Consider the following 144,179-nt stretch of genomic DNA (forward strand, 5'->3'; position numbering starts at 1 on the left):
GATTTCAAACAACAACAGAAGAAACATGGGGTGTAAGAAAGACAGTGGATTGATTCTACATGTAAGAATGCAGATAAAGGTGTTTCTTATTCAAAGTCAGGCTGATGAGGAAAAACATGGAGAGAAAAGTGGGTGAGGATGATGAAGATAAACAAAGGAAGGCTAAATTCACTGCAACTATGAGTGAGTACAGAAAAAACAAAAAGACACAAGGCCTGGATTTAAGAGTGGCATTGAAGACAAAAGTCAGGCCTCTAACTTGTCAATAGACAGGGGAATGTCTGTACTGACCTACTGCTTCATAGTAAACAGATTTCTACAGTAAGTAAATGTGTTCTTCAATTACCTGTGTAAGCTGGTCTCTCGTGCATTTAATTGTACTGTGTCTAAAACAAGCAACATATTGTTTCCAAATAGTGTACACCATGCGGAAAAATCTTTAAATACTACACAAACTCACAATCATACTAAAACGGTCTGTACATCAGCTCCATCCCTCTGTCTTCCCGAAGATGCACGGCTCCTCCGGTATACTGTAATCTTCACTCTGATCTGGTAGGACACAGCCAGAGGTAGCTTGTGATCTTGCCCCAGTATGTGATCCCAGACCACAGAATGCAATGCTGCTACCTGACTGTCTGTGTCCCTGCTCTGTTTGTGTGTTTACTAATAAATCATCCCATTACACATCATAAGTAGGCCATCATAATTAATTGGCCAGTCGAGAGAAGCTCTGACAACAAGCCCCCAGCGGTGAGCTCGCATGCACAGACACACACATACTGTATGCAGAAGCTCTTACACAAGCAGCAATCACTTGTATTATGCAAAAGCATGCACTCATAACTGCAATAAACTGCACATACTTATGCACTGAACTGAGCGTTCAATCATGAATGTGCATGCACAAATCAATGCATGTACAAAGTTATTGCTGTGCAGGAGAAAACTTCACTGTTTGCAGGTTTACTTCAAAGTAAGTACCTTTATTCTGTTCTCCATTTTATTAAGATGATACATGCTTTATATAGGCATAGAGCACTAACATGCATCACATCATTACATGCTAGTGTGAAATACACATCATAAAGTTATAGACTTTGACATACTTTATTCATCCACAAGGGAAATTACATAACATTACGTTATGGTGCATATTTCACTTTGTTAAATAAAGGTAGAAAGATGCAAAGTCAAAAGACCAAGCAAAATCTTAACAGTATTCTTACCTCCTCCCTGTCTCCCTTCTGCCTCTCCACACTCTGCAAACCACCTTTGTAACCTATTGTTGTTGCCACACCAAAGCAAGTTGCATGAAGAGCAATAATGCTTCACATCCTTGCAGTCTATGAGAAGGTCAGGAGGTATTCAGATACATGGAAACACAGAAGGAGAATGAACAATGTCCTGACACACACAATAGAGCCCACTGCAGGGGAGAAAGGATGGCCTAGTCAATCTTATGTGTGTGTATGTAGGTATGTGATGGTGTGTGTGCATCACGAGGTGAGATGTGCGCGCATATATGCACACAGCTGCTTTGTTTCCTATATCCGCGTGCATGAACATATGTAGCAGCATGTGACCATGCCAATGACCTATATAACATTAGTGAAAGAGATAGGGAGCGAAAGTTTGTGAGCGCGTCAGTGCTAAAAGGAAAAGAGGGAAAGGTGACCCTGGAAGGAAGAATGGATGACCTCTGATACCCATCTTTAGATCAGAGGAGAAAAAGACACCTGATTGGGCTTTGAATAATTTAAAGGGACATTCCACACAGGCTTGTAACCCCACCTTCTAACAGCGGGCTAAAATAAACAATTGTTACTCTTGACTTCAGGTGAATGGCTGATTCAAACCATTTGTTGCTTGCATATTTTTCAACTTATATTATTTTTTAAGTTATTTATTATTTCAATTGGTTTTTCATACATGAAGGATTTTTTTCTTTATCGGAATCTATAACATATTCAACAGGGTAATCTGTTTTTCTAATCACAGTCTTATGGCCACGCTGAAGGTCACAGGCAGAGAGATGTGTATCTTAGTGGGATCTGATGAAGACAAAAAAGTAAAGTCTAATTAAATTCAAATGTAACACCAAAAAACAAAAATAAGAACCACCTTTGAGCATTGTAGGTAAATGACTCTGAGATGAGTTGTGAGTATTAAAATACATCATATGTTGCAAATGTGTAAAACTTCTAGCCTTGTTGAACGTGCAGTAAAGCTCATGAACACACCTTAAGTCGAATGCCAAACTGAGTTCGGTTTTTTGTGAGTTACCACAAGCAATTGGTGCACATATAGCTACCGTCAGTGCTGATGACTAAATGGGAGCGCACTGACATGCTTCATTTAACATGTCAGCCAACGGAGGAGCTGACGACTTTCAAAACAAAATGCCGAGTCAACAAAATCAGTCGACCATTCATTAAACTAAACATACTTAATGTATGTGAAAAATGCTGTTTACCTGAGCAGTAGTGCTTCAGAAGGAAATTAACAGCTTAAGACTACTTTCAAATTAACCAAAAATGCATAATCCAGATAGCAGCAGAATAAAAAAAAAGAACTATATACTACAATACTAAACGATGAACACATCAAAATTACACTTAGCATTACATAATCCTTATAGTATATCTGAATGTTTCTGTAAGTGTGGAAGCTGTAAAGCGGATCATATTTTATTCCATTAAAACCAAACACTGGGAAACTGACAACGTTACCCCAGATGCACTGAGCACACAAAACAGATTTATTGGCTTAATTTGCTGACCTCTGCACCCACATATGTGAGCGAGAGGAGGGGGAAAAAGAGGGAGGCCAAGGTCAGGTTTAACAGGGTCAAGTTCAGTCCATCTCCCTGCTGCATTGCATTATGCAGTCAACTGACTGAATTAGCATGACAACCCGATTTAGCCAACCTCTTTCCCCCAATTCATCACTACAACACATGCACACACACACAAGCACACACAGACTACTAGACTCCACAAATGTAGTATTTGTGTATATAAATGGATAGATAGACAGACAGACAGCTGTTGATGTTCATAGTAGACAGAAACAAGAAATAGCATAAGAAATAGAAGATGAATGATATGTTCTCGTCACTGATCAGAAATTCAATTGAAAGTCTGTACATAGATAGAAATGAGCAGCTGCCAGAAGTGTGTGTGGCTTGATGTATTCACACTTGCACACATGCATGTACCCATAAACACAGAGAAGCCCATACATGCCTACAAAGATAGTCCTCTATATGTGTGAAGAAAGAGTTCAGCAGGGTGTGACTCAGTACACACAACAAAACATCAAATAAAAAGCATCAGTCACAGCTGAAAGACCAAACACACACTATCTATACAACACATTCAACTCTGGTTAAGGCTGAGATAGGAATATCTCCAGGATTTTACATGTAGTATACTTTTGTATGACTTTTAACTTTTCCAAAATTGCAATGTGCATCAAGGAAAAATCCAACAAACACTACTGTCAGTGTAGGTTCCTCTATTTGGGTCCATTTTCTTGTTTTGTTGTGTTATATCTGGAATACAGAAAAGTGTGACACAAGTACAATATTTGTTGAGCTTTTTACATTCAGCCTTGTTTGTGCTTTTATTTAGAAAAATCATTGCTGTCAGTTTCTGACTTGCACTGCAATGTTAACATGTAAGTATTGCATTATGAAAAGCTGAAGGCTTTACGTGTTCTACGTTTAGTCTCAGGGAACATCTCATTTTGAGCTAACTTTTCAATCGAAAATATAAGTTAACGTTTTTTTTTTTTTAAATCTTTAATGATGTTTACCTCTACCATATGCCATCCTTCAGGATGTGTTTATGAATTCAGCTAATTGTGCTACCTTTTCCACAGAGAAGGACTTCATTATGCACTTTAAATGACTGAAATCAAAGCATCTCAGTTCAGAACACGAATAAAGAAGTGGGGCCATCAATTTGCAGATCACACAGAAGTGTCAAGAAAACTTCTGGAAAACTTTTCAAATGTATAAAATTGAAAAAAACTGAATAATAAAAATGTCCAAAGATGAAAACTACTTACAGATAAATAGACAAAAAGATAAACAAAGGACATAACAGAGATGCATAGCAGGAAAGAATTACAGAAACAGAGACACAGCAATATACACTGATCATCCAGCAAGGCAGAGAGAGAGAGAGAAAAAAACTAAGTCTAAATTAAGATGTTGGATGCCGGCTTTCCAATAGGACCTTGACACAGCGGTTGACCTACTCATGACAGGATCCCAGTGCCGCGGATTTGGAATTCTATTAGTATTACCAGCTGTAGGGGAGGGGGAAAAATGTCATGCAGTCATCAGGAAGAGGCCAATCCATAGCTTCTATCCATCAGCCAATTACTGGTGCTAAAGTGGAATTAGATAGGTATTGACAATGAGAAGAGGTGGAGGGAGATTAGTGAGAGAGATGGAAAGAGTAGAGGAAGGAGGAGGCAGGAGAAGGGAAGGGATGAGAGACGGCGGCGCAAAGAGATGAGAGTAGGGGAGAAGAAGAATGAGAAAAGGAGAGAAATGGGGGGGAAAATGCACGAGAAGAGGCAACGACTGAAGCAAAAGAAAGAGTGAGATGAGAGGAAATCTAATCACAGGCTGAAGTAGGGTGGCCAGAGGATAAAAGAGCAAGTATAAAGTTAGATGAGTAAAATCTGATCCAAATTGTCTTTTTTATGTTTCTACAGGGAAAGATATTGAGATAAATTCTTTCTAATGTTTTTTTTTTTGATGAAATCGTTTAATACATGACAAATACCACATGAAATGACAAAAACTCTTGGGTAGTTTCACCTTTAGTACAAATAAATCAAAAATCTCTCCTCACTTTAAAATGTTTTTTACATGTTGCAAAAAAAATATTACAACAAAAATGTAAAAATGAACATAATCTGAGAAAAGTTACCTATCACTAAAACAAAGTATAAATATAAAGCAGTAAATCAGGGTGATACTGGCATATTAAAGAATAATTTCATTCCTATTGTCCTAAATTTAACTTAAACAGCACCTTGGGGTCCACTTAGTGTTGGTGATAGAGTCCTATTGGACTGGCTGTTTTCAGTAACATATGGTAATCCCAGCAGGCAGCACTGGTAGCACATAACCATTACATCTGAAACCACTGCAAAAACAGCCTCCTGAGTTAACCTTTGAACAGAGGAGTAAGGGCTGTGATGGCAAGAAAAAGAAAAAAATGTAAAAAGAGAAAGAAAGATGATGAAAAGAGAGGCAGCAAAGAGTATGGGAGGGAAAAAAGATGGGGAGAAAGAGAGAAAAAAGAGAGAGAATATAAACTCAGAGCTATGTAATGAATTTATGCCTGGCTGGCAGATCTTTATAAGTTATTGGAAAAATAGCCGGGGCGGCGTATTGACACAGCTGGGTCTGAGATCAATACATTGAGAATGGGCAATACATTTTAATTTAAAACTGTTCAAACTTTAGCAGCAAATCCATGCGGCTCAGCGCAGCCTCCTGCCCCATCCCAACACACAGACTCACACACACGTGTGCATGCACACACATACACACAAAGACTGGTGTAGAAAGATAGCAACTTGAGTCTGCTTGATCACAGCACAAACACACACGCACACACACACCCACCCACACACACACACACACACACACACACACAGACATATATATTTGTGTTTCCATCAATCCAGAGGCAGCCCTGTCAAAATTACATTCCTGTACAACCAAACTGCAATCTGAAGTCTGTTTTAAGGTTTGAGTTTGTGATGCAACCTAAATACATTTCAAATCAACTTATCATTGTCATTTATTTTATTGCTTTACTGTTACTCCATTTCAGCCAACCAATCATATACTAGATGGGGCGGGACCCATGACCCTGATAACCTAAAAAATGGAGGAGAAGCTTTAAACATGTTGAGAAAGGGTTTTATTTTGACCCAAGAAAGGCTATTTTCCTAATCCTAACTATAACCAAGCTCCTAGCATGTAGTTATGGTTATTACCTGAAGTCTCAGATCAGTGGTTGAGCACCACGAAAGCTCTGCTACTTGACTTATGCCTCCACGCTTCTCATGTACCGCCCTCTTAACATCACACCAACAAACACAAACCTATCCAATAACATGATAATTTCTTCAACTTCTTGTTGTATTTTAACTCAAACTAAAAGGTCACAGAAGCATATCTAGATTTCAGCATAATTTTATCCATGTCAAACCTTCTAAATGCTTTTCAAAAGCAACATTCTTCATGTGCTCACAACTCAAGCGCTAATGTGTATATGTCAATCCATGATCCCTATCACCAATAGTTTTAGGATTAATGCTTAAAGATGTTACAAAATAAAGAAGCTTAAAATATTTTTGAAAGGGTTACTTTGCACAGAAAATGAAAACATGTTGAAATAGCTAATTATGAAACCTTCCACATTTTTAAGACATAGGGTGTTTTAGAAAAATGAGATATTCCAGTTAAAACTGGTACAGTCTACATGCTGTTTTCAGCCCACTGACTCAGTAATCACACACATCTGAATTACTTCAATGTTCAATTTTCTACATAAAATAGACAATAATATTTTCAACAAAGCTAAACTAGGTGATATTAGAAAGTGGTTGAAAGTGTTTGGTTAAAAAGTTTGGTATAAGTATTCAGCAAGAGTAAGAAGGTGTAGATTATCCAATCAGGTCTAAACTTGCCATGCGTTCTGTGTCTCTGTGTCAATCTGAACATGTAAGCATGCCTACTGGTGGGTCTACATGTGTCTCGGGCTGTCTTTGTCCATCTGTGTCGTGCAAACATTTGCATTTCTTATGAGATATTTTTAGATAAACCAATAGCATCTGTAATTAAAGGGCCAGGTTTACCAAGGGATGAGTAGGAGGGCACTTTCGACATCTGTTTTCATCCTGCTCAATTAGCATAATTAATTAACGTTAATCAATCCAAACAAATTATTTTTTAACACCGAGAATAAATCACGCCACATCTCTCCGGTCCTCAGCACTGACTGATCCAGCACTCTGCAAAGCATTCATTGATCACCCAACAAATGAGACAATGCTGGGCGATGAGGCTTATTGTATTGTATTCCTATTGTATTCGACTGTCTGAAATCTTACATCGTCCATCATTGCCTCACCCAAAAAAAAAGAGAGGCTGTGGTTAGAACTTGGTAAAATGAACAAAGACAAAATGCATACATTTTTAGACAGTCAGCAAGAAGCCAAAACTTTAGTACTTATAGCCTTTTTTCATTCATTTCATATGGTTAATTAGAAACCACCTTGCAACTGGATCACAACAGCCACGATATCACTGAGTTTTCGTACTTCGAATTTGGCATCCATTTTGTTGTCAACGACACTGATGTAAAGTTTTGTGATTGCACCTGTGATAGCATTGTCTTTGCAAAATTTGTCCACAAACAGATATCAAGAGCAGACAGATGTACAAACACCTCAGATGCCTCAAAACCAGCTTCTGCTAGTTCCTGCTGCACTAGGTTGAACTGTGGTCAAGGCTCAGTCATGATGATAATTAAAATCAAGTCAACTGTCACTTTCTGCTGCTCTATTAGGGAATTAATAGATCTTGATAATAGATCATTGAGATTAGACAACTATTGCTTTGCCCTGTCACACTGCACTAAGACTGGCCAAAGCAGCGCTCAAAAACAATCCCTTTTGCCACCTTCGAGCATGTATCCTAAACCAAACAGTAAATTACTACCTGCTTTATGACTTTAGGACTTACTTTATTGTTCCAGCTGCTACTGCTCTCATGAATGTAAAACAAAGCAGTGTCAATTCAAGCAAGTGTTCCTTTTAATAAGTAACGATGTTGTCATCTTTTAGCGCCAACTTTATCTCTCCACTTCTTTTTCTTTAGCAAGTCCTCCAGGCTGAATAACCATATCAACCCTATCTCCCCAAAATTATGTTCCAGTATAACTAAACTGCAGTCTCAGTTAGAAAAGCATGTTTTGCTGAAAGGTAAGGTGGAGTAGAAAACCAACTTCACAGCATGCCATGGTAACGACACTAAAGTCTAAGTTATGCTTTCCTTGCCCGTGTGTACAGACTGATGCAGACTTTTAAAGCAAAAAGCAGAAACATACCAAGCTCTATTTATGCTATAATAGGTCTATGTCAGTCTCAAAGACTGAAAAACACACAGGGCTTTTAATGTGATTATTACTGAGGTGTGCTGAGCACAGAGCACAGCGGACACAGCAGAGGATTTCTAAAAAAAATGGCGGTCGTCTTCCTGTGTTTGGGCCCTGTTAAAGGAAAGCACGTACAAATCAAAGCTCCGCCAAAGTCCTGCAGCCAATTACAGCTATTTTAACAATGAATTATAAAGGTGTGGCGTATGGAGGATCTCCACATACAGTCATACCTTAAAACAACTTTGTTTTAAGCACCATGTGTGTTCTTGGCACATGTGCAGTCAGTATGTTTACAGTGTTACAGTGTGGACAGTCCACACAGTCACAAACTTTGGGTTGCCTACTGATGTTCAGATTTGGGTGGCCAGATTTGGATGGATTACAAAATTTACTTCACATTTCCGTTTACATCTAACAGGACAGTTCTACCGAAACATCCTGCATGGTCAGAGGTTAAACATCGTTGTTTCCCCAAACATCCTCAACTGTGGTATGATGACATGCAGGTTCTCCAACAGCACTATGCGCCTGGTCACAGAGCAGTGATTCCACATGGGTTTTTCACCCACAACAGCACCACCCTTGTTTCCCACCTGCCCTGCTCACTCGACTTGGCTCCCTGTGACTTCTTATTCTTCTCCCCCCAAAAATTCAAGCTTAAGGGCCACTGTTTTGACACAGTTTAAGACATTCACTGCAGATGATGCATGGCATCTTTCCATAAAGGGGACTTCCAGGAAGCACTACAACCTCGCAGGAGTACTAGGAACAGTGTGTTGCTGCACAAGGAGACTACTTTGACGGAGATGATGACCAAATTTAAATCAAGTCTTGTAACTCTTTGATCAACCTGTGAAGTTGAAGCAAAATTTAATATATATAATGTGATCAAATGAATACCATGCAAGCCCATAATCACAGCGAGAAAGATTCTCAGACCATGTCGGAGCACAAAGGAACAGAAAACACAGACCTGTGGTAGTTAAACCAGCTTCTTGCTCAACATTTGCCCTTAAAACAGGAAACAGAAGCATGGTCGCCACCTTCTGTAAAATATCTCTGACTTCACCCTTCTGGAAAATATTTCTGGTCTGAACCACCTAGTTTGTTTCCTATTTACAGAGCCACGGCTGTAAGGCTGCCTTTGTGGAGATACTTGTGGAGTTTGACAAAAGGTGTCTTGAATTAGAATGGCTTACTCTTCCTTCAACTGCCCTGGAGTGCACAGATAGAACTACTATACTGCTAGTGTAGTAGTAGGGTGCACAAGAGGGCAACTGGTGGACAGACTAACTCATCAGACAACAATACTTTCTTTTGTAACACTTGAAAGCATACTAAAGTTTGGGGATATATTGCTACAGAAAGTACTTTTTACTTGTTAGGTCAAATAACACAGAGTCAGCTTTTGATTAATGGAAACTAGGGAAAACAATGACATTAGCAAGAAATCCAATCAATATGACAAGCCCTAATATATGTGAAAAGCATATTTTACAGTTTATGGACAGATCGTAATTATTGTAACTCAAATTTATTGCCACTGTATTTATAAGAATGTTAGAAAAACAAAGTTGTTCAAGGTGTAACTTAAAATAAATGTAAGCATTTTGAGGGAATGACAGGTTGCATATAAAGCTGAATAAGTTAATTTAAAGGATTTGCTCTTGGAGATTGTCTTTGGTCTTTTGTTTTGCACAGCAGCAATGTAGTTCCCTTGTTTTCAGCCATTACTTGACAGAAAAGGAACTTGTAATTTCTCCTGTTCTTTATGTCATCACAGCCTATTATTGAGGTGAAGTGCACTGCAAAAAAAATATTTTGGAGTGTGGAAAATACAACCCATCAAAATCATTGAAATTTCACTCAAGTATATTAAGCAGCAAGTGAAATATATAATAATGGATACATTTTACCATCACTACCTAATTCTTAACAGTAACAACTGCAACCTCCCAAAAATCATAAACTAAAGCTCAAGATATTGATCTGTTCAGTATCTTTTGTGTCTGACAATGTTTTAAGCAAAGATAACCTTTACTAAGTAATGTTCAATTGGTCATATTGATTAGTAATTAACAACAATTAGGTAGATGAACAGTCATTTACTCACAATGAAACAACAGTGGTTTGTTGCACACATTGTTAGGAAGGCAACCTCCATACTGCAGTGTCCTGAGCTGGCTGGCATGTCAGGAAAGTTCTGAATTTGTAGCGGCAAAAATGTGGATGTAAGCTAAGATGTTACACATGTTCTGTAAGATGAGGCTGTTCCGTGTTGTTCAATTATGCTTGCAGCTCGGTTGTTCCTGTAGTGTTTTATTCACTGTCATGTTAGATTAGTGAAGCTGCGACACCCTGAGTGCAGTGGGTTACTGGGTTGATGACAATAGAAAGGATGTTCAGTGTGATACTCTGCACACTGTCAAAAAAAAGATACAACAGCAGTAGTTGGATATTGGTGGGGACATGTCCCTGCTATATTCTACGCCCTTGCAGTTAAGTGTTCATGCTACTCACATTTTATTAAATTAGTTGCATAATGTATTGAGAAGAGTTGAGTCGACTTCACCTAGGGGGTCATAGCTGTTAAAATTAGGTGGTCTTTACTCAAAACGTGGGTTGAACTCTGATAATAAAAAAAAAGGAAAAAATAGATGCTAATTTTTTCCTCATGTGTCTTGAGTAGATTCTATAGGTGTGTTTTTAAAGTGTGACAGTAAATACCACAAAAACAAAAAAGGAAAAAGATGGATGTGCCTACTTGAAACCTTAAGCAGACAACTAGCACACACAGAAACACATAAAGTCAACACTCCACTCACACAAACACAAACCACACTCACACATGTAAACACAGTTGTGTATGTATCCTGCAGGCTTTATGAAAAGACAAAGGCAGTTTCAAATGGATTTGGGACACACGCACGCACATACCTACAGACACTTTCACATATACACACCTCTAATATTGTTATATCGCTCTCAGGTTTTCAGTGGCTCAGGTTAATCAGAAAAGCAAGGGGAAGGGTGCTATCTACTCACCACACTGCCACATTTATCGATTCCATTTACACACACACGCACACACACACAAACTGACACCCATTTTCACCAGAAGAACAGGCGCCCATAACACCCCTTTAACTATTCTATTGGCCCCAAATAGATTTTCCCATTTTACGCTGTAGAAGCAGGGGAAACACTGGAGCAGAACTGAAAGTGATATAAATGTATCAAAAAACAGATGAACAAACATTGTGGGAAGATTTATTACTGGAGATTTTAATAAAAATTGGAGGCGGATGAATTGATTTTGGTTTAAGGGAGGGTGTTATAAGGAACAATTTATCGGGATGGCCCAGGTAAGATGCATTATTTTCCGATTGTTATCCGGCTTCACTGTTTAAAGGGCTGATTTGTGTTGTGTATTGCATTTTATGGGGAAGAAGGAAAGGGGAACTTTCAATGATTTAGGTGGGATGTATTAATCAAAGGCAGCCGGTGTGAACCATAGATCGCCAAGCAAAAGAGGTACAGGTGACAGCTCATTCGGCTAAAGAATGTTTTGGAGCTGCACATCACCGCTTCTCAATTCCCCGTTCTTCTTCACACTCTTCCCCACCTCCCTCTTTCTTTCTCTCTCCACTCCACTATCTTTCTCGCCTCATCATCTAACCCTTTTTCTTTTCCCTTCCTTTCTTGCTGTCTTCCTATATCCATGCCTCTTCTCCACAGTTCGGTGCACACTTGGTTTTAATTTTATGAGGCTGAGAGTAGCTTTTAACCATCCATGCGGCAAATAAACTGGGGATTAGGAGTATTTAGTGTTTTCCTCCTTCCTAAAAGCTTTATACTTCCTCAGTGCTCAGTGACCTTTGCTGCTGCCTCTGACATGTGAAGAGACAAGCCCATCATCATCAGGTTTACGTATTCACTTCACTATCAGCCAGTAAATGATGTACTGTTTGCCTTTGTGCCAGCTGCTTGGTTTCTGCTCTATCTAGCTCATGGTTTAGCTTTCTTTGTCTCTTGAGGTGTTTCAGTTCTTGCTGTTTTTAATATCTGTTACTGTCAATAAAGTTGTACCATCATATATCTCTGTGTCTGCATATTGCCGCTGGTTGTTTCCACCTAGTTTTTCATTTAGTTTATACATCTGTCAGACTGGTTTGAATTGTGCATTGCCACTTTTGTCACCAGGGTGATCCATCAAGACATATAAAAATAAATAAAAATAGCATACTGTAAACCCAAACTAGAATTACTTCTTTGCAGTTTTATGCCTTCATCAACCAGTCAAGTTGCAAGTTACATCCAGGTCAGTTTAGGCTCAATATATGTAGTAAAAACATCCAAGTGTGTAAGTTCATTTGAAAGCAAATAAAACATTATTATTCTATGTATGTGTTCACTTAGATTCTGACACAACACAAAGTTGTACCCAAAAAAGCAGACAATGCTGGCAAAAATGGACTTTGCCGCAGAGAAGCTTCACACATATTTTAAACCTAGTGGCACAGATGATCTATGCAATCACCATTGTTTCTAGGTGTGCAGCCAAAATTAGTGTCATCAGTTCAGCATTTGACCAAATGTGAAAGATGATCACAATCTCCTCTTCTGTTCCTGAGTTATGCTGTTGAATCAGGGTCAGAAAAGTTTTCTCAGAACATTTTGATGTGACAGTAAAGTTTGTGCCTTGGACCTTTTAGATATAATATGTTATGACTTTATCATTTAGATGTTTGTGTGAATTTTTGTCATAGTTATGGTCTAAAAAGTGTTTTGTGAGGTCACAGTGACCTTGACATTTGACCTTACACTACCAAATTCTATTCAGTTCATCTTCGAGTTCAAGTGAACGTTTGTGCTTTTGAGAAAAACTCCGTTGAGACCGTTACTGAGATATTACATTCACTACAACGGGACGGATGAAGGGACAGACCAACCGAGAGCATAATGCCTCAGGATAGAACTGCTGCTGGTCTGGGAGCAAAACAATAAGTCTGAATATCTGAAATTATAATTGTTAATATTAGGAAAAAATATTTATATGTAATTAATTGGAAAAATAATGGGAACAACATTAAGAAACATGGGCTACTTTGCAAGGTATGGATGTTTAGTATTAGGCACCCCTGAACTCTTTCTAAATTTTCTCACACAGGAAAAAAACACACACAAAAATACAAACAGACACACACACACACACACACACACACACACATAAAAAGGCTATTTGGCCAGGCCAGTCACCTGTGGTCAGGCCTGATTTCTGTTGATCTGAAAGTTAGATTGGTAAAGTTAGATTGGTTCTGTGATGAATGAGGCTTTTGTATGTGAGTGGGCAGGGTAAGAGTGTAATAGTCTATATAACTCTGTAACACGTAGAATGTTTATCATTAGAATGTTGGCTGATAAAAATACTGAATGCCACATGAAAATTTAAGTATTTGCAAAATCAACTGAAACAGGCACAACAGGGAATGACAAACTTATTTAATGCAAAAATCTGATTGACTTCTTTTGCACTTACACAATAATCTTTGTAAATACATTTAAAGTACTACTGTAGTCTAACAACGGTAATGAGTTAGCAGTGAATAGCAGAGCGAAAACAAATCTATCAGTGGGTATAATGGCCAAAAGGCCAAACCCAGTCAAAGTTCCTTGGACACACTCAATAAACTACAAATGCAAGTGTGTTGATGCATGTTATAGAGTGGTCATTGCCAACCGTCAAAGGCTTTACATTCAAAAGTCTAGACTGTATGAGAGCAAGCATCATGTGACCACCAGAGTTCACCATACACTGTCTCATATAACAAACACACTGAAAGACTGATTGACTTTTAAAGCACTTACAAGGCACACTTACATTGCATCACTCATATGACACATCTCAGTTGGGAACTGCAACCTTATTCATTTGCTCCTTAACTGAAATTGATTCAAAATCATCCAGTGTTTTTGATGTATATATATATAACACAAAAATTAGCAACTGAAAGCTTTGTGTGCAAGACAGTAAATGAGGTTTTATTTTGCCAAGTGATGCACTACAACAACAATTTGTGCAACTGAATTTGCTGCAGCTGAGCTCGCACACATATAAATATACAAATATTAAATGCACATTTAAGAACAAACATATAAAGCACATTGCCACATTTGCACACAACACAACAACGTATATCACAAACAGACGAATGCGATCAGAAGCCCCAGTACCCTATGAATCATGCACAGTGGCCCCTAATGGCCAGAGGTCAAGGTCATCATGAGAAACTGAAAACCCAGGGCTCCAGAACAAAGGTATGTTAAGTATTTTGAACCCTGCATTGTTTATTTCCTTCTTTCTGGTCAAATAACAGCCAAGCAATTTAATAAATAATTTAGAAGGAAAGAAGCTCTCTCCATCCATAGTGATGGTAGTTTGGTGTAATTTTGCTGTTATCTGGAGGAGAAAGTTAGCTGGCATTACACTACATTCACAGCAGCTGTCAGTCGATCATTAATGCTCATGTCTATTTCTCTGCCTTGTACCGTCATTGAAACTCTGATCATACATGCTGTCAGTGTACACTTCCAGGAATCAGAAGTGAGTTTTAAAAACCAGTTACAGTAGTAGCTGTGCCATATTCTGGCATCCATGGGACCAGATGACACCATGGCAAGCTCAGCGTCTCACGCTGCAGGATGCAAATGTCTGGGTGGCAAATAGACAAAGTTCCAGGGAGACAAATGTACTAAAAAGGGTTTTCTTCAGGCTACACAAATTACGTCATCATTGCAGATGACAACTGAGAGCAAGATCTGCAGATGGTGGTTGTGGTCCTGGAGTCCCCAAGGCAGGACTCATGGCCAACCCCTAAAAAGTGTGTAATTGGGCGGGGGGAGATGCAGTGTCTGGGGAATCTCCTGGCCCAAAGGCAGGTGCGCCCCTGGCCAGTCCATTGCCATTACCGCCTGCCTGAGGCCCAGACTTAAAAATGATGTGGAGTGGTACACGTTGCTGGCTGGCAGGCTGAATGACTGGATGTTGGAGCTACATTCTCAACCTTTTTTGTGTTTACCAGTTTCCTGACTGATCTCTTTTGGAAGGGAGCTCCAGCCCAGTAGAGAGAGCATCACCGGTCGGTGCTTAAGAAGGTTAAAGTGTCCCATCGGTGAAGCAATGCCAAGTTTTTTTCTTCCTGTTTTAATCTGTGGACATGTAACAGACACAGGTATGGCAGCCTTTTTCTCCCAGAGATGGAGGTGGTAGTCCATGCAGGGTGTGGTGTACAAGACACAAGTTACAGATGCAATAAATAGAAACTCATTTCTGCACTGAGGCTGTAGCTCTCCTTTACCTCTCCAATGTTGCTGCTTTTTACCTCATTATTAATGCCACACATTATTGGTAAGTCCACCAATCATTTTCTTGTCCAAGCCAACCTCAAATAGAATGGTACTCATCAACACTTAAAAAGAAAAAAAAGATATCACACCCATTCTTAGTTACATATCAGTGTCCCATTCTACGTCTGTGCATCCAAGGCATCAGATATATTACATTAAATGTTTAATTATAGAAAAAAATGAAAGTCCATCTGTTGCCATGAATTCCCTAACCCTGCATCTGTCCAGTAGTTCACTGCATACTGTAGACACAGTCATCTGCATCTCTCTATGTGATACAATGCATTTAAAAAAAACTTCTCCAGAGGGGCGAAGCACAAGTTAAGCAAGCATGCAAAAAGGAACTTTGATAATAGCAACATATGTAGGTACAGATGTTCACACAAGAAGAGATTCAATTAATCATTAAGTCACTCCACATGTCACTGCCTCAATTAAACAAGGTCCAACGTATCTGAGCCAGAACCACTATATGTGGCTGTGCGTGTGCATATACGTGAGCGTGTGTGCACGTGTGTGTCCGTGTTTGTGTGTCAGGGCTGATTGCTCTTGACTTCATTAATCTCTGCAGTGTGGTTATGATTAGCTCTCTGAGGCATGCCAGAGGACATCTGACACACACACTCACACACTCACTGTCAGGTCTGGCCACCTCTCCAGCCTGTCTCTCTCACGGTCCAACCAATTAGCTGGAAGCAAAGAGAAATAGACTAGCTCCTGTGGTGACAGGACACACACACACACACACACACACACACACACACACACACACACACACACACACACACACACACACACACACACAGGCATGCAAAAGGTTTGTTATATTTCTCACTGTGTGTCTGTGCGCTCAGAATGGCATAATTGCAGGAAAAAGCAGCTGGGTTCTTTAGAAATGTGTGAAAAAATGTTTTGGAAGCAAAACAAGAAAATGGGTGATTACCATGACTTGAAAAATTAACAGATAAGGTATGTGGAGAGTTGAATGATATATTTCTATATTGGAATGTCTAAGGTCTGCAGAGATCACATGATTGTAAAAAGAAAATATTATCTTAAGGTCCATACTTGAGGCTCTTGAGCGTGTAGTTACAGTGGTGTGCATTCACTGTCAATCTGACATATGTGTCCTTTGTAAGTTAACTGGTGGATATGTGACGCAAGTCTGATTTGAAAAAAAGATTAATAATTTGCTGCAAAAAGGGGAGAGAAACAGAGAAAATCAAAGGAATAGAGCATGAAGTTAAACTCAAAGAAAAAGACATTAGCAGTGAGACAGAGCAAGACTGTCATGTACAACAAATGAAAAAGCCCAGGCAGACTAAGACAACGCTTGTATGCAATGGCAATCAGACAGAGGAACCAAAAGACAGACATAAACCAGAACTAGAGATGATCGCAACAGCGGATGGGTAGGGGCAGATGAAAAGAACAAGTGAAGTGTAAGTGGTGAAGTGCTACAGAGAGGGAGAATTCTGAGATGCAAGACTACGCCCTGCCATGATCAGAGTCTGGACTGGATGATTTATTTTCCCTCTCCAATATTGAGCCTCTGAAAAAAAAAATCTACATTCCATTAAACTACTGAGGGTTTTATTTTGAAAGGAGAATGTGATCGTGGCCATGAATGTGTGGGAGTAAAGGGATGGTCATCAGATGAGGCAATCACGCAACAAAAAATGTCTTGCTTTGTGTTTTTCTATTCTTCCCCTCTTTGATTTCCATTGTTTTTTATTCTCCTCCATGTAGGGGAAATAAAAAAAGCTTCCAAAGTGCTTCCAAATTATACTTCACTAATATCTTTCCTTTGTTTCTGATGCATATGGAACCTGGAGTTGTGCATGTTGTGCACAAACTTGCAGGGTAGAAGTGGACTTCTCTGATTTTACATGAACATTTGAGAGTAGACTGCTCAAAAAAGAGACAAGCTGTACTTGAATTCAAATTTTCTAAATCTGTGCAAATATTTTCAATTTCCTTAAACATTTATTTAATAAGACATCTTAGACATGGTTTAGTTGAACCCAAGTGCAGTAAAAATTTTTTGGAATGCTCTGACTTCATTAAATAATTAAATTTTGGCTTCACTACATTTAGATTTAGTTTTTTTGAATCCAGTTTAATGATAATAATTCTGGCCTTGAATGTCTACACAGAAAACCCGCTTGCCAGATGAATCTCTGCGTGTGTGTCAACACAGACAGCAAAATGACAAATTGTTGAAAAGAAGACTGAGAGGAGTAATGATGGAACAATAATGCCACGTGTACTGTAGCCTGCGTGTGCCTGCGTGTGCCTGCGTGTGCCTGTGTGTGCCTGTGTGTGTGTGTGTGTGTGTGTGTGTGTGTGTGTGTGTGTGTGTGTGTGTGTGTGTGTGTGGTGATGAATCTCTCATTGTGACAGTGGGGCCGGCAGCAGCGAATGTCCTTCTGGGTGGGACAAACACGCACACACACACACACACACACACCTACACACACATACACACACACACGCATACACACACACGCACTGAGACACGCATACACAGATGGAAACGACCACACTAATGGATCACCCCTGTCTGCACGCAATCCGCCACAAATAATGATGAACCACCCCTGCATTAAACTATTTTACACAATGCTCAATTCATTACTTCTCTCTCTCTCTCTCCTCTCTCTCACTCTCTCTCTGGGTATAGGTGAGCTAATAAAGGTATGATATTTCTCCTTTACCAGCAGAATTGTAGTTTTTATCCATTAGTAGGATATTAGGAATGAGGAGGGATGGAAGGGAGGGGATGGGATGCAGAGGGAAAAATAGATGGCTTTAGATTGGTCTAAAAGCATTGCCACTGTAAAAAGTAACATCAGCTCCAGGTAGAAATGATAAAGAAACAATTTGCATAGTTCAGTTGAGACTGGAAGGCCAGGGCCAACTGTTCAAACTGGAAATGCTTTTTTGAAGGTGTGATGGGAAATTCCAGTCTCCTGACACAAAAAAAAGGAAAATAAGGCCTAGGTTCAAAAAAAATACCCCAAATAATCCTATATAACATCCAATAAAACTGGATGGTAAAAATGGAATTTTTCATTAGCAAAAAGAAATGTGCCATGCTCCATGTCTACATGAGCATTTAGGTTAAGTCAGAAAAATATTTATTGTATTAAACAGCACTGTAACGGAGGCCTTCACAAGAAACACATTTTGAGTATCTTTTTGTTTTGCCTTTTTGTATTTTGTTTTAATTTTAAATTCTAATTACATCCTCAATATGTTCCATGCAAGTCTACACTTTGCTATTGGCATAGAAATTTGAATTGCTATAGGACTGTATATTGTAAACTTGAAATGAAAATCACAGATAAAAGTCAGCGAATGGAAATATGAAAGAATATATATATAGCTCTCATGCTGATCGAACATCATTTGATTTGAGAACCAATTCCTTGTGAACATGAGGAGTTTGATTCAGAAAATCAAGATTTGTATGAATGAAACAGCAGTGATGTTGTTTTCTACTTTGCCGATGTACTGAGCTGACCTCATCCAAAATAACGTTTTTTTTTAATAATCCATTATGCATTTGAGCTGAACGTTTTTTTTTTCTCAGCTTCAATCTTATTTGTTCTCATCTTTTGTCTGTTATATTTTTAATGTTTATCTTTTTTGTGTGTGCTCTGTTTATGCTACTTATTTTCTGTATGTTACTTAAAACTGTTTAGGCCCAACAAGACACAAATAAACACATTACCTTGGTTCATGCAGTCATCATGATTTCTTTAGTTTTTTCATGAAATCCAAATATCATTTGCTGCTTGTAAATTGTATCAGTCTGTTCAAAAAAGCCCCAATGATTAGATAATAGCTGATACAAATATCTTTTTCATCGGAATTACATTTCCCTGCCTCACTTTGCTCAGTGTGGGAGAGAAGAGAAGAAAGAGTCATTATGGATTTCAATTAAGTGATCCCTGGGCAGAGAGGGATGCGTCAGAGTGGGGGAATTAATGTGCTGCGGGCAGATGTTTAATAATAATGGCCGAACTGGCCCTGCCGAGAAACACACATTCCACCCGCCGCACCCTACTGAGGCTGCAGGAACACCCATCCGTCGACAGACACACTGACAAACACACCGACAGGCCCACATACACAGACACTTGAATAATCACTCATACACTGACACATACAATAATGATTCATACACACGCACTGTGCAGAGCAATGTGTGACAGTCTCACACACACACATTCAGCCATAGACACTGGGAACTTCACTGGTAACTGTGTGTGTGTGTGTGTGTGTGTGTGTGTGTGTGTGTGTGTGTGTGTGTGTGTGTGTGTGTGTGTGTGTGTGTGTGTGTGTGTCTCTTTATGACCAGTGCTGGCCACAGCGCATATGGCCCTCATTTAGGAACAATGGGCATGGAGAATGACTGGCTGGATGAGCTTCCTGACTGTGAGAGGTGACTGGAGGCATGTTAAATGACATGCCCCGTATGGAGAGATGGAGCGAGAGACAGAGGGCGAGGGGGAGAGAGAGTGAGGATATACACGGGTAATCGTGGATAAGGACTTATTGCCTCACTGAGCAAGGAAAATGTTTTGACTGAGAGCTGACAGAGGATGAGGAAAGAAAAAGGAAAACAGAAACGTGGAGGTAGCAGGTAGAAGCGCAGAGAAACGGGGACTTGACAGAGGAGTGTGTTGCACATGTAGAAGGATGCGGTGAGGATGTGAGTCGAGCTGGGGCTCGAAGTGGGTCATTAGACAGAATGTAAACAGCATGTCTTTTTATGAAGTGCTCTCGCTCTCCTTTTTGTGCCGGTCTCTCACAGATACGCACTTGGTGACACCTAATCAGTGCTGTGGCAGGACGAATAGCTTCCAGCCGTCCTTACAGTCTTGTCAAAAACAACACTTCCCCAAAAATCTCTCTCTTGTTCTCTCTCTCTCACAGACGCTGTTCATACCCTCTTGTCACAACAACATTTCTCCAGTAATTACCAGGGTGGCCGCCCTCCTACCGCCCTTCGATGGATGAGCTGAGCAACCATGGGTTCGACCCTCCAGCCATAACTCTACCTAGGATGTCTGCCTACTGCTCTTCACCACTGTGGTGGCCCTCAGACAGCAAATTGGCCTTGGAGAAAGACAGAGAGACTCAAACAAGTCTCTCAAACAAGCACACCGCCTAGCTCACAGTAGAAAGCAGGCAAGCCAGTACACAGACATGAAAGAGCATGGAGACAGACACATACTCATTCACTTTCACTATTTGTCGTTTCCTGTCTCTAAGGAGTAATCTATAATACAGACAACATTTTCCTCTGACCATTGGCCAGACAGATGTCTTCCCTTGCGCAGATACAAAAATTGCACACAAAACACACACACATACACCCTGCTGAGGTGATCATTTTGACAGAAGAATATGACTGAAGAGTGGAGTGAAGATGAGGGGAAATGGGAAAGGAAGAGCTGAGAGAAATAAACTGATAACTGTATGATGAAGGGTGATAACGTCAGGGAAGGAGGAAAATAGATGAAGGGATTGATGGAAGAAGTGAGGCAGCTGGCAGATCAATACACAGATCCACAATCTGCATCCACAGAGCAGCATTTTAAAATGTCTTTTAAGGGATTGTTTTTTTTTTTAATGGTATTTTGCTTCAGTATAGTAGATAGGTGGCGGTCGTGGGTTGGAAACTGGGAACACTAAATAAACAAAATGACATTGTTGCATTTCATTACAGTCCAAATGCCAATGAGCCTTTTTTTTATAAGGACACTTCAAAAATGTTTTGTTTCTGGTATGTGTTAGCTTCAGTATTTATGTTTTAGACTGAAAAATTAAGCATTTTCCACAATTATTTTCAGTCCATTAAATACATTATGATAGTTGTGGACCCAGTAATTTTGCATATTAAAACTTTGAAGAGGATTAAAAATAATTTGAAAATATGGTTTGAACCAAAACTCTTTATTTTACAAGCTCTCTATAAACAAATGTTAACAGAGTGATAACAACGTGATGTATCTTTTATTTATATCACTATCCTCATTTGGATTTATTCATTTGTGACTGATTTTATTTTGTACATTTTTTTTAAAGTAGGGTTTCTTGTTATTCTTTTTCTAGTACAAGTCCCACAAGAAATAAAGTGACATCTGAAGGGCTGTTTTTAAGAGTCAGGGACAAAATATTCAGACCCTGTCAGAAGAATTTAAATAAAATGCATGTCCATGTTTTATTTATTCATTTAAAATAACATAAAACTTGCAAACAAATGGGCCGATTTTGCAAGTTAGGTCTCAATCCAGACTGGCTACACAGTTATGAGCAGGTACCGTTAACCTGCCAGATAATGTCAACAAACTTTTTAAAACGTACTGTAAATATACTGACTGTACAAAGTGCACATGGTATTGTCCTGAACGCATCTCCGGCAGCGTGACCGAAGATACGGCTGTGTTGCCAAGGCAACGTGTAAACTCCGTTTTGAGCCGACATGGCGGAGCTGCTAAAAATTGAAAGTGAAATTACAGCGTTTCCAAAGGAGCTATTCTACAGAAACAGGTGTGTTCCATAGGCTGCTGTAAAATATATACGAATACGTTTTTATTCACGTACGCATGGCCGTCGGTTTGGCAGTCACAAGTTAGCTACCGTTAGCCGAAATGTCAGCTATCATGTCGGGTCTGTAGTACGTTGTTTGTAAGTGGTTTGACTTTGTGGAGGGCCGGAAGACAAAACCATGCTGTCAAACTGTCCTTTGTCAACTCGTCAAACTGCAACTGTATTTAAATGAAACAATATTTTAAGACAATTCTAATTATCATTTGACAAGTCCAGAAACTGGCTAAAATGTGACGTGCGAGGCCTATAGCAAACATGACACAAAACACCTGCGTGTATTATGCTAAAATGTGGTACAATAACTGGTAACTGCGGTCATATTAAATCATCAAATGCAAATGTATAGGTAAGTAAAATTACGTTATGTCTAAGGACTAACTGTGAGGCTTTATTGAAGGCAGCACCATACCTGTCACAAAATGAAGCTAGGCTTTCCTCCAGGCTCCACTGGCTGCCATCCATGTTCTGCTTGTTGAGAGTACTCAGCCAGAGACGCCTTCGTTCTGGAGATATTTTGCGTGATGAGAACTTGAAAAGAAATCCTCCTGGATATTGTGAGACGTGTAACAAACCGTTGTACGATTTTATAGGCACGATAATGAGAAGCTTAAGAATACGACGTGACATTTCCAGCATTGTTGACCAACTTCTGGTTTGTTTTCACCGCGGTGAGGAACTGAGTAACCCGAATGTACCGAAATACCAGGATGACCGCGGTCTTCAATTCTCTGTTTGCAGCAAACGATTGTGCTTGATTTTTTTTTTGTCGTGTGTCAGCCAAGACGTTTCTTTGGTCTTCAGTCTTTTCTGTAAGTTTTGTGCATGCAGTGATAAAATAACAGTGGCAGTAAACGTCTGCAGCACTCTCACAACAAGCAGCACATGGCAACACGTGTGGCATATTCATGAATACACTGCAATATCTCAGTCTAATCTAGTTGTGGAACACTGTGGTGTTTTTATGTGTACTTCAGCCAAGTTGAGGACACCAGACAGAGGGAGAACCAGGTCGCCACCCGGATCCAGAGCTGGTTCAGAGCCTGCAAGGTGCGGGCTTACCTCAGGTACAGTGTATACAGTGTGTGTGTTGATCTAATCTGAATCTGTAAATCATAAAAATAAACTTTTGGTGATCCTTCATATGCCACAGAAACAAATAAAAAAAAACCCATACAAACTTAATATTTTATATACCAATTTGGGGTCTGGTTTTCCTTTGGGGGTTGTAAAACATTTAGACAGGGCTCTAAGAGTTAATTTCAAGGGAAACCCTGATATTAGCTCACTCCCATAATTATCCCACTTCTAGAGCTTTGCAAATGGCCCCAAGGAATAAATGTCGCTTGCACTCTGTGCTCCTTTCACACACAGAGAAATGAATGTCTCTATCCGTGTGCTTGTTCCTATACTGTGACCCCAGCACCATTCTGCAGGGTCAGCAGACAAACTTCCAGACAGTAGGTTAATTCAGATTACTTTAGTTAATTGATCAATGCGTTAAGTGGATAATTAGCAACAATTTTAGCTGCCTAAGTGCAACTCCAGGGTTGTGCTATCCCCACTATAAGCATTGATTTTCTGGGCATATAAATGGCCTTTTGGAAATTGATGGCCTCATTGGAGGCAGAGAATCGCAGTGGACTTGCATTTAGAGTATGTTTGAAGATGAATACAAATGTGTGTCGCTGACTAAAGGGGGTGAAAGGCTCATCGGACATGATCGAAAAGCTTGGAAGAGCAGGAATGTTCTGTGTGTGTGTGTGTGTGTCTTTGTGAGAGCTTGTATTTGTAAGTGTAATGTTTCTTGACCTTTTAATTTAAGTACTTTTACAGCGTAAGATTTGTATGCAGAAATTGTTTCTTTTCTTGTTTCCGCCCTCAAAAAAAGAGATCACCACTTATTTCAACTGAAGTGATTTTAGAAAATATTGTAATTTAATGAATTACACTACATTACATACAGAAATGCAACTTTAGATTTATTTTTTTGTACTGAGCATAAACAGCTCAGCTAATGATCAAACGAAGAAATCCACCATTACTTTTCAGTCTATGTGTACATGAATAACTTTTTTTCAGGATTTCCCATATTTCAACTACTACAAAATAACCATCCAATCCTCTCCCCAATATGGTTTTATTGCAGCCATCTGCACAAGAAGGCAATCATTATACAGAAGACATGGCGGGGCTTCACAGCAAGGGCACGTGTCAGACAAATGGTGAAGGTAAGCCAATGCCTGGAACAGCTATAGATATATTGATTATGCTATGATAGTATGCATTAGAATTCAATTGCTATATTCCTAAGTCCCTGCGTCTGACCTTAAGAAATATAATTCACTCATTACACATTGGGAAATTAGCACTTAGGAAAAATGATGCAATATGATAAGGAATTCCATCTATATCGCAATTCCTGGGATGCATATAGAAAGAGTATGGTGAAAAATGAAAAGAAGGAAAGAGTTGTGTGTATAATGTGTGTGTGTGTGTGTGTGTGTGTGTGTGTGTGTGTGTGTGTGTGTGTGTGTGTGTGTGTGTGTGTGCGCGCGCGCTTTAGTAAAACAAGGCCCCATTTTCGGCATATTGCCTCCAACTGCTTCTTAATTGAACAGATTGTTGATACCGGATCCAATACCCAGCGCTCTCACGTATAATTTTCCCCTGGATTGAGTTTTGTAAACGTATCACAACAAGCTATTTATCATGCCTGTAAATTGACTGTTTGCTAAAGCATAACTGCCAGCCGCCGTTTGGGAGGCATTCAAGAAATGGGAAGGGGTGAGGGCTTGGGGGGGAGGGATTGTGTTGAAATAAACAATGAAGGATGTGTCACAACACACATATGGGCAAAAAAGAGTCTGTTTGGTCTCATTTGGAAACAGACGAGCACTAATTTGAATCACTCAAAATTGCCACAGTGCAGTATTTTGGATAATTAGCCCTGAGAGATTCTTTTCTTCACCTTCTATATCTCTCCATGTCTGTCTTTTTCTGTCTTGCAGACCTTATCATGTGTAATGTGATGTGCACAAAGCCTCTTCTCAAAACATCAAGCTGAATTTACAACCTCCTTTCAAGTCTTTGTCTTCCTTCCCCTTTCCTCTCTTCCCTGTCGTTATTAAAAAAGACGTGTCGAGATATGAATCCCTTTTATGGCCGACACTCCAGTTTGCTCCTGAAATGTGCCCCCAGTGGTCGGCTGGCACGTTTGGTGTGCAGCGGCTCGTTGAATGTGTTGCTGAATATTCTCTGGCCTTTTGTTAGTCTCTTCTGTGGCAGTGCTGTCATTGATTATGAAATCCAGAGGAGAGCGTTTGGCCGTCATACATCTCCATTAGCGCGCTGCTTGACTACCATGGATTTTCTTGGCCCTTGTCTGCGTTGGTGTATTAAGAGAGTACCGTCCTCCCCTTGATACAAAGTCCCACTAACCACTCTGTCTCTCCCCTCTCTCCTCCCCCGTCTCTCCCTCTTTCTCTCTCCCTCTCCTCCTCTCTCTCTCCATCCCCCTGACTTTTTCTCATTCCTCTTGTCTCTCTTGCTTTCCCTCTCTTCTTTTCAGCCCCCTTCCCTCCTCCCTCCCTTCTACAGTGGCCCTATCTGTGCTGCCTCTGTGCAATGTATTATGTATAAAGAGCTCTTTATCTTTGACGCCTGCTGTGGACAGATCAGAGGGCCGGGAGACAAGATGTAACGCCATCTTTTCCTTTGTGTTCACAGGCGGCATATTTTATCATGAAGATGAATTTCTACGAGGAGATGGCGGTCAGGGTAAATATCACCACAGTGTCTTGTTTTAGCAAATGGAGTGTCGTGGTGGGGGGACACTCTGTTGCTCTGCGTGTACTGTGAATGGGAGGCCCCATGAATAGCAGCCCGTAAGCACTTCATCATACCACTTCATTGTGAAATTGTCCGTAGTAGGAATTTTTTTCATCATGCAGTTTTTTTTATTACTTAGCATATGGTACTATATTGACATTCCTGTACACTTCATTTTTTTACATCATATATTATTAGAATAAGATTTTTAAAAAGTAAGATTTTGCTAGTTTGCTATTTCAAACAACCATTTTAATAATGGTCTTGCACATGTCAGTGCACATGACAGCATGGGCCACTTTTAATGTATAACATTAGACCTGTCCTTCTTAATGCTATATTTTATATTCATACCTGGCTTTTATATCAGTTTTAGCAGTATTTATCCTTTATTATTCCTCAGTGCTCATGCCCATCAAATGTTTTCTTTATCCTCTGAGCAGCTACTGCTGTTCCACCCATAAATCATAGCACCGTGGCTGTGACTGATACTTTGGCACTTTTACACAAGGATATTGCACAGAAACCTTATATTTTTACAATTCCATATAGCGTATAGCCTAGTGTTTTGGCTAACAATTTCACTCTGGCTAAAGCATTAAAGGGTTTTATAGACCAACAAAAGAAATTCACCACTGTTTATTGAGGGTGTGTCGCTGTCCAGCTGGACGTGGATGGTTACGATATTTTCATATTGCTGAAAAAGCCTAGAAATTGTGGGCTTCAAGTTTTACACTTAATAGAAACCCAAACAAATAAAGCTGACCACCCTGCTGTTTCAATAAATGTCACATTATAGGAGAGACATAGATGCAGAAGCAGTGTGTAACCCAGCTGTTTAGGTCACAGGGTGAAAGGTTAGAGGTGATGTCACCATGTAAAGCAAAGCAGAAGCTTCTGAAGTTAGAGAGGAGAGGCTTTTATTACCCTTTTAAAATAACCAGCGTTTCCTTTAGGAAACAATAGGAATTTTAATGGAAAATTGTATGAAAAGGACTGGTGGCTCAGAGGTCAACTTTGCAAGAAAGTACCGGGTTTAAACCCCACAAGGGCCAAATGAGGCTTTTCTGTGCAGAGTGAATTCTTGTGTTTGTCTGGGATTTTTTCAGGTGCTCTAATTTTCTCCCACTACCCTTGACCCAGGCTTTGGCCTCAGAAGTAGAGTTGGTCCCTGGGCGCTGCACTGTGCACTGCCCACAGAGAGAATCCTAAAGAGATATCATGGGGCAAATGTGGAGACAAAATTCTCCAGACAGATCGATTAAATCTAACTGAAAACTTCAAAAAGTTTGAAATTCTTATAAATATTAAAAGGGAATTAAGGAAAACACATCTAGTTCCTGGACCTGTCCTTTTTATGATGCCACCTGTTGAAAATTTTTACTTTGTATGTCAGAGTTACACATACAGTATGTCAGGATTGCAGTCTCAGTCTTAATCTCATGTCTTTTGACACATGCTCTTTCTGCACTAGTTCAGCAATAAAGTTTGTTCATGAGTGTGAAACTGAAGAGAGAGACACTGCAAAAATTAATGAGTGAAGGACATCTACATTGCATTGCCAAAGAAGTATTCATTGTGTAAATAGAGAAAAAGAGAGACACGAAGGGAGAAGCAATCATCTCAGAATCCCCTTGTGACATTTCCTTTGAATCAATTTTGACTCTATTCTTTTTTCTCTTCCCTCCTGTTGTCTTCATCACAGTGTGGTAGCTAACAGAGGATAATGTATTAAGGCCGTAATAGAAACCAGTGTTTACATGCCGCACCTCGGATTTGTATTAGATTCAACAGCATCGATTTCACTAGTCAACAAAGGTCAGCAAGAACTCGGGAGGCGGCAATTACTTTATTTAAAATTATCTATTGACTGGCAGATCAATGCTAATTCTCATTTTGCTCTTTGTTGTTTTTTCCCCATCCTCCACTCCTCTTCTTCTCTCCACTTCTTCTCATAGTGTGATTATTCTTTTACCTGCCATTGTTTTAATCTCCTAATTAGTCTGAAGGACATCTGCCCCCTTGCTTTAAAATGGTCCACTGGTGTGTGTGGGTGTGTGTGGTAGCTAATCTGCAGCCTCCTCAATCAGTGTGGACTGATACAGTTAAATATATGGAGCCCACCTTGAATTGTCCGTCTTTCACCATAGGCTAAAAAATGCATGCATGGCTATGCATGGTTTAACAGTGTATTGCTGTTTACGTTAATACCATCACATGTATTGTTTTTATTCTTTATAATTTCCCTGTGAAGTTGGAACAACAAAGCTAAACAAAACAAAGACTGTATTAATGCCAAGACCGATTCAGTTACTGCTTTACCGGGAGACACTTTACAGTCTTTGTAGAGGACAGATTAACTGGCATTAAAACAACTGACTGAAGAAAATTGTTTCTTTCATTTTCTTCAAGTTTTCAAGACTTAAGCACAGAGTTGCTATACTGCCACATCTGAGGAAAACCTCTGTCTTCACAGATCCAGCGGAGATGGAGAGGATTCTTTCAGAGGAAGTATATCCATAACTTCTATGCACGCAAAAGTTATTTGCAAGGCGTTGCGGCAAAAAATGATTTGCTCAGGTAAGAAAAAAAATGTTGCTACATGTGAGACTTAAGAGAAAGGACAGTTTGATCTTGCTGCCTTTTGTCTTTGAATGGCCAGTTAATTTTATACTTCCCCATGTAATTCACTTCCAGTTATCTATTTTATCATTATTACAGTACAGACTTTCACGTGTCTTAAAGAGATATTACAACAATTCAAAAAGCGCAAGATGACAGTTTCCTCAGTATCAAGAAGTAAGCAAAGTGTATCTTTTTGTAAATGTCGTATAAATATGAAAGGGCACAGAATTGTTATATACTCTATTCACCTTTTATATGTTGTGAATATTTTTTTTTTGTCAAGGAACTACTTAAGGGCCAGAAATGGAGTCAGCATGTACTTGTCAATCAAGATACATTTATTTGATTAGTGTAAAAGCAGTTGGTTTAGAGGTGTACTTGTGTGGCCATAACCTTAAAATATGGTATACTGGGGTAGGAGCAAAGAAGAAGTGAGGGAACGAAAAGACTGAGAGACAAAGAGATAGAGGGGAACGAAGAGGGAGAGAGAGAAGTCCTCTAAAGCGCTCGAGGCTAAGAGAGAGAGAGAGAAGTGAACGATGTGAAGAAATTAAAAATTAGCCTCTGATTTGAACCGCAGCTCGTGCATTAATAAAACATCCTGTGCTCCAGGGCTTACTGCTAGAGATACGCCATCTTTTATTTTTGACAAAAAAAAAAAAACCATCACGTTTAGCTAATAGTCACATTTTTAATGTTGCTAATATATTTTACCGGAAAATATCTTTAGGCTTCTGCTAAAATTAAATGTAAATTTGTTAAAGTGCTCCTTGGATCACTGACTTCCCCCCTCTCTTCCCCACCAGCGTTCCACCTTCCTCCACGCTCCTTGCCCCTTTTAGATGTAGGAGGGACTAGGCTGTTAAGTCCATCAAGGAAGTGTTGCCACCATAGTATTATAACACACAAAGACTGACACACACAAACGCACATAAATGTGTCAAAAATTCTGACACTTCTGATCAGTTAAAGGCATAAAAGTGGTTATAATCGCTTAAACAAATTTGACTACAAAATATGTGAAAATTTACAGAAATCATTGTAACAATGTTAGTAAAGTAATGTAGTATAGTATGTATAATTCGGCCAGAGTTTACACATCAGAAAACTAATATTCATACTGGACATTATTCCAGAATTCTCAGGTCAGTTTGAATACTAAAATATTTTGCAAATTTTTGGACTATGCCTATCTCTTTTCACTTTATCAAGTGGCATATTTTGAAAACAGTTAAATGTAAAGTTTAGAACTTTAAATGATCACAGGATTGCACAAGTAAAGAATTGTAAAAATCACCTAAAAGACCTATGTGATGTTCATTTCACAGGTTTAATCTCACTGTTTTGTTATCAACACTGTGACATCCTCTCTCTCTTTATACATACGCAGTTCATTCACACACACACACACACACACACACACACACACACACACACACACACACACACACACACACACACACACACACACACACAGCCCCTCCTCCACAGTGGTTTGGGGTGTTGAGGTCACTTTCGCTCCAGTTAATCACATGTTTATTTAGTGCTGCTGGGGTCACGATCAATTAACGCCATGCCGGCATTTATTTAAAATATCCTTTTCGTGTTAGCTGCTGAGCCCTCGGATCGCATACCGCTTGATCACCTCGCAAAGGTCTGCTTTTTAATCCACCAGCCTGCTCCCTCCTTCTGTAAGTCTGTGTGTCTGTCCAAACCGCTGCATAAATTATTCAAAGTTGGACTAATGGTCCCCATTTAGTGAAGGCTGATCAGCTGTGCATGGTAATGATATAGGAGTAATACATACACTGCCAAATCTCTCTGTCCTTTCTTACTCGGAGTCTCTGTTTCAGTCTCTTTTTCTCATGACAGATCTCCCAGCACAAAACCATCTGTGTCATTTCATTAGGTACAGCATCCAACTAATCCATGCCACTTACACCATCCTCTTCTATCCACTGCCCTCTCTCTGCCTCCCTCCCTTAATCTCTACCTCTTGTGTCTCTCTTTCTCCTTCTCTTTCTCAATCTGTTCTCCTCTATGTCTTTCACTTCCTCCCTCTCTGCCATAGGTTCACTGTGCTTCCATGTCCATCCTCATTCATCCTTTCTCTCCTTCTGCATAGCCTAATGAAGTCAGGACCCCAGCACAGTCCCCACTCTGCCACAGTTTTCCTTGATACCCCAACAATTTATCACTTTGTCAGGGAGACACTTAAAGTTCCTGGGCTTTAATAAGGGCATGCAGTGGGACGATGGGGGCAATTAGGAAAGCGGAGCAAGCCCGCTTTGCATATTTACTAAATGTGCTGGTGTCATCGCTGCCGCCACCACCATGGCCTGTTGACTGCATGAATTATTCCTCTATCTGCAATAAACAGCTGGGTAATTATTACTGCCATAATCAGGTAAATAATTCTCCCTGTGATGTTGCAACAACATGGCAAAGTATTTCAACTCATTCTAAAGAATACAAAAATAGGGAGGCTCAGAAAGAATTGATGGACTGTCACTAGACTGAGCAGCACTAGCGTTTTTTCTTCTTCTTTTCTTTGGGTGCTATTCCATCTCTCTTTCTCTCTCTGCTTTTTTCCTGTCTCTCTTTTCTCCAGCCTTCCTCATTCCTCCCTCTCTTGTGTCCCTCTCAAGGACATTCATGAAAGGAGAGCTGCTATGGTGGAGAGAGTGCGGGCCTGCCCTGCGATCACTCTCTGCTTCTATGCCTCGTTCTTTCTTTTTGCTGCTCTTTCCTTCTGATCCAGTTTGGGTGCAGACAAGTTCACTCCTTCAGTCTGATTGGATTTGTATGTTCAGTGTGGTGTGTGTGTGTGTCTGTTGAAGTATAATTTGGGTGCACTGCTCTCCCTGTCTCTTTAGAAAATTACTTTTGAGAGTGAAACAATGGCGAAAAGTGTGTAAGATGTAAGAAATTGTAAATGTTTTTGTGTTTTGAAATCATTGGTTGCTTGCACACCTTTTCGTGACATGAGTTTTACTGCTTTAGTGAATTAGTTAATCAGTTAGTCACTTAAATGGAAAGGTTGTTGAAGGTTCGATACATTGAGCCAGTCACTGATTGGATGACCATTCCCTGCTTGCCATCTATTGAATCATTCAATTGGAGCAATTAAAACAGCCAATCAGGTCAAGCCTCCATTAAATATTTAGAATCTGGCCAATTAGGTGCTCTGGTGCTGGCCTGGACGACCGCAGGTGTGGCCTGCTGTCCCACAATGCCTCACTCTCTGATATCCCATCAGTCTTTGATGCCCTGTTGTGAACCAGGGAGTAAATTATTGAGGAAGAAGTGAGAAATATAGCTGTACTATATTAGCCATTTAAATAAGTTAAAATTCCAAGGTGAAAATGTCAGTAAGGGTTTCAGTTATTTGAAAGTAGTTCAAATAGGCTTGATTAGCTTGTCCAACAGTTCAGCAGCCATCAAAAGTAATCTGTAGTCAGAATGCTTGCACCTGATTATAAGACATGCTAAGCACATTGCAAGTGCCCTAACATTTTAATTTGTATGCAGTGATAAAATAATTCTTTAATATGCAAAAGTAACCCAACTATAATGTACATATCAGTCATCAATTTTATCACACATTGAATCTCTGTAGGTAGCCAATGAACAACAGCACGATGTAATATACTGACCTGCTATCTGGGGGTTGAACAGTGTGTTTTTTCAGAGCCGATACCGATGCTGGCAAATAACTGATGTTTGGAATCAGTGTACGCTTACAGTAAAAATTTTAATCCTAGTGTTAAAATTCAGATTAACATCAACTCCAGCACATAACTTTGTTGAAATACCTTTGTCTATTTATATTTTATATATGTTTAAATAAAAGCAAACTTAAGCTTTAACCATTATCTAGTACTGTGGGTGGGGTATAATGCGAGGACACATAATGTTGACCACAGATGGAGAGAGGCAACTGCATCAGAGCCAAAGAAAATTAATTATTTTGTCAAGAATCAGTTTTTTTTTTTTAATTATACAGTTATTTAGAAAATGCTGAATCTGGATCTGATATTTCAGCCGGCCAGATGATCTAATGCAATCACTTGTAGTTTAATATTCCTACATTACAAAAGGATTCCATCAAATTAAAAAGATGTACTGAACTACAACAATCATTATTTGATATTAATTAAATGAAAAACTTAGGTATAGGTTTTTTTTTCTATATTGTGTATATATAAAAAATATGTTAACAAAAAGAATGCACAATGAGTCTGTTGTTACTGACTACGAACGCCAGCAACAAAATACAACCGTTAAGACGTCAGGATCTTCCTAACTATAATATCGCTTCTAAAATAACAAACATTAAATTTGGACCACTGTTTTAGGTGTCATGCTTGCCGTTAGTATTCTCAGGAACTTACCTTTTGAGCACAACCAAGCTATGTTAGGAGTTTAGACCACAATGAAAAACGTCCAAATAGAGAAAAGTGTGTTGTTTCAAGTTTGAAAGTTAGTGTTTCAAAAGCTGTGAAAAAGAAAAATAGCTCTGATTGTTGTTGAGACCTCAGTAATGAGCCAAAACAGCAGTTATGGCTTAATGAGTGGTAGCAAATATATGTGTTTTTTGATTTTTCCAACGATTATCATCATACATTCTCATTTACATTTTGCTTCTTAACCTTCTCACACACGAAAGATATGAAGATTTAACCCAGTGTAGTCAATCAATGAGATGTCTGTAATCTGAGTATTTCATTGCTGGTATGTATAATCATGATTGAAAAAGTTATTTCCTTAAATGTGGGTCACTTTATGTACTCTAACCAGATGATCTATATTTGTGTGCCATCACAATACACAAATTTAGTTTTTTTTGTTATGTTATATCAACATAAGTGAGTCCCTCTCAGCTTATGTTAATAAAGCAGAAATAACCAAGAGAAGGTACAACCTAAAATTAAAGCTAGTGTTTCTTGCTTTCTTTTTCTTCACAGACAAACACGCACACACACACACACACACACACACACACACACACACACACACACACACACACACACACACACACACACACACACACACACACACACAGAGGGCATGTGCCGCTTGCCGAACAGGGCTAATGAGGGTTGTATGTTGTGGCGGCTGGTTGGGTCGACACAGATCGAGGTGCCTTCAGCCGTTACAAATCTGTTTGGCTTTTGTCCACTACACAGCAATTAATAACACTGGGGCTGGGGGCAGGGATGCAAAGGTCACCCATTCAGTCTGACCTACACGCACAGAGACACACACACGCACGCACACACACACTCACCCACAGAAATGGACACACATACAGTCAAAGTGTATGAACATGTCCAACAACAGTAATAGACGTATACATATTTCTGACACACACACACACACTCACAGTGATACAGTCTCACTTACACTCTCTCAGCTCAGATGCATACAGACAGAGGTCCTGACCCCCCAAAACATTGCCTGTCAGTTTTTAGGGCGCTATTAATGCGTGAGCAAACAGAAATACACACAGAGATATATACACATCTACCAATTGGATTGTGAACCAGACTTGCCAACAATGAAGCAAAACTTTATATTTTACATTAATAAGTAATGTCCCTGTTGGGCAGGTGGATAAATAGAGGCCAGGCAACCTCAATATTTTCACACTCACACACCCCTACACACTGTATTAAATTACTGTGCTTAATGTGACATAAACACACATTTCGACTTTCTCTTTTTCTTACCACACACACGCATGCATGTTGCTCTGCATATTTCATTTATTTTGTAATTTAATCTGGTGCTGAGGAAGGAATGAGAATGCAAAGGCAATGGGAATGTGTTGTGATTTCTTTTTAAATGTCAGCTGCGGCAGAATGTGTTAACCTCACATTACAGACACATTTTGAATATCCTGATTTCTCTGTGGAGGCTTGTAATTGAAAACAGAAGTTGGGTAGTTAAAGAAAGAGTAAAGAATTATTAGAGGAAAAAGCAGGGGGGAAAAGGGGGAAAAAAGACGCAGGATTGTTGATGAGCTGTGTCTAAACTCTTATTGGTACTGCGGTTGTGGCATTAGATTGGTTTTACTCTTAGCTATGTGTGTGTGTTTTCACATTATCATGGCATGTGTGTTGTAGTAATTGTTTCCAATTCCCCTTTTAAGTTATTACCCCCCTTGTAACAATAAGGCTGTGTGATTGTGGAATGAAATTGCTGTGTATGGGGTTTTAATGCATCCCATTTAGCCAGCTTCGCTTAACAGATGTCACAGACAGACCTGTCCTGGCTGCGGTGATGAAATATATCCATCATCCTCCCACTTACAGCCTCTCACACTCTCCCTTTGCTTTTTTCCCTCCATGCAGTCTCATTCTCTTGTTTTTCTCCCACAACTCCTCCGTCTTTCCGTATCTGTCCCAGTGTGATTAGGCAGTTTTTAATGCATCTGAAGGACACTTCAGGGAATTGTCAGCTTTACAACAGGCGACTGTGTTCCCAGTACACACTAACACATGCACAGATGTACTTGAGGCATGAGGTTTACATTTTGAATAAGTCTTTCATTTATAGAGTGTAAAGCTATAAGGTCAGCTGAATCTCCAGATAAGGTGTAACATAGCATGTTAATTTGCTCTGATAAAAGTATTATCAAAACATTATTCCCACTGTTAATAGATTAGAATGCATCATTTAGGAGTAGTATCCAGTCAGTCATTGTCATTCAGTAGACCGACTGTGCAAGAGTGTATGAGTATGCCTATCCCTCCAACAAGATTTAGACTGGTTACTTACGCCGCAGTGAAATTATTTCTTAGGTATGTTAAATCATGAAAAAACAAATTTAAATTAAATATGCTGTCTTTGATACACCCGAATTCAGATTTGACTGATCCCTGTTCAAAATTCAAATTAATTAAATGGAAATGTAGAATACAAATTGACAAAATATGTGTAAACGGTCTGTGTGACCCGTAGGAGGGAGCTGGACGAGCTCAAGAAACTCCAGAGGAGAGAGAGAGACTGTCTAGCAATGGTGAAAGAGCAAGAAGCCAAAGTCTACCAAGCTCAGCGGTTACACCACCTAATCAGCACAAAACAGGTTGGTCTACAGAAACACAAATGCATTCGTAATCGCTCACGTTTGACACAGAAATGACTATGATTAGAGCAGAATTTGACCAGAAGGCAATATTAAACTCTTATTCCTTGTTACCTAGACCTACAAGAAAATGGTTTAGGCAGTTAGACTGTGGTCGTTTTAAGAGACTGCCGTCAAAATCCTGTGTTCACTTGATAATTCCAAAATGCAATATTCACTTTAATGAATGTTACAAGCATGGATGAGAAGGCATGTTAGATAATACACTGTTAACATTTGCACTGACTGCAAAATTATGGTTATGAGGTGACACTGTTTTCTCACGTGCATGTTTTAAAGACAATACACACAAGTACACGTAACCTCATGCACAGCTAAATGTGCAGGGACTCTCATGGTCAGTCAGATAAACATTACAGACTGGGAGTTCCTCCAGAAACTGGCTAGAGAGAAAAAAAAGTCCTTTCCTTTTGTCAACACAAGTGGGCTGTGTGGAATTTTGTTGTGTGTGTGTGTGTGTGTGTGTGTGTGTGTGTGTGTGTGTGTGTGTGTGTGTGTGTGTGTGTGTGTGTGTGTGTGTGTGTGTGTGTGTGTGTGTGTGTGTGTGTGTGTGTGTGTGTGTGTGTGTGTGAGAGCGCGCATGAGTAAGTATGCGTCCTCATGGCTCTTCTGATGTGCTGAGTGGAGTATTTTAGTGCTTCCCCTGGCACAGGTGTGTGTACGTGTAGTATAAGCGTGTGTGTCTGCGTGTGTGTGTGCGTGTGTGTGTGTGGCATCTACGCATCTCTGTGACTCCCCACTGGGATCATAATGAAGACAAAGCACACTGGTCACTGTTGATTCAGCACCACCACTCCTCTCGCTCTCTCTATCCCTCTCTTTCTGTCTCTTTCTTTCTCGCTCTCTCTCTCTCCTTCATGCCTGTGTGACAAGCATCGTCATCATCTGGCTTACTAGCTACATCCTGCAGTAATCCCATGTTCATCCCAGACACATATTCACATACATATAACTTAAAAACATTTTCTTATGGTGGTGGTGTAAGCTTCAGTCCTGTACAGATTGCATTGCCATTTGCTTCACTCTCCAAATGCTTTGACTTGGCTTTACCCACATATGTGCAGTGTTTTTGTTACCTTTCTCTAATTAAATAAAATGGATGCTTTATGAATATGCAAGAAGGAAAGAAAGCAAGAAGGAAAGTTTATGTGCTCTTCTCGTCCTCTGTCCATCTCTTTCTCCCTCACTTTCTCTATACCTCTCTCTCTCTCTTCCTCTGCATATGGCAGGGGACTCTTTCCCTCCGTAGCTCTGACCTTGTCAGCAGTGAATAGATGGCTCTCCCACACAGTTCATCCTTCCTCACTTCTCGGACCCCAGCCCACACACACAAACACACAGACACATACGCATACTCACACACAGCTTACCTAAAGGCCCCAAGTCCCTCTGACAGAGACAGAGATTCTGTGTTCCTGGGGTCAACATCATTGCTCTTCCCGTAGCTAGGTTGGTACTTTTGGGCATGTGTGTGGTGTGTAGGTGTGTATGTGTGTGTCTTTAGGAGTTGTGAGATTTACGTCAGCCTTCTGTCTCTTCCTGTTTCAGTTACCTGTGTACACGCATTCCTAATGCGGAGGGTTTCTCATAATTAGAGTGTTAGGCAGGTCTTAACATATTGCTCGCTCAATAGTTTGTCGTATACCATTTTGGCAATTCTGACAGGTTTTCTTTGTCGTGTTGGTATAACTTAACTGAAAATCCTTTATTTATCTCTGAAAAGTTAACAAGAGTCATGATAATTACAAGTTATTGTGCCATCGTGTTTAATCAGGGTAGTCGTAATGCTACTTTCTGATGTAAACTATCGCTACAGTTTCAATAACAATGAATAAAAATGCACAAGGCTGTTTTTTGCTATGTGTCAGTTTCAGCAGTTGAAAGTCCTACATTACTGTATGTGAGAGAATGAAAGCAAGAGATTGAACAGGATTTACATTTATGATTTGACTATTTGTAGGCTACTGTAATTTGTTAATAGTGTAATGGCTGTGATACAGATGAAGAAAAAAGAAGGTCAAGGGTAAAAATATAAAATTAGAAATGTCAACATAGTAAAAAAAAATCTTTTTGCAGAACAGTGCATCTAGTGCTGTATGGTGAATTATAGTGGAGTCTTTCCACACATCCTGACATTCCTCTTTGTCAGGCCACAAGTCTCATCCACATCACAACGGATATCTTCCCTTGCAGTGCGGTACAAAAAGGTATCTTTTGTAATGTCTTATCCAGCCTTTGCAGGTGTTTGTTGTGATGTCCTCACATGCTGCATCCATGGCAGCCTGCAGGGTCATTTAAGTATGTGACTGGCGATCATAAATCTTCCATCTTCATGCTGAGCAGGAATGGGAAGTAGGGCGGAAGGAATTTCAACAGCGTCTTGTAGTGGGTCGATGTTGTTTGAGTGATTGAAACTCATATTGTCCCAACTTAACATATTTCAAGAAATTCCGCTCATCATCAGGAATGAGATCCCAATTACAGTCATGTATGCTCAAGTATACAAATGTCTGACAGTTTGCCTTTTTGTTGTTGTAAAGTGCCAGGATTATGGAAAACATATAATATTGCACTGCAGTCATCACATTTGGATGTACACTACCAGTCAAAAGTTTGGACACACCTTCTCATTTAATGTTTTTCTTTATTTTAATGATTATTTACATTGTAGATTCTCACTGAAGGCATCAAAACTATGAATGAACACATATGGAATTATGTAGTAAACAAAAAAAGTGAAATAAGTTAAAACATATTTTATATTTTAGATTCAAGATGACGGTCTTCCGTTCCTCATGTGAGCCAGTTTAGTTGTAGCGCTTGATGGTTTTTGCAACTGCACTTGGGGATACATTCAAAGTTTTTTCAATTTTTAGAACTGACTGTCCTTCAGTTCTTAAAGTAAAGATGGACTGTCGTTTCTCTTTAATTAGCTGATTGGTTCTTCCCATAATATGGGTTCTAACAGTTGTCAAATAGGGCCGTCAACTGTGTACCAACCTGACTTCTGCACAACACAACTGATGGTCCCAACCCCATTTAGATGGCAAGAAATTCCACAAATTAAGCTTGACAAGGCACACTGTGAAGTGCAAACCATTTCAGTTGACTGCTCATCGAGCTCATCCAGATAATGCCAAGTGTGTGCAAAGCAGTAATCAAAGCAAATGGTGGTTATTTTGAAGAATCTAAAATATAAAACATGTTTTGACTTATTTCACCTTTTTTGTTTACTACATAATCCATATGTGTTCATTCATAGTTTTGATGCCTTCAGTGAGAATCTACAATGTAAATAGCCATGAAAATAAAGAAAAAACATTAAATGAGGAGGTGTGTCCAAACTTTTGACTGTTAGTTTAAATTCACACAATAATGCAGCTACTGCAAGTTTTGTAAGAATAACATAGTCTGGGCATTTATGTGAGTCAAATATTTTAAATATTTTAAATATCTAAATATTTTAGCTCTTGCTAGTGTATGATGGTCAAGGTCCATCTTTTTTATAACCACAAAGTAATGACTTATACATTCTACGAACAGTTGTGGAAGGCATTATTGAAAAGACACACCCATTAATAAACCTCTTGTGCCTTAATTACATTAAAACAGTATTTCAATGTGTATCAAACATAAAAAAGGTCAAACCCAACAGACAGTGTAGTTTTGAGAGGTTTCCCACTTGTAGTTCTGAAAACTCATTCAAACCAACAAAAATGGTGTGACAGCTTTGCAGTTTACTTTTTAAGAGAGGGACATAGAAGAACCTTTCTGTTATCCAGATATGGCTACAACCCATGATTCAAGAAATTAGGATCTTGGCGCTGTGCTAATTTCTATAGTCTCATTCTGCAACACTTGACGTTAAGATCAAAAGTACTCATGGTCTAATAATGAAACATTACCTAATTAACTAGTTTGTTAATATTTTAAAAGGAGTGAAGTTTGGGTTGATATAGTTGGAACAATTTCCCACTTATGCCCTTTCTCTCTCCTTTCTCTGTTGTTCCAGTCTTTTAGAGTGGCCTAAATAGCAAGAAGTGTTATTAGCATATAGAGTAGATACAGAGTCCTCCAACTCAAAGCTTTGGTCTGGTAATTAACACACAGGCAAAAGGATCACTGTGATTTGAATAATTATTACTGAAGCAAATCTCTAACCCACTTTAGAACCAGGGAGGCATTTTTTTTTTTAATGTTTATACATGTGTGTACATCTGTGCTTTTGAACAACAAAATTCTAGACAAGTCTCATATAATGCCACATTTTTGGTCTGTCTGCCTATATCTGTCTGTCTGTCTGTCTGTGTGTCTGAAAAAGTTAACAGAAGTGATGCTTTAGATTACCTCAGAATAGTACCTGATATACTTTAAATAGCTAATGATTGTTTGTTTCATCTGTCCCACAGGATGGTCGGTTTACAATTTAAAATCCCCATGAAAATATATATTTTTTTGTTTCACCAAACTCAAAATAGATTTGAATATAGATACATAATGTTTTTGGACAAAAATGGCCAGGAGGACAGCCTGACATATCAGAACTCATATCATGTAGCTGCAATGCCCAAGGTTTGAATATGATTGTTGACCTCTACATGTCGTCCTCTCACTAACACTAAGTTTTCACTGATATTTTCAGTTATACTACAGTTACTTAAATAAATGCAGAAGCACTGACTAACAATATTACTCTCCTAGGCAGTAAAAAATACACTTATTCATCAAATTATTGCCCATTGTTTGCAATAATAGACTTTCAATCTCACTTTCTCTGTGTCTGTGATAAAAGGCTAACCTCTCTCTCTGTCTCTTGCTTTTTTTAAATCTTGCTTTCTTCAGTGCCCAGGGGTCTTCAATTCTCCATTCAGGCAAGCCCCTCATGAGATGGAACTGCTGCTGAGGCAGGTCAAGTACCAGGTTCCCACCAGGCTGGCCCCCAGGGGCAGGGCTCGTCCTCAGGGTATTCCTAGCCCAACAGCCCTGAGTTTCCCTGGGAATCTTGGATCTCCATGGACCAAAACCAGTAGAACCTGCTGCTCCAGGCCTGTGTTGTCTCCTATTACCACCAAGAAACAGCAGGTGATGACGGTAAAAGTTTGGACCATGACAGACAGATGGAGTGTTAATGTGTTAATCAGATTCTTTTAGTGCTATGACCTCTTACCTTCTCGTAAATGATTAGAATTGACTACAGCTGCTGACTTCTCTCAGCCAATTTAAATAGGGCCTGTTTGAAACACTCACTGGAACCAGCAACAAACACTACATTGGGAACATCTGAGGAGCTTAGTGCAGATCTGGCAAAGAGATCGCAAAAATAACTGCAAACAATTGCTTGTAAGTATGAAGCGCACGGTTCAATTGTGCCACTGCCACAATCAGGAAGAAAATGCAAGTTGTCACCTGCTGCTGAGAAACAGTTGGCCGGGATGATCAAGAGTCAGCTGAGAATTACCAAAAAGCACATCTGCAGTGAATTAGAAACTGCTGCAACACAGGTGTCAGTCAAGTGTGTTTGACATCACCATGGGCTGTGAGGCTGCCATGCAAGAAGGAAGCCATTCCTTTAGAAGTGGCATCATAAGGCCTTTTTCATTATTCAAAGTAAACTGAATAATGAAAAAGGAAGACTGTTTCTACGCTTTTCGGGAAAGCGTAAAATCATCCGCCAAATGCAGTTGGGTGTTTCAATAAGACAATGACCCGGGCGCCCGTATAGCTCAACGCGTTGAGCAGGCGACCCATGTACAGGGGCTGGTCCCCGACGCAGCTGGCCCGGGTTCGATTCCCGCTCACGGCCCTTTGCTGCATGTCTTCCCCGACTCTTCTCCCATTTCCTGTCTCTCTCTCTCACTGCACCTATCCAATAAAGCTGATAAAAGGCCAAAAAAATAACTTAAAATAAATAAATAAATAAATAAGACAATGACCCCAAACACACATGAAAAGTGGTAAAGAAATGGCTAAATCAGAGAAGAATTAAGATTTAAGACAGGCCTTTCCAAAATCCTGCCCCATTGAATATCTGTGGACTGTGCTGACAAAACAAGTCTGTCAGAAAGCAACAAATTTAGTTGAACTGCACCAATTCTGTCAAGAGGAGTGGCCAAAAATAGAACCAGAAGCTTTTTAGAAGCTTACAGATGGCTACCATAAGCACCTAACTGAAGTGAAAATGGCCAAAGGACATTTAGCTAAATGTTAAAATTGCTGTATGTGTATTTTTGACCCAGCAGATCGTATCATATTTCCAGAAGACTTATAATAAATCTACAAAGGGGGAAATGGAAGAAAGAGGAAAAAACAAGAGATTCGAGCATGCGCAAGAGGGGAAATGGAGTATTAGTTTAAAAAGGTGTCACACTAATTATTAGAGACCATTCTAGTCCCATGAGAGATGGTTCTTGATGAAAGCAGAGATCCTTTAAAACTCTTTTTAAAGAAGAATGGCATCATTAAAGCATGGCAGACAGCTCTCTTGGGGGCTACTGCACAGAGTCATTTAGTGCCTGGATTTAAGTGAATACTATATGTGACTGTGTGTCTGTGTGTTATTATCAAATGTTTGTGCAACTCAGTGTGTGTATATCAAGTGTGTGTCCCATGCACAGCTCCTATTAATGTTCCACACTAGCATGATACCCTAATACTGATTATTAGTCCTTTTGTCACCTTTTTTGCTTGTTAAAACAGAGGGGTGTTCGAAACAAAAAAACAGACTGTATAGAAAAAATTAGCCTCCAGGTCTGAAAAGTGCAGCTATGGCAGAAATGCCTTAAACCTAAATTCCTTCTAAGAGCCAGCAAGTGGTGTCTCCTCTGGTTGCAAAAAGTCTGACTGTATGGAAGTCTGTAAGAAAATTAGCCCAGCCGTGTCTAGCATTCTCAAGTTCTTAGTCGTATCTACTGCTCGCTCTATACATCTGGTTTCAAAAAGGCAAGATATCAGTGACCAAATGCCAAACTATAGGCTTCACAACGGTTGTTCACTTACAAATGAGTGACATCACGGTCACTATGTCCATGTTTTACATCCTCTGTATTGTTGGAAAGCCCTGTTGAGGATTAATCCAAATGATAAAACCAAAGCAGTGATCTGATTGCACCACCTGCAAGGAACGAAAAGCTCAAGAGTAAATAATTTTTCATGAAACATTTCAACGTCAAAAAAGCACAGATAGAAATAATGTAATCAATGATGGCTCAATTTCCATCTGGTAGCTTTAGTTTCAACAGAACAGTGTCACTGTTTCATTGTTTTACATTTAATCATGAGCCATTTGTTCATTATGTGTAACAGCTGTGGCTCTGACCAGTCAAGACGCCTGCTATATTAATACATTGGTAATACTGAAACTATTAATGAATGGTGCTTTAAAGCAGTCCAACAGCTGAACTATAGCTAATTGAACATTTCCTTTAGACTTTATCTAATGCAGTGAATAATCCAGCCGTGAGTTTCTGACTATATGTTTTGCATGCTTCTATGTTCTTATGAGTGCATGTGTGTGTGTTGTTCATTTGATGAGGAGACATTTCACCATTTGTGTTATTTACGCTCTGTAGCTCTTTATGGCAAAGTGCTTTCTCTATTATTAGTTTCTAGTAATGTAAAACGTAAGTGAGCAGAAATGAGCCGTGGATTTGTTTCATTTTATTAGCCACTTGACACACATACATACACACACAGACATGTCTCCAGCTGGCTGCAGTGCAGTTGAGTTCATTAATGGTGTCAGGAAAGTCTGTAGTACTAATATGAAGAAGAATACCATATTTATCTATACTTAAATGTGTGTGCCTCTCTGTGTCTCTGCCTGCCTGTGTTTCTCTTCTTTATGTGAGTTTTGGTGTGTCATTAGTGCAGGAAGTCCCCCTTCCTTTCTTTCACACTCACCGCAACACCCCACACCCCTCCATCCCTGGTGTGATAACTATCTAGTGGTGATGGATAAGGTTGAGGTGCTGGCTGTGGAAGTGGTCAGGCCAGGCCACTGATCCCATGGTGATAGGAGCAAGGACAGGGTCCCTGTCCCTCCCTCTATCGCTCCCCCTCATGCTCCCTCCTTTTTTAACAGCAAACAACAACTGAAGGTCACCTTAAACAAAGCAACAACATTTAAGTTAATCTGCAGAGCCCAAAGTTTATACATCACTTTTGGAGAACAGCATATTTACTTGCACATGTAACACAGTAATGTATTTTTAGAAGATCCACCTTAAGATTTTTCTTTACTTGATAAAAATGTTTAAATATTTGTTCAGTATTTCTAACTGAAAAAAATCTTTGCATGTAGGAGTCTTAGAATTTCATGATGTGGCTACTAATGATTAGTGAAAATAACATTCCTGCTATTTGTTCATAATGACCAGGAGTGATGAGCTGTACAACTGTATTTTTGTTATACTTCCAAATCTAATGTCTTCGGGTTTTCCTTGACTTGTTAAAAAAATAGCATTTTCAGAAATGATAGAAGTTTACTTCTAAATTATATTCTGACAATTTTGATTGGAGTTTTTCAGTGAGATCACTTTTGTATTTGCTTGTCAAGACAGTAACTGTTGTGTTGAATATGTTTCACGTGTATTCCATGTCCTCAGTAGTAAATAGCAATAGTGTGACAAGCATGACGGAGTCTCAAGGGAATGTAAAGTGGCATGTGAGGTCAGGCGGTGAGAGGCACAAAAACTTGTTGCTAAAAGCAACTTTTCTTTGCCTTTGCAAATTTGATATATCGGTTGACATGAGAAGCCCATCACTCCAGGGTTTAGCTGACTTGTTCAAGAGATTCAGTCCCAAACATCTGTGTGAAGTTGTGCACATTTGGATTCATGAAGTCAAAGTAGAAGAAATCTGCATATTTTAGACATCTACATTTGAAGAGCTACACGGTAAACTTAATGATGGTGGTCCTTTATGTTTGTATATTTTTCATAGACAAATCACCAAAAAAGACTAAGACCAGCATTGAATTTAACCAACTACAGGCACTATCTCTCTAACCATAGATATAATTTGTTTTTCTTTGTTGTTGCAATGTGTTGTCTTGAAAATTATTCTTAAATCATTCTGTATTTTACTTAATCTTTCAAAAATAATTTTCCATTTAATAACCTTATTGAATGTTTTGCTCACTCTTCATGGTCCCTCTCCCATCTGTATCTCCCTCGGGTGATTCTTGTTTTTACTTTTTTCTCTTTATTCTGTCTCTCTTGCTGCATCTGTTTTGGTATTTTTGACCATCGGAGTAGTGATGAAGAGCAGTGGTCTCTGGTTTTAGGTGATGGAGAACTGTAGCTAAAAGTACAGTGATCATCTTCTGTCCTTCTCTGTCTCTCCTTATGCTGGTGGCAATTCCAGGGTCTGTACAGAGAGCCAGGAGAAGTGTGGGAGCAGCAGGTGCAATGTCCTGAGCTGATGTGGGGTCTGGAGACCTCTTACACATACCTGGAGGAGGCCCAGAATCAGTTACAGCAACAAGAGACTGTAAGAGTCCCCACAGAAACACATACTGTATACACGCACAACGACACACCCACACATAAAATCATGCTACAAAAGTCTTATCATACACACTGACCAGCCAAAATATTAAAACCATCCGTCTAATATTGTGTAATTTCTCCTTGGGCGACTGTGGCTCATGTGGTAGAGCTGGTTGTCCACTAATCGCAAGGTTGGTGGTACGAACCTTGCTCCCTCCGCACGCCGAGGTGTCCTTGGGCAAGACAGTGAATCCAAAGTTGCTCTCAATGGCAGATGAGCACCTTGCATGTTAGTTCTGCCCCATTGCTGTGTGAGTGTGTGTGTGTAAATGAGAAACATTTTACTGTGCTTTGAGTACCAGCAAAGAAGAAACCACACCATTTACCATCTACCTTTAGCCACAAAACAGCTTTGACAAAGACATCAGACATCTTGGTGTCTCCTGTGATATCTGTCTCTAGGATGTTTGCAGCACATACTTTGGGTTGAGTGATGGGGCATCTGTGGATCCACACCTTGGGCTCTTTGTCATATTCCTTGAGACATTTGTGAGTAGTCTATATGGTGTGGCAGGGCGCACTGTCCTGCTGGGGGAGGCCGCTGCCATCAGGGAGTGATTGCCTGGGAGGGGCAGCCTTGATCTGTGACCATGTCCAGGTGGTTGGTATGTGTCAAAGTGACATCCACATGAATACCAGGAACCAAGTGTTTCACAGCAGAACACTGCATTGTAACACAGAGATTAATGTTTTTCACTTCACCTATCGGTGGTTTTAATGTTGTGGCTCATTAATATACAGTCAAACACAAACATAAATCCAAAGTGTTTCAAAAAATGTTTTCCTTGATTATGGGAATTTTTTTTGCTTTCATGTGCACCATAGTATCTGTCCATACAACAAGACATGCAGGAAAAGAGACATTTAATGTATATTATTTGCAAGCAACACAGTCACAAATAAGGTCTTGCAAAATGACAGAGCAAATGTACATACATTTATTATGACTTCTTCATACTCATAGATGTCTGCCAGACGATTACATTAAGAACACTTCAAACTGGATTTATTTTAAACAGTATTGCAGTCACTTCCTACTTTAGTTCAAAGCTTGTTTAAGTTTTAATTAGGAATCATGTGTGTGTGTGTGTGTGTGTGTGTGCGCGCGTACGTGTGTGCGTACGTGTGTGTGTGTGTGTGTGTGTGTGTGTGTGTGTGTGTGTGTGTGTGTGTCTGTGTGTCTGTGTGTCTGTGTGTCTGTGTGTCTGTGTGTCTGTGTGTACGTACTTGTGTGTCTTTGCTAAAACACTTGACTATAAACTCATTACCACTCACAGGCTAATCTACTCAGCTGTATGTGTGTGAGTGTGAAGTACTGCTATTAACCCTGTGTTTGATCTGTCTAACACAATAATTTCCCTGACTACAGTATTAAAGACCACCCATTTTTTTGCCACACCAGTGTTCTTCAGTCTTTTGTTCCCATGCAAATGACTGAGCAGACTATTGTCTATTGCCAGGGATCTGTTTTCTTTTTTTTCCCCTGGTTTTTGTCCCTACCAGTGTATTTGCTTTTTTGATTGTTACGTTTTCTTTCCTATGGATTGATGCCCAATTAATTACTGTTTGAAATTTACTGAAAAACTACTATGCTAATACGCAACCTGTGTAACATTTAACTCTTTGTTGTTTCTTTCTGTTTGACAACCAGCGGAACAGAAAGTACGCTTCACCATGGGAGCCACAGCAGCAGTTCTTTTGCTCAGCCAGCCTACATCAGCAAGAGCTTCAGAAGAAAGAACTAATAAAAGAATAAATGCCAGCTTGAAATATGGCATAAACTTGCAGGTAAGAAAATATTCAAGAACTTTACTGGCATTCACAGTTATATTACCTTGTGTAATGATTCTAAGTCAGGACATCAGGATAGACCTTAAACTACTGTGCAGAGGTGCAGAGCTGATGAATGTCACATGTTCAAATACAGTTAAAAAGAGCAAAATCTTTGGTTTAAAGGGATAGAACTTGCCTTAAGTATGTGCTATAGGTTTAAAGTAATCCTACAATTCTGTAAGGATAACTGTTTTTAACAGTTTAAGTCAAAGTCAATCAATGTCAGGTGTTAAACCCAGGTCTGGAGCTTGGCCTTGAAGCCACCCCAGACACCTTCCAGCTTCCAGCTTGTGCAAAGAGATGGGGTTTAGTGCTTGCCTGGGTTCGATCTGAAAGGTATAATTCACCCCTCAAAGAAAAGATGAAAAACAGAGAAGCAGCGCAGCCTAAACCTTTCAACTTGCGTTGCACAAATTTGTCAAAAGTGACAGCAATTTAATAAATCGGCGCTCCCCATCACACGCATATGTACACCCACCCACACGCATGCACACAATTCCCAGCTATGCCCTCCATTGCCCCCTTTCCACGTATACGTAAATGAGGTGTATGCATGGGTGTGTGTGTGTGTGTGCGTATGAGTATGTTAGTGAGAGAATGTGTGTGCATGGGCCCTGCGGTCTGGTCCAGGCATTAGGTAATTGACTGTGTCTTTGCTCAAGGCCTTTCATGGATCACCGTCCTTTATTAGCTCACTTCCCAGCACACACACTCACATGCGCGCCCACACACACACACAAAGTTCCCAGCAGCTCCACCCCAACCCCTTACTCCCCACCACCAGCACCCAGACCCAATTGCCCGGAAACGAGGAGTGAAACAAGAGAGAGAGAGAGGAGCAAGGGAAGAAGGAGAGAGCAGCGACAGGGGAATGAACTAACACGGCCCCAGGAAGGGGAGATAAATAAGTATGGGGAGTGAGTGGGCGGGTGTATGGGGTCTCCTCCAGCTGACAACAGAGACTGGGGGAACAAAATCAGTGTGCTTGGAACATTTTACAAAAATTGCATCATTCGCTGTTTGTAAATTCCATATTGGTGGCATGGTTGGAAAGATGTGCGTGTGCTGTTAAGATCTTCAGTGGCACCACCAAAATTAATGCAGTGAGGGATAATGTAGTTTACGATTCAAATTAGACATCACTTTGCAGTCCCACTCTACATACAGACACTTGCATGGCATTGGAAGTCCACAGAGCCTTTGAAGGGACACATTGGGAATGTTTTTATGAACTACTTTTGAGTTTCCTCAGAACAAATTTTGAGTTCACTCACATCAAGTTTTGTGTTCCCTTGCAATTTTTTACATTTTCTCAGATCAACACAGGGATGTTGAGCTTCATGATAGTATTATTGATTATGTCATTATGTGCATTATGTAGCTGACTACCAGTTGTAACCACAGCCTGAGTGCACCCTCAGCTGTGGCTACTCAGCAGCAAATCTTTATTATTGTAGCTACTTAGCTCTTGCTAGTTAACAGCAGAGCTCTCTACACTGGATTGACATAATTGTGCTTCATGTATTGAAACTACTGTATTTCTGAAATCTTTTAGTGTATTGGTAGAACATCTGATGCACTGCTGATGCCTCATGTCTGATTCATTCATGGCTAACGTGTCAGAATTTCAACATAAAATGCAGCTCAAGTCCACACAGTAACTATATCCACAGCCACAGCTTCAAGAAATATGGTCCAGCAGAGCAGCTCTATACTGTCACAGTTTGGCCTTTGGAAAGGAACCATAATCAATAAATGCACCATTTAAATTGTCACATCATTTTTTCTTTTCATACCATGTTAACAACATTTCCTCCCCAAATGATCTTGTATTAAACCTAGAATGGACCAATAAGGTAATGATTCCTACTGATCAGGGAGAAAGCAAAAAATACACAGGGGAATGTAAAACTCAGTGTAAGGTAATGCAAAAGTATTGCAAGAGAACAGATAAGAATTTCAGAAATAAAAAAATCCATGACCTTTTTGTTGCCCTCATGCAATTGAGAGCATGATTTGCCTGCAAGCTCTATTTGCGACAAAACAAATGGTATGTAATCATTTGATAGTATGATGGCGTTATTCATACTGTAGGATGATTACATTTTTGTTTACCAATTTTGATACACAGATTTATGTCATAACATCCTACCCCCCATGCTTGTGTCGGGCAGATGCTTGTTGGTGGTGCACGAAACAGAAAAACAATATTTAAGACTGTTTATGAAAACTTTCCTCTACATCACTGCTTGCGGTCAAAAAGTGCAACACAATGCTAGGTAAGTTAGTAAGTACATAAATGTGAATGTGTGTCTGTCTGTGCGTCTTTCACCTTTCTTGACATTCAACCTACTTCACACTTGGCAAGTGTACTGTTGGACACCCAAAAAAGTGCAGTACCCAGTTTGAAATCATTTGGATAATCAGTCCTCATATTTCGGCTATAAGTTGTTTTCTGTTACGTCTTCACAACATTATCCTCAGCGGGCCTTTGGCTGACTGTGGCCAGAGCCAAGTTGTCCCTGTTGTAAGGCAATGTCATCAAAGTCAAGATTTTAGATTGTAGTCATAGATTGAAGACACCAGAGTTAAACCACTGACATTGGGTAATGAAGAAGAACCTAAATACAAACCGTTAGACCCACCTTCCTACTTCCCTCCCTTTAATATGTGGACACACATATTACTATTTCCTATCATCTATTGTCTTCCTAATGGAACACTTGCTAAACTTCTCCTCCCTTTAATATGACACTGCTGTGTAGGATGTTGAAGAAGGCTATTAAGACAGAGGTCCCTGTCCTCAGCCCAGTCCTGTCATACTGCTGTCACTCACGGCTCATCAGACCTTTGATTTTCCCCTTTTCGTCTCTCTGTGTCTCTCTACCTCTGTTTACTCTCTCTCTCCTCTCACTCTGTGGTAATTAGTGCATTAGTCCTATCATTGGCATCACCCCCAGCTACAGTAGCAGCCAGCAGAGCTTCTTGTCACAGCTCACAGTGCCAGTGGAGTGGACAGCTCAACCCTGGTACTCATCATCTTCATACTGTGCTTAGCGAGCCTCCCCCCAGCCACATTATCTAGCTATGTTATCCAGCCATGTTCCTAATTATTTTCAAACCCTAGCCATAGCCCTCTCACCCAGTCTCTGCCACATTACCTAGCCCTGCTTGTAATCATCATACTAAGCCTTGCTTCAGCTTCTCTACACAGCCTGAAGCCTTATCATTAACATAGCCCAGTTTTTTTCCTATTTCCAGACCACAGCTCTTTGGCTTGGCGATCACAGCTCTTGGCAGAATGTACACATCATCCCCAGTCCAAACCAAGCCCTAGAAATAGCCCATGACTCCTGGACCCTTATTTACCTTAGCCATCTGGGTCACAGTAAGAAAGTCTGTCAGTGTGAATGTGGCCAAGCCTATCAGGACACACATGCATTCACACATAATTACATAGATGCCAGTCCCCACCTCTCCGGGAATCCAGTGCCCTGTTTCAGGCCAAGGGTTGCTGTGTACAGGCTGACCCTTTTCTGACCTATATGTGCCTTTACCCTCATTGCACAGTTTCATATGCCCAATATCCTCCTCTGCACTTTAGTAAGTTATTTATTTTTCTTCAGTGTTTCATCTAAATCTCTTGAAGCTCCACTTCAGTACCAGTCAGAATATCAGAGCTATTTCTGATACCTGTAGAACAGATCTTACACAGTGTTGCTCCAGACCAGGATCGTTTCCATCTGTATTTGTTTAGTATTATTCACTTTTATTTATTGGCATTCAGACGACTAGGCAAAAACATAAAATTTATGTATGGAGACCAACTGAGTGTATAAGTCAAAGCAAGCATGCGAAAGACAAACATGTCCTCATTTGATATTGTTATAATGTAATTGGTTGTAAGTCTGTGTAATTCTATAACTCAATAGTAAGGTGTGTGAAAATTCCATTGCAGGAGGGACAACACTCACATTTAAAAATTAAACCAGTAATTTTTAAGACATACTGAAGGATGTTGAGCACATGTTGAGAAGAGACCATCAAATAAAGCTTTATGTGTGAAAACAAAGGAAAACTTTGTACAAAGCATTGACACTGGCACTATGAGCACTCCTGGGCTCTATCTTATTGTTTGCACTTGCTGTCATTTTCTCTAGTATTATTTTCTTGTAAATCACATCAATCGGCTGAAAGGATGGTCCAAAAAGTGACATTTTTGTGAGTGTCTTGGAAAGTTTAAAACTGCTAATACTGTAATGTTAGTTTTAAGATAAAATGCTCTAAAGGATTTTAAAATTTTGCACCAGCTAAATTCACCAGCAATGACTAATTTCAAATGCAGATATGGTAAAATCCTCCCTGTTTATGCTAATTTTGTGGTTGTGTTATTAGCCATGTCACCAGCGGTTCTGCCTGTAACCATAGAGGACTGCTAATTAGGAGGCTACGTGCTAATCAAGTTCACTACAGTGAGTGGTCACGTCTGTGTCTTTCTATGCTCCAAGCCCTTCCTTCCCTTTGCATTAGACTGACATCTGTCACAACTTTCCAAAGCTAGCATCTGATCAGAACCAACACACACTGATACACACTAGAATACACATTTGCAAAAACATCCCTTCTCTCCTGAACACATACATAGACATATACAATCACATGCATACACATAAATACATGCATACAAACCGATAACTGCCGACAGCCTTCCCATATATACACTTTAATATTGCCCCACTATTGTCCTTGGTACTTCCTCTTGCCATGGTGCACATTCAGACACATACACGCCCCTTCTTACCCACACAGACACTACACCATTGCCTCTTTCCAGCTGCACTGGTTTTCTTTATTATTGTATTGTGGTTGCAAAGCTGCAGGCAACATGGAAAGGTGTGTCTGCATACATACATACACAGAGTACCCACTCCTAGTAACCTCAGCGGTAATGTATCACGATGACGCATACAACTGATGTATAAAGGATCTATTTATTGAGAACAATATTCATTAGCAATTATTACCTAAACTGAAAGAGGTCACAAGTAGAGACAATGGAATGAGGGGTCAGAGGCAGCAAACTCGTGTCCACCTTTTATGTCTGTATGCATATGTATTCCCTATGTATCGTGTCAGCTCATCTATCCAGCTGTATTGCATTAGTGTCCATGTTCCTTTGGTGAGAAATAAGAAACGCTAATTCTCCATATCCATTTTACAGCGTGTGTAAAACTCTGCAGCCCCTTCATTTGCACAGTCGTAAAACATTCCCCTTGCCACACTCCTTCCTACTCAGGACCTCAGATTTATCAATTAACCCAACACTTCACTTCCATTATGGTGGCATTTTGCACTGTGAAGCCTGCATTCAGGGTAACAATGAGGGCCAAGTGCGTGCAGCAGGGTATTAAATGGACAGCCTCAATTAAATAATTAGTAGTCATACTTTGGTGTGACTTAAGAGAGTGAGTGACATTAGACTTTTATTTATGTTCAGAGCTGTTTAACCTGACTTGACCAGGTTAACTCAGGTCAAGTAAGGCCATTTTTTAAACATAACTGTATGAATTTGCGTCAAGCCCCTTTTTAAACTAATAAATAAAAATGGTTAGCAATTTATCACTGAATGTATTCATAACTTACCTAGACTTGTAGTTGTAGTAGCAGACTTAGATTTTCTTCTTTAGTTCTGAATGCAGTATTTAGGCCTTTAGATCAAGGCCTCTTCACACCAAGTCTGAAACATTCTATAAATTAGTGCAGGAAAAAAGCTGTATTACTTAAACCTGTCAAAAGGCTATTTTTAAGTAATGGTCATGTAATTTAGTGTTTACGCTAATTGGCATTAATTGGCATTAATTAACAGAATGCAGCTAAGTGGCACTGACAAGTAAAATCTCTCACCCTGAGAAATTTTACAATCCTTTAAATTATAGCATGAGGTCAGTTAGACAAGAGGCTTACTATTCATTAGGTAATTAGCTAATTTAAATGTACTATATACACTACAATTAGCTGGATTAAATGTACTACATACACTACAATTATTGCGATATCTATCTCTACAAAAAGTTGTTTTTGTTTATCTTCGGATGCCTTAATGCACCCAACAAGACAGCACACACGAGTAGAATGCAGTGGCAGTATTAGCATGAAAATGAAAGATACCTACGGTATAAATTGCTATGTCATCATAGTTATTCTGAGGTGAAATCAAGATGGGAGACTGTTTTCAGTTCTATGTAGATGGTCTCCTCTCCATGTGTACATGGATGTAAGAGAAAGCAGGCAGACAAGCTGGATTGGGATGTCTGTTCTTTAATGGACTGCCTGTCCCTGTGCGGATATGCTCCACTGAACCATACTGTATGTAGTGTGGTATAATCACTGTCTATCTCTTTCTCCTGCCATCACTCCTTCTTTGCCTCACTGTATTGTTTATTTGCACACTTGTTCTCTTTTTCTCAGTCTTCTTCATGTGCAGTACCTACCAGCAACTTTTTTTCCCTACACCCCCCCCCTGCTTTCTTGCAAAATATGCGTGTGCTCTATCAAATACTGCACTATAGCACTGTACACATGCACAAACATGCACACAAGCACATGACATGAACATGACAGCCCTCCCATACAGCAGTGTGTTGGTGATAGAAGTCAACCCTGGCTATGAAATGCAAATTCATTGTGATGAAGCTAGAGTGTAGATGGACACAGAAGCTACAGCAGATGGCATACATTTTGTAGACTTAAATGAGTGTTTTACAGTTTTAAAAAAAGTCAAACAATACATTTTGTCATTGCAAGATGCATTTTCTATCTATCTATCTATCTATCTATCTATCTATCTATCTATCTATCTATCTATCATGTGTCTCTGTGTGTCAGGGCCTTGTTTTTCCACTTTGTGTTTTGTATATTTAGTATTGTACTTGGTAAGCAGCTTGCTGTGTATGTGAAAGCCACACCTTTTTCTATGCTATTATGTGTGTCTTATTACAGGCCTATATGTTCACTAGCCAGCGTTGGAGTCTGTGTCAGGGGGCTGGGGTGGTGGTGGGACCAGGAAAGGGAAGCAATCACAAACACTTAAACCTGCAAATGGCCTTGATGTCCTGTGCAAAGCAGCCTGTGTTGACTGATGAGCCTGTTAACCCTGGCTGAAACAACTCCAGCACAGGGGATTAGACAGCAATGCTGGTCCCGGCTGTTCGTGGCCCATTTTGCATGGGAATTGTGCATATTTAATCTAAGGTGGGCCGAGGTGCAAAGACAAGCCTCCCTCTTCTCCGTTTCTCATTATAGATGTGTAATAGCACCCCGAGGCTGGGGGCCTTAATTCACCAGCCCCAGCCCCAGTCTTAATCTTACCTTCAGTCTCAGCCCCCACCTTCCCCCAGCGCCCACTCTCAACCCAAATCAAAGTCCTAGTTGTAGCCTTCTTCCCAGGCTTTGTCTCTCTTAGTCCTTCCCTATTGTATGCCTTGGGGCACCAGTATACTTGTTGGATGGTCACAGCATCTGTAGCCTCCTTCTGACGGTGCAATTGACAGTTGAAAATGGACCCGAGTTTGTTACCTTTAATGTGTACCAACTTGTGCATGTGAATTTCCTTTGGGAAATGACAAAAATACAGCTCCTTGTGCCACAGTGTGTGGCCATTTAAAACACCCAACAACAAATAACGTTGTTTCAAAAATACCCCAATCTTTAGCTTAAGCTCTGATTTCTCCCAAGTCCTTGGCCTTTTTACCCCCCTAAATCACAACCTGGGGAATCTCTGCTTCATCTTGCTCCCCTAAGTGTTCTCTTCAAGTGACTTCAAAATGAAAACAACCCTGTGTTAACACATCACAAAGAGCCGTGTTTGTCATGTGGGGACAGTGAAATATGACACAAGAAGTTCAGTTTGACTAATAGATCAGTGAGCTTGAAGGTGTGTCTGATACCAAATAACTACACCTAGTTTTTTTTTTAATGCTTGCACAGGATTTACAACTCTGGAAAGTTGTCATGGCAGCCGATATGTTGTGCTTCATTGTGAGGATTGTGAAGTAAACATCAGAAATATGGCATTGAAGGATAATGGCACGAATGCATAGAGACAGCTGTGCTTTTGACTTGTGTTTGAACCATAGTTCACTGGAAAGGTAACATCAATAAAGATGTCAAGTTATTTTCACAGTTATATTTATATGGTTAAATATTCCTGCATGAGACATTTTTTTGGATCACATAACTTTTGTGAAATCATATTGTTTTGGTAGCTGCGTTTTTGTATGGAATTGATTCTTTTTGTTTAAATGCTTTCTGCCTTTGCTTCTTCATGTTGCAGTAGTTGTGAATTCTGCATTTGTTCCCTGATTAATGCGATTGAGTGTCAATGACAGGAGCTTTCTGCAGGATCTATCTATCTAATTCCGTCTATCACTTCATCTCTCTCTCTTCTCGCCCTCTTCTAATCCAGCCGACACTTCTCTCTACAGGACAGAACAATTAATGCATTTTCTCATTTAGTCACTGTCTCTTACCCATTTCTTTTTTTTCTCTCCTTTTCTTCGTAATCCTCTTGAGATGATACTGCTTTTCTTATGCATCTCCAATGCATCCTGATAGTACCTTAGGGGAAAAAATATGTGTAGAGTGAGTGTGTGGGTGTGTGTGTGTGTATGTCAGACAGACCGCATGCTGTGTGTGTAATTTCTTGTTTGTACATGGTTCCAAACATCTTAGGCCACTGCGGAGCAGGGGAGAGATATAGAGAGGGACAGAGAGGTTGAATAAGACAAAAAAAAAGATTGAGAGAAAAGGAAAGAGAGATGGGAGAATGGAAAAACAGGATGATAACAAAAGCGGCTCAGATTTCACAGACGCATATTTCATCAATCATGTGAATAAGTCGTGGTGATTATGCATGGCGGTGGCAGGCCGAGGGGGGGCTGATTACCATACACCATAAAGGCGGCTTTCTTATCTCACACACACTGATTAGTTTCTGTCTCCAGATAGCCTCTCACTCTTCACTCTTTCTTACACACACAGACACTGTGGCATACACATATACTGTACACATGCACATCCAAACACAAGCTTACACACACGCACACACACACACACACACACACACACACACACACACACACACACACACACACATATATATATATATATATATATATATATATATATATATATATATATATATATATATATATATATATATATATATATACTTAATGCTCCTAGAATCCCATATAAATGGCATTTACCTGGTGGCATTAGGCTAACACCAAGAGCCAGATGAGAAAAGTTCATAGACCCTGTCTTTGCTAACTGTTCTTTCATAATCAGGAGCTACAATCATCTTCCAGAGAACTGTGATAAAGCTATAGGAAATGCAATGAACATCTCCCCCAAAATATTGTATTTTACAGGTAGACTGGGGTTATGTTTTATGTTTATGTGGTACTATACGGCCGTGAAATAAGTTTTAAAGTGGTCACTCTTTTTTTTTAATTTTCGCAGGCATTTATGTAAAAATAATCTAAAGGCATTCTATCTTTTTTACTCCTTTTATTGTGTTGTTTTTGTGTGACTCCCAGGGTGCAGGAAATGTGCTATATCAAGTATTAAACCTACGCTAGGAAAACGTGATTTTTTTTATTTGAGGCTGTTTCTAAAAAAGAAAATCATTCTCACCTTTGTTTCCCACCTTTGTGAAACAGCATCCTGTTGTCTGCCTTTGCTTTACTTTCCTTTTTTGGTGGACTGACTTGTCACAAGGAAATTAGCTCAGAAGTGTCTTGTTGCTTTGTTGTGTTCCTGTTTGGATACTGTAGGTCAGTTTTCAGAGACCTTTATATCATGCAGAACAAATGAGAGAAGCTCAGACAGGCAGAGGATGAGGAGGTGAGACTGGAGCAAAATTAGCTACGTATGGAAGGTCTCGCTTTGTGTCTCAACTAGAGAATTAGAAATGACTCTTTTCTCTTGCGCTCTTCTCTCTCCCCCTCACTCTGATATATAATGTAAACTCATTTGGTAACCAGGCTGGAGCTGTGTTGCGCTGTCTGAGTGCCTGCATGTGAGAAGTGCGCCTGGGACGCATTAGGGCCTCCTGACAGGGGCCTGGGTGAAATAAGTGAAATTAATGGAGCTCCTTTCATGTCGGACAAGGCCGCGGCACCCCTTTCACGCCGCATACAGTCACAGAAAAGTCAATACTTTTTTATTACTCCTCGCTTGCCCTACATTCCCCGCTACAAGTGCTCTGCCCGCTAATTGGTTTCAGTTTGCAGAGAAAGAGAGAGAGAAGCGGGAGAGAAAGAGTGGGAGAGGACTCCATCCCAAAGAACACTGAAGCAAATAAATCAATCTCATATTTTTCTCCCTGCTGTCTTTTTTCATGGAGTAACATCATGGCAGAGAGAGGGAGGCATGAGCGAGAGAAATAGAGGAGAGGGAGAGGGTAAATGGTTGGTTAGAGCACGCCTGGTCCCCAGGGAGCATAATGATATCTGGGAGCCTGTTAATGGAGACGAGTGGTTAAAGTGGTCTGGGGCCCTGGCCAGGTCACCCCTGGGGGTTTCTAACCAGCAACTCCACCTCAGCTGACTGCTTTCGCTCTGGGCTCAGAGGTACAATGGAGCATCCCACCAAAATACAATTTCAGGCAAATGCTTTGATAGATTTGCAGGAAATTGTATTCAACTAGATATGTGTGTGTGTGTGTGTGTGTGTGTGTGTGTGTGTGTGTGTGTGTGTGTGTGTGTGTGTGTGTGTGGCCTCTGTAGTGATTATTCACATGGTGTGTTTCTTAAGCCTTACAGCACTGTCATCCTGTATGTAAAGTGACCACAAATGTGCCACTGTGTGTTTTCTTGGATTCTGGCATGTGGAGCTGAATAATCAACACATTTTTAAAGAAAATGTTGTATAGCCGAAATTTAAAATGAAAAGAATTTAGAATTTTAGTCTATAAGAACTGTCATATCAAGTCAGTTTTTATTTATATAGTTCTAAATCACAAATCACAAATTTTCATTAACAGACTTTACAATCTGTGCAGCTTACAGCACGCTTTTCTTTTGTCTAACCTTTTACTCAGATAAGAACAAGTCCCCCCCAAAAAACCTAACCTAAATGGTCTAAAATGCATGCTTGCAGTAATTGTGTAGGCATGCATGTGTGCGTACCGACATATCTATGCATCCTGCCTGCCAGTATACTGTTCACTGTTGTGCTAAGCCTAAGTGGCAGTGGGGTTAGCCTCTTTCAGAAACAGCACAGCCACAAATTGATGTGACACTTTGAACCTTACCCCACCACAAATACACACACACACACACACACACACACAGACACTAATCAGCCTCCAGTTAAAGGGAGGTTCCACCAGTCTCGTTTTCTTTCTGCGCCCCAGCTTTTACAGCTCCAGAGTGTGGGACTGGGGTAGGTTTGGGGGGTTGCATGTGCGTATGTGTGTGAGTGCGTATGTATATGAAGGAACTGTCACACAAGGCTGGCATCACCATCCAGTTTGCCATCTATTCCTCAGTTTGACAAGTCCCTGTTCCCTGCCCTGTGGCCAACACACATACACATGCACACGCTGTCTCTGTCTCACTTGTCTGTCACACACGCATGTGTTCACACCAATCACAAACTCTCATGTGTTGTTTCAATGCATAGATTCAGTAAATCTATAAGCACGTACACACTTACACACCTGTCCAGATGCACAGACAGCCACATGCTTCATATCATACAGTGAATGTGTTTGACAAAACAGGCATCGCGCTCTGAAAAGGGTGACAGTAACACATCACATCACATTACATCACATTACATCACTGTTACTGAAAAATAGAGCTTTCATTTTAAATTTAAACTGGAACTTGCTTCATTTTTTTGTGTGCCAGGGCTTCTATTTGTGTGGCATCGCTGCGGTGATGGCCGTCATGTTTATGCGTGTGTGCGTGAGATCTTCTCGGCAGTTGTTGGCGTCAGATCGCGGAGGGGTTCTGTTTGTTACAAGGACAGGCTTGTCCCCGCCTCCAGGCGTCGGCATTATGATGATTGTCATAGCGATGGAGTGTGAGTGACAGGCGGGATCACATGTGGTAGCCGGGGAGCAGGAAGCCCGAACCGCCCCAGTCCCTGACATTAGTTTGTCCTTCATCAAAACTTTACACTCGTTTGTAACTACTCCCTCCCTTGGTTGCAAAATCTTTCTTGTTTACGTCTTTTTTAACCATCTGTCTCTCTCATGTTCGGGTCTCTTTTCCTCTCTTTTATTTCTATTTCTCCAGCTCTTTCTCTCTTATTTGCATTTCATGTAACACTGTTATCACAACTATCTTTCTCTCATCCTCTTCTTTATCTCTCACATTTACCTCTCAGTCATTCTGTTGCTGTCTTCTTCTGATGCCAAATTTGAGAGAAAAATTTATTTGGAGGGTGCTAAGGTAATAAGTAGTAATATTCAGGAGGAGTTAAGAGGTCAAATTGAACAGGTTGCATGATTTCATTCCTATACGCACACAAACACATGCATTCCCTGAGCAACTAGGCCGGCCTGAAAGGCGTGTGTGTGTGTGTGTGTGTGTGTGTGTGTGTGTGTGACAGAGTTTTTAAAAGATGTGTGCATACGTGCCAGCTAGTACCTTTGTGTGCGTGCGTTTCGGTGAGAGAACTAGAGCTTTTTGTGCATCGCAGCAGAAAAGGAGGTCAGGGTTTGCACGGAGACTCGGGCATTCATCATTAGCCTGCTGCCGCTGCTGGTAATGTTGCCCGTTACAGCCGTGATTAAAAGCCCCGCTTAGTTCCAGCAGCCGGTGCAGACGCACAAACACACATACGCACATGTGTGGTACCAGCTACTGCTCCGGTAAGCTGTAGTTTTACAGAAAACTCTCTTTTATACTGTCACCCAGTTCAGCATGCCTTCATGTGAGTGTGTGTGTTTATTGTTTGGAGACCGTGCTGAACGTGGTCTCTAACTGCGAGGAGGCTTCAGGGCCTGATGAGAAACCTGTCACAGTCACTCATGAAAAGAGCAATTCACCGCTCTACACTCACTCTCTCTCCTCCTCACACACACACACACACACACACACACACACACAGACGCACACAGCAGTTGCTCACGATCTTGATGAGTGTAGGATATTTGTGAATCATAATGCATGGATGTACACCTTCACCCTCATTTATTTAAGCCAGGAAACGGTCATGGCAGCTTTATTCTCTAAATCCTCGGCACTGTTTGTAGGATGTTATTTTTAATTTTATTTTGTTCAAAGATATTTGAAGAAAGTTATGTCCAGTAGCAATTAATTTGATTTTGAACACAGATATTTTAACTTATCAGTGATGAAAAAACCACTTACTACCCCCTTTTCTCTGTTTTTCTTTTTTCCCACTTTCTCTCTATTCCCCCTCCCCTTGTTCTCTCTGCTTTGCCTCCCCTACAGCCGTTCAAGACGGTGTTTGCCACCTTCAACATCTTTGATACGTTTGCTTGTCTGTACTCCAAGGCAGGTATCACTGTGTGACACACCTCCTCCGTCCCTGAGATGATTACGAGAAGTACAAATAAAGACACATTGTTCATTGCATTTGCCTAATATGTTTATGTGCACTTCACTCTTCCGGAGATTTCTTCCTGTCAGTCTTTTAATAACGGCTCGCCTCATGTAACCTTTACTCTTTTTTTCTTTAAAGAAAACACACTCCTACCGATTCTGTTTTTGTGCCAAATATTTCGCTCGCATTGTCCTGAATGTGCATGAACTCGAGTCACTTAGTGGGAATGTGTGACAGAAGAAGGTCTAATCTAGTGACCCATTCTAAGAGACAGCATGTGCACCTGCAGGCAGCTATAGTGCCGGCAGTGAAAAACTTCTCTTGTGCTGATCAACAAGAACTCTGCACCTATGACAGTGCTTCACAAAGCATGGAATAGAATCAGATTGAATTCCAGACTGTTTGTTGTGTCCTATTTGTGTTATGATATTTGGTTTGTAATCCAGTCTTATATGAGGAAGTTTAGAATATTTATGATATTATACAAAAAGACAGATTTTGCGTGGTATGTATTTAGGTACTAATAGCATATGACGGGACACTGCCACAGACTCACAAGGTGTAAGTAATACCAACTTCACGGCTGGTAAATGTGCTTCAGTACATACGTTTAGATTAATTGTTGGTGCTTATAGCAGATACTTTATTCAGAGTAGTAAAATGAATTAAACACCCACAGTGACAACTTCAAATTTCTAGTTTTATGTGGTAGTCAAAGTCCCAGTGTATTCTGTTTAGTATCACAGGCGAGTAAGAAAACCATAAAATATTCACATCTCATTATGAGGTATCTGAATTTTAGCAGTTTTTGGTTTAAAACTATTTTGTGATGATCAAAATTTCTGCTGATTAATTCTCTATCACCTAATTGTTTCAGCTCTAAATTACATCTTGAAGAAATCTTTCAAAAATGTACGTCATCTTTCCTTAGTATTTTTCAAAGACTTTTGTAGCTCATTTAAAATTAGGATTTGAATTATTTAGACTAGCACTGAACTTTTTGTGGCAGTGAAGACTTCATGACACTCCATCCTATGCCCTGAGGCACAACTTCCTTACCTGGTTTTCTGTTTTGATGGTGATATATAAAGCGAGTTCAGAGCCTTCACTTTCTGGCTTTGGCACAGACATGACACAAAAGTTTCATCATGAAATCCAGGTGTTAAATCTCTAACACAAGCTTCGCGTTGTTCCCTATTGCTCCGTCTCCACTGGTCCTCCCACCTGTTTTTCCTTTCTTTCCTTTCCGTCTCTCTCCTCCTTCATGTTGCTGGCATTCCCCCGGGCCTGTGCTATAAGGCGTGGAAGAGGAGCAGAGACAGAGCATTTAGTAATGGCTTCTTAATGGGCTTGTCGACAGCCACATTAGAGCGCACAGGCAGTGGGTGAGGCCGGGCAACGATATGCCAAGCCAGATGCCATGCCAGCTGTGGCACTCCGCTCTCTCACTCACACTCTCATTTGTAATCACATTTCTCATACGGATGGACACCATTTGCGTAAAAGAGGGGAACGCAGACAGGCACGTGTCCTACCAGTTCCAGTCATCATATTCTTGTCATCTGCTCTGGTTGTGCGTGATATATCACAACTCTGTAATAACTTGTAGACAGGATTTTATTTTTTGAGATCTGAAAGAGTATGTGGTGGCAAGAAACCCTGGAAATCTGAGGATCATGTTATTTTTATGTTGTTGTTTGTTTTGTTTTAGAAGACAAAATGAAATTGTTTATTTAACGACATCCATCACTGCTTAGGGGTCAACATTGTGTGCTCATTTTGGTTTCACTTTCCATCTGTAATGATCTTCCAAGGGTTGATTCTCACATTTAATATATTGAATCAGTGTCTTATGTCCAAAGAGGAAGTGTATGAACCACGTTTTCAGGCTTAACACCTAAACTAGAACCAGAGTGAGAAAGGAGGAACTGTGGAAGGCTGCAAGGGTAGAAGTTTAGCAACTGCATGAAAAAGAGAAGACTGCATGAAGAAAGAAGGAAGAAGTGATGGGAAAGGGATGGCAGAGAGAGGGAGGAGTGATTAAATGAATAGATGGATGATTGACTCAATTAATGAATGTTAATGTGCTACAGTGTAACCAGGGACTGGAATGTCATTGCCAAAGGTCTTATAGGTCTCCAGTAGGGGGAGCCATGTGTCAGTGACTCCAGTCTGTGTCAAAGACCTTTATCAGTGCAATAGTGTGTGAACGTGTGTGTGTGTGTGTGTGTGTGTGTGTGTGTGTGTGTGTGTGTGTGTGTGTGTGTGTGTGTGTGTGTGTGTGTGTGCAAGCTGCTAAAGATTGAATAGTCAGAAGGTGGTTCTTTGTTTCCTCATCTGATCTGATCTCGTTGCTACCAAACCAAATTTTCCTATGTCAGCGATGATGAAGTGTGATGAGGATGCAAAGAGAGAGAAAGGTTTGTGTGTATGTGTGTGTCTTTGTGCCTCTGTGCATGTGTGTGTGTGTTTATGTATTGGCAGCTGATAGTATTTTAGGAGCTGAAGCCTATATAGACCAGCGACCCTCTACACTCTATCGACAGCTGCCAATTGTCACTCCAGTGACTGACAGTTCTGTATTGATGGATGCGATTTGCTGACAGAGAGATGGAGGACAAAACAAAAGAAAGCAAAGCACCATCGGTAGAGAGGGGCAGAGGAGACAGTTAAAAGAAGGTGAGAAAAAAGGCTGGTTGGGTATGCTGGGAATGGGACTCATGAAACTTTCCCAAGGTCATGGCAAGGCGTAGAAAGAAAGTTTCCAACCTTGGACTGGATTAGTTCACCTTTAGCTCTATCACAAGAAAACATTTCCTTTAGTGGTCCAACAGTGAAACGGTGAATTCTCATGTGGCTTAACATGTCTTTTTTTTTTGCTTACAAGAAGACAGTTTACTCAAAACAACCATCACACATGACCACACAAATTTAAACATTCATAGACTGTATTGGAAATATATGAGTAATCTTTAGCATCTTACCGAAGAACAGTTGTGTCTAACTCCAAGCTGGCTTGCAATTTGTTGCTTTATTAAGGTCCATAATACAGAGCACTGGTAACAGCATTAGAAACCACCACCAGCCTGCTATAGAAGGAGGGAGGTTGCCAATTCAGTGGGGATTTTGTACCACCATAACAGGGCCCAGACACAGTTCGAAACTAAATTGAGCATCAACTGAAGATAGTAAGGAGGGTTACATTAACCGTCTGAACCTTGAACAGTTTCTAGACATTGTATTTACTCCTGTCACATGTGCACTTACTTAACATCCTTGACTACAAGACATGACTACAAGCAGAGAGAATTCAAACATGTCTTCTGTTGTACTACACAAAGAGAAAATGAAAACTGAATTAGATCGATTGCTTATTCTAGAAAAATAAAATGAAATTGGCATGTGCAGCACTTTCCAAGTGGCTGCATGTGTTAACAGTACTCAACATACTAGATATTTTGCTTCTTATATTTTTGATTAGTTTCCGTACTCATTTCCTTACCTGCTCTTTGTGAGCACAGCCTGCAGTTCATCCTAATTCAGCATCCCTCAATTTGTGTCATGACTGTTGGTTGCAGCTAAATCACTAATAGCTTCTCGGTTGCACTAAGGAGCTTTTTGTTTGTTTGTTTTCGTTTTTGTCTGGAGCCAATGGTTTTTTTAAATCAAATTTTAAAATGAAGCATATAGAATAAGATTTTTTTAAATGAAATATTATGATTTTGAGCTTATTTTCGGTTACATTTTCTGGCAGAGCAACACATCAAAGGAAAATAGTTCAGAAAATTGAAAAACTGACGATTCTTTCTGTTTTTACTGATAAATGGTGTGACAAAAGTGATTTTTTAAAATAACATGCAAGGTGGGCTTTGGTTTCAGAGAGTGAACTGTCCTGTACGCAGCACTGCAGCCTTGAACTGCAACTGAGGGCAAATGTAATGTAAGTAAAGTTTGTGTGTAAAAAGAAGATTGTGTTGCAGGTACATATAATTTTTGTGAGCCACAAAACCAGATGTGGGGCACGCAACAGGTGTGTTTGCTTATCAAACAGTCCTATTTAATGTCAGACTGGCTGACTGACTGTCTCTTTACTGGCTGGCTTCTGGATGAGGAGGAAAACCCTGATAATGTCTTTTTGTATTTCTCATTGTTTTAGTAGTTTTGGATTAAGCTGCAATCTTTGTGTCTTCTGATTGACCTTCGCAGCCCATCTCCAGCCCATACACACACGAATAACACACCACAACCAAAATAGCTTGTACATGCACACATACAGTGCACACTCTTGTGTCTATAGGTCTGTGTGTCTGTGTGTGTTGACTCACCTCAGGAAACTTGTGGCTAATTCCATTAGTGGGAGGAGAGAGTATGTAAATGAGGGGAGACAGCTGGTGGTGAAGGGAGGTTGATGGAGTGAGCCTGGGGGGGGCACAGACACACACACCACACACAAACTCACACACACACAAACACACTACTACTGTTCTCACACATGTGCAGACGATTTTTTCATAACATTGTGAGAACTTATTTTAAATGTATGCATTCAACCAGATTGTAAGTTTTCAAGGCCACACAGTCTCAGTTAGGGAGTCATCATGTTCGACTTTTCACCTTCATCCAAAATACTTGAGCAGATTTTTTTCATAGAGTATTGTGTGTAAGGTTTAATAGGCAGCACTGAGGAAATGGAAGCAGCAGGAGGAATGATTTCTATATGCTGCATTTTGTCCAACTTTTTATGTGCACTCCTGCTTTATACCTCCACCCACGCAGTCTGTCAGTGTACTGACTCTTTCTGATAGACAACAAGTCAAAAGCAAACTGATTTTGCAGGAAACACGTGGTCGCCTAAAATAAATTTTTCATCAACATAAGAAGGAAAAGTTTTTAATGAATGCTTCAAATGTTCAGTATCGATTCACAACTCCTAAAAAATGTAGAACATATCTATGTTTAGGCATTGATATTATGAGTTACTGTTTGGGACAGATTGTGGTCTTGGTTAAATATGAAAAATTGAAAAAATGACGTGAAACGACATAAAGTAATATGAACAACTGTGAAACTGGAGACACATTTGTTTAAAGAACCTCCACCAGAATGAACAATAAAAGATCATGCTTTCGTCATCTGGAGAAAACACTGAACATATTTTAAAATATACCTTGCAAAATACAATCTAGGCTTCAGGGTTGCAATATATGTCATGATCATACCACACACAAATAAAAACAGTGTGTATCATGTACATTTACCTATAAAGCATGTGCATATATGTTGAGAATTCACCATAAGTGCTCAACATGTGTATATATACGTGTCTATGTGTTGGGGTTGGCAGCCAATGGGAGGGGTGCTTTAGAAAGAGGGTCCAGATGGTTCGAGAGATAGATGGAGAGATAGATAAAGACAAAGAACGAGGGAACAAAGGCAGACATAGTCACTGTTTATCATTCAGGAGCCTCTCTCGATGGTCACTGCTCTGCTAACGCACACACACACACACAGACACACACAGGTAGGTGTTGGTCATAATCCTATTGTGTAGCAGTGACCACACAGCAGGACTCTCATCACGTCAACTCATGCTCTCACACACACTCTCACATACACATAAACAACATAATCCTGTCAGTAACTGTGATGGAATTTTAGAGGGGATTTAATTCTTTATAATTCTAACAGCACGCTGGGAATCATGGGAGCAAAAAGTAAGTTCCTGTATATGTGTGTATGAATACACACTCTTCTTCTTCTTCAATCTTTTTTTTCATTTCGCTTGATCCTCTTTTCCTTGTTTTTTCTGCTTTTGCAGCATATATGTTTGGAGTCTCCACAAAAGCCTCAATAACAGGTGACAACCTATATATTCACTGTGTTTGAGAGTTTCTTCCTTGTGGCCATTTTGTGTAATATTATAACCAAATTACAGTCAAATCTGCCTTTGTATGGCTGAAATTGTCTGCAGATGGGAGACATGAGGTTAAAAGGCTACCAAATGGTGCTGAATGTTCATAGATACATACATTAAACTGTCCTAGAGCACAAGAGCAACATGTTAAAACTGTAATTGGGTGGTTTTGCTCTATAAAGTGAGGTGTTGTTGGCTGAATGTGTTTGATTGACGGGAAATGAGAGAGGAGGCCGGGCAGTCTGTCATATTGCTAATGTGATAGGTAATGCCCAGAGGACACACACACACACACACACACACACACACACACACACACACACACACAAAACGGAGTGACTCCTTTCTATCTTTACCTCTATACACTCCTACACACACCTCTCCATCTATTCCATCTCTCTCCGTCTTCATCTCCTTCCCACGCACACATGAACAGTTTGTCAGCTATTCTTTTTACACACACACACTCCACTCTGACTTAATCACTCACACACACCTATAGACACACACACTCCGAGTGTTTGGCTGCGTGGCGTTTTTACTGCAGGTTAATAATGAGAGGAGAGGTGTGTGACCCTGTCAGAAGTGTGAGAAACTGACCCAAAGAAATCAGACAGGGGCCGAGACCCCCCAACCCTGAGGGCATTAGAGAGTGTGTGTGTAATAGAGCGGGGTTGGGGGGAAGTGTGTGTGTCCATCTCCGTCTTCTCATGGACGGCATATGTGGGGTCATTTACATACTATTACCTTTCTACCGGATGTGAGGCATCACACACACATATATGGAGCGGTGGATTGGCCTGGTGTGATGTCCCTGTCAGATGTCAGGATGCAGATGGGATGGGATGGAGGAGGGTAGGTCACGTCTGTTTCCCTGTCTCACACACACACACACACACACACACACACACACACACACACACACACACCTGTCTTGCCCCCCTAAGGTGCCCAGTTACTAAGAGAGTTGTCAGCACGTCTGTGGGAAGCCTCAACTGTTTGACATCTGCCAGCAACCCCCCAAAACATGCACACACATGCATATATCCCCCCCACCACCACCTCATCCCAGAACAACAGAGCATCTCCCAGTGATCAACATTTAGACATAGTCATCACTTACTGCTCCCAGCTGCCAACACACACACAAACGCTCATCAGAGGAATGAGTGTGACAGAGATGGGTGATTGGAAATGCTGAACCTGAGACAAGTTCGAAAAGGTGGAAAAAAGGGCAGTATAGCTGTGTGTCCCTGTATGTGTGTGTGTGTGTGTGTGTTAAAAGGTTTTTGTTTTCTCAGCTCTCCATACTTACACACAGAATGATAGAGAGACAAGCCTCCATTTGTCCCACTTTCATATGAGATAATGAAGCTGTCATTCCCAGACAACTTCATTGGATTGGTACAGGAGCACAGACTGCTGCTCAGGGACACACACACATCTACCTAAGTGCACAACGCTGCAAGCGATCCCCCCGGCCCCCGTTAAGCATATGTCTAATATAACCATGTATAGAAAGTGAGATTGTGTGACATATGTACAGCTGGTTGAATGGCAGACACAAAGCATAGAGCAACACACACTCACACACGTTTGTGCACTCAGCTCATATCTTTAACATGCAAACAGACAGACAGCCCTGATAGCAAATAAAATGAAATCAACCTTGAATAGCAAAATCCTCTGTGAATACTTGTCTCCTCTTTACAAGTCAATTTCATATCCTGTAGCTCAAGACAAACCTAAAGAGATTTGGGAGCGATGGAGACGGAAGCCAAAGAGGAATAATGGGAGAACAGAGAGAAAGTGAAGAAACTGAGAGAGTGTGATAGACAAAGAGGGAGAGGAGACCTTAGTGAGAGTTGGATCATTTGTTAAATGAGAGTTATAAAACCATAGCAATGTCTCTGTACAACTAGCATGACTCACAGAGCAGATTTGACAGAAGTGTTATTCTTGCAGATAGCTCAGTGGGTTTAGACACAGGGCATTACTTAATGATGTTGTGGGTTTGAGGTCTATGCATTTTTGTTAGGCTGTCAAACTGAATAGCACTTTGTTTTAAAATGGCCTGTACCAAGTCTTAATATTGTTGTAACAGTGAACCACTGTTTTTTTTTTGTTTTTGTTTTTTTTTTATGATGAGGGGCCTCAATATAAGATTATTTGATTTTTTTTTTATGTGTATTAGCTATGCCAGGTACAGATATAATAAAATGCATTCTTGTTATGCCCAGACAACTTGCTTATTTGCTTTTTCATCATGAGTTAAATGAGCAGATCTTAACAACTGGCATGTCTCTATTTGAAATATTAATCTGCAGTCAGTAGCTGCATAGTTTACTATGAAGACAGACTGAAAATGACTCTTAGTACTGTGCATTATGTCTCAACTGTTTGATCTGTATTAAGTGGTGTGCTTTAAAGGTGCTGGTAGTTAGAATATGCTGCCTTTGGACAGAGCCAGACTATAAGTTTCCCCGTTTCCAGCCTTTGTTCTAGGCGAGCTAGCTTGCTGTTGGCACCAGTTACATCGTTACCATGCAGACACATGCATTTATTTTTTTGTGTGACTCTACTAAAGCAAATCATGATATTTGGAAATATTGTATCAAGTTTTCAGCAAATAAGTACTGCACATCCAATTTGCTAACATTTTTAATTTGTATGGTTTGTATTGTAATTTGTATTTTGTTTGTCGTTTTTTTTTTCTCAGGCTTTCAGTGGTGAAAATCAAGTTTTTCTTTTTTACTCTTAACATTTCCATATGGTGGTTTTTAACTGCTAAAAGACTTGTCATGAGTGAAATAAGCTTTCAACACCATGGCTGAGCATTTCCACTTTGGACTGCAGTGCACCGATGACAGTCTCAGAAACGCACACTCAGGCTTTTGGGAGCTTCATACTTAGCAAATCTGAAGAACCAATCCTTACTTGCAGGGTGGGCCTTTCCATGTCATTCTTTAGAACAGTGTTTTTGTTCAAACGTGGCTGAATTACTTCAGTATTTCAACTTGACATTGTGCAAGTGCAGAGTACCCTGACAGCGTTTAAGAAGGTGAGCTGGTGTGCTCAAACTGCAGTGAGCTGGAAGGGGTTAGTGAAGAAAGAGGCAAGGACTTCATAGATCTGCACATACTAGAGGAAGCAACACTGGTACATCTAAACTATTTTAAAGTAGAAAGGAAATATTTTTATGGAATAAACTTCTAAATACATAACTCTCATACACAGAGATGAGTTTTTAGGCTTTTTTTCGGAACTTTAAAGCTCCTCCAGAACCAGAAGACATTACGCAACTTTTTTCATACCTTCAGCATTTTCATCTTGATGATTGTATGCGTAAAAACCATTACAGGGGACTTGAAATGGCTTTAAATAAACAAGGACAATCTTCTATATTCTTCATCAGACCAAGACAGAAACAGTAAGAGGCAGAACAAAGATGCAGAATGAGTGTCTGTGTTGTGTATGAATGTCAGTAAATGAGGGAAGAAGAAGGGAAAAATCACGAAGGCATTTAACTTTTCTCTATCCGATCATCCTCACACCCACTCATCTCTGTCTATTCAAAGAACGACATAATTACAGCTTTGAGTATTTAGCCTCATAAATTGCTCGTTCTGTCACATTATTTACAACGCTCTCTCTCTCACTCTCTCCCTCTCTCTCGGCAGGGGTTCACCCCTATAATCTAGTCTGTTAGGTCCAATCCATATTCCAAGTTATTATCACTCTCATTTGCTTATTAAGTGCTCCCTTGTTTTCTTCAAATAAAGTTATAATTACAGATTTGGTGTCGGCAGCTTGAAATACTATCTCCTCTTTATGGAATCTTGGGTGGGATGAGAGAGAATCGTGTTTTATCATACTCATGGAGTTAATGAGGATGTGCACAGCTTGATATTGTGTTTGTATGTGTGTGTGAGGGTGTGTGCGTGTTTTCTAATTACGTCTCTGTGACAGCTTTCTGGCCTCCAAAGTACCCATACACTGTAGATCCTCTGCTGTTTTGTTTTCCCACTGATTCATGTTAATGAAGTCAATCACAGTGGAGGAAATATACTCCTAAAGCCTTTGCTTCGTATATTGCTTGAGATTAACACATTGCTGTACTCTTCCATATAGTTTGGAGTGTTTAGTTTTATTTGATAAGAAGGCCGATACGGTATGTTGCACCCCATCATGTCCTCTGTAGTAGCTTATTTAGCTGAAATTACATTCATAATAACTACAGTAATAATAATAACTGAGAAGACTTTGGCTTCATGATTTGCCGTTTGCAGCTTTGAATGCTAATCACCAGTGTTTCCTGAGGATGATCCACTGATCCATTCTTACCTTCTCGTGACCCACCCCGTGGGCCCAACCCTGTCTTTGAGAAACAGCAGAGTAGAGTACATTAAGACACGCCCCAGCAACACACTGATTACATATGCTAGCTATGGTAATGAGCTGAGCTGGACAGTGGAAGACTGCCGCTGTTTATGGCAACTCATTATCTGGCCCATTGACCAGAACTGTTCTACACATCATAGAGCCCCGTGTCCTCTACATCTACTCGACCATCACTCTCTCTGCTTGTCTGGGTGAGGGGTGTATTGTGTGTGCACGTGTGAGTTGGTGGTTGGTCGAATGTGCAGGTTTGTATGCATGTGAGAGGTAGGATGTGATTGTTGGATGGATGATTATATGAAGGGATGAGTTGATGGATAGAAGAGGAAATTCGTGCATGTGTGAGTGTGTGCACATATTTGCTTACATCCATGTTTACCTAATGAAAAGTTAGATGATTCCTAAGCTAATGATCTCACTCACACGTGCAGCATTACACATCCATTCGAATAATACTCTGTGCGGGCAGTTTCATTTAAGTGTGTGTTTGTGCATGTGTGCATTCGATTGTACGCCCAAGTCCCTTTCTCAAGAGTGTGCGACTGTGTGCGTCTGCGTGTGCATGTTACTATGATCGCCTGCCAAAGTAAAGTGTTTGCAGCCGAGAGAGACAGGGGCGCTAAGCTCAAGGGCACATTTGTTTCAAGCTAATGATAGAATGTAAATGGAGCAAATTTCCTCTGCAAGAACAGAAGCTCCCTCGCTCAAGCGCACACACACGCACACTTTCATACTTTCGCACACACACGCACACCTAAAGACACACACTTTTTAACATGCACACACACATAGCGGCATCGTGTTGATGGAGTGCAGAATCTCATTACACATCTAATAGAATAAGTGTAGTGTGCGTATGGGGAGAGGAGAGGAGCAGCCAACCTGATTAGCCTTATCACTTTATTATGCCGCTCTGCACGCAGCACACAGGACAATTGCATTAGAGAGGAGCAGATGAGCTGAAGGCAAGGAGAACTCTGCAAACACAGCCTTAATTGATTCCTCACCAAATTAGCAGGGACAGGTGGGGGGGCGCACTGGCTGGGTGGCTGCTTGACTGACTGGATGCTTGGTCGGCTGCTTCACTGAGTGGCTGACTTGTTGACTTGTTCGGCGGTCGGTTGACTGAGTTACGGTGAGATAAGTTGACTGACTGATTGGTTTACTGGCGGCATTAGAGGCCTTTAGTGGAGCTGAAGGTGAGGGGAACTCAACAAACTCTTTAATGCTTTAATTGATTCCTCACTAGATTAACAGGGGCAGGTGAAGGGACAACCTGAATGACCTGCTGACTGACTGACTGACTGGTGGATGGCTGACTGAAATGCTCGTTATTAAGTGTTTAGTAGCAAGTTTAGTTTAGTAACAACATTCTGGCTTAAATTGATATTTTAGGAGGGGAAGCCAGGCATTGTGGCCCACCTCATTTTTTGTGATCATTATTATCCCAAATTTTAATTTTTAAAAATGTAATAGTTAATAAATGCAACTTTAAGCTAACCTGCAAAAACAAAACATATTGCCTTTATTTAGTCAAATTTTCTTTTATCAGATAGAATGAAAAACAAACCTGCATATCGACTGAACAAATGCATACAACAAACCTGATAATCACAAGTTTGTATACATACATAGAACATAGCCATACATCAACAAAAGTACATACAGCATCACAATCAGCAATCTCACTAATTAGATTCAGGCAAGTTTAAAATCATTTCCTCAAGTTTTATAATGTATTGATTCCATAAAAGTTCAATGTTTATCACTGTAGCAATGTAAATTACAAAGAAAGCAGAAAAAACAGTGAAACTCAAATGCCTTGGTATCAAATTAATCTTTTTACTATCACCTTCTCAAAACAGCTGAACCCCCCCCAATCCACACAAAGAAAGGATTCATTTAACAATAATAATAGTAACAAAATATTGAAAATATTTGTGTGTTTAAAATATTGCACCCAGTAATATGTGTGAAGTATGATACTTCTTCTATATGTCCGCTCTTCAAGTTCAGTTCTGTAGCGATGGAGAAATCGCCCAGGGTGCTCGAGCGTTTTATTAGTAGGAAACTCCTCCGAAAGTGGCCCAAAAAGTCTTTTATATTTTGCGGCAAGAAGTCAGAGCACTTTGTTAATGATGCTCCTGTTAGTTGTGCCTGTGTTGAAACCTGGTTGCTGGGTGGCATGTGAGGGAGGGTGGGAGGACTGGATCGGCGTAATGGGCTGTGGGGAGGAGGAAAGAAGGGAGAGAAAAAGGGAAGAGTCGCAGGACACAAGGGGGAGAGAGTTTGTCTTTGTCTCTGTTGGTCCCCCCCGGGGGATTGTGGGATAGTGGAGGTTAATGAATCTGATTGGCTGGTGGGAGTTTTTCTGCTGGTGCTGCGGTTTGCACACTCGCAGAGCTTCACTTTTTTATTTCGCCAAGTTTGGCTTTGACACAGCGCAGCATGAAGGACGGCGTGGCAAACAAAAAGTGTGTTCAATTTTACTGAATCAGTGGGATCTCTGAATTAAAGTGGAAGCTTTACCCCCACATGGACACTATGGAATGCAAAATTCGGACACCTTCTCTGATACAAGGCAAAGACCGAAATGCGGAGGACATTACAATATTTTTACCAATAAAATATACACACCACAATGTTTGACCTGACATGATTATGGCATTTTTTCATCATGATTTTATGTTTCTCTTTATTCTCTCTTGTGTTTTCCTTGATCTGACTGTGGTCTGGTGTTGACTGGAATTTGCATATGTGTCTATCTTTAAAGTGGATTAATAGAACAATTAAAGACAAATGTGCCAATTATCAATGTGTGGTTGCAAATAATCATAGTGTGTGTTTCCTGCAATCTGGCTACAACTCTCTCTCTCACACACACACACATTGACACACAATACTGCCAGGACAGAAACATGAAATGATAATTCTGATTGCAAAAATAATTTGATAAACCTTTTGTGTTCTGAACTATTTTTGTTGTTGTCAGAATTCAGTTTATTTGCAGTTTTATTACATATTTAGAAACAACAAGGGGTGAAAAAATCACGAAGGTTCTTGAATCTAGCATCACACATCTGCCCCCTTCATTTGGATTTTGCACCATCTTTAAAAGTTGGCTGCTATTCAACTAATTCCACGATTTCAATTTAGAATACCAATATTGTATTTTGATTTGGTGAAGTCCAAACTTTATTTTTCTGTAAGAAAAAGTTAATTCTTCATATTTTCTGTTTAGCAGCATTGTGCTTTTTACATATAGTCAGATTAAAAAAAAAAGCATTTCTGAAAATCAAACTTGTTGAACTGAGTTATAAAGCTTCTACCCAGTAGGCTACCTTTAATTATGTATGGAGTCATTTAAACTTAATTCATTATCAGATAAAGTATTTCAGGATTTCAGTATAAATGAGTTTCAGCAGTGATATTGTGAAAAGCTGCAGCAAATCAGTGCCCACTCATACACGTATAACTGGCATCTGTTTAGAAATGTTCGAACATGTAATATCTTGCAGAGAACAACAGAGACAGGCCCTGAACTGAACACAGATCAAAGTTTGGGTTTCTTCAACATACATCTAGTTACATCTTGATATGTGAAGCTATGTGTGTCTGTACACACAAGTGCATACATTTATCCATGTCTATGTGCATGTGTGTGTGTGTCCCTCTTTGTGTATGACTGTATGTGTGTGTGCTAATGAGAGTGGGGGGGGAGCGGGCTGTCGCAGCAGTGCGTCCTCTGCTCTCCCGGCAGGTCACTAGCGACAGATGTTCTCAGCATATGTGGCGAATTAATTAGCCGCTAGTAAACAGAGGGGGCTGCCGCCATGAGCTGCTGGTCTGTGCCGACGCTAAGCCGCAACGGGCCGCCTTTTGTCCAAATTCCTCTTTTCCCTCCATCCTCCTCTGGTAGATAGTTACAGGGAGCATCATTCTTTTTGATCAGTGGACCCATAATGAGTAGGGGGCCACATGCGTGTTTGAGTTGCTTGTGTATGTGTGTGCACTTGTGTTTCCACGGGGGCAGTGTGTGTAGCTATGCAACCGTGTGTGTACATGTATGTGCATGCAGCTTATGAGAGTCTCTTGAGTTTGGAGGCGGTTGAGGATGGTGGTTGTGTTTGTGTGTGTTTGCACGTCAGCACCCCATCATTTGGACGTGGCAGTGAGCCTGTTTTTGTGATGAGAGATCCCCTTGATGACCTAATTGGTTGATTGAGGTGCATCTCTGCGTGTGAGTGTGGATGTGCGCGTTTGTGTATGTGTGTGTGCGTGTGTGTCTGTGTGTGTGTGCCAGGGCCTCAGCATTCCCAGAGCTGGGAATGTTTTCACAGCCACAGAACAACTTGGCAGAGACTGGAAACACTTTTGAGAGCTGCTTGGATAAACACACAAAAGGACGCCATGCTGATACTCTTGGACTCAGTTTGTAAATTGTTTTACAGTAATTTCCTTATCGCCAAAGCGTCTGAGTAGTTTCACATCACACTATAGGATCTATTGGATATCAAGCAGTGCTGCGTGACTGTGTTTGGGCTCTAAATAAAGAGTCCCAAATCTAATATTTAAATGTAAAATGCTTGTGAGGCCTACAGAACTCAGATAAGTCACATTCGGAAACTTTCTGACTGAGTGATATTTGTAAAAAGTCAAAAGTGTACAGTCTATGATCAACAGTGTTTGTGTTTGGGCATGCTTTGCGTGTGTGTGTTGGAGCTTGTGTGTGTGTGTGTGTGGCTGCAGTAATGAAGTTGTTAGTTAAAGTGGCCCCCACCCCATGGGACTGGCTTAAGCTGTGTGTGATTGCTTAGGGATCGGGCAGATACACACACACTTATCATTATCCACACATACACATACACTCAGAGTCATTACTCCATTACGCACATGGACTATTGATTTTCTGCCATCTTTCCATCAGGTGAGAGCTTGCCAGGGAATATGGGAATGAACGCCTGGCTAGGAAAATCAAACTGTCACTCCTCCTTTCCTCTCTTCCTCCCTTCTCTCCTTCATTACAGATAGATGACAGGTCAAAGCTGCTCCCATTCACTCCGTTGTTTTTCCTCCACCTGTCATCGCTCAATCACACTTTGCTTTCCAACATGTTCGTCCGATAAATCTCTGTTGATGTTTTTTCTTCTCGTCTACTTCTCTGCTATTTCACTCTTTCTTATGTATTTCGAGTTTATTTCGTTGCCGCTCTTTCTGATCCTCTCCACTTCTGTCTTCTCTTTACATGCCAGTGCCTTCCTCTCTCTTCCTCTCTAGAAGTGATGGATTCAGCCCTCTGTTTTCTTTTCCCTTTCCACCTCTCGTCATCCCCCTTTCCTCAAGTCTCCAACACTCTGCACAATCAATCAGCTGGCCCCTCCTCCCTCCATCTATCCATCCCTAAACCCCTTAGTCCCCTCTGTAGTCCCTCTTTCCACAGATTTCCTCCACCTTCCTCCCTCCCCATCATTCCCTTCCTTCCCATCTTTTCCCTCCTCTTCTAATTTGATATGTTCACTATATCACTGATAAATCTCAACTATCTCAGCACTTCTTTTTCTCCTCTTCTTTTCTCCTCATTCCTGCCCTTTCTTGATCTTCTCTCCATTTTGACCGTCAACTTAAACATTTATGAACCAGCATTAACAAGAAGTCAGTTTCCTTCTCCTTGTCCTGTCTAGCTGTTTCCTTTCCTTTCCTTTCCTTTCCTTTCATTATATCCTCTCCTCTCCTTGTCTTCCCACTCCTCTCCCCTCATTTAAACTCCTCATTTTCTCGCCATGCCCTTTCCTGCTTCTCCTCTAACTTCTACTTCCTCACCCTCCGTCCCATCAGTCCTCACTCCTTTCCCACCTTTCCATGCTCTCACCCCGTTTCAACGCATGCACTCCTCCTCTCTTCTCCTCACTTTATCTCTCCCTTCCTTCACCTCCCATGTCTCCTCCCTTCTCACCTCTCCTCCCTGAGAGGAGGATACAGGATCAGAGGATGTAATTCACTGACAAGGGTATCTATATTTAATATTAATGGGCGCACAGGACCCTTCACTCTCACACTCACACACACATATGGACACACATGCTCAGTGCCAAATAAAGAGTGATCAGAGGCTGTGTAAGGTGCTGCGTTGTAGCCCCCAGGATAGACGCCTTGTGGACACACACACACAATACACACCTACACGAATCGCACTTGGCGCTCCAGGATGGATGTGGCATCATTAGGCAGGGGAGTGTGGCCGTTCTCAGCAGAAACGGCCACGCCGGCGGTACACATCAATCTAGCACCGCACGCTCCCTCAGATACTGTCTCTTTCTCTCACACACACACACACACACACACACACACACACACAAACAGACAGAGGGGAAGGAACAGCGCAGAGCAGTGAGGGTTTTTGTACAAGTACAAACATATACCCACATACACAATGGGCCCTGTAATGTATCTGCCGCTATCTCCCTCACTGTGCTTCCCACAAACACACACACACGCACGCACATTCGTACGCACACACACTTACTTTGTCTAATTTATTTACTCTTGGAAAGTGCCGCCAAGGAGAAAGGGACAGAGAAGGAGAAAAATAATGTTCATCCTCTTCATCCTCACTACTCTTGTCAATTCTTTCACTCTTCTCTTCTCTTCTCTTCTCTTCTCTTCTCTTCTCTTCTCTTCTCTTCTCTTCATGCTACTTCACTTCATTTAAATCGATCTTCTCTCACTAAATGCAGACACTGTGTACATGCTTATGTACATACCACACACTGTACCAAAAAAACAAAAGAAACCCCAGGTAAGCAGCGACTAGAAAAGTTTCACAGTCTCTGTACATTGCGTATTTCTTAATTTCCATTCAGATCTTTATTATTCAGTTCATTCATTCATTTCTGGCACTTTGGGTTTCATGTACACTACTCTGACTTAGATAAAACACGTATTTATTACACATCTTTGCACGTCTAAAAATCAAGCAGATTATTGGTTGTTAAAACCCTTACCATTAACATTAATGTTAAAATGCTAAACACAGAATACTTGTCTTCAGTTTATTCTTAATGCTGCATTTAAAGTTTTTTTCATCTCTGTTTTTAACTCACATATTCAGGGGACATCCTGACATATTTTATCAATTTGAAGGTATTTTGTTTACATTAAACCTTCCTTTTCAACAAATTTGTGAGAAGTTTGTAATTTATTTATTTATTTATTTATTTTAACTTCAGTCAGACGTGTCTCAAGGGTAAAATTAACTGCGGATATTCGATCTCTGCGATGTTGTCTTTCTATTTTAGAAATATATATTTTGAACAACATTTTACTGGTACGTCTGTATTTCCATCTATTCTAAAACATTCCTTATGTTCTAAAGATCTCCATGTCTGTTGTTTTTAGCTGTGCCGTAGGTATTCAATCATTTAACAGCAATGTATTAAAGAGAAAAATCCCACACATGGCTGCTATAATATGGTGATCTCTAAAGTAAAAAGTTTTATCTTGTGTATTTGCTTCAGGTGTTTCAACGTATTTTAGTGTTTTCCTTGTGCTAATGATCTCCATATCAGAGTTGTTGAGAATAACAAGCGTCTACTGCAGATACCATCTGCCTGCAGGCTACACACAGCCTGGTGTGTGTATGTGTGTGTGTCTGTGTGTGTGTGTGGTGTCTCCTTGACTTCCATTGATCTGTGGGTATCATACTGTATCAAGTAACAGAATGCACTGGGACAGGGGCAATATTTAAATGAAAGTGGATGTGTGTGCACATGCATAGACGTAAACATCCACCTGTGTTTCTCTGTGTGTGTGTGTGTGTGTGTGTGTGTGCACATCTGTGTATGTGTGTGTGTGCTGAAATAAAACGAGAACGGTCGTGGGATGAGTGCAGAGCAGAGTTTCTCTCCCTTCCTGCAGCCGACAGATGAATAGACGGCCCTATTGGGAATCAATGGTAAAACTCGAGCCATTGAACAACTGTCCGCCTTTTCAATTGTGTCCCGTTTGAGAAACAATTTGACAATAACGTCAGCTTGAGAAAAAAGACACACAGTCAATATACAGGGAGAGCTGTGTGAAGGACAATTTAGAGAGCGTCATCATCTATACGTGAGTGTGTGTGCTCTTTGTCCTAGTGTGTTTTTTGGACAGTACTGACAACAGAGCATTGTGTACCCTTCACTGATAAACAGCTTCCAGAGTCATTAAAACAGATTTAGTGTGTGCACACACAGGCCTGCATGCACACACAAGCTGACCGGCTGAAGCACAGAGAGGTGAAACTGCATGAGAACAAAGACAAATGTTTCAAATACAAAATTAATCACAGCTTAATGTAGCTGAAATTCAATTTTCTATATCAAGTTCAAATGAGGGATGGATTTATTCAGATTGCAAAATGATGGAAGTATTAAATGCATATTATTGAATGCTTTAGGTTTGTGGATGAGCATGAAAGGCATTGCACACTTTTAGATCTTTAGAGTCTTTATCTGCAAATATGCTCATGGGAAGTTGATTTATTAATAAATTACAATTACAGTTGCTGAACGCAACTAATTCCTTAAATCTTAAATTGTCAGTATTTTAATGCAAAGTATTTGAAATGACATTGTTGATATGAAGGTTAAAAAAACAATTGAAATTACTGCCTGATGCAGAATAATGAACATGTAATTTAAAGTAATTTCTGACTGATTTCAGGTCTCTTTTTGTGTCAGTGCCAGTTCATACAACAGAATTGTGCATCATAAGTGTTCCTGTTTATCTCCTGTAGGTCTGCAGGGTTTGCATGTGTGCTTTTTTAGAACACACAGATTTTCACAACCACGACTCAAAGTTTTTGACTCTTAGACACATGCATGCAACATTGTACTGTCTTAAGTTGTTAGTGCTCAAATTGTTGAAGTGTGCGTATAAGTGTGTGGTTGATTAAGGCCGGGGCCCCAAGGGATCTGCCCACCTCCCATCCATCAGTTTGATAAGTCCCTGAACAGGCAACATATTGCCTGGGACGTAAAGAAACGGCCAGGAGTATCAATTTTCAATTGTCTTGCACAACTACACTAATACTGTCAATTGCACATGCTGAGAAACCACACAAGGTGTAAAGCATGCTATAACAGGCTGGATTCAACACACATACACATCATACACATCATACACACGCTAATAGATCCGAAGAGCAGGAAGAGAAGAGAGTTAAGTTTTGCACATTTTATTCAGTGTGGGTCATTGTAACATCAGTCAAGTTGTTTTCTGCTGAAGAAGATCAACCTTACAAAATTTAAATATGGATTAAGACGCTGATTTATCCATTTTGCTATTTCATGTTTGTTTCACTGATGTATACCTTTAAATCGTGTTTTGCATTGTCTTTCTCCGACTCTTGCATCCATACAAAGTAGAATCATTTGTCCAGCCTCCCTTCCTGTAAGTGTGAATCTTCTTCTGTACAATTTTTTTCCCCAAGCTGTGACCAAAATTTAATAAATTCAATCTTGTGGTTCCCTCAGGCATTGTAAGTTTATTTATAGGTCCTCACACTGTAACCCATCCAGACCTAGACTCGCCGTGTCTGTCTCATTAGCCATGAACACAGCGACCAGGCCTCCGTTGGTGTGTGAGCGCGTGTGCATGTGGATCAATAACCATCCTAGAGGTGTGGATAGTGAGGGGCAAGGTGAGGGTCAGGGTTAGCCGCCCAGTGTTAGGGAAATAAGTGGATAAACAGATGGGAAAGAGAAAGTAAGACATTGAAGTAAATGAATTACAGGAGAGAAATAGAGAAGAAGAAATACAGTAATAGAATTATATAATAACGAGATATTTACTGAAAGTAGGATAATATATTGGTATAAGAAAGACTGGATTATTGTGGGTTAGAATACAAATCAAATGTAAAAATGTACATGTTGCTGGTTTATTGTATGTCAATTTTGATGCACAAAGAGATAGGTAATCTTTATTAGTGCAATATTAATCTCTATTTTTCTTCACTTAATCCTGAGCTAGACACACACTGCTGGTTAACAGAATTGGATTTACAGTCTGGAACATACAGTGTCTCATATTTTGTCTCTGTAGTCTAAGAATGTAGGAAAATCCCAGTTTATCAGATTTATTTTGGAAATTTTAAAAATGGAAAAAAATATTTAAGTATTAATTGGCTTCTATTATAAATATCAATATGATTAACATAATTTAAATATTTACAGAAGGCTTAATATTACAAATAAACATACAGACAAGAGGGAAAAGTCTTTTTTGTAGCTGTATTCATGTTGTTTTCACAGCTGACAAACTTTTTCCCCACTGATAGCTTCATCTGTCAGTCACACACACACTCTCTCTCTCCACACTCCAGCACATACCGTGACTACCAGGTTTTGCTCTCTACGTAATTGAATCAAATTTTCCAGCACCCTAAAAAAAAAAGAAAAAAAAGAGCTGGCGTCAGCATCTTCTCTTCCGTTTTGCATGGCCATTGATTGTCCTTCCGCCTGCTCTCTGTAAACTTTAATGGTACAAATTAGACTACAGCCTCGACTGAACTGACCAAAACCTTCAGGGATCAAAAAGAGACAAACGGGAAGTTGTTCATAACTGTCTCTAACTTTTCACTCTTCTCCCCCTCTGATCATGTTTTTCTTATTTGCTAACTGAGGTTTTCCACATGCCATAACCATGTCAAACGGAGTCCACAGTCTCTCACACACACGCGCATACGTGCACACTGCGTCCTATTGTCATGATAATGGATTCTGTGTTGTTGGCTTTAGGGTCAGGAGGTCAACATAAGCTTCTTAATGGACTGTGAAATAACCCTAACTGCATTAACCTCCCAGATCTCACATTTTACACACACACACATCGTCACACACTCACACGCATCCATTCTCATACATATAAGTGTATACATGCCGACACACATACTGCTCCCCCGCGCACAAACACACAGAAGCTCAGACGCGATTGGATTGGTCTTTAATTGGCAGGGCGACTGCACCTTGAGGATGGAGGGAAGATCCTTCAATCAGATGGAGTGATGGAGCGAGAGATGGACAGGAGGGAGGATGGTAGTAATGGATGGACAGAAAACAAATGAGGGAGCCTAAAAAGAGGACACAGTTGTGTCACGCAGGGTGCGAAGCTTGTCCTGCACCTGGACTGTGGCAAAGCGCACACACACACACACACACACACACACACATATAGTCAGGCCTACATTAAGATAATGTGCTGTGCAAATACTGCTTTGCCTTTTAGAGTGTATTAGAAAGTGGATGATGTTGAAGCGCACGCTCAGTTGCTGTATAGTGAGAAGCTGCCGCTGGCTAAGTTTGACCTCAGCCCAGTGTCATTCTCCATATGCTCTCCTCTAATACAATTATTCCACTGTCTATCTATCTATCTATCTATCTATCTATCTATCTATCTATCAGTATTTACTATGTTTTTAGGTGTATATATTTCAAATTATTTGCTTTCAGACAAGTTTCAGGGCTTAGAATCTGTGTCTAATAAAAAAAAAACAACCCCAGCGAATTAAATGAAACGCTTTCACAATAAATTTTGCATTTTGCCTTTATCTCCCCTCCTCTCCTCTCTTCTTCCTTCTCCTCTCCTCTGGTGCCAAATGGGTGTCTCCCTGAGTGGGGATCACAGAGGATTTTGGGGGGATTTAGCTCCGTGTCTTAAATCAGTCTTAATTTTTGCTCTCTGCTATTAAAGAGCTGCCATTAAGCTCTTCTCTTCTCGCCTCATTTCCTTCTTCCTCTTGTTTCACTTTTTCAATTTGTGTGAGAGGGGGAGTTCACTCCTCATAAAATTTCACTTTGGCCAGCCTATCATTTGCATCTGAGCCAATAAATAGCAATTAGCATTAACAATTAAACCAGCCAGTGGAACTGCGGGCAGCTCCCTGAGATGGCCTGATGGATGGGAAGGTGGATAGGGAGGAAGAGACGGAGGAAAGGTTTAGTGTGTGCTAGTGTGTGTGCAGGTGATTGTGTGTGTGTGTGTGTGTCTACCTACTGCATGAACTCTCACAAGGCAATCCAGTATATCTTCCACTTTCATTTCCTTCCCAAAGCTAATTTATCTGCTGTCTCTGTGGCCTAATCACAACACACACATATGCAGTGTGGGCAGAAAAGCCAAGCTGGCACACCATTTGGTGCTCAGATATCGAGCAAATTTTACTTGTTAATTACACTCATTAAATAACAACTGTTTGGGGCGCTCCATCTTATTTTATTGTTCTGTTTTTTTTCCCTACTACAGAAATTTTCAGATTCATTCATAAAGATCTAATATAATGAGGGCCATGCTGTTCATATTCCATTGTGACAAACTGGAGTCCTATTAATGCACATAACTCAAGCAGCATTTGAGGTGTAATGTTCTTCTTATTGAGCCCCTGAAGAGAATTTGTCGTCTTGGAAATTATCTCCGAAAGGGTTACCACATGCAAACAACTTGTAACTTGCAAGCAGGTATGTCAGCATTCAAGCAACTTGTTCAACTTATAAAAAGCTCACTAAGCCAAAGTGATCAGAGAGCCAAGAGCATCACCTGAATAAGGTTTAAACATACACATAAATGCATTTACCAAAGATAGAACAACTGGAGATGTTGACTGCATCGTAAATAACTGTATTTGGATAATCATGATATATATGTTATCCTAACATCCAATAGGTTTTGTCATCACTCATTGTTCCCAGGTAACAATCTGCAATTAATATATTACTGTTGTCTATAAAAGGCTGAGAAAATGTAAAAATAAATTAAAAAATCTAAATTACCAAGAACCCGAAGTGACATATTGAATTTTAGATCAAAAAACATTCAATGTACAGTAATAATCTTGATGAATATTATCCTAAATCTAAACTCTGTGATATTGTTCTTTTAATTTGATGTAAATTTAGAATGACAAGATCTTTTCCCATACTTGCTGTTCCAGAATTTTTTATTATTATTTTTTTTTTATCTTTTCATTTTTGGTGAATGAACCTCCACACACCTTTGTGCGCAGGGCCTTTATGTGACCAAATATAACAAGCATTTATGATTCAGTGCTGCTGACACCCGTGTGCAGGCCGTCTCCATGTCCCCTACCCCCTGTGTGCACCTCCACTGTGCCGGCGGTGAGAATATTGTTGGTGAATGGTGACGATCAGTCCATCTCCATACATTAATCACCACCAATAGAAAGCCCTGACACAGCAGCTACAGCAGTGCCACTGCCCTGCCTAACAAAGCATAGAGCAAGGACACACAGCGCCAACAGCAGAAAGACAGAAAAGAGGAAGAGAGGGAAAGCGCCTGTGTGTTGGGTGGAGAGTACAGCGGAAGACAGAGAGCGGGGGAGCCAGATGGGAAAATATGGAAATGTAGAAAGAAAACAATCATACTTTATGTTTCCCTCTCTGTCCTAACCTCTGTCTTTTTCTCTTTCCTTCTCCGTCTCTCTTTTTCTCTTGTTCTCCTGGTTTTTATTGTTATTACCATGGCAGCGCCATTAGAGAGCTCTACGTTCTTCTCCACTGGAGCAATAAATGAAGAGGGCCTCACTCCTTTTTCCTCCTCATCCTCTCCTTTCTCATCCCTTCTTCAGGTCCCCGCTCATCTCCTTTCTCACCGCCCACCACCTTCTTCTCTGGTTCAATTTTCCTTACTCGTGTCCTCCTTTCTGATCCCTGGTCTTTTTCTCACTCTTTGTCCATTTTGACCTCACTTTTGCTTTACTCCTTTATTTTCTCCAGTGTTTCATTCTCACTTTTTACTTTTCCTTCTTTCTTTGTTCCTCCTCTTCTGTGCTCGTTTCTCCTTTCCTGTCATCTCCTCTCATAGAAAACTATCATGATCTACCCAGAACACAAACCCTATGACCCTACCCCACTTTGTAAATGACACACACAGAGGATGTAGAGTGCAGGAATACATGTAAGGGACAGATGTTGCAGCCATGACAGATCACCCTCTGTGATTAAATAGTGGTTTGCTCTCAGTACAATGGAAACACTTTGGACCATTAATTAGTGGTTGAAACACAGCAGTCAAACACCAGCTGAAGTCTCATTACATTACGCTTCCTTGATGTCATCACGGTATGGCGCTGTCATTACTGCAACCAGCTGGATGACTGACGGAGAGTCGACTTGAACTGATATGACTGATTGATATTTTTCACATTAACAATGAATCAAATGTTTAATATGACAGGTTTGCCAAACATCTTGAGAATCAACTTCGAACTCTGAAGCTGTTAGCCATCTTCTTCTTTACGTTTTGTGACAACGTAGGTGAAACCAATAAAAATATACTTCTCGGACTCAAAAAGGTGACATTTTTTCCCTTGGCAAACCATTTTGACTTACTCTGTTATCCTACAGTAAAAGAAACAATGATAAGTAGAGACGCACAAAGTAGAGACGGATGCAGGCGCTGGCAGGACGCACCAAAGTTAACAGAGTGGGTTTACAGACAGAGAGAGGAAGACCACATGCCGGGAAAAGAAAATGATACGAGGGACCCAAACACCAAAAGCAGTACAATCAGTCCACAGCCAACAACACACTGAGATTCACGAGCGCTGTGGAGTGAGCTGCCCTATCGAGCGCGCCACATGGTACGAGACGAGACGCAGACACAGCGTGTAGACAGAGAGGGAAAAAACACGGGAGAAGGACAGAGATGTAAACCGAGTAAAAGGATATGTGGAGTTGCATTGGGTGGGACAAGGTAGGAAGACATGCGGGAGGTGGTTCGGAGGGAGCAGATGCCAGGACTGTATGACAGTGAGTGTCAAACAAGGAGAGAGTGAGGGTGGAGGGAGCAGTGGGAGGCTGCAAGGAGAGGTGAGAGAGAGGAGACTGTAGGAAGTGAGTATTAAAATACGATAGAAGGACGTTGTGCTGATGGAGACGTGTGCTTTGTATTCATAGTGGTGTCTGGTGGATTTGATTCTGACCTTAGAGGATCATCACAACTGTTGATGTTGTTTTCTTCAAATGTGAGAGCTTTTGTAGGAGACAAAAACAGACTTTTGGTCCTTGCTGATTTTTTACTTGATAAAAAAAATCATGCAGAATGTAACCAAACACAACATTATGTGGCTCCGAACGGAGCCCTCTGAGAAATTAAACCTGAAGCTGACCTCTGTGTCTTTGCGTCTAACCTGTAAACCTAATGATAATGCAACATTAAATGCTTAGAAAACCATTTATTTGTAATATTAATTTTATTTTTCTCATATGTGCTTGAGCAGCTCAGTTTTACTTCTGAAAATGAGCAAGTTGTGTAAAACTTAGCAAAACAGCTTTAAAATCCAAAAGACCTTGAATGGTGGGAGAAGGAAGGGAGGAAGTGATGGCAGGCTGGAGAGGTGAGAAAAAGAATAATATGCAGATAATATTGGAGAGTCCAAAAAAAAGTTTTAAAAGTCCCTCCAGTAAAAGTAACAGTTTGTAGAGACTGTGGAAGAATGTTCTGTATGTGTTGGCAAGTGCCTTATGAAAACACTTGCCTTCCAGACAAAATCTAAATAGCAGATAGCGGTGGAGGGATGGGGGTAGGATTAACAAGTCTATACCTTCTCTTGAGGACAACGACAATGTGCTAACATTTTACTGACACATCAGGAAGACAGATAAATGGGAAGGAGGGAGGGACAGAGTGGGGATGCCAAGGTCAAGGTCAATGAATCAATGAGAAAAGTCAGGAAGACCCTGTAAACTCTAATATACACGGATATACATTTCCAGTCATGTACACGGCTCTGCACTAACAATGTTTTTGACCTGGCTGAGGATATGATCACTTACCTACCGCTCTACAGGTACACAGTATCTCCGACTGTCTGTCTGTCCGTCCGTCTCTGCTCTCCCTTCCAAACACTTGAACTCTTGGTTATTTTGGGTTCTCCATAGGAAGTACTGCTTCTCACCTGACGTCCCTGAGACATGGATTCATTACTGAGCCTGACGCCACCAGGATGCTGTGTGTGTGTGTGTGTGTGTGTGTGTGTGTGTGTGTGTGTGTGTGTGTGTGTGTGTGTGTGTGTGTGTGTGTGTGTGTGTGTGTGTGTGTGTCATGTAACTCATCTCAGGGCAATAAGTTGTTTGGGAAATTGCTGAGAGAAGTGTAATATACTCCCTTGCTCGCTGTGATTTTCCCTCTTTTTCTCTTTGGTTTCTACTCTCTCTTTTTTTGTCGTGTTTCATTCTGTTTGTTTTTTCATACAAATTGTAGAACACGTGAGTCAGTAAAACATTGTTTGATTTATGCAGCAGTGAGTATTGTCTGGATATCGTTCTGAATTCATTCAAGGGCATTTACTGTCAAGCAGCTTACAGGTAAGCAGTTATAATTTTTTTGTATTTTTGAAGGGTCAAGTTTGGCAGTGATGGAATTAGAATTCACTATAAGCAACTTAGAAACACAAGTAAACAGAAAAGCACAAGTAGTTTGTTTTAGTACTTATAATTGCAGTATTTTTGGCATTATTTGGCAGGAAGTGAGGGATTGCTGTGTTTGTTTCTTGCAATATCTTATAGTTTTTTTGGGGTCTGTTTTCTTGTGGTTTGTCAAGATGCAATGCAATGACTTTTCTGAAATAATGCAGAAATGCACAAAGCAAGATAGACTGGATCAGAAAAATAAGTTCAATTAACCAAAAAGACACAAATTAATACAAAATGTTCTTACAAAAGGCCCTGCTTGAGCAAACCTTATCGCATTTGATCAAAGGTAAGCGACACGTCTCTCTGTGTTGCTCTTGTGTTGAGCCTGTGGCTGCAGCAAGTTTTCCTATCAAGGTTCTTTTTGCTTTTGCTCTTAAACCCACATGCCTTTTCCCCTCCTAATCCCTTCTATCTAACCTTTGTATCTTCCCTCTCGCTCCCCTCTCTGTCTCTATTTCTTCTCCCCCTTTTTTATCCTCGCTCTCTCCCTCTCAGTCTCCCTCAGCGCCCCCAGTGAGAGCAGCTAAAATTAAGTGGTGCCACTTCTCAATGACACTTTAATGATAGCACCGCTGCTCCGCACACAGAGAGACGGGAGAGGTATGAGCATCTGCTAAAGATAGGCCCCTCAGACACAAACACACAACACACACACACATATGCACACGCAGACACACTCACACGTCCAAACGAGTGAGCCTCCCTTTGTCTCGCCTGCCACAGGGACCGTGGGGGACGGGTGGAGTCTAATTAAGAGCGTCTGTAGGGAGACGTTTGTGTATGCTTGTGTATGTGTGTGTGCGTGTCATTCCAGCTTGGCATCACCATCACCTGCCTGGCACTGCCATTATGGCTGGCATCTGAGAGAGAGAGAGAGAGAGAGAGAGAGAGAGAGAGAGAGGGTGATAGCAGAGGGAGATACGATGCTTTTAGCTGTATTAACATCTCAGTGAAGTGCAAACCGAAAGAAAGGGGAAAGTTTGCCTCTCCTTTCACCAGCCAAAATATGTCCTAAATGCTGACTATCAAGAAAGTGAAGTATTGAAAGTTGGAATAGCTTGATGAGATTCTATGGTATTTTTCTAATATAATACACAGACAACTTTAATTGTTGGAAGCAACTTTACTGACATTCCTGTTTGGAATGCTGCACAGAGAGCACATTAAGCAGTAATGCCAATTTGCCATATTTTGCTACATTTTCGAAACATATATTTTTTTTAAATTTAAGTAACAAACAGCATGACATTTAGGATGGACCCATGTGTGTGTACTTGTATATGTGTTGTCACGCTAGTAATGGAGTTCCATCATGTTCTTAATGTTGTCAGCATTAAGCAAGTGGTTAATCAATTAGGCCACTACTACTCTTACAGCATCAATACTCTGACTTTAAAGCCTGTGTCAATAATGTAACATTAACTGCTAAAACACCGGTAATTACATAACACTCAGTGTTTGCACGACACCAGACTCCTTACTGAAGTAAAAATCATAGATGCTTCCATTGATTCAACTGTGAGGGGTTTCATGTAAAAGAGGTATAATGAGGCAATGCATTGTAATTCTCTGCTGCATGTGCTGTCGTTTTTTAAACTTTCTATTTCTTTGTCAAAAAAATTTCATAAAAACTGAAGACACTTTAGCATGCACACATGTTTTTGTGTGTGTGCTGAGGTTGCCATCAGGTCAAGGATGTAGCTGCAGGGAAGAGTGCCAAGTGACATTTTAAGACTCACTCTCACCCTCCCCCCTTGAACACACACACACACAAACACACACACTCACTGGGGTCTGACTGGACTAGACAGGTCATCAGCAGTGTGAGGCAGGCCCTCACACAAACATACACGCACGCACGCACAAACAAACACACACACACACACACACACACACACACACACACAGACATCTACAAACCAACGCATGTCACTTTTGTGGCAGATGAGATCTGAGATGTTCTTTTTTCAGCAGATGTCACGTAGTGAGCTACATCTGCCTCCCCCAACACACACACACACACACACACACACACACACACACACACACACACAGACAAACATAAAGAATGCTATTGTTGCCAGAACAAGCCATTCAGTTTATCTGCTGTGGATTTTCAATGTTATTGTTAATGTTTTCTTGAAAGGCTGAAACTTCAAATCAGGCTGAAATTACATGAGATCACATTATATGAATGTGTACGTTTTCCAACTCCAACAGATGCAACAAAGCTAATAAGAGGGTCAGGCAGATGTCAATCCTGGTCCTGTAGGCAACACATGTAAATAAGTACAAATACCAGTGCTGGTAGGTCATGCATGTGTAGGGCCTTTACCATGCGATGAACATAATCTACAACGCCAACACATGCTCACTCCCAACTCATCACATACAGATGTCTGGTGACCATTCCTTGGCGTCAGTTTAAGGCATGCATGGTAGTGCTTTAGTGTCATTTTTCATTTTGCATTGACGGTTTAGGTGGTATAAACATCTTTATAAGGAGTATGGAGGGGTATTGATGACATTCTGTACACATGAACCTTTCACCCAGTACACTTGTGTTCAACTTCTGGGTTTGACCGTCATTTTTCGTTTTCAGTAGCTATTTATGTTTCGAAACCAAAACTACTTGGTGAGATTTAAGAGAAAGATCATAGCTTGCATTTAATCTGACCCTTTCACAACCACATAACAGAAGACAAACTCCCATTTTGGACCAACCTCCTACTCTGTTTTTATAATTACCACTGCAATGGCCGGACACGTCTAACATATGATTTTATTGCCTGAAAATAGGTGAAAAAAGTGGCCAGTGACGATTCAAGCAGAGAACATTTGATTGCTGTGTGATTGCATCTACTACTGATGTTTAGGGAGTTGTATTGAAGTCTATCGAACGACCTTCCACTTTAAAATGTGACACTATAGAGGTTGTTGCAAAGCAGGGGTATGTGACGAGGTGGGAATGGGATGGGTTGGACAAAACTGCCGGTAGTTTCTGATATATGCCATTAACTGAAAGGAACAAGTTCAGTAACAATGAGGTATGGATTATTTATGTCATCTGTGGCCGCAAATAAGTCGTGAATCCAAATGTTTGAACACTTTGATGTCTACAAGGCACTGTACCAAAATAGCAACTTTTTAAATATCAAACATTTGTCCTCCAGTGCAATCCAGCCATATATTGTCTTACTTATGACCTTGAACCTTAGCTTTTTTTTACTTTGGCCACAAATGTAATACTAATTCTACACCGGTATAACATTTTTTCAGAGTCTGAAGCTCACCTAACCAATTGCAACACCAGTACTCTCTTAAGCACAGAGCCCATGATGAGTAGCTCAGAGTTTGGAGCATCCCCAGTAAATACAAAGAACTGGGCATACTGCCCAACAAGGAGGATCTCAGCAGTAAACACATTTTCTCACAGCCGATATTCAACCTTCTGATGGTGGGAAAATCACAGCTCCTACATTAGTTCTGTTCTATTAAAGTCCCCTAAAAAGTCATGATGGTGTGCCAGTGAACCAGCAAATAAAATACAAGGAGTTTAGAATCTACATCTTACACAACTGTGAAACCACACTGTTAAGAGGCAGAGATAATAAAGCATGTATTCAAGATTACTGTGATGATTTTATGACACCTTTAGAAATTCCAAAAACTAAAATGGCATTCACAAACAATTCAATTCAATGTGTGATTATGAAGAACTGTAGACAGAATGTAAGGACGCAGGCACCTGCAGCCAAGTGTGTGTGTGTGTGTGTGTGTGTGTGTGTGTGTGTGTGTGTGTGTGTGTGTGTGTGTGTGTGTGTGTGTGTGTGTGTGTGTGTGTGTGTGTGTGTGTGTGTGTGATGACCCCAGTAATGAGTGATCTATTGTCAGCTGTGCTTCCCAGTGAATTGAGTTCTATTACACCTTTGCTCCAGCCAGGTATACTGTAGTCGTGTGTGTGTGTGTGTGTGTGTGTGTGTGTGTGTGTGTGTGTGTGTGTGTGTGTGTGTGTGTGTGTGTGTGTGTGTGTGTGTGTGTGTGTGTGTGTGTGTGTGTGTGTGTGAGAGAGAGAAAGGAAGGCATCAAGGTTGAAGCACATCAATACCTGAATGAGATGAGACCTTCCTTTTCAACATGCAGATTCACATACACACACACACACACACACACACACACACACACACACACACACACACACACACACACACACACACACGCAAGCATGCACACACACATTCACACACAGTATATTAAATAAATAATTAATTACACAGCAGACTAAAATATTGGCAGCCTGCTGCAGAAATAGACAGTTGATTTTCAACAGGAGAAAGATTCCCCTAGGAATGGAAGACTTTCTCTCACACACACACACACACACGCACACGCACACACACACACACACACACACACACACACACACACACACACACAGAAGTTCTACCTTTGGCTCGTGGAGGTTGATGCACAGTAATTACCCCCAACTGCTTAAAAAGACATTTGCGGCACATTTATAATGGATGCCAAATTACCAAAAGAATCCCTTCACACGCACAAATAAGTGGGTGTGCATGTGTGTGTATGCATGTGCAAGTGTGTGTGTGTGTGGGCGCTGAAACACACATGCATGTATACACACCCATAACATAGCACTGAATGCTATTTACTGTTTGTCCAGCGTGTATAACTGCAGTTATTAAAGCAGTTTAAGAATGTATTAAGTAATTGTCCTTGTGTATATGCAAACTGACCAATCAATAGTTTATCAGATACAAAAGCACACATTCTTGTCGACATATAAATAAGTGCAGAAGCATACAAAAACACAGCAACCAGTTGAGTGCACATGCTTATATCAACTTCTGTCATTCTCTTTCAAATGTTTCAATTCTTCTCCTCTGTCTATCTCCCCTACAATGTTCTTTTTCTCTCATCTCCTTCAGACCTCCCTGTCTTTATTCTCTGTTCTCTTCTTTTCCTCCCTTCCTCTACCTCTTTCTCTGAACCTGTGTTCCCCTTCTGTTCATTAATCTCAATCTATCTCCCGCTTGAAGTGAAATGTCCACACTGAGCAAACATGCGCATACACAACACGATGTGCCATATCATCAGCTCCAGTTGCAGTCGTTGTTGGCGTTTGTCGTCACAGGCAGGCTTGTAAAGAGAATCAAATCACATTTGTCTGTCCTGTCATATTCTCGTCAAATAGATTAGCATGTCTGTGCATTTGTACAAGGCTTTGTAGAGTATGTGTGTGTTTTCAAGCATGTGTCTATGAAACAAATACATTACCCCATAGTAAAGTAGCATAGTGGTGAAATGAGACAGGGACAGATTACACTGGAGGCTCTTGTTAACGCTACACTGATGAAGGGACGTTGAAGGAAATTCTGAAAGCTGGACTGAGTGTCGACAAAGAGTTACAGAGACAGAGGTGAAAAGCGGGAAGGCTTCTGATCTCTTTTTCCCTTTTAGGCTTATTTGATGGCATTATAATGTTGGAAGTTAATTATTTTATTCCTTTAAAGGGTAACTGGGTAACTATGTTTTAAGTTTCAGACGAAAGCAATGAAGTTAGTGTGCCACACTGTAAAAGAACAAGCTGAAATAAAGAGGAAAACAAAGTTTGGTGTTACTGTTAAAACAAACATCATTCAGGTAATTTCAGAGAAGGTACGGAATTTGTTCTGTAACCAGTATTTTTTGTCACATCATGCCAATAAATGAGCACTTTACAAAAGTTGTTGGTGTCTGTGTTCCATGTAAATTTTGAATCAAATTATGACACCACCATTAATACAATGTACTGCAGTGGAGCAGATGTGTTGTTCTGGCTGATTTCTTTGACCCTCTTTATTGAAAGTGTTTCATCTGGAATACTGCAGTCAATCAAAGTGACAAAGCTGGTATGGAATGATCTGATTAGATGCTGACCACCACAAAACAAGACTTAACTTGTGATCTAATGTCAGACCAGGATAACTAGTGCTGTCATCCAGTTTTCACAGGAAAAAACATGGTTCATACTTTCATGTAAAGTGTCTTCATAACTCCTGTACCTTCAGTAAAACGCTGTCTGTCCGCTGATTGTATTTTACTGTATGTCACGATCACAAACACTTAGTGTTTATCTTGCGGTTGCCAGCACATCCAGTTCTGCAGTGCTTGTTGTGTGCAAAGCTTCTTTCTCTGTTTTTCACAGATTTGTTTGTAGATCATTTCTATGCCTTTGGAAAGTTTAAGATGTCTAAGATTGCATCTCTAACAATAGGAAAAAGCAATGAGAGAACAATGAAAAGAGAAAAATGTGATAGTCGTGGTTCTTTCTTTCTTACATTCTTTCTTTCTTTTTCTCTGTTTCTTTTTCTCCCGGCAGTTTCAGTGCAAACCACATCTTCTCAAGGACAGGTCAAAGTCGTGCACATACTCTCATGCACACGTAAGCATGCACATGCACCAGCACAGACGTGTATGTATAGAGGAGGTAGTGCTGTATGTATTGTGGCAGCTCTGTGGGAAAAGCCTGTGGGTCTGGCCAGAGAAAAAAGGCAAAAATAGAATAGAGCCGTCGAGTTGCTGTGACTCCACTGGGCCAATTCAAATCTGTCTCCCTCTCTCTCTTGTGAGTAGAACCCACATCCATACACATCTACACACGTCTACACACACAACCACACACACACACACACACACACACATTAACACATGCACTATTCAGACTTTGTACATATCTCAATTTTGGCTTTGTGTTCCCGTCATTCTCTTTCAGTTCAGCTCTGTGTGTTTTTATTTTGATTTTATTTTACTGTAATCTTTGTTTGAACCAGGGGACATGTGGGAAGAAATGCAGGATGCCACCGAACAACTCGGGTGGAAGGAGGACTGAGCATATGGCAGAACTGCTAGGAGAAGAAGAAATCAAACGCTCACCATCCGATTTACTCCTGTTGTCTTTCATCAGGTCTGCTCCCCTCTTACACGCTGACTGAGATTACTTGTTTAAGTGTGTTTATTTTTTTTTTGCTTGTTTGAGTGTATTTGATAGGGAATGAAAGTGAAAGTTCTGCAGGCAGATTTTACAACTTTAAGCTGGAAAGTCTTCAAAGAAAGTCAGGTGATCTAAACCAAAGCTTTGAGTCTGGCAAGTTGTGACATTGAGAGGTCTGGAACATTTTACGCCTCCAGTGATTCCATTTTCCAACTACTTTTGGATGGTTAAGAACATTAGCCAGACCTCAGATTGTGCTTTTGTTTTTTGGAAAATGGAGCCAGTCAGTAAGCTGTCAGCAGACAATGGAGACATGTCGGGCCTTAGTGCAGTTCAATGGTAAAACTCTTAACACTACGACTGAATAGTTGTTTTACATGAAGAGTGAATACTGCCAATGTCTGAAGCTGCTGGAAGCACTTTATAATTAGAATCACAAGTAGTGATAGTTTGAATTTTGAGGCATGTTTAAAAGTTGTAACCTCTATGCAACTCACTGTTTAATGGATCTTTGTGGAGATCAGTTTGCTTCAGTTCTGTTGTTAATATATCACATCCACAATTTTCACAGAGGACACAATTATATGCTTTTAGTGGATTTTTTTTTTTTTGTAAAGATGTGGCAGATCATGTGTAATCTTCCATTAAAAAACACAGTCCTCACGAGGGCTCTTCATGTAAGTTGGTTCAGAAAAAGCTGATCTTGTCCCATTTTGCAATATATCGCAAGATACTGCATTTGCCCATCAAACACATGAAGTTCATTGTAGATTTCTGCTCAATTAGCTATGAGGAGTGCTTTCCACAGCCCACCTTGCTTTTGCCAAGATCAAAAGATTGCTACCATTGTGAGTTGCAGAATCCTGTTACAGTATTATAAAGTCTAAGCTATGGAATACCTTCATCTTTCCTCCTTTCTGGTACAAACTTTCTGGTAAGCAAGATGCTCCCTCCAATGCAGCCCCTTACTTTGTACACTGGATTATCATCAGGTGCTTTAAAAATGTCGGCACAACTTTGTCTACTGCCAAGGTACATGAGGGAAGAGAAAAGGTCTCAAGAGGTCAACGCTCCCAACAACACTGTAAAAATAGCAACAAGTTTGGCATTCATTTTTCCGTACCTTCACCTACAGTCACCAACAACAACCAGACTAAAGTGTGTTTGTTTGCATGTGATATGTAATTGTTCCTTGTGATATCATTTGCATATTCTGTCTATATTCCCTCACCATCTTGGAGATTGGACTGTCAGAAAAGTCAGACTAAATAGTTAGTAGATAGTTTAACTTGTTTTACGTATTGTATGTTTACCGATACATACATGTGGAGGATATGAATCTATAGATTCAGTCATATCTCCTTTGCTTTTTTGGCCTTTTTTCTCAGGCATCTGACGTTACACTTTATGAACTCCCAATACAGTGACTGGGTCTCACTGAAAGAAGAATGTAGGTTGACCCAGGAAACGTGTGTGTGTGTGTGTGTGTGTGTGTGTGTGTGTGTGTGTGTGTGTGTGTGTGTGTGTGTGTGTGTGTGTGTGTGTGTGTGTGTGTGTGTGTGACTAATATACAGTGCCACACATGGCAAGATTTGTGGGAGAGAAGCACAGAAGAACAGTTGCGGCAGTGTGAGTGTATGATTGTGTGTGTGTGTGTGTGACAAGCAGGGGAGTTTGTTCTGAAACAGGCCGTCTGTTCTGAAAGCAGAGCGTGTGTGCATGTTGGTGCTTATGTGTGTGCTGCGGCCGTGCGCTCTACTTTCTAAGAGCACAGGGCGGAGGGAGCGAAGCGGAGCGGGGCGTAATTAGGCCACGATTTGAACTCTCTTAGTTCCTCCCTGAGAGGGAGCACAGGGTCATGCCAACTATTATAAATCGAGCTGGGTTGTATATGTGTTCAGGTGTGTCGGTGTAACAATGTGTGAATGTGTGTGCTGATGTGTGCGTATGCATGTGGAAGGTATAGGAGGAAAAAGGGAGACAGCTTCTGGTTGGTTTAAAGTATACTGTTAAATATAGTTTCATCAGGGCAGCCTGATGTCTCACTGGTTTGAGGTGCATAGCTTTTAGCTATACACTATATTCAACTTTTAACTGTTGTATGATGTCACAACACCCTTTGTCAGCTTTTTCTAATGTCTACAAATCATTACATTCAGTACAGCGCCAAAGCAGGAGGGTGCTCATAGAAATCATTTTTTAAAAACACACCAATAGGGTTGTAGGAGTTGATTGTGGCGTCTAAAGTTTTGAATTCAAAGGGAAAGTAGCACATTTTTCTCTGTTTTTAAAGCCTCGTGTCACATACACATTAAAATGTTCTTTTTGTAACTCCTTTCAGAGGTATTCTCTGTTTGAAACATAAATCAACTGACTATTCACATGCACTGTCTGTGTCCTCCCACATAGGTTTCAGCGACTTTGAAGCTCAGTGTGGTGGCTATGAGGTGGAGGCTCATCACAGCCAAGGAAATGTCTCTGGGCCATGGACTGTCTTTTGACCACACTCACCTGTCACTAAAAGCTGAAATGCCCAACTTCTCCATAACTTTAAGACCAAATTTTATTTAAATGGGTAAGTTATACAAAAATACACCCCCTGTACAGTTGTCATGAATGGGGAATTAGCTATAGACACCAAAGTGCTGATTGTTTCAGGCTGCAAACATGTTTACTTCTGCAGTGAATTTAGGGATTTTAACATTGGGAATTGACTCACTTTTGGAGCCAGCCTCAAGTGGCCATTCGAGGAACAGCACATTTTGGCATAAACATGAACAGGGGTTGGTTGCTTTATTGTAGGAACAACATGGAAAAAGAAGATCCAAGCAAATAGTAAGACCAGAAACGTCCTTACATGGCATCAGTATGTGGGCTTACCATGACTGCATGAAAAAGTAGTATGTGGATGAGAAACACTATCAACAGAAACTGAACCATGTCTACAGTTTATTTATCCTAGCATGCTTTATGTAATGTTTCTTATTATATCCCATATTATGCATCTCTCATTAGTCTGTAGAACTTTAATCAGTCTGTATAACTGTAACTGCAGCATATATTGTCACATGTTACAGTGCACATGTGACAGTTTCTGTTAAAACTTTTGCAGCATTATCCTTCATTTGCAATGCTTAGTTTAGCACCATCTAGAAACAACGCAGCATTTAGCAGCATGTTAAAGTCACAGAATGGCGACTGGGTCCTGCAGAGAAGTGTACATGAGCTTTAAAAATAATATCCTGGTTGAAGTAAGCTTTGTCTCTACAGTGCCCATTTTGTTTTTGTTTTTTTGTGATTGGATGAGGCCTTCAGCCAAATCTGTACTTTTTGGTTTTCATAATTAGTCGGTGAGAAAACAAAATTGACACTCTTTTCTAAATTGCATTTTTCTGTCTGCAACATGATGATAGCCCATTCTGGGGCCACTGATCAATTAAAATCCTTTTCTAACCTCCCCTGCACCCACACACACAAACACACTCAACCCATTAACGAATGGACGGCTAATTAAGACTCAAAAAAGCGGGGGAGTCACTTCTTCTTGATTGATAGCAGCCACCGTCCCCTCTTCTTGCTATTTTGCATTTTAATGTTCGGTTCATTAATAAACTTTTATTGTTTTGTTAATTATAATACCACCCTCCCCCGTTGAGATAATAACTGAACAGAGCGATTTGTTCGGAAAGATTTTCTGCAACATGAAGGAAGACGACAGATGAATTGACAGGACAAAGAGAGGAAAAGGGAAAGGAAAGACGGGAAACAAAAGGGGCAAGAACTAAATGAACAGAGAAAATAGAAGGACATGGGGGGTGGTGTATGTTGGTTAGAATTTAAAATGGTCTTTTTTATACTCAAACAACAAAACAATACAGCAGAGCTCATGATTAGTGTTTAATTGAGTTTTTAGCAGCAGTGCCTTTTGAAGCAGCAAGTGTCTGGGATGGCTGATTGAAATCTATACACCCTCTTAAAATGTTTGTCCTCTGCTGATGTAGACGCAGTTTTGCAGTGGCTTTGTGTGAGGCTCTGAAAACCATCAAACCAACAAACTTTTTCAAAGACAATCGTGAAACGTTCCCACAGCTTCCTCTCTTAATTTAACAGCCGTCTTTACAGGTGATCTTGATTTGAGAGACAATGTTTATTCTGCAGTTTTTTTTTTACTTGCTTGTGCGCACAGGAGACAGACACTTGGAGCTGCAACATCTGATTGGTTTCTTAAATATTTTCATGCTTAAACACATCTGCCTGTATATGTGTGTGTGTGTGTGTGTGTGTGTGTGTGTGTGTGTGTGTGTGTGTGTGTGTGTGTGTGTGTGTGTGTGTGTGTGTGTGTGTTTGTGTGTGCTCATTTGAATGTGAGCATGTGTGCACGTGTGCTGTGGCCCTAAAGGTGTGAGGCCAGGGACGCGCATGATGGATCGTGGAGGCCAGTTGATAGCGCCATTACTCACTGACACACACACACTTCTGCGCACTCGCACACATGCAGTACACACCTGCCTGACACCTGTTCCCCATGGGGGTCTGCCTGCCCCTGAGGCCATTGCCCTGGAGACGAGCAAAGCCCAAAATTATTCTGCACGCCAGCAAATACAAGTAAAGTTTAAAAAGGAAAGAGCTTCAAAACTTTGTAGGACATGCCCAAGCATTGTCTTTCTCTCCTTCTCTCTCCCTCTCTTTCTCTCGCTGCCATTTCTTTCCCTTTTACTCTTTTGCTCTATAGAAACATGCTGTGATGACAATATGTTGAACATAGTGCTAATATAATAACTTCTATTTGGTCCGTTTCATTTTCTGTTAGACAATGTATCAGAGAGCACACATACAATATTGGTACAGTTACAAGAAACTGTGTGGAATTGATACATAAGTTGATATTATACATCTACAGTTCCACAGTTTCATTTAGCAGATGCTTTCATCCTAAGCAACGTACATCTGAGAGTAAATAATTAACCAGTTAAAGGAGAAAAATATTTTAAGTTGTCCAGTTAACTGAGTTGTTACTAAGCTGAGAACCAAGAAGTTAAAAATGTTAACATTAGAAAATACAAAAGACAATCCCACATTTAGTTTTGCGACTTCAGTTCAACTTTATTATTGCTCAATTTGTGTAAAAAAAAATTTTTTTTTTAAGTATTATCCTTTTAAAAATATTTAAACCACACATACAGCAAACAAGATACTAAAAAAACTCCATGAAGTTGAGGGAGACTTGAAGATTGGGTGCTAATTCTCTGTGTCTGCCACTTGAAGTTACCCCTTATACATTAATAATAAGTTAAAAATAAGTTGTTTAATCCTTTGTCACTATAGTGTAGATACACTGTAGAAGGTTTAGCTTTAAAGCATGTTGAATGAGCATGTGTTGCAGTAAAACTTTTACTGTGAATCCCCTGCATTTAGATTTAGCCAGAATCTACATTGTATGTTTGTGTTGACTGAGGGAAACATAGTTCTTTTCCTGTGTTGACTTATATTATGAGAAGAAAGAAAAGCTCAAAAGAATAAATAACATGACACAAATTGAGGTTCACTGGCTAATTGGCATTAAATGGGGCACTTAATTGGCATCGAGCGCGGTGAGAAAACACTCATATCTCACTTCATCTTCATTAGCAGGAAAAACTGATGTGATTTGCTTGTGTGTGTGTGTGTGTGTGTGTGTGTGTGTGTGTGTGTGTGTGTGTGTGTGTGTGTGTGTGTGTGTGTGTGTGTGCCACAAAACGAACAGTAACCAGCAGGCAATGATAAAAACACTATTACTGGGTCAAATGCATGTGACCCAGTGATTTTTAATCACAGTTGTTTCTTGCAAATTTTAAGTATCAAATTAAAAAAATTAATTCAACAGCATTCTATCAGTATTACAGAATGACACAGATGCATCATCTGCATAAAATATTATCTAGGTTTGGCATTACCTGCCACACTAATAGTTCACTTTCAGAGGCCTTTACTAATTTTTCAGCATGCAGCTATCTCTAATGTAGGAGAGGGCCATCCTTTTTGTAGTATAACATTTGTAAATGCATCTCTCTCTTGTTTTTTGAAGTGAAAATATGCCCATCTCTTTAGAGCTAAAATTACAAAATTCTGACGGACTTTTAGTTTTTGATGTGGTTATGTGAGCTCTATCCATCTGACACAGTCAGGATAATCAGAGGTTAAGATTCCCATTCCAGTTTCATGACATTTTGATAGTTAGGAAAAGTCAGGTCTTTTAATGCAATGTTTCTTAAAATTTTCTCAAACAAATTCACAGAGGCAACTATCCCTGCCAACCCTAAATCCTGAGAGCTGGGTATCCCTCAGAGCAACTAAGTTTTAGGTTATGGGTTGCCACAATGTCCAATTGGGCGTATATAGAGATTTCCAATGGTACCGAATGTTTTGGTGGATCTCTTCCATTCTTAATTCTGTAGTTTCGCTGAGTCTGCACATCCGATTTTGTCTCAATAAACCATGATGCACTTTGTGCCTTCTCTTGAGGAGTAGCCATTTTTTAGGGTTTCATTTAACAGTACCTGTTTCACCAATAGGATACCTGAAACACACAATTTCAATGTGATTACAAACTTTCATAAACACTGATTACAATAAAACAAATCTGGTTAAGATATCTTATCAACTGCCTTTGTAATAAATTCTTTAAAATTGTAAAGAGACTTTATGGACACCCTGTATATACACTGATGTTTTGTCTCTTTATGTTGTCTTGCCATGCACTTTTTAGCTCCATTAATAAAGATCAGTTATGTGTCTCCACCAGGCCGATAGAACTCTTCTGGACAAACGCTCAGAAACAGACAGACAGAAAGAGCATGGTGGACAGACAGGTAGCTAATGTTATATATAAGGACTCCTAGGGACTTGCTACAGCACACAGCGGAGCACCTGGGGACACGGCAGCCATATGTTTAAGCTTTGTCTCGTCCTACAAAACTCAGTCTGCCCTTCACGTGATTTGTCAAAGGGCTGTGCACAGTGACAGGTACAGGGTGCAGGAGGACCTGAGATACTGAGACACACAGCAACTAAAGGAGAGGGGTGGATGGAGGGAGAACGGCCAGAAGAGGGGAGGGAGGGTGGTTGGGGGAGGTACGGTGGGGAAGAGTGAGGGTGAAAAGAAAGAAAGGAAGAAGGAGGGTAAAATACAGTCGGGCCTCAGGACACACGGGAAACAGCACGAGACTGGCTCTGAGCACTGAAGTGTGTTCGGCAACAAAACGGGTGTGTCTGGGGGGTGAATGAAGGAATGTGAGTGAGCACAGACGGAGCAGAAGAAGGAAGGAAACAAGCAGGTAGAACACAGAAGGACCAGAGAGAGTTTAGAGATGAGATGAGGAGGGGAAAGGTATAGGTTAAGAAGCAGAGTGCCTCAGGGCTCCTTTCCCTCTCCTTCTTGCCTCCCTCCTCCACCAGCTCCTCTCTTGCCCCGTCTTTCAGTCCTCCCCCCACCAACCTACACCTTCATCCCCCCACCTCCCCCACTCCTCTCTCTGTCCTTCTGTGCAGGGGGTTGAGGCGCTGAACAGATTATGGCGTAATTAAGGCGCTAAAGCAGCACATTATCCACCTGGTGGCTTATCCGGGGTGGCTAGCGCCGTGGCTAGGCTAATCAGCCCGTTGTGTGTGTTTCTTAGGTGTGTGTGTGTCTGAATATGTGTGTGTGTGTGCAGTCATTTGTATATTTGCGCACTTTGCACGTCTGTGAACGTGTATTTGCCGTAATGTGTGTGTGTGTGTGTACAGCCAGCAGCATCGGGGCCCATCTCACCTGATTAAGGCCTCTTATAGGGATGTGTTAAAAGCATTAGGTGAGGACAGGAATGTAATTCGTCATGTTTAAAGGCTGGAAATTGAATCAGGGATTAGATGGCAGCCAAATGAGCGCACATACACATACTCAGCTAACTGTATCTCCTCGTCTCTATCTTTCTGCCTGTCTCTTCTTTCCCTTCGTCTTCTCTCCTCGCCAGCCCATCTAAATTCTGTTAGTCCCCATTTCCCTCAATTTGTTTAATTCCTGTTGTTCCCTCTCTAATGCTGCCTCCGTCTCTCTCCATTTTTGAGTTTTCTCTGAGGTTTACATATAGACGACACATCTCCCCGGCACGCTTTCTTTCTCCCTTCTCTCTCTCGCCACTGTCCTCTAAGTGGTTAAATTGAAAATAATTGTGCAGACAGACCCCAGAATGCAATCAAAGACCACGACAATGTACTTGAAAGAGAAGCTGGTATTATTAGGTTGGGGAGAGTACTAAGTGTATAGTGAAATACCTCAGAGAGTAATTTTATACCTTCAGACTTTATTAAAGCTAATAGGTTTATATATACCTCCCCGAGGCTGGTCAATTCATTAGTTGTAACCGTTAGGAACTATTACGCACACAACAAAGTCAGAGCATTGAGACAGAAAGGAAGAGAGGAAGAGTGTCTGTGTGACTGCGTTCTTGGGACTTTTCACAAACAACAAAGTATTAAATCATCAAATAATTGTAACAATGTTTATTTGATTATTATTAATAATGACAAAGGAAAAAGCTACTCGAAACAACACAGTTAATACAAACTAATGTATTGTAAAAATCATGTGAGGTAAAAATCAACATAATATCATGTCTTCTGTGCCATTATTAATTTACTTGCCATGTTTTTTGTCTTTACTATGAAATTCTATGTCTTCAGACGAAAAAGAAATAAAGTGCTTCTTTAGATGCAATTAACACCCAATAATAATAATAATAATAATTGTTTGTAAATTATGTGCATGAATATAACAACAAATTGCCATTTATTCTCAATTTACAATTAACTTCCGGCCTACAGATTCAGTTTTAGCTGAGAAAAGGACAAAGAGATGTGAACTCTGTTTTCCATGACAGATTTGACAAAGTCCTTGTGTAACGACAAAGAATCCAATCAGAAAAGTTGAAAGAAAAAAGAGAGCAGACTGGCAGCATTGGGGTGTCTTTGTCAAGGGCGCTGTCTTTATTTTCATACACTGCTGAGTGGGACATGCAGAACAGTGAAATGGTGAGTGCTAAAGAGCCAGTGTGTGCGTGTGTGTGTGTGTGTGTGTGTGTGTGTGTGTGTGTGTGTGTGTGTGTGTGTGTGTGCGTGTGCACGTGTGTGTGTGTGTGTGTGTGTGTGTGTGTGTGTGTGTGTCCTGATATGTGAGAGACACCTTGAGGGGGTATGAAGGTGATGATGGTTAAGTCAAAGCCTGTCTGAACTATAAACAAGATGAAAGAAATTAGAACATATTTTTGTTGGTGTGTGTGCGTGAATTAAGTTATTCAATAGGAGATGAAAAAAATTAAAACCGATGCTTTTTTAATGAATGACTAAAACACCTTTTTGACCCTTACAGTACAAATGCAACAATGCTTCACAGTGTGGCACTGAAAGAATTAACATTTTCAGCTCATATAAAGTATTTCTGATTTGGGAAAAAAAATGTTACATTTAAAAGATGTACACATATATATGTAGGGGTTTTTTTTTGTTTTACATATTATTAAAATGTGGGGAGGTGTAGCGTGTCACTGTCTCCACATCTTAGTAAGCATTTTCCCTGCTGTAGTGTCCTTGAGCAAGACTGTAACCGGTTCCCATGGGTGCCGTTTTACAGATAACCTTTCCCTCTGACCTCCCTAGAGGCAGCAAATGAAAGAACGTGCAAGAATGAAAGATTAAAATGCAAAATTTCCTTGATACCTCTTAAGAGTTTATGTTGGTTCAGTGGACACACAATATCAGAGGATACAAAGCAGCTGTGTGTGGTGTTATCAGTGTTACACTAAGTATAAAAGAAATATTACTAAAATCTGAATTTGATATATCTAATTATTTCAACAAGAATTGGAATATTGCCCTACTTTTAATCACACAGTTTATGATACAAAAGAAAACAAGAGTTTGAATTTTACCATCCTGCGTGTCTGAAACCTCACCTGTTTCTGGAGAAGCACAAAAATAAATCTCAGAAAAGTCAAATAACGACAGAAGCATCAATACAGAAGGCCTGAGTCATTGTCAAGGACATCTTTTTGATATTCAGTGCAGGGTTTGACATATGTGATCGTGCATCTGCAGCTCCTATTAAATTATGACTGCACTGTCTGCAATAAGACAGCATATGGTCCAAAAGTGTTCTGCAATTTTAATCAGTGACTAAATGCGTAAAAGGCAGAATATCTGACATCTATAATTTCTGCATATGTATATTTTCTTAAAAGCAAATGTAAGACATTTTTTTAAAGTCCGTTTGATTGAGCCTAAGCCTCATATTTGAATGTATTTTTTTCAGATGATTTGTGCATGGATTATCAGCCAGACATCCGATCATCACCTGATTTGAATGAGATTCACGAAAGACAAATGTCAGCTAAAACATAAAAACACATGATCTGGAAAAACTTTTGTAGAATGTGCTTGAATAAAATCCACCTGATTAACATTATTTATTTTATTAAATTTGCATATTCTAGGTAATAATAAAAATCTAACTGTGACAGACAATCTGCTAGCCCACATTTCTCGTATTTCTTTGACCTTTTTTGTTTCAAATGAGCATGTTTGAATCTGCTTGTACTTGCATGCTTTTCTCAATATGCAGCCAAGACTGCCAGCGCTGTGCATGTTATTCGGTCACATCTGTATTTCTATTTTTAGACTGGAATCCCAGTCAGACAAATGTCATTGCCACTAACGCAAAATAAACAGATTTTACCCAGAAACGTCTTCATTCAAAAGGTGGGTAAAAACAATACGACATTTGTGTGACTCAGTGGATCATAGATGTAGTCAGTGGAGAAAATACAGAAATGTTTGTTCACAATGTGTGTATTATTATAAAGAGGAAACAGCACGGGATATTGTTCGATTTCATGTCAAATTTTTCTTGAAAAATTTAACATTCACTGTTAAGAAATCTAATTGCATTCGTGTCTCAACATTACAAAGTATGGAATCATTTTATCTATTTAGTTTTTGGTTCCTTGTGTTTTCTATAATTACAGCATAACGACAAGGTAACTGTATGTAACAAAATGTGACACAGCTGCTTTCCACCATCAGGACAATTATTCACCTGACCTTGAATGAATTTACTAATCACACTGTTAGATGTGCTGACACCATAAGAAAAATACATCACCAGTCCTGTTTGTCTCTCTTACAAGTACATTTCATAGAATTACCTAATATTAATCATTTTAAATATTTTATAACTGTCTAAGTCTCAGAAGAGGAAACTCTATCCTGGTATGGTTTTAATAAAATAAGTAATTCTGACAATTAGAAAAATGACAAACTCTGCTTAAAACACTGGTTTACAAAAACCCCAACTGCAGCTGTTTAACCCTAAACTTTCATTTCACTTCTAATTTGTCTGCATGCATAATTTTTTGGCATATTTTGTATGTATAGGCTGATTTTGCATGTTTTAAAGCGTAAACCTGTTACCGTATTACATATTCAGCTTGTTCCATTTACTTAATAGAAGTTTAGGAGCGAAACAATAGCTTTCAAAACTAATTGAACCCACAGGAGCTTCCAGTCCGAGCATTTGGATGAAACTGTGAATTATGTGAGAGGTTGCAGTTATCAGAAGGAAAATGTCATCCTGGCCCTGTCTCTCTCGATGATCTAGTGTGCTCTTTTTTGTTTATAACTTCACTTTATGCGTGGTTGTTCTGTAGCTATTCTGGTGCTGAATGTGCTGGATGACTCTGTCTGCCAGCTCAAAGACAAAGAAGGACGGTCATTAGACTATTCTGTAACATCAGGTACTGTACACCTCTCTCTCTCTCTCTCTCGCTCTCTCTCTCTCTCTCCCACTACTCCTCTCTTTCTTTTCCTAACACGCACACACTTTCCATCTTTCTTGTTCTATTTTTCTATTTCTCCGGCTTGCACACAGACACACACACACACACACACACACACACACACACACACACACACGCTTCTATTCTGCGCTATGGTCCACATTCCAGCAAAGTCAGGCATCATTTCCTGGTATAGAGCTCCATCTACAGGCTGCACAGGAATCCCCTGAGCTGCTGCTCAAGTCTCTGCCACCCTTTTGCTGTGTTCACAGGAGACAAACATTTTTTAGACTCAGCAACATGCTCAGGGGGTTTACTCACTGAGTAATGACTGTGATGCTTGACTGCTGTCAACACGCGTGTGGCGTGCTGCTGCGGTTACATATTTAAGGGCAAATCGGGTCAGTGTGAGAGTGATGCATTTGCAACATTGGCTTTGAAATTGAGTTTTATTACAAACTAGATTTAGATTTGAAAAGTTTCTATGAGAAGTTGTGTCATTTTAAATTTGTGGCGTGCACATGTTGGTGCGTGTGTGGGTGGGTACATGTCTGAGTGAATGCAGCCATTGGCCTAAGTGCAACTGTTTCAGCTTTTGTCTTCTACTTTGTGAGCTCCTACAATAGCCTGTTATATTTGTTAAAGTGATGAATGAGTTTGCCCATTCCATTCTTCATTTTGTGTGTGTGTGTGTGTGTGTGTGTGTGTGTGTGTGTGTGTGTGTGTGTGTGTGTGTGTGTGTGTGTGTGTGTGTGTGTCTGTGTGTGTGTGTGTGTGTGTGTGTGTGTGTGTGTGTGTGTGCATGTGTGTTCCTGCATTTTCAAAGTCATTGTTTCCCCAGAGAGAGGTCAGTGTGCTGGTCAAAGCTTTCTGCTGCCACACTCACCTCCCACCACTGACCACAGAGGGAGGGAGGGAGGGAGGGAGGGAGGGAGGGAGACTTGCTTATACCTGTTAGTAGGGAAATTACTTTCATTGCTTCTGCTTTAACTTTTACTTGCATTTGTGTTGTCGAGAACAAATTACTTGGAGAGCACAGCACTGGACAGGTAGATGACAGAAAAACTGTTACGAGTACTCAGCAAAATCAGGTTTGTTTTCTGTGTCCACAAGCTGAAATTAGGCACATTTCTAATGTTGAGGTATTGAAGAGAAGAGGTCATGTTTAAGTGTGATGAAACTCGAAAAATTTAAGTGACAAGATTCACATTTCAGACAGACGGTGCAAATGCAGCTTAGAATAAAAGGAAATATTCACACCAGGCCTGCCATTTGGGTCATAGGCTTACTTCTCTCTCTCTCTCTCTCTCTCACACACACACACACACACACACACACACTCACACACTTTATTAAACAGTCTGTCATGGGGGTTGAGTGTGTCGCCTCTCTTCGTCTTTCGCTCACTGCCCCTAGAACAATTTCAATTTTAATAGCTTTTACTATGTATCTGAAGCACTGGAGACACAGAAAGAAAGGGCAACACACACACACACACATGCACACACACAGTGAGTGAAAAAACTAGTTCCCCTCGTTGAAAATAGAGCCATCAAAAATGAAGGCCGGCCCAGCACAGCCGACAGACAGACAGACAGACAGACCCCAGGAGCATCTTGTAATTATCCCTGTGGACGAGTTGCCTCTAGCTGGGCTCAGCTCCCCTCCCCAACCCCCCTCTCGATCATCCCTCCATCCTGCCGCTAACCCCTCCACTGCTAATTTCATCCCAGGGATTAGCCCCTGCTTGCTTGTCTATCTTGTAATATTTCTGGAGGGTGAAATGGTGAAATATCGCCTTCCTCTACTTATAATAGGACTTACTGGGCTGGGCCGGGGCATGCTTATGCCTCCCTCCCTACTTCCATCACTACTGCTATTCAGAGATGGAGAAAGAAGGTTTTTTTTTTTTTTTTTTTAAGAGAGAGAGGGGAGATGAGGAGAGAGAGAAAGAACACCCCAGGAAGTGCCGCTGCTGCGACGCAAGCTCTACCGGGAAGTGACCGCAGAGAAGGAGTGAAGGTGAAAGTGAAAGCGGTGTGTGGCGGCACAGCGCTCTGGTAGTACCTGCAGGGCAATGCAAGCTGTTTTCTTTATGCATAAAAGAGAAGGAGGGAGGGAGAGAGGACGAGAGACTGAGACTGAAGTGCCGCACGATGCATATCCAGCACCCAGTCTTTTGTCTAAATATCTATCTGATGTTCTGCGTCTCTCTCTGCCTGACTTTTGTCACAGTCTGTCTGTGAGCCACTTCAATTTGTCTGCCATTAAACATGCTCCAAAGTCTGTCTGAAATACGCTCAAGTCTACACATTCAGTCTATCCAGATCATGTGATCAGATCAGTCTGATTCTTTGCAGAGGTACTAGAGCAAATTGGATTTAAAAATGCTATCATTACATTACAAAAATACAGGCAGAGATAGTGATGATAAAAAATATCATGTAATAAATACTGAACGGAGAGTGGCTGGATTCAGGTGTGTGGGGTTTTTACAAAATATTTCCTTCTCTGTTTTCTTCACATTTTGTGGCATATCCAAAAAATACCACCGATATTTGTAATTTTGAATTTGAAGGACAGAGAGATTTAAAAAAAAAAAAAAAAACTTCTATGGAAAAAATGCTTTTGTTTAAGACTCTCCATTCATGGGTTTAGACTGAAACGTTGAAAGCCCATATAGGTGCCTTTTTCATTTACAAATCCTCTTCTTTAAATGAATTAACTCATTGGTGAAAAAATTCAACCAGCAGAATGGAAGCAGTCAGTTTAAACTCTGTTCGCCTGGACGTTTATGCTAACGGATCCAGAGTAAAGGACCAGGTGTGTGTTGAACACTGGGACAGAGGACAGGATGGCATCTACACTGGAACAGCTGACTGGGATGGAGGACAGGATGGAACACTGGACTAGGTATGAATGGTAATACATTTTGCTGAATACTGATTTTAATTCTAAGTCACCAAATTGTATTAGCCCTTAAAATGTTTAAATGGGATTATGAGTACATCTCTGTGTATGTTTTTGTCATTTCTTTGCGATGTGTGTGTATGATCATGTTGATGACTACTAACTTATGCATGTGTTTATATCCATGTGTGTGTGTGTGTGTGTGTGTGTGTGTGTGTGTGTGTGTCCATACATTTATAATAGCTTTCTACCTGCGTGTACATCTGTCCATCTATGTGTGTCTGCATGGATGTTTGTCTGCTCATACACTAAATGACCTATAGCCCTCTGTCTCTCACACACTCCTCTCCATCACTCCAGCCTCTCATTACAGCTGCAGAACCCCAGCCTGTCACGTAATTAAAGGCAAAGTTATAAATGACCAGCAGGCCAAAAGCCATATTTCACAGGTGGCCGCATATTTATTTATAATTTTTCACCTTTAAATGTGTTTCTTATGCAAATGAGAGCCAGGACACTTTTCAATTAACTTTGGGGGCCAGTCCCTCTAAGTACCACAGAAGCTTGTTATTGAAAATAGAGTATTTTTTTGTTATCAGACATAAATTATTCCTGCATGTCAAAGAAATTGCAAGATGTAATGTATGGACCTGTGTTTGGTGCTACCAGAGGTGGCCGGTGTATTTTCCCTCCCTTAAGAACTTGGTGATTGCTTTTCTGGAAATACCACTTTCTAAAAAAATCTGCAGACAGGTAGTGTATGACGTACCCCCTCCCCTTTTTGCTTTCCTTCTGCACTCTCACTCTCTTGCCTGTGCACTCACAGCCACACTTGCACTTCCACTGCAGGGCAGTTTAACGGTATATTATATGAGCAATTGGCAGGCAGGTAGGTAGGTATGGTTCTTTTATGGTGACAGACTGAGAGTGTCCCCCTCTGCCTCATTTTCCCCTTAATTGAGCCACTGAGGGAAAGCAGTGGAGCGACCCGGCTATACTATCACATCAGGGTGAAAGATTGAGAGAACAGAAGATTCAACAGAACTCTCTACTCGCTGAGTGAAGAAGACAGAAAGTTAAGAGGTACATGTATAAAGAAAGGGAAAGTGAGAAGAGGCAAATAGAAGAGAAAATGACTGCTAACTGGGAACCAAACACATGTTCCTCCTGCTCTCCTGTCCCATCAGCAGCCCCTCACAGTGCGGGATGTGTAGGATAAGCTTTAAGGATTGTGTTACGTTCGTTAGGATGTGTGTGCATCGCGCATTAAGGTGTGTGTGCAGCTGTGCCCTCTCCCTGGTGCGTAAAAAACGTCCATTAATTGAATTCCCCCTAATTTCCCGTCAGCCTCGCCTTGCAGAGCGAGACGCCTGCCTGCCAGCCGCGCAACGCCACACTTCAGGTATGGTGGATAATGGAGGATGACATTTCTGTCCCACCATGCCTGGGGGCAGCATGTGATACATGGCTTCCTCTATGAAGGTTAAACTCAGCTAACCTGCCTTTGGCGTTTCATTACCCACTTGTTAAATACTCTTTTGGTAATAAAATGATTAAAAATTTTATTGCTTCTCTCAAATGAGGCCTCTTTTCAAAGGGATTTAATGACTTTGGAGATGGATATGAGTGTGTGTGTGCGTGTTTGTGTGTGGGTGGGTGCACTCTGTGTGTGCATGCATGCATGTGTGTGTGTGTATCCAGACAAGTGCATCTCCAGTTAGGCACGACCAGTGTGTAAAAACCTAATGAGAGTGATATGCTTTACAGTGAAGCCACCATTATTCTCAGCCAAACGACCTGGGCCGTCATTATGTGTAAAGTAGCAATACCTTTTCCCTCTGCCGGGGCACATTCAAATAGACATGTTTTACATACAGCTCGGTCTGTGTCTTGAAGCGAAGTGAAGTATTTATACTAAAATGAATGGGCCTGACTATTTTTACATCACAAGTTAAGCACCGTGGCTATAGCAACGGGACATAAAATATTATATTCAACCCATTAACAGGAACTACAAGCCTTCCCTAGGCCAATATGGCTCCACAGCGACTTAGCAAATCATCATACCCAGTGTCATTTTGGCTGTAAAATTAGCAGTAAAGGGACTTGAGAAACTGATCTCAAAAACCCAATAAACCAATTTCTTAAGGTCTGCGTCAGGAAACAGAAACGGGAAATGAGGGCCTGTTTTAAGGCAACCCAATATTTGTGAAAACAATATATTAAGGTGCTAAAAATGCACTAAAAGTACAGATTTTTTCATTGAATGGAGTGGAAGCGGAAGCATGTTTTGCTGTATAATACTTAGTTTGTCTATGTGGAGCTAACAGAAGATTTATTTTATGAAATATACAAGAACTTCTACTCATAAAGTTCTTTTAATTTCACATCCTTATGTCTCATATCAGGGGACAAAATGTCAAAACAGATTGTCCTTCTATGGTTGCAATTTTTTTTTTGTAGCTCCAAGCAAGCATATATAGTTTTTGTTCCGGGATTTCCCAGATTAGCCTGCTTCCCTGTTGGGTCTGTGGGTCCCAATCAGTTTTGTTGGGGCTCATTGTTGTACCACTGTTGCCCTCACAGAACCTCTACACACACACACACACACACACACACACATGCACACACTTAATAAATGGCTGGGTCCCCCTCCCTCGGGCCAGAGGAGTCGGTGCTGGCCGGTTCATCTGATATATCATGGCAGCCCGCTCCGCTCTGCTCCACTGGACCCTGTCCAACACCTGTTCTCCCATCAGGGGATGTTGTGTTGGCGTGGCATGGCTATGCCACTGTACAGATTGGCACTGCCCAGTTGGGGCAGCGGAAAGGATGAAGTATGAGATTCCCAGTGACAAAATGTAAGCTGTAATTAGGAGGGAGGACCACAGTGGAAAACGGTTATGCCTTTTATAAATATGCGCTGTATTTTATTATTAGGTATCCCTGGATGAACTGGGCTGTTGGCTTTAATTTAGAGGTGGCTGTCTAGCATGCTCATCTATTGTACTATATTATAAATGTATATTTGAAAAGTTTTAAGTAGAAAAGTGATTTAGCCTTGCCATTGTTGTCATCTACTCTCATTGAAGAAAACCTTCTTTGACTGATTATGGTCTAAATTGCTGGCAATCTTTCAACTTTTAACCCATTTATTTATATGTTCTTGAGGTACAAATTATTTTGACATGGGTCATATAATTCAAAGTGTACTTTCAACTTTCACAGCTCAGCTTAAACTCAACCTATGTGCACACCCACAGTTATGAATGTGATCAATTATGACAGTATACATTTTAAGTTTTATTTGTCATTATATGTGATTTTTTTTTTTGAATGATTATGTTGCTTGCTCTAATAGACTGAAAGCTATGTCTAGCAGAAATGTTGCTTCTTCGTGTCTCAGTGATGAAACTGGAGAGTAAAATGTTGCCATAACTGACAGAAACGATGTAGAAAACTAAGAAAATAAGGTAACTCCTAAAGATTGCAGCACCCCAAGGACAGAGTCCTTCCATATTATCTAAAGTAAAACCCAAATGTAATTAGGTTTGCTGTCGCTGCAGTCTTCACTTTTATTTTCATGGGACAGTGTTAACAACAAAATTAGTCTTGAGGGTTGAATAAAAATACTGCTTTTGCAACATAAAGTCTTGGTTCTTAGCATCAAGACTTAATGTGAAAGATGGGAATACTATAGGACAATCATGGGACAAATAAGTGTAGACATAATTTAGAGAATGTGAAAAATGTAATTGAATGCAATTGCATCCACTGGGTTCTACTTATACTACAGTCTACAGTGATATAAGTGGAGCGTAAAACCAGTTATCATCCATGTGTTTCTACCAGCATGACATGGAGAACCTAGCGCCCCTGACATACTCACCTGTCTGTCTGTTGGTCTGCTGTGGCCACGGAGACATTTAACAGAGGGAGGCTGAGCCGTGTCCCTCTTGTCCCATCAGCACGACAGATTGCCTGGGAGGGAGGGGAGGTGCTGAATGAGAAATTAACATTTGCGCTGCTGTGGAGGTGGGTACTCTCTACTGGGGGTGGGACGTTCTCTCGTCACAAATTCATAATTCTGCCCATGTTGATGGAAACAAAGACGGGGGTCACATGATGGACAGGCTTCTTTTTTTACTCTCAGTATAATCAGTTTCGCCATTTGGGCAGGGATGAAAACAGATGGCCATCTAAAATGTAAAAAAACTAAGAAAGAAATGTGAGTTTTAATTAATATTTATGATAAAAAGTTTCATGACATTTTACTGCACATTATAGTGTATAAATGTACTTAAAACTGAAATATTATAACACCACATGCTCACTGAAAATTTGGTTTAAAATCAATTAATAAATGTATAACTTTTAAAGCTGCATGATTTGTTTAGTTCAATGACTGGGTTTTGTGCTAACATTTTAGTCTTCTTGGATGGCATAAATGTGGGAGCCGTGAAATTTACAAAAAAATAAGAATAAAATTCCAAAATGCCACAATCATGTAGCTGAGTTGCACGGATTACCAGTGAGTATTTAACTGTAAGGCTGCTTCAATAACCTCTTTTTATCTGCTTATACACTGCAGGTCCTCTTTCAGTCCAGTAGAGGGAGACATGCATCTATAGATGACCACTGCTTCAGCGTATGAACCATGTTCAGTGATACACTTCTTCAATTGTTACTTTGAGTTTCATCAGAGATCGTGGTTTTCTATTACTGGAGAATTTCTTATGTTGTTTTTTTCCCCCTCATCTGAATCAGAGGTGTACTATGCTGTATAGACTCCAAACCTAACTGAGACAAAGTTTTGATTTTGACACTGTGTTAAAAGAAATCTGTAATTCTCATTTGATAAAAATTCAAAAGTTCTTTAGTATAAAGAAAAGTGGAATAAATAATACTGTTAAATATAATACTTATTTAAACCTACAGTCTTTGACCCTGGCAACGTAAAAAGTCTTCAAGCAGCTTTTGGATATGCACCAATTTCCTTCTGATGTGCTCTCTTTCTGTTCTTGTTTACCAATACTACATATTATATTATTTTTAATTCAATAATCTGCTTGGCTGGTTTTAAATTAGTTTGACATTTCTTCTGTAATTAATCCGTGCTGTTGTACATTCTTCGGTGGAATATGAAATTAATATTTTTCATTCCCCTCAGGTCTTTTTTTTAATTTTAAAATTTCAATTTATCGAGGTAAAAACTGCTGTTTGTGAGGAGTTTTACAGGAGATGTAATATAAAAATGCATGGGTTCATTTCGATCACTTTAATGTGCTCCTTTGTAGGGCAGCAACAAAGATTTATTTTCCCCTTATCACTTACCGATTATTTTCTTGATTCATTAATTCTAATAACTTAGTCGTGAAAATGGCAGAAAAGTCGACAACTCATTTTAATAACCTGCATCCCAAAATGTTGTTGTCAGATTACTTATTTTATTCAGAAACTAGTCCAAACTTCCACATGGTCAGTTTTACAGAAATAAAGCAACGACAAAGAAAAGCATCAAATCTGTGAGAATCAAAAACCAGCAGGATTTTTGACCTGGAAAGAAAAGAGGATTAATCGGTGGGTTTGCTTCAAATTAATTGTCAATCGACTAATCAATTAATCTGATAATCCTGGCGGCTTTAGTCCTTTGATCTAATCAATTACTAAATGTCTGTCCAGACGTGGGAGACCAAAAAAATGATGATTACCACTGAAATGATTATGTAATCATCATTTTAGCTTTTGGGAAAAAAATGCATTCCTGGATGTGTTGCTTGTCTGATTAGTTAAAACTAGTAACATATCTGCTAACTTTATTCAGTGACGTTTATTTTAATACTTCTAATGTAAACTGTTATTCATAATCATCACAATAATACAGCAAAAACACGATCTGACAAAGATGAATAAAAACGCATTAAGTGGTAAAAAAACAAAAAAAAACACACAAAAAAAAACCCGGACCGTACCATGTGGAGGCCGGAGGGGGGAGGGTCCTGTCCTCGCGGAGGATCAGAGGCGATGACACACGCGACACTCAGTCCTGCTACAGGTCTCGCGCCGGAGACATGGTGACAGCACGCGGGAGTATCTCAGGCTTCTAGAGAAGAATAAACGCTCAGCTTCTCCCGGAGGATCGTACAGGTGAGTCCGCTCAGCTGCTGCTCTCTCGGGGTTTGCTTTCACATGAATATCCTCGCAGGTAGACCAGTTTACCTCTTCTGGCTGCTTGTTGATGACAAACAGACTTCACTGCCTCTCGGTTGTTCCTGCGCCAACTGAGGAGATGAGTTGTGGAGCGGCGACTCTTAGCTGTAAAATTAGCCTGTTTAGCTGGACAACCAGTGTCGTATGTGCGCTTTCACACTTTGTTCATGTTTATTTTCGCCGTCGTGAAGGGCATTTTAAGTGCTGCACTGTGTGTGTAAGTTTGTTTGGGTTGTAACTGGAAGCCCATTTTATCCACAAACTGCTTTTTTCATGGCTGCATCCTGATGAGTACGGTTCAATTTCTGTTCAGTGACTTTTCCAAGTGACTCATAATGTGTTTGGTCGGTCGTTGTCATGTGCATTTTTCACATGAGCTCATGAACCGCACTCCAAAAACGCTCATCCATTTTTTTAAATTAAGTTTTAGACAGAGTTTGTCAATAACAGCTTCCTTCTACAAATCAACCAATTATTGATATATCTGTGCTTAGAGGCGTTTCAACAGATGAAATGGTTTAGGAAATGCGCTACTGGACATTTGCAAATACATTTCTGTCATGTGTCCTACAATATCTTGCAATGTCTGACAATATTGTTTCATAAGCATTCTGTTTTGATCCTGGTCAATACAAGAGCTCTAATACAATGGTCTCTTTGCACATTAAGCCAGTGTAGGCATTTAAATTTGTTATTGGACATGTGTAAAGACATTTCTCTAATATGTCCTGCAGTATTGTTCATAAACATATCATTTTGGCCCTGATGCTGAGATGTGTGTATAAACATTTCACATTTCCTGTGGCTAATCTCCGATTTCATGCTTTATAAATCAGACACTGTTTGATGTCAGTCATGATGATGCAGATGATTTTCTCTTATGATTCAGTTTAACTTTGGATGACACCCTGCAGCTGAAATGTGTTAACCTATACTGAGGTACACCTCCAGCCAGGTTTTCATGCATGTAGACAACACAGGCTCCCCTGCAGTTATGCAAGATAGAGAGAGCAGGAGAAACAAAAACTGCTCAAGGACGTAAAAAGAGATAGCAAAGCAACAGGCAGAGTAGACGCTAAAAATGTAAGGAGTTGGAGCTTTGTTGTGTCGTTTTTTTCCCAGCTATTACTCTAGTAGATATATAGTGCACACTTTACAGATAGGGACAGTGTCCTGCAGAAGACATACAGCGTCCACCCTGTATTGTATAGACATTGTAAAGACAGTAAGTTAATGTAGGTATGCACAAGAAGAAAAACCTTTAGAAATGATTGTTGGAGGATTTAATTGTTTGGAAATTCTGTGTTTTGGCTGGAATGAAAGGTTAGCCGAGTGGCTGGTCCGTGCAATGTGTGGATGCATAGTTGAATGGCCTGGTAGCCCGACCAGTTGGCCGTTTGGCAGGCTGGCCATCGATCCGTGTCTGTTGAGCAAACTGTGAATGAAAGCATTTGCTGTGGGTCACTGGTCAGTGATGAGCCCATCTGAGGGTCCACTTGTGTGTGTATAACTGACATCCCTTTGCATATGCGATTGGCTGTGGCTCAGTGCTCACAGAGCATCTGCAGAGCTGGAAGTTTTTCACTGTTAATTCTTCTGTTCAGGGCTGAAAGAGACGCTGCACTGACCAGCTGACACTGCTTGACATTTTTTTGCCCTATTTCCTTATCTCTCCTGCACACACACACACACACACACACACACACACACACACACACACACACACACATATGCCGACATACACAAATAAGTGAATGCATGAGACAGATATGATTGATAAGGTGCTTACAATCAAAACACGAACTCTTCTCCATTGGTGTGTGTGTGTAGACCCCCGCATGTCAGGCTGAGCATAAAGGAAGAATAGCAGGGATGCTGCGTGTGTTTGTGTGTGGCTGGTATGTGAGCCTAGCTTACAGAGAAAGAGCCTGGGGTTCTTATCTGACCTCTCCCAGGATGACCTCTCACCCCCCAAGACAAGCCTTTTGTGTCCACAGAGCGAGAGCCCATGGGAGAGCGTGTGTGGGTGCCTATGTATGTGTATGTGTGTGTGTGACCGTGCATGGGTATTAGAAGTATAGACCACATCAAAGTCTTACTTAAACATTGTTATCTGGAATCACCTTTGTCCTCATGGTCATGAGACATCCCTCAAACTAATGCAACCATGCTCTGAAAGCAGAGAGTATAAGTGTGCATTTGCATTTATTAGGAGGTACAATAGGGGGTGTGCAGAGCATAACTTTAAAATTACTTTTTTTTTTTTTTTTTTTTTACATCTACATACCAGCAAAACGTTCTACTTACTTACTTACAGATTTTATAAAATACAAAGATAGACAATGTAATGATAAATGGCTGTCTGCATTTGTTATTTAAATCCAGCAGCATCCAATTTAGCATATTTAATATGCCACAGAAATATTTTGTCTAAATCCCTAAAAGTGCTAAAATACATAGTGTGGTGGTGTAGTGTGTGGATTGGAGGCTGCTCAGAGTTTAAAGGGATCCTAACTACTGGTTTGTATGTGAGAGGTTCTGCGTTTGAGGGTGGTGGTGGTGGGAAGGGGGTCCAAGGGGTCATAAAACACCACAATAGTGTCTCTCTCCCCAGGGTGAAAGACAGGCAGAAAGAGAAGAAGAAGAAGGGGGGGGAGATGAAAGGATCTCCCACTTCCACGTCAAGGAGAGAGGAAGGAGGGGGAGATGGGAGGAGAAAAGATCAACAAAGCTTCCTTAAAAGTTTTACTTACGGCTTATGTCTGTCATCTCTTCTGCATGTCTTCCTTTGTGTGGTACTGATCTTTTGGTTTTGGTCAGCAGCACAATCGGTAATGGAACAGAAATTCCTTAAAAATACATCTAGGGTCGAAAAATCCACAAGTGTACATGTACACCTGGAGATTAAAGATAGAGATGGGCATTTTCACCTTAGATTTTAACGCACAGGGGTTGACATTGTAGTAAACACATTCATTTAGCTGTACATCCTATATCCCATAACAGTACTTGCAGAAAACTCTCTCTTGGATGCCATACAATAATGAAGCATATTAATATTTTGTGGAAATCCCAAAGGAAAGCAAATTTTAATTTAATTACACAGTGTATGGACATTTGATTAAGAACTGGTCAGATGTTTAATGTTTTACTTAAGATTCAGTGAAAGGTGAAATACACCTCTCTGCTTTAATCTCTCAGTTTCCCTCCCAGTTTCTTCATTCTCAGATTGTAAAAACATCAGTCTGGTCTTTGGTAGAAGGTGTGATTACTTCCTCTCTGAGCCGGCTGTGTTATGACAGGGTTTTTTGTCTTTCACCCTCTGACTCTCTAAAAGGTGGTGCAAGGCATTAAAAGTCTGCACTGCTTCTTCACAAAGTGTGGAGGCTGAAGGTGGCTGGTAAGGTGTGTGCGCGAGAGAGCGAACTCACACAACTTGGCCTGTTAACGTCCTCATTTGGAGCTTTATTTTGTAAAAGGCAAATGTTTAGAGAAAGCCTTCAGCCAGTGTAGCTGCTGGCATCTGCAACTGATGTTGTGCTTGGATATTTTTTATTTTTTTATTTTTGGCAGAGACCAAGGAAAAAGTAAGTTCTCTTAAGGTCAGTAAAGTAAATAAATTCCACAACTATTCACAAGGTCAGTTTTGCTTATCGAGGAAAGTTTAAAAAGGGAAATAATCCATCTGGAATCTGATTGAGATTAACAGATTTTTAAAATTTAGAGAAATCATTGAGGAATTTGTTTTCTGACAAAGATTGACGTGTGATCTGCTGTAGTGTCTCTCTCTAGCAAGGACGGCCATTGTGTGTTATTTACAGAAGATTTGGTTTTCTTTTTTCAGTTTTTTGTCTAGTTTTTAGTCACTGTATCCTTAGAGACAAAGTACTGATAGTCTCAGATGGCTGTCAAGAGATTCTGCATCTACCTATTTATGAAAGATTAGTATTAAATTCAAGAAGTCTTGGACATGGAACACAACCTAAAAGGAAGGTTCGTTTTTGTTTTTAAAAGAGCAGATGATTCCCTTGGCTCTGATGACCTCTGCTTAGATGTTTCCTACTAAAGGATGATGACCTAGGCAACAACAAAGTTTTGCTTTGTTTCAAAATAAATGGAAAATATAAATGTTTTTGCTGGGATGTAGTGCATTAGTTTGTAAAGCGAAGCTGAGAGAAAGAAAGACAGAGATGAAGTTGTTTTTTGTTAATCTGTATGTATTTATGTTTAAAATGAAATCAAACAGAACTCATAGTTTTGAAAACTATAGTGTAGTGTAGTAGTGTATAGCACACACAGGTTTAAGTCTGTAATCTGACAGGCTAGTCTTTTCATTAAGCTGACCCCCAGATTACTGACTGATTCTCATGCTACCAGGGTTGTCAGTCTTGTGTGTGTGTGTGTGTGTGTGTGTGTGTGTGTGTGTGTGTGTGTGTGTGTGTGTGTGTGTGTGTGTGTGTGTGTGTGTGTGTGTGTGTGTGTGTGTGTGTGTGTGTCTGTGTGTGTGTCTGTGTGTGTGTCTGTGTGTGTGTATGTGTGTGTGTGGGGCAGCCAGCATATGGGCAGTCAGAGGTTTGGAGAAAGGGGATTAAGTTGGTGTTTACAATTCAGTCTTGTTATTTCCCTCCTCACTGCACCAGTTTGTTCATTATACATCAGCTGGTTCTGATAGAAAGACTCCATGTTTGAAAATGTTAAAAAGAAAATTACATTTGGTATTACTATTTTATGTATTTTTAAAAGCCGTAATTATTTCTCATCTCAAGTATTTCATCTTAATAGTAAGACGAGAGGAGAAAAGGGGCAGAGATAAAAACCAAAGCAAGAGAGATGCACTTGGAGAGAAAGTAGAAAAACAGAGAGAGGGAGTAGCGTCTAGGTCAGGGTGTCCTGACTCTGTCAGTGCAGCTGATTTTATATTTTGCTGTCTGGACAGATGCCATCTAGAAACCACTGTTTGTGTGGGCCTGTGTTTCTGTGTCAGTAATGTGTTTCTTAGCTGGAATTTTTTTGTGTATTTTCAGTGTGGATGTGCATTTGTGACTTGACGGTATGAATCCGTACATTCGATCTAAATGTCAGAGGGCTGAAGCATTTGAAAAAGAATTTTTTTCTGTCTGTTGCCCCTTTCTTTCTTTGAAATGCCTGTTTGGTTGTTTCATCTAGATGTTATAAAACAATCTGTGTTTTTGTTGTTTCCTTCTAAAACGAAAACTGACACCATTTTAAAACTAAACGGGACTAGATAATGGAAAGACTACTAAGTCTGTATTTAGAATATCTGAAAGCAGCAAACCGTAGCTTTCAGTTATGATAGGGGCTGGTTGCAAACAAGAACAAACTGCCATCAGCTTGTAAATGTCTTGTGAATGTCCAACACAAAGTTTCTTTGTTTTTGCAGGACACTCATGGGGAACTCTTACGCAGGCCAGCTGCGGACCACGCGCTTCGAGGAAGTCCTCCATAACTCCATTGAGGCTTCGCTCAGGTCAAACACTGTAGTGCCTCGACCTGTTTTCTCACAGCTATACCTCGAGACAGAGCAGCCATTGGCACATGATGGTGAGCTGCATGGTTGCACAGGGGGAACTGATATAGAGTTCAGCAAAAAGATTGGATCATTTTGTGAAAGTATGTTCAGTTTGAATCCCAACATCATTATGTCAGATTGCTTATGAATCCACATTTTACCAGCATCCTCTAAACATCCTTCTTATTCAACTGCACGCAAATCACCTGTAATGCTTGTTATGACACTCTGACTCACCCTCATAATTAAATGTTGTGTTTGTGTCTCCAACAGGCCGTACAGAAAATGATGATGAAGACGATGAAGATGGCTCAGAGTCTAACAGCCCTCCAGTGCCCTACCTGATGAAGCCTCCACCTGAGGGATGTTGCACCACAGATGGTATGTATGCATGCATGTATAGATATGCTTTATATACATGCTGTATGTTTAAGAGGTGTAGTTTTCCTGACTATGGGGGATGTGATTTCTACCAGGTTTATGCAAGAGTCAGTTTTGTGTGAAAGATTCTGAAAGGCTTGTGCTCTTGAGGTCAGCTGTCTGCATGCTGCGTCTTATTACTCTTCTCATTTATGGTATGACTAGGCAGAATAATTTTACATTTTACTACTCACTCCTCTTGTGAAAATGTTCTGTCCTGATCTTGTCCTTCCCACAGGCTTTTGTCAGGCGGGCAGGGACCTGCGTTTGTCCTCGCTTGCCTCAGATCCCTTGGACGTGCCCCCTGAGTTCATGTTAGTTGGAGTAAAGTCTCCTTCCCTTCCCGACAACCTGCTGGTGTGTGCTGTGGACCGCCGCTTCCTGCCAGATGAACGAGGTCGCAATGCGCTGCTGGGTGAGGCAGAACACTTGCACAGGAAAATATTGTGTTTGTTGTTTGATAAAAAGTGGAAAAGACTGAAAATAATACCCTCATTTTTTGCTTTACTCTACATTTGTGATATTATCCGATTAGTTACATGTTCACGGCTGTGTAATCATACATTTTCTTTATGTGTGCTCCCCCCAGGCTTCTCAGGGAACTGTATGGGCTGTGGAGAGAAAGGTTTTCGCTATTTCACAGAGTTCTCCAACCACATTAACCTGAAGCTCAGCACTCAGCCAAAGAAGCAGAAGCACTTAAAGTACCATCTGTACCGAAACAACCAGGGCATGCTGGTAAAAGGGGCTCCCATCAGCTGGAGGGGAAATGGTAAGAGGTCATTACATGTTCTGTAAGGTATATGGCAGCTGAACAGGTTTTCCTGATTTTAATGTAGTACAAAAAATGATTTCACAGATTTATAGTAACTTTTTTTGTATTTAAATGAGCAATGAGGTACTGCTTTTGCAAGAACAGGGTGACTTTCAAAACGATATCCTCAGTTTTGCCACAATCAGATTCTGAATTCTTGTGCGCATTAACTCACCACTGTGTCCACCTTAACTTGTGTGTGAAACTGCCCAAAAAACTCCTCCTCATGAATACATGGAGCTGATCGAATTTGACTACCTAAAATACAACCTACACTTGCCCACAAAATGATTCGATACAGATGTTTTTTGGGGTATATACTTACATTACATACTCTCATGTACACAATTAACAGTAGTTCAATAGATTGTGCACAAGAAGCATATAAGTAGTGTTGTGTTGGTTTCTGTGTAGAAAAATAATATTATGCTGACTCAAAAGAGAAAAACTGAACAGCCACACTCAGTAGATCTTTGTATTTTTGATGGGATCGGGGTTGTATATTGCACTCACATTAGAGTCTCCAAATGAAAAGCATTTCCACATTCACATGACTACACCAATGACCTAATTATGGGAAAGAAAATGCCTTCAGACTCTGGAAGAGATAGGAGTTAATCACACTCTGCATTATTTGCATTACTGCCACAATTAGAACTGGAATAAAGCAGTAGTTTAGGCCCCGAATTGTGTTGCAATGAACTGTTATTTATGTTGATCAGAGAGCTATGAGTGTATGAGTCTGACCAGATGGACAGATAGTAAAGCCTTTAGGACAGGTGAAAGGTGAGACTGCAGCATACAGAGGCCACAGCCTGGAGGTAATCCATCAAAATGTGATAATGTGGAAGGACATCACCTTGTGAAAAGGCCTGTGTTAATGGACACTATAACACTAGAGAATCTTTGTCTTTAAAGTTTCTATATTTTCCTGCTGTTACTCTTTTTTCTTATTTTGTTAATGCTGTATTTTGGCCAGAAGAGAGTGAGGCTTAAGAGTAAGAGATCCGAGCTTGAGGTGTCTGTGGTTACAATATTCTTGTCTGGTAATCTCTTAATCCTCTTTTTCAAAGCATGCAGAAGTGTTGATATTAAGGGGTCTGAAATATACAACATGCTCACTGATTAAGTCCTTTTCCAGGAAAAAAGGTTTTGCGCAGTTGGCAATCTGTGCAAAATAATCTATACTGAAGAAAGCCTAGAGCTGAAATGCATCTGTTTCTTTTCGCTGCTGTGTAACAGTTGAAGTATTACTTAATTGTGAGTGCTGACCACTTTTTTGACTGTTTTGTGCTAATAATCTAACCTAAATTTAACCTAGTGCAGCTGAGTCACGGCTGTGGCAAGTAGGATGTCTTGTTTTAAGTCTTCCCTCACAAAAATAGAAAACATGCATTTTTCCCAGATTCTTGTTTGGTATGAGAGGGACTAAGGACGGTAAGTATAGACTGTGGGGTTCTGCAGATTGAAAAAGAAAACGTGTCCATCAAATGCAGGTGGTTAGTCTTAAATTCCTTCCATACCAGTGTTTGCTTTCCCTTGTTTCCCCTCTTCCAGGGCTTTCTGATTTACTTGTAACACTCATTGACTTACTAGTAGCATTAGTCTTGCCCCGGAGTTGATTTTAAGAAGCGGATTCATTGTGCCTTTGGATAACTTTGCACAACTTTCAGATCATGATTTTAAGTTCCCCACACAAATTCACACACACATGCCCAACTAAGTCATTACAACAACAAAGCTACTGCATTTCTGTTCTGGTGGACATTAATTTTCTCGTGTGTTTCAGATGGCAGGATGAGGCCGATTGGTTCCAGTGTCTCTGAAGGCCACTTGACATCAGATGAGCACCCGCCAAACTTAGCACCAACTCACCCATCACACACACCTGGCAACTACACAGGTAAGAAAATAAACATGTTCACACCCTTAAATGTGTAAATATATCCAGGAATGCCAAGTTGATATTAGGATTTGCACTAAAAATTATTTGTTGTGCTATTTGTTTGTGTTGTCATGATAGAAGAAGTAAATTCATAATTTCAACAGTTTGCAGGTCTAGTTTGAAAACAAGGCTGCAAAACATCTTTGTTAGTGCAAACATTTGTTGACAATCTGCATTTCACTTCTTAATCTGTAATTGAGAGAGAGGGCATTATGTTTTATGACAGAAATGTTAAAAAAGTATTTTTTTTTGTGTGTGTGCATCTATAAATGGCAGGATCACATGTGGAACCACAAATAGCTGACATCTCCAACACGCTGATAAATGGCAACCATGCTGTTCCCCCCATTGTCCAGCCAACTTTAAATCAGTCTGGGCCTGGGAGACCCTCAGCTACAGGTACAGACGTTACAAAATGGTGACTCCAGCTCTTTATTCCATTTTACATCAACGTGTGTGTATATATGACACATTGTTGATGGGACTGACAGAGATTATTCAGTTATGTAATTTGCGATTAAGGTATTTACATGACAGTTGATCGGTAGAGAGGTCTGAGTTGTCTGCGTGACTTGTCCACGATTTTAGTTTTACTTCGTGTTATTGTGGGAAATTAGTTTTCATATTTTTAGAGAATTGTCTTGGCTTACTGCTTTGGGACAGGACTGTCATCATTTTTCATAACAAGATAATGTATATTTTGTTAAATCGTGAAATATTCTAGTTTTGTTCAAAGATACGGGTTTGGTTAGAGAGGAAATGTGACACCTCATAATATACCCGCATGTAAACTGGTTCTTCAAAGATTTCTAGCTACTGTAGTTCATCTAATGCGCAGAATTCTTAGATTTCCTGTTTTAACCTGATTTCTTACTGTTTTCTGGCTTCTTGTGTACATGTAAACATGGTCAGTTTGTGCCTGTTGTCACTAAACCTCTTCCCTGGGTTTCTTCACACCTCTGAAAGGGAGAGCTCCTGCCACCAGCCGCCTAAACACTCTGTGTGTGAATGTGTGTGTTATAACACCCCGGCTATACAGGAGCCAGCCAGTCGCATTGTGTGTTGGGGGTAGTCCTTTGTTTTCCCTGCTTTCATTTGCCAACACTTGGGGCACTAAACTTCTGCCTCCCTCTTTTCTCTTATGTCTGTCTTTCTCTCTCCCTCACTCTCAGTCTGTCACCTCTATAAACTGGGGTTGTAAAATTCCCTCTCTGTCTCATCTTTTTTCCTGCTTTCTCTCTGAATGAAAAGCTTCCTTCCTGTCAATGTTGTTTTTTTCATGGCCCTTTTAGCAAGTGGACCTTTTATGTGTCTCCCTTATTACTGCATTTCAACAGTAACTTGAGATTAAAAGACAGGTTACTGCATGACTAAAATACAACTCTTTTCCATTACTGTATCAACAGAAGTCCATCCTGACATATAATTTAGTCTGTTCTATTGATTGTCTGGTATTACAATGGAGAGAGGCTTTACAGGAAGCTATTCCTAAAGAACACTGAATTGAAAAAAATTCTGAAAAAAACGAAAACCAATTTAACAAATGTAAATCAATGAATACTAAAGCAGAAGCAGCAACTTCCGAGCAGCTAGAAAAATGCCAAAATGGAAGAAAAGGTTATGTAATGTTTTATTAAAATGTATTTGTGTACCTAAATTATAAAGAGTAAATGTTTATAAGCTGATATGCATGTAACCTTGCTTTTTTTTTTTTTTTTTTTTTTTAATCCTCCAGGGCCCCATGCAAATGCTGGGCCCCCCAAAAAGAGGCACAAGGGCTGGTCGCCTGAGTCATCTTCCAACAGTCTGCCAGAGAGCACTGTGAAGACTCCACCATCCTCAGTAGCCTTATCAACATCAGTGTCCTCTGTCATCACAAATGGAGGCAGATCAGGTACAAATAAGAGACTAGACATATAGCGAGGGAAATTCTAAAAGGGGGGAAACGTGACAGAATGATGTGGATTTGGTGAGACATGTTCATTTAGGCGTCAACAGGATATTTTTGTACTCCTCAATGTGTTTCTGTATGTTTTTTTTTAATGTAAATATATTTCTGTGCTCCTTTACTTGCTGTATCCAGAGACTGTAGCCCTGCAGACTTCATCGCTGGCATCCTCAACCCCACTTTCTCCTCCAGGGCTGCCTGTAACAGTGCCTGATCAGCTGCTACACACTTGCAGACTGCAGCCTGTCATATTCAAAGGTTAGAAACACACAGAACTGCGCTGCCATGCCGACAGTACATGCCGTTGAAGTCCACAGTTGCTGTTAAATGTCACAAGATTGTTTGTACCCGTGGTAATTATTGATCATTTTTCACTCACATTTCAGTGGTGAACTTTCTCAAGTATGCAAGCATGTGAGTTTTTCAGTCATAGTACAACAGATGGTGACTTTAGCTCGCATCTCCTGACAGGTTAGAGGTCAGCCAACACCAGAGGGTGTTTCTCAGCCAGTCTCCTGCCCTCCACCCTTTTACCCCTTTGTGTCGCCTGTCAACTCATCTTTCTGTTTTTACTTCTTATTCTTCTGCCCTTCAAATCACCAACCAACCATATTGTCATTTCCTGTGTTTTAGCTGGTTGGTGCATTCCATCATATTGTTCCCATCCCAACTATTATCCCTTTCTCCTTTGGGAATATTTGAAACTGCATTTTTCTAACTCCTGATCCTGTATATCAGTCAGTCTTCATTGGATTGTTATTGTGTTAAAACTGGACAACAGTATCTGAAAAACCACAGTGTATATTTAAACAGCTAACAAGTGAAACGTGATTACCAAATATCTACTATATGTCATTTTCTTTCCTTTCTTTTTGCATAGTTATTTTTGGGTTTTTTTTGGTATGTTTATTTATTTTGCAAAAGATGTCTTTGACCCTGGTGGTACTGACTTTATCCATGTGAACCATCTCTTTGAATGTACCTTCCAGTCCATCTCTCTTGCTTTTCCATTTTATAATAATTTAGTAGATGATTTTGTACAAAGGAACATACGTTTTTCCATCTAAATAGATTATTGGAAGCAATTTAGGGTTTGTTATCTTGACCAACTACAACATGTGGAAATGTGTAGGAGGAGATCAGCTGAAGGGACCGTCTTATGCTCATTGACCAAATCTACCACCTTACATCTTGAACTAGAGTTGGCCCCAAATCCAAGTTATTCTGCTTCACTTCTTTATGTCTTTCCACTTTTATTCATTTATACAGGTCACGGGCCTCTTCCTCAGCTGACTGGCAATGTGAGTGAAGTGCTTGTCAGTTCTCTGCTCCAGAGCTGTTACCTGAGCTCACAAACACTCCCCAGAGTCTACCAGCACTATGGGCCGTCACCCATTCAGCCATTGTCCACTGAGATGCAGATTCTGCTCACTGTCTACTACCTGGTTCAGCAAGGTCAGCGTAAAACCATCTTCTAGAATCTTAATGTAATCTTGACATAGAAGTGTTGTAGTTTTCATATAGAAAGGTAATATAATCAAACTTCTGGCTAAATTTACCTGTCAGTGAAATATATAATGTGAAGAAGGTCTAATAAATCTAAGTTTTATCTTGCCAAGCTAAAAACATATTCCATGAAACCACTTTAAGGTCTTTTGAATAAATAGATGTTAAGTTTTATTCACACTTAATGCTGACTGCTTGTTTTCTTTGTCACCTTTTTTTTTTTTTTTTAAACTAAGGCCCTGACCAGGTGCCCCTGATTGAAGACTTAGAACAGATATTCATGAGGTCATGGCGGGAGTCCCACCTCAGCGAGATTAGACAATACCAGCAGCCTCAAACACCAGGAACCCAAGGGAGGCACTATGGCATTGAGGTCAGACATGGCAAGAAAAAAAATCCAAAGAAGGACATGCATTACCAAGTAAATCACAGATTTCTGAATTCTAACAGACCTTAAGATGCAGATTTATTTGTGACCACCTTGTAGCACCTTAGAAATCATTTCTCTGTTTCTCTGTCAAGAAGCTAATTTGCACAGGGAAGTGTGTGTGGTATCTTCTTTATGTATCACACTCCAGAACAGTACTGATAAAAAGACAGAATATGATTGAGTAAACTAATTTTCACTCTGTCTCCAGGCCCCCTCTACCTTGCCTGGGCTCCCCCAGCATCTCTCTTTACCTCCTCAGACCCAACAACCCTTGACCCCAAGCCAACTTCCCTGGCTTGCCCAGCTGGCTGCATCGTCCTGCGGAGAGGGTGTAGTGGTGTTAGGGGAAGAAGTCGGCTCTTTGGCTCAAGGCCTCCAGCAAACGTTCACCAGGTTAATGGAAGGACGTCTTGAAAACACCAACTACGTGGTCATCATTGTCACTGCACCAGGACAGGAAACACAGTCCTGTGTGGTAGTTACAGGTAGGAACTGTGGCTTTTTACAATGTAGGAGAATGTGGTGAAGTTGTCGTGGAAATTTGAGATTTTAATACAGTGTATTTGTGTACCTGTGTTGCAGGTAAACATCAATGCCGTGCCTTGGCAGAGTCTATGTTTTCTCCCAGTGAGGGTCTAAAGGAAATCAACCACCAGCTTTCTACTGGTGTTGCCCAGGATCTCATCCACTATTGCAATTCCCTTGGACAAGGTAAGGCTGACTGTCTGACTGGATGTTATTGTGTGCTTTGTCATAATTCACTACCGCATTGTGTACCTATTTTTTCCTCAGACGGTGATATGGATTCCCTTCTGGACAGTGCTAGTGTGGACAGTAACGAACCATCTTCCTTATCCAGCAGCCAGGAATCAGCTGAAGAGAGAAGTGTTAAAAGCACACATAGCCCCAAAGACGCACACAGTCTAAAGGATTCACATACACAGTGTTCAAAAGACTTACTCAGTCCTAAAGAGACAGCTTCAAATCCAAAAGACTCCTGTTCAGGTAAGAACTGAACTGTGCACAGTATGTAGACTTATATCAGTGTCAGTATGTCCTGAAATTTGAAATAGAGCTTGAACAAGATTACACTGGAAAAAATGCCCCTCTCAAAACAAGAAAAAAAAAACTTATTTATATAAGAACTTTTACCTTGAAATAAGTGAAAAAAAATCTGCCAATAGAACAAGTGAAAAATGGCTTGGTAAGATTTCTTGAAATAAGATATGGTATTTAGAATATTGAAATCTTAAAATTAGCTGGAAAAACTTACTTTAAGCCATATTTTACCAAGATTGTCAAGCTTAGGTGTCTTAAAATAAGCCAGACATGCTTAAAAAAAATTTTAAAAAGCAGTTTTTGACTCAAAAATAAATTATTGTTTTCATGTAACCTCCTAATTTGAGATGTATTAAACTTATTTTGAGTTGTATTATAGTGGCACTTCTCTAGATTTAAGACCATCTTGTACTTGAAATAAGATTACAAAGATTAATTTAAGCTTTTTGAGATGCGTTTTCTCACAGTTATCTAGAAACCCTAATATTTAGTCATGTTTTGACAGCATTTGGAGGTGTTGTGTTTTAGGGTAGCTAGCTATGCCCAAACGCAGGTGTTTTTAACTCAAAAGTAGACATTTGTTTTTTAAACATTCATGTTGAGTACAAAATTGAAGATGTATTTTACTTATTTTAGGTTGTATAACAGTGGGCTGCACAGTGGTGTAGTGGTTAGCACTTTCGCCTTGCAGCAAGAAGGTCCCTGGTTCGCGTCCCGGCTTTCCCGGCATCTTTCTGCATGGAGTTTGCATGTTCTCCCTGTGCATGCGTGGGTTTTCTCCAGGTACTCCGGCTTCCTCCCACAGTCCAAAAATATGCTGAGGATAATTGATCATTCTAAATTGCCCGTAGGTGTGAGTGTGAGAGTGATTGTTTGTCTTTGTATGTGGCCCTGCGACAGACTGGTGACCTGTCTAGGGTGTCCCCTGCCTTCGCCCGAGTCAGCTGGGATAGGCTCCAGCCCCCCCCCGCGACCCTAGTGAGGATTAAGCGGTGTATAGATAATGGATGGATGGATGGATGGAGGTTGTATAACAGTGACATGACTCTAAATTTAAGACCACCTTGTCCTTGAAGCAAGATTAAAAAGTGTGATTTAAGCATTTTAAGATTTCCATCCGCATACAGTTGGTTGAAAATGCATTAGTTGCAAATATGACCATCATTTATAAATAACTCTACACCATGTAAACAAGTCTAGTATTGAAATCCGCTATTTATTTTCGAATTTGCATGCAATGCATTAGCAAACTTGACAATATGAACTAATTGGTGATTTTCCAATAAAACCCATGTACTTGAATCAAGTGAAGTTTATTTCTTAAATCAAGATTGTGTAGCTTCTACAAATAACACCTCCGCTTGAAAAGTCTATGAAAAGTAAAATGAACCTTGTTTCTTGTAAAATTCAACTCAAAACAAGATAATTTCAAGATTGTTTGACTTAACAAGATATTTAAGATACATTGTCTTAAAACAAGTCCCTCTATCTTGCTGAAATGTCACTTGTTAAGTGAATTTATCTTAAATCAAGTGGGATGAGACATTTTGACTAAAAATAAGACAAATAGACTTGATAAGATTTTGAGTTTTTGCAGTGTATAATCAGTCTCCTTAGACAGATATCCCAAGCAGGTTACATTAGGTCTCCCCACAGTTGTAATTCATTCTATTTCTCTGTTGTGAGCCTACATACACATACACTGAATTTACAAGACCCCTATTTGCTTTAATCTTACTTAAGTTGCACTTATTTTGCCTTTTTTTCCCCTCATTTTGCCAGAAAATGAGCTGACCATATTGTTTAAAAAGTCTGACTGAGTATGATTTAAAAATTGTGTTTGTATGTGTATAGAATACTCCGTGGAATGGCGTGAGGTTCGGCCCATCCAGCTGGCAGTCGCTAGAAAGCTGCTCTCCCATGTTTGTGCTATAGCAGATTCCAGCACACAGAATCTGGACCTTGGCTCCTTTGACAGAGTCAGTTTCCTTATCCTTGTCCCACCCTCCGAGGTCACATTTCAACAGACCGTTCTCCATCTCTGGAGCTCTGGTTAGTCACATAGATCTTTTGTAAGAAACTGTATTCATGAATTCTGCATCTATTTCAATTATGTATTTTAATGTCGACCTGTATTTCTCTCTCTGTCTTTGTGTATCTCAGGTGTCCTTCAGGAGCTTGGGACGTTAGACCAGGAGTGTGCATCTCAAAACGAGGCAGAACGTTATGTGGTCAAGATGGACCAAAGTGCTCAGACACGAATTGACAGCCTCATCCAGGAAGCACACAGCAACTCGTACACACTCTACATCCTGGTCCATGACCATGCCCACTGGGATATTAGCAGGTATGTGTGAGAAGGGAAAGGAAAATTGTGAATGATTGTTATTGTTCCATCAGTAACAATGAGAGTGTAACAAGAGCAAAGCAACAAAGTACATTACCTTGACCTCTGTGGCTCTGCCTCCTTCTCTCAATCAGTGCGTCCTACTGCAGCTCAGACAGCGGTTTGGGTCTCGTGGACCAACTGTTAAACTCCCGACAGGTCAGAGATTCTACAAACATCCTGATTCTCCATGTCACCTCGTTCCCCTTTGCTCTTCAGACACAGTGCACCCGCATCAGCCCATACAACGAGATTCACTGGCCATCTGCATTCAGTAATGTAAGACTAAATTCTATGTGTGATAGATGCTCTTTATTAACACACAGCAGCAGCACATATCTGCAGACACAAATGACTGATTGAATATGTGTTTAAGTGTGCACTTTAATCACCTGAATGTGTGCATACCTGTGATGTTGTGTGTTTGTGTGAACAGGATGTGGATCTGTACCATGAAAGGACACGGTACTTTGGTGTGTCTGAGCTCTTAGAGTCAACTCGTTCAGGGAGCAGTCTTCCACTGATGCGTTATGATTCCTCCTTTGAAAGCATGGCATCTACTCTGGAAGAAAGGTAGCACATGCACATATGCTTAATCTATAAGACCACCCTATGTTTATGAAATTTTATCTTTAACTAATGCATGAAGCATTTACAACTTTTCTATTCCTTGTCTCCAGGTTTCCAAAGCTTCACAGTGCTGTGATCCGAACTACTGTTTTGATCCAACACTACTGTGTAGCTCTGATGGCTGTATCTGGCAGAATCAGTGGTTCCCACTATCTCCACAAACACACCTCGGTGGAGACCATGGAAATTGTACAATCTCTGCTCACAGCTGCCCAGCAGTGTCCTGCCCATCATGGTCACATGGTACTGCTGAGGATTCCTTCTTTGGCGCTGGCAGCATGGGCCCATCGACGGCTGTCCCGAGTCAGGGGGCAGCTGGGTCTGGAGGAGAGTTTTGAAATCATTCTGGGGAATCCCAACCAAGCTCTGAGTATTGGGCAAACCTTCATCGATCAGATCAAGGTGGGGTAGTAGTGCATAATATCATAAAGTACAGAATAAATAATTTTATGGATAGACACAAGTAGGAACATATCAGGACTATTACATACCATGAAAATTGTGTGTAAGATTGTTTGTATTGCTTGCAGACATGGTTAAAGATCCAGGATGCTGACTGGATTCCTCGCACCTACTTGGAGCTGGAGGCCCTTCCCTGCATCCTGATCCTGTCGGGGGCAGAACCACTGGGGGAATCTCTGCCCAGGTGTGCATACTGAGTTCTGATGATAAATTTAAACATTTTGACCTAAAAATAGTTTACCTTTGTTCCCAACCCCCCTTTACTGTAGTTTTACCATCAAGTGTTAGTTTTTCAGTGCTTGATAAAAAGGCCTAACCCTGTAGTTTCTTGCAGTAAAATTAAAGAAGCTGTAATAAATGTAGCTTGAAATTTAAATAGTGAAATAATTCTACCCACAGGTCACTGAAGTACTGTGACCTTCGAGTGATAAGCTGCTCCTACCTGCAGCGGACCACACTTGAACAAGAGCTGGGACTGGCTGCTTATCTAGTGAAGGCAGAGTCACGACCCCCACACAACCCCGGACCAGGAAGTGACCTGCTCGAAAGTGATGCAGAAAAACTCAGCAGCACTGACAATGAGGAGGAGGAGGGACAAGAGAATGGTGAGATAGGACCCTCACATCTAGGCTATAATATATACATAGACAAAGAAATAATATTTTTATTATTTGAAGAGATATTTTAGCTGATATGATTGGTAGTTTAATAAAAAAAAAACTTTGCTCCTTTCTTCCTCCTGCTATTTGTAGGAGAGTCTCTGCTGTCATCCAGCCAACCGTTGCAGTCATGCCCAGAAAGTGGAGCGCTAGATCCCTTCCCTGCTCAAACCACCACCTCACCAAATGTGCAGAAAGGGACCATGGACAGCATGCAATCTCCATCACAATCACAGGCTCAACTTCAGCCGCAGCCGTCCTCTCAGTCTTTTCAATATCCTCAACAAGCACCACACCACCAAACCCAAACTCAAGTTCAAAGTTATTCCCAGAGCCAGCCGATCTCACAGACACAGCTACAGCCCCAGATTCAAATTCAGCCTTTATCTCAGTCAAATTCTCAACTTTACACGCAAACATCCCCTCAGCTGCAAATAGTCCAAAGTCAACCTCAACGACCGCCCCCTCCTCAGTCTCGTCGCCAACACTCCAAATCCACATCCTCTGGCTCCTTGTCCCCACAAGCCTCCTCTCCTCATCTGAGCTGCTCCTGGACTCGAGGAGTCAGTCGTCCTCCCTCTTTGCTCCTTCCTCGTGCCCTCCATGACATCATCACAGCCAGTGATGGCAGCGGGCTGCCACGATGTACTTCATTCCTGCCACACATGTCTGTTGCATGGGCAAGCAGCTTCAGGTAGAGAAGACATTTATTTTCTTCACACCAGTATTTATAGTATAATGCACATTATATAGTAGATTTAATAGATGATTGAATTTAACATTCACTGTTACAGCATTATGTAGAAAATATATCATTGGTTCAGTTTCGGTCAGTAGTAAAGTACGGAGCACCCAAAAGGTCACAGTAGGAATATTTTTAGGACTATTTTTGCGTTACCTAGCAGTAATGTTTGCATTGCTTCTGGCTGTGATGACAGCAAGAGTAAGTGCACCCTCCGCAGTCTCTGCTCAGGCACAATCTGTACCTCTACATTTAGGGAAAAAACAGAGGAGCTCATTCACCAGCTCTGATAAATCAGCTGAACACTCTGATAAGTACAGTCTTAGCATGGCATAGCTGTCACTGTTTCTGTAGCTGTCACTGTGCTTTCGTTATTATGATTGTGGCTGTGACACATTAGTTAAGGGGTGTAACTTTGCCTACATGAAGCGATCATGTGTGTGCAGTGACGGTTGCGTTGTGTTTAAACTACTGTATTCCTGAACTCCTGTGGTGTATTTGTTACACATCTGTCAAAGAAGCAGTGCAGTTTCAAATAGTGGGCAAGAGCTGGGTATGTCCAGAGCACCACAGAATAAAGATGTTTTAGTCATGAGACGACTGCTGGATTATTTAATTCTGTTATTTGAGTACAAAAACTTATGTAAATGTGTACTAGGAAGATAAAAATCTGATTAGGATAAATGTAATCATGAAACATGTCTCCGTTGTGCAGGCCTTTGCTGAGCAAAATGATGACATGTACAGAGCAGTCCCTCTATTATCGTCAGTGGACGGTCCCACGCCCTTACCACATGGACAGCAGCAATCGCACTGAAGGACGAAATGACAACTTTCACCCTCGCAGGTTGCTACTCAGTGGGCCGCCACAGGTATGTCCTGTCAGTCTTAATTTATGTTATACAAACTCATGCTCATTTTGTACTGCTACTTACATTATTTCCCTTTGTATTTTTTCATGATCAGGTGGGTAAGACAGGAGCGTATCTGCACTTCCTGGGTATTCTCTCTCGGATGCTGATTAGGCTGATGGAGGTGGATATCTACGATGAAGAAGACATTAACTACAGTCAGTATATTTGCATTAGAATTTACCAATCCAATCCAGTTATGGAAGCTAGAGTTTATATGAGCTCTATACCTGTTCATTTTCGGTATTTTCTACTGTTTGCTCAACAATTATCAGATTTTCAAAATTGCAGTTATTGCTGCTGTAAAGACCATAATATCAATCATATCTGTCATGTTTTGTTTATAGTGCTGCTGTAAACTAATATGAAATGCATAAACTTATAAATGTATCATGTCTTTAGGTGCCCAGGTGGAAGGGGTACAGTACCACCCACCCAATGCTCCCTGGCCCAACCCAGACATTATGAAGACAATGACCTTTGACTACAGCATCCATGACCCTAAATATGATGACATCAGCAGTGTGTATTGCCCAGGATATAAACCCAGTGCTGAGGGTAAGCACAGTCAGAGAAGCACTTATGTCACACACACAGTCACAACATTTTCTGTAGATCTTCTCTGAATGTTTTTTTGCATGTTAATGCAAATCCAGACCTTTCTTTAGAAATTCACTGTGTATTTTATTATAGTACTAATTCTCCCTTCCTCTATTGTTTACTCAAGGAAATCCTGTGCGACAGGAGGATGTATACCTACGCAGGCGAACATCCAGGATTAAGCTGTCTAAATATGCAGCCTACAACACCTATCACCACTGTGAACAGTGTCATCAGTACCTGGGTTTCAACCCCAGATACCAGGTCAGCACAATGCACACAAACACACTGTGTAAGAAATAACATTCAAACTGCTTTTGAAGTGTCAATGTGGCCATTGTCTCTAATCACAATTCAGATGTATGAGTCAACACTGCATGCCTTCACATTCACCCACCTATTGCTTGGAGAAGAGATCCAGCTCTACTTCATCATTCCAAAATCCAAAGAGCACTACTTCAGCTTCAGCCAACAAGGAGGCCAACTGGAGAGTATGCGGCTGCCTCTCACATCTGATTGGGTATGTCGTTTGTCACTGAAACATGAACAACTAAATTTCAGCTATTTGCATCTCTGTGTTCTCTGTGACATTTTCCTATTGCTGATATCCAGTGACTAAGCAGCTGGACACGCTCACATTTTTCTGTATCAACCCAACAGTAAGAGAGGATATCAGTAGCTCAAGACGATCAGAGTTTTGCTTCCCTCAAAGCAATTGAGAATAAGTATAACAAATGACAATTAAGTCAACATTATGTGCATCAAGGGTTAAGGATCACCCACTCAGTGAAAATCAAGTATTTGTCATCTTGTTTACATGTCCATGTAGTGTTGGGGTTTTTTTATGTTAAACTGCAATGTACCAGGTACAGGCTCAACACCCAGCTTTAGCTATTTGAGGTTTCAAATGTAACAACCTATGGAACTAATCCATTCAACCTGTGGGGTGGGACTTCCTGTATAATTCTTCTTTTTTAGTTCTCCAATATTACAACTTTTCAATGTCTGTGTTGGAGTTACTGTGTTTGAGAAATGTGGACATATTCTAGATGAAGCAATTGTGTAGAGGAGTTGCATCAAAGCCAGTTTACGGTGGAAGGGGATTATTTTCGTGAAAATAAACCTACAATATTTAACTTGGACACAGAAGACTTTTTAGTAATTTAATCAGTAATGAGGCGGGGAATTAAAAACTTTTCATGCTATAATGCATTCTTTTTGCTGCTGAAATTAGCCAAAGTAAACAATCAATCATCAGTCTTAAGTGCAGTTTAGAAGGAAGTACCAATGTAATCACTGTTATCAGTAATTATTCTGTTTCTGTTGAGCTTTTGTAGGTACAAAAGCTGATTTGTGGTATTGGCCAGTGTGCAGTACCGTGATTGCTCCACAAGGTGGCACAACTGGCCAGACTATGATTCAAATTGTACCTACAGTGCATTAGTTCTTATTTATCTTTAGAAAAAAATGTACACAGAAGATTCCTGTTTTAGAAGATATTTTTTGTATTGCCTCATCATTAACACCACAAAATTTTTTGCTCACATCAGCTAGTAATCCTTTGACTGCCATATTGCCTTTCTTTGACATTCTCTTTCTATATCATGTATCCTTATGGGGTGTACTACTTTGAAAAACTGCTGCTCCAGCCTGCAAGCACAGACTGCACTTCAGTTTCCTTTTAAAATTTGGGCACAGCTTGAAGCACCTAAATGTGTTTAGATGTTTTATTTCACTTGCACAAAGAAAATAGGCAGTTATTTGCTATTTTCTTCAACTTCCACAGAACCCAGACTGCATCAAGAGTCCAATCTTCACCCCAACCACAGGTCGTCATGAACATGGTCTGTTTAACCTTTATCATGCTATGGATGGAGCCTCACATCTCCATATTCTGGTGGTCAAAGAGTATGAGATGGCTGTCTACAAAAAGTACTGGCCCAACCACATCATGCTGGTGCTGCCTACCGTCTTCAATGGAGCTGGAATAGGTCTGTTATTGCTACTGTTGTCGTAGTATTAAAGTAGTAGTATTAAAGATAGTAGTAAAGAAGTATGTAGGGCTGTTTTTTCTTAGTTTGGCTCATTAATAACCATCTCATGATGCTCATGCAGGTGCTGCTCACTTCCTGATTAAAGAGCTTTCATATCACAACTTGGAGCTGGAACGCAGTCGGCGTTTGGAGGGAGGAGGACCAGCAGGTGACGTCTGGCCCTTCATCATCCTGGCTGATGACTCCTGTGTTATGTGGAATGCAGTGGACCTCGATGCACGCAAGTAAATACTGACAAATTATTTACAGCGTATTAGTTTACTATGTGTGAAGGACAAAATAGCTGTCGCTTGTCTAAGAAGTAAGAATATACAGTGTAATCACTTTGTGAGTTAACCTTAACAAAAATCTTTGCTGTCATTAGTGCTCCGGTGGAGCATGCTGTGTCACTGAAACAGGTCCTACAGCACATGGAGGCCTGTCCAGATCTAGCGCACTACGGTGTTTGTGGCATCAGGAAGTGGAACAGTCGTGTACTTACAGGTTAGTGGCCACAATGTCAGAAAGCAAAGCAACACTTCCACTGACTGTCTCTCTTCCTTTGTGAATAAAACATTGAAAAGGCTTATTTTAACCCCAAGGTTAAAATACCATTATACAGAAAACAATACTGATTGTAAACATGCACACATACAGTATTAAAAAAATGCAATTTCTTAAGCTGCAAAACATTTAACTGTTACAATGCATTATTATAAATTGACTGTAAAGACTCTGGACACTTTGTACTCATCATAGATGCCTTAGATCTCAACTTGTTATGTCTTCATGGCCTTCTGTGGTTACTTGTTTACCTTATAGATTTTACTGATATTTTTGAAATGCAGGTTTATCTCAGATCTTTTATCCCTTATCGGAAATTGCTCTGTCAGAAAGGATTTAAAAAGAACATTTGACTGTAAATGTTCGCAGTTTTGATACTCTATGAATCGGACAAGTTTGAAAAAATTTATAATTTTGTGTAGTAAACTGTCATACCAAAAAAAGGTGTCTGACCTATGCTTAAAATAAGGGTGCTTTTGCTTTTACTTGAACCAGGTAATAAACAGCAAGAACCCTTCTCCAGAGGTCACCTTCATGACTTCCTCCTCCTCAATGTCGACCGGAGTCAAAACGTCCAGTACGACCAGAACCGCTTCACCTGCCATGATGTGGACTTCACCCTGAGGCTACACAGTGCCGGGCTGCTTGTCTGCAGATTCAACAGTTTCAGTGTCATGAAGAAGCAGATCGCCATTGGAGGATACAGAACATTTATTATCAAGACCAAGGTAGGTGCCAAAGAAGTATAAATATGACTCTTTTGTCACATTAAAACACATTTTCTGAATGCCTAATAGTTATTACTTTACTTAATAGTGAGTTGCACATCATATAACACAGTGTCAGCAGCTACATAAGGTCAAATGATAATCTAAATTTAAATAAGAACACAGTATAATATAGATGTTTAATTGAAGCTTTTTACTGCTGTGCAGACCTTCTGTCTCCCCCTTCTGACAGTTACAGTAATTACACAAACACTCCTTACGCGTGCTTATGACATACGCCTTGCTGTCTATTCTTCCTTTACACTGTAATCCATCTTCTGAAAGTTGGATTTCCGTTAGAGAAATGGCATATCGGAAACTTTGCCTGGATGCTTTCTTGATTTTTCCATTGTACTCCAAGTTGCTGTAGCCTGCTCTAAGGTTTCTCCCTTCTTCAGTTCTGGCAGATGGTTGACATAAATCGTATTGTTACTGGTGCAGCAACACATATTGCCACAAACAGATCTTAAAACTGCAATTATAGAGATTTACCTGCTGCCATTTAGCACTGTATGAACTCATTTGGCAAGGTCCTGAATGTAACAGACATTCATTTTGGCATAGGACCATGTTATTAAACAAAAATGTTACATTTCTCCAGATGACAGATGTTCCAACATCAGTGGGGCCCTCTCAGTACATCTGCGCCCCAGACAGCAAGCACCTTTTCTTGGCTACACCGGCTCAGCTCCTTCTGGAAAAATATCTCCAACACACCAGCCAGAAGCTATTTCCACTCAGCACCAAGAACTACACACACCCCGTGCTGTCTGTGGACTGTTATCTCAACCTGGGACCTGAGGTACACGTGCACATACAGATACATATATATATATGTACACACAGACACACAGGCGACTATATTGTTCTATGGTTTAAGCAAATGGACACAAACTCACAGCCTCTTTGTTTGTGGTACGCCCGTAGTATTTAAAGTCACACTCCTCTTGCTCTCTGCAGGTGACGGTTTGTTTTGTGAGCTCCAGACCTCACTCTGTCAACATCAGTACCACAGGGTTGCTGTTCAGTGGCCTACTCCTGTGTTTTGCCGACGCCTTTGTGACTCCTGGGTTCCTCAAGAAGTTCACCTTTCTAAAAGGTACAGCAGCAGAGCAAATACAGACAATAAAAAGGTGATCCATGTAAAATTATCTATTTAAAAAGAGATTTAAAAGAAGAAATTAAAAATAAGCTAAATGCCTGCGCAGAGTAGAATCACTAAGGTATTCTGGATGTCTAAAAAAGTCCATGTTGCATTTTAGTAGCAAAAAACATTTATTGTTCTGTTCAAAAATACCAAAAATATTACAAAATTACTCAGAAACATAAGTATTAATTGATGAATTTATTGCATTGGCCTCTTGCAAAATTTTACACTGCACCAAGCTGAACAGAAAGGTCTTTTTATTACTTTACGGTACCAATGAAAATTTAATGTCCAAAATCAACAGCACAACACTCTCCTTCAAAACAGTCAAATAAAGCAAAGGTTTTAAATGTCTCCTACTTTTACATTGTATAATTGTGCAATGAACGAATTAAAAAAGAATCAGGACCAAACCTCTCGGTGACAGGAATACTTACAGAAACGCTGAAGCACAAGTTAGTTTTTTAGGTGATGATTTTATCTTGCTGTCACTTTGATTTCCATGTCACCGTTAAAATGTCTCTCCCTCCTGTAGGTGCAACTCTGTGTGTCATCAGTGCCGATCGCAGCTCACTGAGGCAGACGGTCGGCAGGCTGGAGCTGGAGGAGGAGTGGAGGTTCAGGCTCAGCGACGAATTCCAGACTGCCAATGCCAAAGAGGATCGACCGCTCTTCTTCTTGACTGGAAAACATATTTGACTGAAACAGTATGAACTGCAAAGAGTTGCAACCTGGACTGAAGTCACGTAAATTGCCAAAGACAAGAAACGCACTACAGTGCTTTTTGTAGCATGACAGTTCGCACTAATGCATGTTGCAAATGGACATTGCAGGCTATAAATGGACACACTATTCATGTTACCAGAACGTATGAGACCTACTGGAAGAGTGGAAGGAATATGAAACACTGGTTATTACCCGTCACCGCACACACTCTCAAATAAGATTTAGAGTTCATGTCGAGTGAGGAGGCTTTTCAATGAACATGAAATTCTGGTAAAGAATTAGATTGTTTACATTTACTGCAGTTTGTATCTTCATCAAACCACAAAACTCCCAAATAATAAATATCCATTATCTGATTGTATAGTTGTATAGGAATAAAAACAGATGTAAGCAAAAAAAAAAGTAACACAATTAACACGTTTTTACCCTTTAAAGAATTTCTCTAGACTCTGTAATTACAGGCGCTGTTTTTCAATTACTCAATACGTGTTGCAGGTTCAGTAGTTTGGAATTTCTTATTGCAATATCAGTGTTCAGACTTCTTTGCAGGTGCACACAACACAAGAGGCTTTGTACAAGTTGAAACAATCATTTGTGTGGAATGGTGCTGATTTTTGGCAACATTTTCATATTTTTATAGGGTGATTTTTGTAGAGGCATGTTTTGCATGTTTGTTTTACATATAAAATATTTTGAATTATTTTTTTTTTGTCAAATTTGCATTATGTATAAAGTACTTATTTTTTAGTGTGTACAAGAAACAAATGTTTCGACTGTTTATCTGTCTGAACTTTTTCTATGTGTTGTGCTCCACAGGCTGTCCAGTGATTTTGTCTGTACCTGTCGGGGAAAGACAAAACCACTTGTGCCGGCAGCATGTTACAATGTACAGTTTTGTGTGCCTTTAACTTTATAAATGTACAGACATTATACATTTCTTGTGTATGAGTGTTTGAATGAGACGCTTAAGAATCAAAAAGGCAGATTTTCTGAAACGGTGTTGGCAAAGTATATTGTCTCCATGGCAGATGTGTGTTTTGCAGCATCGGAGTGGTCAGGAGGTGTTTGAGACTGTAAAGTGGATACTGATCCTTCAGTGTCCAGCTCTCAGCTAGCTAGCAGAGTATCACAAGGACAGAGAGTCAAGTGGGAAACTTTATCCTTCGATGACAGGCCACACTACTGCCCTCAGACGCTCCTTCTATCCTCACATGGACGTACTGTGTAATGCAAGGGGACTTCAGGACTTGTTTAATGGTAACTGTGTGATTTATTTTTATTCCTGGCAGAGTGACTGCTTCACACACAATAAAAACATAAACATAAACATACATACAGGGAAGGTAATACTAGTGTTCAAGCGACAGATCTGCATCTGAAGCAGCAGGATGAGATCAGCACCCCTGGACCCTCTCAGATTTCCTCCAAGTACTCCTTTCCCAGAACACACTTGTTGGTAATTTTAGTCTAAAACACTCACTGCATATCGCACAAGTACTAGCTGTTCACTCAAAACAACCCCACAGATTTAAGAGTACCGACTGATCCCGAACCATCTAGAAGAGCTTTAGCACTACCTTGAAGAGACTGAGTTAGACAACAAAGATAGTAGAGACTTTACAGAAAGCTGACCAGGACATCATCAACAACCAGTAGACAGCTTTTTGACACATCAAACTTCTCAGAGGACTTAACTGTTCCCTTTTGTGGCAGATTTTTTCACAACATTGTGAGAGTCTGTGCAGAAGTTCACGATTGTGAATCATGCGTCATAGAGCCATGATCCGCATGGAAGAACAAGGCTTCAGCAGCCACAGTGAGGATGACAGCCCCAATGACAGCTGGTCCTGGGTAACTACAATCAAATATTAATATATGTACCATGTATGGGCTGCACAGTGGCTTGGTGGTTAGCACTTTCGCCTTGCAGCTAGAAGATCCCCGCTTTGCGTCCCAGCCTTCCTGGGATCTTTCTGCATGAAGTTTGCATGTTCTCCCTGTGCATGCATGGGTTTTTTCTGGGTACTCCGGCTTCCTCCCACAGTCGAAAAACATGCTAAGGTTAATTGGTAACTCTAAATTGTCCGTAGATGTGAATGTTTGCCCAGTGATAGACTGGCGACCTGTCTAGAATGTCCCCTGCTTTCGCCCTAAGTCAGCTGGGATAGGTTCCAGCTCCCCCGTGACCCCAATGAGCATTAAGCGGTGTATAGATAATGGATGGATGTAGTTGTATAAGAGAAAGGAAGCAATACACTGTAAAAAGCCTGCACTGAGCCGTGTGTTGTCCTGTGGATTTAGATTTAAATGAGCAAAAAGACAGCTCCTAAAATGCCTATAACTACTAATAACCAGTGGGAAAGTAGGCCTGGACTGCCTGGTAAACATGGGAATTACTGGGTTAAACTGTGTTACGTAATAGCTGCTGTGGTTAATGGGCAGACATGAGGGTAGTATTGATCTTCACATGTGACTCTTGGCAGGAAAGTACATTCCTGTAAAGCTGTGATTTACAGAAAAAAGTGTGCTGCACTAAACATTTTTCAACTCTCTACATCATCTACCTTATTTAGTACATGGTGTGCAGCAGACTGGCAGCATGTCTTTGAATTCAACACAAGCATCTTTGGGTGTGCGATGAATGAAACTGTAAACACAGACAGACTTGGCTTTTGTGTTGCTCTCAGGAATTTCATTCATCACAAAATGTGTGGCCATGTGCTTAGTTTGTTATGTGGGCAGGTTGATATTTGCTCTTTGCACGATTGAAATCTGCTTGTATATGCAAACTGTATGTGTGTGTCTGTAACGTCTGCAGCATGCGTGTGCTTGTGTGTGTGAGATCTGATATGTTTTTGATGGCTCCAGCGATCACCCTGCAGTATTATCTCAGATCAGACACGTGAGAAGAACAGAGAGGGAGAGAGGAAGGAAGAAGGCGGTTTGCTGAGACAGGGGTTGCCTGGTTTCTCCCGGGCACTCCCTCTGAGGCCGACAATGCATTCATTTCATCACCAAGGAGACGGGGGTGTCGTTTGGGGGGGGATGGGCTGGTTGAGCCAATCATAAAGCTGCTCCAGCCACACACCACTGTTGAACTGCTGAGCCTGTCCCCACCGCAGACACGTTACAGGGCTTTAGAAAAATCTGATTAGTTCAGTTTGCAAGGCTAGACGCTGCAGCTTTCAGCCACGGTCACCAATCCTATTTTCACCTCAACAACAACAATATCTAGCATGTGTGGAAAAGAATATCTGCATTGTGGTTGGTTAGTAAAAGAGCATCAGGGCTGTCTGTCTCTCAGTGTTATTAGTTGACCCTAATAAAGGAGATTTCCTGTTAACTGTACACCTTGTGAAAGTGAA

The 144,179-nt window shown here is 40.4% G+C and overlaps 3 protein-coding genes and 1 long non-coding RNA gene across 12 annotated transcripts in view; 3 read left to right on the forward strand and 1 right to left on the reverse strand.

The window, feature by feature from the left end:
• Nucleotides 1–22,048: 22,048 nt before the first annotated feature.
• Nucleotides 22,049–98,764, forward strand: spata17 (spermatogenesis associated 17). Of its 2 annotated transcripts, none has more exons than XM_023261361.3 (10): nucleotides 22,049–22,169; nucleotides 23,204–23,293; nucleotides 24,376–24,457; nucleotides 25,956–26,006; nucleotides 28,534–28,637; nucleotides 35,649–35,772; nucleotides 40,675–40,914; nucleotides 45,196–45,321; nucleotides 47,032–47,168; nucleotides 96,979–98,764. In XM_023261361.3, the coding sequence occupies exons 1-9, from the start codon at nucleotides 22,102–22,104 to the stop codon at nucleotides 47,134–47,136; spliced, it is 990 nt and encodes a 329-aa protein (XP_023117129.1). In that variant the 5' UTR covers nucleotides 22,049–22,101; the 3' UTR covers nucleotides 47,137–47,168; nucleotides 96,979–98,764. The 2 variants fall into 2 exon arrangements, with proteins under 2 accessions (XP_023117129.1, XP_023117128.1); XM_023261360.2 differs by lacking the exon at nucleotides 96,979–98,764 and adding an exon at nucleotides 60,686–60,827.
• Nucleotides 98,765–115,152: 16,388 nt separating this feature from the next.
• Nucleotides 115,153–141,742, forward strand: greb1 (growth regulating estrogen receptor binding 1). 2 transcript variants are annotated; one of them, XM_055010274.1, is made up of 34 exons: nucleotides 115,153–115,472; nucleotides 120,937–121,097; nucleotides 121,339–121,446; nucleotides 121,724–121,900; nucleotides 122,075–122,257; nucleotides 124,089–124,202; nucleotides 124,521–124,643; nucleotides 125,980–126,138; nucleotides 126,328–126,450; nucleotides 127,462–127,647; nucleotides 127,935–128,071; nucleotides 128,337–128,613; nucleotides 128,711–128,839; nucleotides 128,921–129,133; nucleotides 131,042–131,239; nucleotides 131,351–131,534; nucleotides 131,669–131,852; nucleotides 132,010–132,146; nucleotides 132,254–132,605; nucleotides 132,734–132,849; nucleotides 133,065–133,270; nucleotides 133,418–134,018; nucleotides 134,782–134,938; nucleotides 135,033–135,135; nucleotides 135,380–135,535; nucleotides 135,705–135,841; nucleotides 135,936–136,097; nucleotides 137,364–137,568; nucleotides 137,693–137,855; nucleotides 137,996–138,114; nucleotides 138,670–138,902; nucleotides 139,543–139,743; nucleotides 139,902–140,040; nucleotides 140,624–141,742. In XM_055010274.1, the coding sequence occupies exons 2-34, from the start codon at nucleotides 120,944–120,946 to the stop codon at nucleotides 140,785–140,787; spliced, it is 6,000 nt and encodes a 1,999-aa protein (XP_054866249.1). In that variant the 5' UTR covers nucleotides 115,153–115,472; nucleotides 120,937–120,943; the 3' UTR covers nucleotides 140,788–141,742. The 2 variants fall into 2 exon arrangements, with proteins under 2 accessions (XP_054866249.1, XP_035799892.2); XM_035943999.2 differs by lacking the exon at nucleotides 115,153–115,472 and having other exon boundaries at nucleotides 120,905–121,097.
• On the reverse strand, nucleotides 133,306–140,665 carry LOC118469681 (uncharacterized). Of its 2 annotated transcripts, none has more exons than XR_008601515.1 (5): nucleotides 140,526–140,665; nucleotides 138,705–140,033; nucleotides 135,975–136,112; nucleotides 135,002–135,109; nucleotides 133,306–133,993 (listed from the first exon to the last, which is right to left on the reverse strand). It is a non-coding gene; the product is annotated as an uncharacterized LOC118469681 (long non-coding RNA). The 2 variants fall into 2 exon arrangements; XR_004846623.2 differs by having other exon boundaries at nucleotides 133,306–134,012.
• A 636-nt stretch (nucleotides 141,743–142,378) lies between the features above and the next one.
• Nucleotides 142,379–144,179, forward strand: part of lpin1a (lipin 1a) — a 28,761-nt gene continuing 26,960 nt past the window's right edge. For 3 of the 6 annotated variants that reach the window (XM_035944004.2, XM_035944007.2, XM_035944005.2), the window contains exon 1: nucleotides 142,380–142,665. In XM_035944004.2, the coding sequence (XP_035799897.1) occupies nucleotides 142,579–142,665 (87 nt within the window). In that variant the 5' untranslated portion in view covers nucleotides 142,380–142,578. Of the gene's footprint in view, nucleotides 142,666–144,179 lie in introns of all 6 variants that reach the window. The other 3 variants (XM_055012240.1, XM_035944003.2, XM_035944006.2) reach the window with 3 other exon arrangements.

This window comes from Amphiprion ocellaris, chromosome 1 (genome assembly GCF_022539595.1).
Source record: "Amphiprion ocellaris isolate individual 3 ecotype Okinawa chromosome 1, ASM2253959v1, whole genome shotgun sequence".
Taxonomy (NCBI): Eukaryota; Metazoa; Chordata; class Actinopteri; family Pomacentridae; genus Amphiprion; species Amphiprion ocellaris.

Bases quoted from the DNA above. Each gene is read 5' to 3' on its own strand.
- spata17 (XM_023261361.3), top strand. From the start codon at position 22,102: ATGGCGGAGCTGCTAAAAATTGAAAGTGAAATTACAGCGTTTCCAAAG. The intron at 26,007-28,533 runs GTAAATATCACC...CTGTCTTCACAG, and splicing joins ACGAGGAGATGGCGGTCAGG to ATCCAGCGGAGATGGAGAGG. The intron at 28,638-35,648 runs GTAAGAAAAAAA...TGTGACCCGTAG, and splicing joins GCAAAAAATGATTTGCTCAG to GAGGGAGCTGGACGAGCTCA.
- greb1 (XM_035943999.2), top strand. From the start codon at position 120,905: ATGTCCAACACAAAGTTTCTTTGTTTTTGCAGGACACTCATGGGGAAC. The intron at 126,451-127,461 runs GTTAGAAACACA...TCATTTATACAG, and splicing joins GCAGCCTGTCATATTCAAAG to GTCACGGGCCTCTTCCTCAG. The intron at 135,536-135,704 runs GTAAGCACAGTC...TGTTTACTCAAG, and splicing joins ATATAAACCCAGTGCTGAGG to GAAATCCTGTGCGACAGGAG.